General features: G+C 48.0%; 2 protein-coding genes across 2 annotated transcripts in view; both read right to left on the reverse strand.

The window, feature by feature from the left end:
* Positions 1–42,250: 42,250 nt before the first annotated feature.
* Positions 42,251–112,048, reverse strand: LOC142491317 (interferon-induced GTP-binding protein Mx1-like). Its single transcript, XM_075593706.1, is given in 15 exon segments — positions 42,251–44,116; positions 45,258–45,479; positions 46,208–46,284; positions 47,723–47,782; positions 47,785–47,874; positions 50,687–50,831; positions 56,202–56,324; positions 59,750–59,828; positions 60,957–61,155; positions 66,790–66,928; positions 71,077–71,231; positions 73,843–73,980; positions 77,299–77,489; positions 111,314–111,400; positions 111,974–112,048. Coding segments are annotated over 13 exon segments (1,848 nt in total). The 5' UTR covers position 77,489; positions 111,314–111,400; positions 111,974–112,048; the 3' UTR covers positions 42,251–43,885.
* Positions 112,049–137,395: 25,347 nt separating this feature from the next.
* The window catches only part of FAM3B (FAM3 metabolism regulating signaling molecule B), a 77,330-nt gene continuing 70,546 nt past the window's right edge, over positions 137,396–144,179 (reverse strand). Inside the window, exons 7-8 of the mRNA XM_075593707.1 lie at positions 142,288–142,420; positions 137,396–137,848 (exon numbers count right to left, since the gene is read on the reverse strand). Of these exons, the coding sequence (XP_075449822.1) occupies positions 137,765–137,848; positions 142,288–142,420 (217 nt within the window). The 3' untranslated portion in view covers positions 137,396–137,764. The remainder of the gene's footprint in view (positions 137,849–142,287; positions 142,421–144,179) is intronic.

Raw genomic sequence — 144,179 nt, forward strand, 5'->3', positions numbered from 1 at the left:
GGCGAGCTCTGAAGGGGGGGTGGATTGAAGATGTGAAGGGGGGGGGGGGACAGGCCGTGACCGGGGTCGGAAATCGGAGTTGTGAACGGGGGGAGGGGGGGGGGGAGAGAACGGAGTTGTGAAGGGGGGGAATCACAAACCTCCCGCCAGCCCCCTCAGTGAGCCGCCGCCGGCGAACTCTGAAGGGGGGGGAATTGGAGATGTGAAGGGGGGGGACCGGGCCATGACCGGGGGGGAGGAAATTTGAGCTGTGAACGTGGGGGGGAACGGAGCTGTGAAGGGGGGGGTGGGGGTGGTGCTGTGAAATGGGGGGGAATCGGAGATGTGAACGGGGGGAGCGCAGCTGTGAAGGGGGAGAACGGATCTGTGAACGGGGGGGAGCTGTGAAGGGGGGGAAATGTAACATACAAATACAAGAGGTCCCTACTTTAAGCACTCAGCCTCTACTGAATTTTATTTATTTATATATAGTGAGAACTTAATAAACAAACGGAGCATGTTAAAACCTACATCTACGTTCTGGAGAGATGTAAAAAAGGGATTTCTATGGGTATGATGTATTCTTATCCCTATATAACCGCTGTATATTACATACTGATATTTGCTGCTACATATAAGTAGAGAAAGAGATCTCCCTAATAGGGTTATTTAAGCAGCCTAGTATTCACCTTATAATATATCCTTTTGGTGATATTAGGTTGTTACTTATCTGTATATAATCCACATAAATGGTGGTTCTTATTTCAGGATACCTTGCTGCAGGTATATATCCAGTGAAATAATAATAATTGTGCTTGCAGTGAGCAATAATAGTGATGTATAGACACAGTAGCGGATGTTGCTACAGTCCACTGTGGTGTTATATGTGATGACCCTACTGGAGGTAATACAACCTTCCCCCTTTAGTGATAAATCATACCAATGTGTTATAATATGAGAGTGCTCTCCGTGATTAAATAAATATAAAATATACCTGGTGTGCAGAGTATGCTGTTGGATTATTCTCACTAGCTAGTGGCTGCCTCCTGGGGCCCACCAGATGGTTCTCCCACCTCTGGACATCCTCTCCTCTTTGACCTATGGACTCTATGCAAACTAGCTGGCATCTTAACCATATGCCCAGGGTGTCTGTATAGGGCCTTATAGTAAACGCAAAACACCATATAAAGTACCCTTTATTACAGAATATACTTTGGGGGACCTTATACTTATAAGGGAAATAACTTGGGGATATTTGGGCTCGAAATCCAGGAGTCTGGGGGACACCGGGAAGCCCCGGTGTAATTCGCCCTGCGTTCCGGCAAACCATGCCTGCTCGCCGGGGAGAATTAAACGACAACTTTGGGGCCCCAACTCCTGCAGCCAAAATAATTGTATTTCAACCCAAATACCCCCCCTAAAACTGACACACAAGAAATGTCACAGTTCTAGGGCTAAGGGAACATGAAATAGGAAAAAACAGGGTCATTTTATTTTCCAGCATGTATTATCCCGGGTCTCTGGCTTATGGAGGTACCAGGGACCCCACGGGTTCAGGGGTAACCAGCAGGCTTAACCTTTATTAGATAGCCTGGTTACCCCCTTCTGTCACAAAGGGTACTTAATCACATGAGACCGTTCAAACATATTCATTCATCACTTAGAGCAGGGGTGCTCAACTCCAGTTCTCATGCCCCCCTCCCCCCCCCCCCACCGTCCCCCACCCACCCAACAGGTCAGGTTTTCCGGATATCCCTGCTTCAGCACAGGTTGGTGAATCAGTCCCAGCTTCAGCACAGGTGGCGTAATCATTCCCTGCTTCAGCACAGGTGGCTTAGACTCTGATTGAGCCACATGTGCTGAAGCTGGGATATCCTGAAAACCTGACCTGTTCCGGGTCGGGGTGGGGGGCTTGAGGATTGAAGTTGAGCAGCCCTGAACTTTCCATCTGAGCACCATTTGTCATTTTTACAAGGTACTAATCACCTCTCATTACTTAGTTTCAATTTCCCCAGAATTCAAGCTCGAAACTATGGTAAGAACATCTCGTCTCTGCTTGCAGTGCACATTGAGGAAACAAAACAAAATGCTTTCAATTGTGTGATGAGAAGTTTCAGGGACTAAACACTGCTAATGCTTGTCACTCCTTAAATGAGCATCATCTCCTACTGTATAACCGAAGGCAACTAATGGTAGTGACAAGATTATACAGTAGCTTGACGTATAAATGTACTTTATTGTTATACAAATCAAACATTAATAAGTATATTTAAATACTTGTCCTAAATGTTTAGGGCTATATTCATGAGGTCTTCTACCATAAGAATACTTCCAGCCCCTTATCTTGTCTTCCGGCTCCCAAACTACTTCTGCCTGTGCTCTGCTGCTATGAAAGGTTGGGGCGTGAATTCCTAGTGCTCAGTACCAGTTAGTCACTGACGAGCAATGAGATTTCGCAAGAGCTGTGCAGCCAAAGACCAGGGGACAGGCATGGAGGTCTATTCTATTAGCTTTGCTGCTATCTCGAATGATGTGGCATGTTCCCACCGAACGGTTTGTCATTTGTGTTATCACGATATTCAGAAAGAATCTGAAACCATCTCAAACCTTGAGGCAGGAAAATGCCAATCCCGCTCAGCGTAGCAGCAATTTGCTCTCAGATTTTTTCTAAATTCTCCCCCTGCGATCTTCTCGCAATCTGAGCTGCACAGAGAGTCGCCTCTCCCAGCACACCTCTCACAGGCAATCGCAGTGTTTTTATTTAAATTTGAATACTAGTGTGCTGGAGCAGGAGTGTCTCCGGAGCTTAACCGCATTAATTTCAGGTTCGGGGATCCCCTGCTTCCCGAGTTACAGGAATGGGGTGCCGGTATCTCCTATGCATTTAAATGTCCCGGTCACGTGACGCCGGAGATTTAAATGTAGCCAGGACTGTTTTTTGGCTACCAGTGTGCCCTCTCTGGCCTGTTAGCTCTGGTAAGAACAGGCATGCCAGGATCCATCATGGGTTTTCACCACTCAGCAGTACCCTTGAGTGACAGGGAGGAGGTGGAATTAGGCCTGGGTTCTACCCAATCCTGGTTCAGAGCTAGTGCCCTCCTCCTATTGTACTTATGGGGGTTGCAACCCAAATGTAGTCAGTGCCTCTCCTCACTTGAGAGAGGTAGGTCACACACCGGCTGCCTGCCTATTGGCCCTCCCTGTTCCTCTTCCACTTGGGGGAGAGTGAGTATGTACCTTTCCCCAGGCTTTGTTAGAGGGTCTGAGAGGACTGCTGCAGGCACCTCAAGTGCCTGTAGTGGAGGTCCAGGGACCATCCTACAGCTGGATACCAAGCCAGAGACTGCATTGGGCAGAAGCCTGCCGTGACTTTGTTGCAGAGAAGAATAAACCATTCCAGTTATCTATACCTCCTGCCTGGTGTGTAATCTTTCTGGGGGTGGAGAGGGAATTGTGTTCTGCCATAGGAGATTGCCTCCATACATCTGGAGCCTGCAGCAGATGGAGGCGCTGTATCACTAGAGATTAATGTCGGGTATGTACCCCAGAAGGCTGTCCTGAGTCCCCACAATCATCGGCTGACAACTCAGCAATTCTGTGAGCCTACAGGTAGCATGCACCATACACCTGGTACCAGGGGAATCTCCCAGATGGTGAGGGAAACACAGTTACATAAATATTGCAGGGGATACCGGCATCCCATAACGGGGCCTATAACTCGGGAAGCAGGGGGTCCCTGGACCTGAAATCAATGCAGTTCAGCTCCGAAGACCCCCTGCTCCCGCACACTAGTATTCAAATGTCAATAAAAACAGCTACACTACCTTAGCGGCTACCCACTAAGGCAATGAAGGTGTTAAACCTGAGAACCCTGTTTATTGGGGGCAGAAGGGGTGGATAAAGGGGATAGTTGCCCCAGAGTGGGTGGTTAGGCCTGCCGGGAAGGTTGCGGGAGTTAACCCCTTCACTACCATAGAGGTGGGAACAGTCAATGGGCAACCTAACAAAAACACAACAGCACCTAAACAACAAACAATAAAAAATACAATCACCTAAACAACACAAAAATAAATAAATAAAAAAACAATCACCTAAACAACACACCAATTAAAAAAATCGAACACCTAAACAACACAACAATTAAATAAATCAAACACCTAAGCAACCCAATAACAGTTCAGTGACAATGCTCAACAGCCTAAAAACATATAAAGTTAATTGAAAAATATATTGAATCAATTTACTATGATAAATCTTATCTGTGGTGATAGAATTTTTTTTCAAATATCCCAGACGTGTTCTGCTCTCTGTGGGAGATTTTCCACTCCTTTTTCAGTCCATGAGAAAAGAGAGAAAAGAGAAAGCACACAAAACACCCATGGCATATGACAGTTATAATAAAAAGTAATTCAAAACAAGTGGTACTGCACTCACAAGGTTTCCATAGAAATGCAGTCTTCACCCTTTTAAGGGAAAGTGTGGTGCCCGCTGGGAGAGTTCTGCAATGTCTTATAGAGGGTTGCGCAAACTTTTCCCTGCCTGCTCTCCTCAGCGCCTCGTGCCCCCCTCCCCTACTTGACCCCGGCATCAAATGATCACCATGGTAACGTGGTCACGTGACCCCATGCTGCCACTGCAGGTACGTCCCGTGCTGCCACTGCAGGTGGGGGAGTGCAGGTGGGGGAGTGTAGCGGGAGTAGTGGACAGGGAGAGGGGAACAGCTTTCAGCATCCAACCACTGAGGCAGAGCATGCTGATGATAGAAGTGATGAGGGGCCACCATCAAGCCACGTGCGTTCCGAAGGTATAAGAAATCCCACGGTTTAGCCCTTGTGAAAATGAGATACTTGTGGAAAGTGTCATGGCTTCGTTTGACAAACTATATGGGTCAATGGCATGTAAGAATATTACTTTTATGATTTTATTCAACTCATGAATATTTTTATGTATCTAAACAGTAAAATATTTTTCGGAAAAAACTTACTAATGTACCATTGAGCTGTTAAATATGTATGCTATAACAGTGGTGTGTTGCTGATTGTACACATTTTATTAGCCACGAAATCGCGCATGACCTAGACTCATAGGTGTCTGTAACTATATGTACATGTTGGTGGTGATACAAATACTCATACTATCTGTTACATCCGTTTCATATGCTACACTTGTTAATATAATAGCATACATAATGAAATCACACTAGTTAAATGTACAGTAACCTATAGTCATGTATTAATACATTTTTACACAGCTAAAACGAAGACCAGTCACCAAAAACAATCTGTGGTCACAGATCTGCATCTGGCATATACAGACGAACCTGCCGAGACGTGCAAGAAACGTTTTGGGGACATCAAACTGCGCCTTACAAAGAAGATGGCAGAGTCTGGTCGCCATGCATGTGGGACAGGAGACGGGCCTCCAGCATCTTTACATTTGCGGTCATACGAGGAGAAGGTGTACCCCATTATGAATCCACAAGTCATTTTTTGGATTGAAGGGAACAGGGATATCGGGCCACCTACTTCAGATCCGACACCAGGTGAGTGGTATGATATTAAATCAATGTCAAATACAGAAATAGGGATTAAAATCCAATAATTTATACATACAGGAAAAAATTTACTTTAGTTTATATGATGCGATCAAGGAATCGCTAAATTAGGCCGTGCGTATAGTGCCCGCGACGGGTGATGCGACACGTGACATCACTGCTAGCGAAAGTTATATTTCGCTTTGCGGCGGCGGCGCAGGCTTCCTGGCATTTGTGGGTTCAGGGGCTGTCACATGAGGCGACAGCCTTTGAAAAATCAAACATTGCCGGCTACGATTTTTTGCTCCGTCGCTCCGTCGCCGTCGCGCTTACTATAAGCGCACGCGGTGGGAATGCATTCGTTTTTGGGAGACGTCGATGTCGTCCGTCACGGGCACTATAAGCGCAGCCTTACACAGGTCATTATGCTCACTGTCAAAAGCATGCTTGTTATTTAACTGATACACGTATAAAATGTATTGCATCTAAATATATGTGCAGTTACACTGGATTTACACTTGTAGGTATGTGTGTCTACATGAATTATTAGTAAGTAGCTATACGGTCATTTGTGGACCAGTGTAGGTTTAGCAAACCAACATTTTTGGGAGACACATCAGATGTCTCATCGATAAAATACAGCAGTAGTGTATGTATGTGTTAATAGTAAGGTGTGTGTGCGTGTGCATTATATACATTACTAGCTGAGAGACCCGGCATTGCCCGGGATGTAAATGCGTAATAGGTAGTATTATTTATAAATCGTGGAACAATAGGTGAGTATTTGTTGTAAAGGTTGGATAATAATGTTGAAAAGAAAGATGGAATAAAATGTAATACGATGTTGTTTAAAAATAGTTTATTGTAAACACACCACAATACAATGTATATTTTGGTGACATAACAGATGTAAAAATGTGAGGCGTGTCCTGCTAGGGTGTGAGGCGGCAGGTGGCGCGTGGGTTGTGAGCGCTGTCTGTGAGTGGGGGTCCTGCTAGGGTGTGAGGCGGTGGGTCAGTGATGTCGGTGCATAGGGGCGGGAGGCAGCAGGTGTGTGTGGCGGCAGGTATGTGTCGAGTGTGGTGGGTGTCTGTTGAGTGCGTGCAGCGGCTGTGAGGCGGTGGGTGAAAGGCAGAGGCGGGCGGAGTAAGGGTGGGTGAAAGGCAGAGGCGGGTGGGCGCGAAAGCAGAGGTGGGAAGGCAGGGGTGGGTAGGCGGGAAGGTGGGCAGGAAGGCGAAGGGTGGTGGGAAGGGGTGGAGGAGGGGGGGAAGGGTGGGAGGGGGGGAAGGGTGGGAGGGGGGATGGGGGTGGGAGGGGGAAGGGGGTGGGAAGGGTGGGAGGGGGCATGGGGGTGGGAGGGGGGTGGGAGGGGGGAACGGGGGTGGGAGGGGGAAAGGGGGCTGGGAGGGGGGAAGGGGGTGGGAGGGGAGGAGGGGGGAGGGAAAGTGGAGGAGGGGGGAGGGAAAGGGGAGGAGGGGGGAGGGAAAGGGGAGGAGGGGGGAGGGAAAGGGGAGGAGGGGGGAGGGAAAGGGGAGGAGGGGGAGGGAAAGGGGAGGAGGGGGGAGGGAGAGGGAAAGGGGTGGAGGCGGGAGGGAGGAGGAGGGAGGAGGGGGAGGGGCGGAGGGGAGGAGGGAGGAGGGGAGGAGGGGGGAGGGGAGGAGGGGGGAGGGGAGGAGGGGGGAGGGAAAGGGGAGGAGGGGGGAGGGAAAGGGGAGGAGGGGGGAGGGGAAGGGGAGGAGGGGGGAGGGGAAGGGAGGAGGAGGGGGGGAGGGGAAGGGAGGAGGAGGGGGGAGGGGAAGGGAGGAGGAGGGGGAGGGGGGAAGGGGAGCGGAGGGGGGAAGGGGAGCGGAGGGGGGGGAAGGGGAGTGGGGGGGAAGGGGAGTGGAGGGGGGGAGGAAAGGGGAGCGGAGGGGGGGAGGAAAGGGGAGCAGAGGGGGGGAGTAAAGGGGAGCGGAGGGGGGGAGGAAAAGGGAGCGGAGGGGGGGAGGAAAGGGGAGCGGAGGGGGGGAGGAAAGGGGAGCGGAGGGGGGAGGAAAAGGGAGCGGAGGGGGGAGGAAAGGGGAGGAAAGGGGAGGAAAGGGGAGGAAAGGGGAGGAAAGGGGAGGAAAGGGGAGGAAAGGGGAGCGGAGGGGGGGAGGAAAGGAGAGCGGAGGGGGGAGGAAAGGGGAGCGGAGAGGGGGAGGAAAGGGGAGCGGAGAGGGGGAGGAAAGGGGAGTGGAGGGGGGGAGGAAAGGGGAGTGGAGGGGAGGAGGAAAGGGAGCGGAGGGGGGGAGGAAAGGGAGCGGAGGGGGGGAGGAAAGGGGAGCGGAGGGTGGGAGGAAAGGGGAGCGGAGGGGGGGAGGAAAGGGGAGCGGAGGGGGCTAAGAAAGGGGAGCGGAGGGGGGGAAGAAAGGGGAGCGGAGGGGGGGAGGAAAGGGGAGCGGAGGGGGGGAGGAAAGGGGAGCGGAAGGGGAGGAAAGGGGAGCAGAGGGGGGGAGGAAAGGGGAGCGGAGGGGGGGGAGGAAAGGGGAGCGGAGGGGGTGAGGAAAGGGGAGCGGAGGGGGGAGGAAAGGGGAGCGGAGGGGGGGAGGAAAGGGGAGCGGAGGGGGCTAAGAAAGGGGAGCGGAGGGGGGGAAGAAAGGGGAGCAGAAGGGGGAGGAAAGGGGAGCGGAGGGGGGGAGGAAAGGGGAGCGGAGGGGGGGAGGAAAGGGGAGCGGAGGGGGTGAGGAAAGGGGAGCGGAGGGGGGAGGAAAGGGGAGCGGAGGGGGGGAGGAAAGGGGAGCGGAGGAGGGAGGAAAGGGGAGCGGAGGGGGGGGAGGAAAGGGGAGCGGAGGGGGGGGAGGAAAGGGGAGCGGAGGGGGGGGAGGAAAGGGGAGCAGAGGGGGGAGGAAAGGGGAGCGGAGGGGGGGAGGAAAGGGGAGCGGAGGGGGGGATGGAAAGGGGAGCGGAGGGGGGAGGGGGGGAGGAAAGGGGAGCGGAGGGGGGGAGGAAAGGGTAGTGGGGGAGGGGGGGGAAGGGGAGTGGGGGGGGAAAGGGGAGTGGGGGAGGGGGGGGGGAAGGGGAGTGGGGGAGGGGGGGGAAAGGGGAGTGGGGGAGGGGGTGGGAAAGGGGAGTAGGGGAGGGGGGGGGGAAAGGGGAGTGGGGGAGGGGGGGGAAAGGGGAGTGGGGGAGGGGGGGGAAAGGGGAATGGGGGAGGTGGGGGAAAGGGGAGTGGGGGAGGGGGGGGGGAGTGGGGGAGGGGGGGGGAAAGGGGAGTAGGGGAGGGGGGGAAGGGGAGTGGGGGAGGGGGGGGGAAGGGGAGTGGGGGAGGGGAGGAAAGGGGAGTGGGGGAGGGGGGGGAAAGGGGAATGGGGGAGGGGGATGGAGAGCAGTGGGCATATGTATTGTCATAATTTATGTATGTGCATGCCCCCCCCCTCCTGGTTCGGCGGGTGGTCGCTCCCTCACTCCCCGTGACTCGCCACCCCCCCCCCCTGTTCCCCGTGACTCGCCCCCCCCCCCCGTTCCCTGTGACTCACGGCTCACCCCCCCCCCCGTTCCCCGTGACTCGCGCTCCACCCCCCATTCCCCGTGACTCGCCCCCCCCATTCGCGGACAGAGGGGGGGGTGGTGTGTGTGTGTGTGTGTGTGTGTGTGTGTGTGTGTGTGTGTGTGTGTGTGTGTGTGTGTGTGTGTGTGTGTGTGTGTGTGTGTGAGGTGTGCGGGGGCGGGCCAAGGGAGCCAATCTGATTGCCGCTAGGGACACAGGGAGACACATACATACAGACAGACAACGACACATAGGACACTTTGAGAAATATATAGTAGACTAGCTGAGAAACCCGGCGTTGCCCGGGATGTGAAGTGTGAATAAGTATGTGTAAATGTTGTATGTGAAAGTTGTAATGTGATGCCAATGTTATGTAATATTAGTTAGAATTGTGTTTGTAAATCAACAGTAGTAGAAAGCACATGTATATGAGGGCAAATGTTTGAAGTGTATGTTAGTTGTTACGGTAGTTATTTTTGAAAATGTTATTGTTGGAAATGCTTGTTGAAAGATGTGAATGTCCATTGTTGAGAGGAGTGTATTTGATGTAATGTTAAAGTGTGTGTTGTAAAATAATGTAGTAATAAAAGATGTGTATTGAGTGTGTTTAATTTTTTTGTAATTTTTTTGTAATTTTTTGTAATTTTTTATGGCAATATGTAGAGTTCATGGAAATTGAGGAAAGTCAATGTTCATTGTAATGCTTGTTTGTAAACGACATTTTTGGTAGTTCCAGTTGGAGCAAAGATGTACAATTGTTGGGGGGATCCAACTCTAGAGCACGCAACATATAACTGGCCGTGGGAGAAACATGGTGATTCTAAGTTGATACCAGTGCACTTTATGGATTGTCCTTGTGCTTTGTTAATGGTGATAGCAAAAGCTAGTTTGATGGGGAACTGTAGGCGTTTGAAAGTAAAAGGCATGTCTGTTGGAATGAGTGGAATGCGGGGGATGAAGACATCTTGGCCTTTGGCGTTGCCAGTTAAGATAGTAGCTTCAATTAGGTTGGGCATCAATGTTTTTATGCACAGTCTGGTTCCATTACAAAGGTTAGGTGTGTGTAGGTTGCGAAGTAGCATGATGGGTGATCCAACTTTGAGGCGAAGATGATGTGGTGGCATCCCTGATGGTTCGAGGGAGTGTAGGAATTCAGGTGGATAGTTAACGGCTTCATCGCAATCCACAACTGTATCGATTGAGTTGTATTGAGTAATTGTGTTTGGAATAATGTCTTGAATTTGATGATTGATGTCATTGACAGAAGTATTTTTGGCAGCAAGGATGGCTCTTTCACAGAGCCACTGGTGGTTTGTGTAATTGTGTAAGAGATTTGGATAGACGTGATGTATGAGATCTTCAAGTGATGTCATCATGTGACAAAAATGTGTGGGAAAAGCAATTTCACCTGATGTTAAGTCAGTAGGTAAAGTACCTTCACCTATTTGAAGAAGTGTGTGTGCAAAAAGTTGTTCATTTGAGTGGCCGAGAAGTTGGACTCGCATATTGGTTGTTAATGGAAAATGTTTGACATGTCGCCATAAAATAGAGGATTTAAGGCATGCATGAAGTTCGTCTGCTGGTGTGGATCGTGGTATGACTGGAAGTGTTTGTCTGAAATCACCAGCTAAAAGAATGACAGCACCACCCATTATTTGTTTATTGTTACGCAAGTCTTGCAAGGTTCTATTAAGGGCTTAAAGTGCTTTTTTATGCGCCATGGTACACTCATCCCAAACAATAAGTTTGCAAATTTGAAGAACACGGGCTTGGCCAGATGTCTTGGTAATATTACATGTTGGGTTTTCTTCATGAGCAATGTTTAGTGGTAATTTAAGACCTGAGTGCACAGTTCTTCCTCCATCCATAAGAGTGGCTGCAATGCCAGATGATGCAAGTGCAAGTGCAACATGATTGTGCATTCTTATTTCTGCAAGGAGTAAATTTATGAGAAATGTTTTGCCTGTTCCACCTGGAGCATCAAGAAACAGGATTGCACCTTGTTCGTTGTTTATGTGCTGCATGATGTTGTCATAGGTGTTAAGTTGTTGTGGAATTAACATTGGTTTTCTTGTGGCAACATATTCTTGTAGTATGGAAATATTGTATTGTTTCTCTCGCATAAGGTCTGTATTGAGTACATCGTGATGATGACGTTGGGGAGCTTCTAGACCTAATTGAAGTAGTGTTTTGTTATTGATAGAGAGACATGTATCTTCTAACAATATGAGTACCTCGTTGAAAATGTCAGGTGAAAAGGTAACATTGAGTGATGGGTTGTGTCTCTGTGCTTTGTGAAGTATATCTTCACTCATGCTTTCTCGATATGTGTTCCATAGAGTGTTGGGGTTTGATGGGTTGCACATGGTAAGGATAATGGCAAAAATATTTCGAATTTTGGCTGGCAATGACTGTAATGCAGCTTCGGCTAATGTAGTATTCCAGTGTTGATCATCCTCTAGTAATCCAAGTTTTTGGCAAGCTTCTCGATAAGTCTCACACACTTGACCGTTGACAGTTTTTATAGCCTCAAAAGATGTTGGGCCTGGAACGGTATGAAGTAGAATTCTGAGAAAGAAGCATTCAGCGTTGTTTGGGTGAACTGTGTAGACACGCCCTAAGGCTTCACTTGCAAGGGCATCAGTTCCGGGAACAGGTGTGCCCTGCTTTCTTTTCTTGAACTGTTTTGTGGATGCATTCCAAGTGTAATATCGTGGAGTTTGTGGATAAAGCAATGTGCGTGCAAAAGAGTCGTGTTGACATAATTGAAAGAAGGCAGTTAAAGTAGTGTTTGGTGGTTGAGCAGCAAGTGCCTCTGCGTTGGCAGGTGTGAAATATACTCGCTGTCCATTTTGTAAATGAATAGTCAGGTGAACAACGGTTGGGTGTCGTTCGTGAATGGGAAAAGCGAAAATCCTCCAAACGGCTTCATTACTACTTATATATCTTCCTAGCTGGTAGAGTGTAACTTCGTCATGGATGTGTTCATTTGTGATTCCAAAAATGGCCATGTCGCTTCCTTTGTTGACATACTTGCAAATGTATTTAATTGATTTAACAGAATTACAGTATTCCACATTAATGTGTGCGTTATAAATTTTTGTTAGAAGTGGACAATATGGAACAACCCATTTGTTGTCGACTTGGATGTGTTTGTTGTTGCGAATAGTAATTGTTGCTGTGTATCCGCCGTCTGTGGGAGCGCGTCTTCGATATTGAGGATATCCATCATCTCCACTTTGTGTGTCTGCAATGAATGTTTTAGGGAATTGTTTGGTGCATTTACCGTCTTTCATACATGGTGCATGAATATTGATGTTTCCACATGGTCCATGAATCATATTTTTAGTGACTATTGCAAATAGTATAGGGTCTTCTTGAGGATTAGGCAACTCAGCAGAGATAACGTTATCGATGTCAATGGAATGTAGTTTTTCTTTGAGCCATATAAGAATATGAGCATGTGGAAGACCTCTTTTCTGCCATTCTATTGAGTACATCCAGCATCGTGTTTGTCCAAATATATAAGTCTTAGTGATGATGTGAATTAATGTGATGAGTTTTTGGCGAAATACTCTTGCGATTAAGTCGTGTCGATCACTGTGAGCCTGTCCATCCCGAAGTTCTTGTTTTATTTCTGGCCAAGCTGGATTACATGTAAATGTAATAAAAAAGTCTGGTCGTCCATATGCTCGAACATATGCCATAGCGTCCTGAGCATATTCGTGCATGTGTCGAGGACTTCCCGTGAATGTTGCTGGTAGAATGAACATTTTTCCAATGTTGTGAACGTTACCATCGTTGACAACAGCATCCCTGAGATGTATGTATTGATCAACGCGTAGTTTTTTTTGATGTAAGCGTATGTATAGAAGACGCTCACTTTCAATTTTAGCATACATGTCAACAATAAACTGATGAAATAGTTGTCGACAATGTAAAATGTGGTTTTGCGATGCATCTCGTATCATTAATCTGTAAGCGTAGAAGTCCATAGCGGATACAGTTTTGTTAGTGTTTGCCTTTGAAGTTGGGTGTACTTGCATGATGTTGAAGTGATAGCCATCGTCACCGTTCCAAAGTATGAGAGGGTATTGAAGTGCATCATATGAGCGATGTGTTTCAGAAATGCGTGTGAGTGAATTACCGCGCCGCTGAAGAATTATGTCCCGTGTATTAAATTGTTCCCCCGCTATAACAATAGCGACTTCGTTGATTTGAGGTGCATTAAAGCGACGTTCATGTTGACCCACTGGTGTTTTGTCGGCTCGGATAATTACTTGATAGTCATCAGTTGGCATGCGTTCAAGTGATGTTTTGAATGTGTTAATGAGATGGTTGTGTTGATGTAACATCCTTTGTAAGGAGATGACAATGTCACGTCTTGTATTGGGTATCCAATGGCATCGTTGATCAGCTTCTTGTTGTTCATCGCCCATGAAGTAAATTTGCAAGAATTGTGGATCTTGGTCTGGTAATGGGAGAAGAGAGCCAGCCCTGTGGTAAACTTGACCTTGTACTTTGAAAGTACTTTTAAATCCAATTTGTTCAACTATGGATGTAACACCAAAGGATGTCATTTGGAAACAGGAGTTGTATTTGCGTATGTTTTGTAGGAAATGTTTAGATTCTGAAGTTGTCCCTGACATGTATGAAATAAGTGGATTTGGGGGTGAGTGTAGAGGTGGTAGCTGAACTTTGCCATTGCTGCAGCACATTCCAGCTGATTCATGTTGGAATTTTTTTGCTTGACAGTAGCGACATATAGTGTCCATGTGTCCAATGTTGACCTTTGGATGTTGCTGGTATAGTATGTGTGGATTATATATGAAAGCGGCACGTAGCAAAGTGTAATTAGTTGAATGCGTACATGTAGTATGTGTGTCTTGTAGTGCTTGTTGTACTGTGTGTGTTGGTGTGTCTTGGTGTTGTTTTGATGTGCGCCGTATTGTTCTGTCTTTAGCAAGGCGTGTTTCATGTTGTTGTGAAGTCTCGGTGGCTCTTCTTGTTGTAGCTCGTAGTCGCATTTTCTGCAGACGTATTTCATGTTGTTCTGTAGTCTCTGCGTCTCGTGATGTTGTAGCACGTTGTTGGTCTTTTGCAAGGCATGCCTCATGCTGTTCTGTAGTCTCTGAGGGTCTGGATGTTGTAGTACGTTGTTGGTGTTCTGTAGTGTGAGCGTCTGTTGATGTAGTGGGTGTGTCTCTGTGTTTTTGTTGTTGTTGTTCTCGTTGTGTTGCTCTTCTGATTCTGGCTCTGTCTCTTTGTTGTGCATGGCGTGTTTGGCGCTGTAGTGTTTCATTAGCAGGTGATGTTGTGTGTGTGTGTGTGTGTTGTTGAGTAGTTGTGTTAGGATGCTGTGTGTGTATTTGTGCGTTTGATGTACCTGCTGTGTGTGTATTAAATGGAATTAGTGTGTGATGTTGTTGTGTGTAATGTGTTGGTGTTGATGTTGTGGTTGTGAGGATTTGTTGTTGACCTATTGTGTATTCCGTTGTGAGTTGTTTGTTAGCATTGTGTGCGTGGATTTCAATGTGTGTGAAATGGGTGTGTGCATTGTGTGGTGCAGTACATATAATTGGTGTGTGTGTGTGCGTGTCACGTTCATTGTCAGGGTGTGTATGTTTTGTTTTGCGAAGGTGTTTTTTGGGTGGCATGTTTTGTGTTGTGAAGATGTGTGTTTGGTGTTGTTGTTGTGATGTGCGTTATTGTAGGTGTTGTAGAGGTGTTGTGTGTGTAAGTTGTGATGTGTTGTTAAAAGTTGTTGATGTGTGTGTGTTGAGGTAGGTGGTGTGTGTGATGTTAGTGAAGTGTTTCAGTGCGATTGTGTTTACAATACTTCCTGATGTTGTTGTGTCAAGGCGCAGTTCGATCCAATGATTGTATTGTGTGTTTTGGCACAGCGTTGAAGCGTCGAGGTGTTGAAGGCATCCGGTTGTGGTCTGTGAAAAGTGTGTAAATTGATTAAGTGTGACAGTATTGAGGGGTATTTATTTGTGTTTGGTGTGCGTTTGTGTAGGTGTTGAAATGTTGTGTGTGTTTTTGTTTTGTGTTAATGTTGGTTGTGTGTGTGGCAGAATAGTGTGTGTATGTAATTATTGTGTGTGATTGTTGATTGTGTGGGGTGTGTGTGTGGATGAGTGAGTGTGTGATGTGATAGTGAGTGTGTGGTGTGTGAGTGTGTGTGTGTCAGTGTTGGTTAGTTGAGTGTTTGTGTGCAATAAATTAGACAGATGTGTAAATAGTAATGTTTTGTGTAAAATATGTTATTGAAAGGAAGAGGTGATTTATTGTGCTAGGTGTGTTGGTAGCGGAGGTGTTGTGTTGTTGTATATGTTTGTGTGTGGTGGGATGTTGATGTGCAATGGGAGTGGGTGGTGAGACATGTAAATGTGCATTGTATTCAGTGTAGTGTGTATGGTGAAGGGTAGGTAATTGGAACAGTGTGTTGGTTGTGTGTGTTTGTTTAGTGGTGGTTGTGTTGTGTGTGGTAGTTAAGGTTATGTTGAAGTGTTGTTTTGTGTGTTGTATCAGCAGAGGAGGTTGGTGTGTGTGTGTGAGTACGTGTGTTGCGTGGTTGAGGGCGTGTGGCGTTGCTGAGTGCGTGTGCATCTGTTTGTGTATTTGTGTTTGTGTTGTGTGTGATGGTGTGTGGTGTGTGTGAGAGCATGTGTGTATGTGGCGTGTGTGATGGCATGTGTGTGTGTATGACGCATGTTGTGTGTGTGACGTGTGTGAGTGCATGTTGTTGGTCATAGACATGTTGTAAATTGCATGTTTTTGAGTGTAGTGTGTGTATTATGAGGGTGAAGGTGAGGTGTGATTTGTTGTTATGTGTGGCATAGAATGACAGGATGTTTGCGTGCGTGTGTGTGTGTATGAGGGGGTTTTGTGTTGGTGAGTGTTGTGTGTGAGTGGTGGTGTGAGAAGTGTTTTAGAATAAATTATACAGACAGTGAAATTGTTAGGAAAACATATTTTATTGTAAGGAACAGCTGAGTTTCAGTGGTAGGTGTTGTCATACAGTGTGTGAGGTAGCGGGAGTGACATTGGTGGCATGCTGTTTGACTGTAGTCCGCGGCGTCGCGGTCCGGTTGCGGAGGGAGATGTGTGAGGTGCAGGAGATGTGAGGCGTGCTGGGCGTTCCACGGGAGGTAGAGTGTGTGAGGTAGCGGGATAGCGGGAGTGACATCGGTGGCATGGTGTGTGGTGTGTGTGAGAGCATGTGTGTGTGTTGCTGGTGTGTGATGGCGTGTGTGTGTGTGTGTGTATGAGGCATGTTGTGTGTGTGACGTGTGTGAGTGCGTGTTGTTGGTCATACACATGTGAAAAATGTCATGTTTTTGAGTGTAGTGTGTGGCATAGAATGACAGGATGTTTGCGTGTGTGTGTGTGTGTATGAGGGGTTTTTGTGTGGGTGAGTGTTGTGTACATTATACAGACAGTTAAATAGTTAGGAAAACATATTTTATTTCAACGAACATCTGATTTCCAGTGGTAGGTGTTGTCATACACTGTGTGAGGTAGCGGGATAGGGTTGTGTGTGTGACGTGTGTGAGTGCGTGTTGTTGGTCATACACATGTGAAAAATGTCATGTTTTTGAGTGTAGTGTGTGGCATAGAATGACAGGATGTTTGCGTGTGTGTGTGTATGAGGGGTTTTTGTGTGGGTGAGTGTTGTGTACATTATACAGACAGTTAAATAGTTAGGAAAACATATTTTATTTCAACGAACATCTGATTTCCAGTGGTAGGTGTTGTCATACACTGTGTGAGGTAGCGGGATAGGGGGAGGGACATCGTTGCCATGGTGTGTGAGTGTAGGCCGCGGCCTCGCGGTCCGGGTGCGGGAGGGAGCTGTGTGAGGTGCAGGAGATGAGGCATGCTGTGCGGTCCGCGGGAGCTACACTGTGTGAGGTAGCGGGATAGGGGGAGGGACATCGTTGCCATGGTGTGTGAGTGTAGGCCGCGGCCTCGCGGTCCGGTTGCGGGAGGGAGCTGTGTGAGGTGCAGGAGATGAGGCATGCTGTGCGGTCCGCGGGAGCTACACTGTGTGAGGTAGCGGGATAGGGGAAGGGACATCGTTGCCATGGTGTGTGAGTGTAGGCCGCGGCCTCGCGGTCCGGTTGCGGGAGGGAGCTGTGTGAGGTGCAGGAGATGAGGCGTGCTGGGAGCTACACTGTGTGAGGTAGCGGGATAGGGGGAGGGACATCGTTGCCATGGTGTGTGAGTGTAGGCCGCGGCCTCGCGGTCCGGTTGCGGGAGGGAGCTATGTGAGGTGCAGGAGATGAGGCGTGCTGTGCGGTCCGCGGGAGCTACACTGTGTGAGGTAGCGGGATAGGGGGAGGGACATCGTTGCCATGGTGTGTGAGTGTAGGCCGCGGCCTCGCGGTCCGGTTGCGGGAGGGAGCTGTGTGTGGTGCAGGAGATGAGGCGTGCTGTGCGGTCCGCGGGAGCTACACTGTGTGAGGTAGCGGGATAGGGGGAGGGACATCGGTGGCATGGTGTGTGAGTGTAGGCCGCGGCCTCGCGGTCCGGTTGCGGGAGGGAGCTGTGTGAGGTGCAGGAGATGAGGCGTGCTGTGCGGTCCGCGGGAGCTACACTGTGTGAGGTAGCGGGATAGGGGGAGGGACATCGGTGGCATGGTGTGTGAGTGTAGGCCGCGGTCTCGCGGTCCGGTTGCGGGAGGGAGATGTGTGGCGTGGAGGGGAGGGTGGGTTTGAAGAGGCAGTCTGCAGTGTTTGGTGTTGTGTGAATGTGTGTGTGTGCTGTGTTTGTGCGTTGTGTGTAGATTCTGTACCTGATTCGGCAGTCTGTGGTAGCAGACGTGAAGGTTTTGATAGCTGTGAAGCGTGGCCCCAGAGCAGGTTGAGGATTAGAGGATTAGGTGTTGCAAAAGCAAAGCGTTCCCAAAACTCAGTGAGGGGTGGGACAGTGTGGAAGTATTAGGTCAGTGAGGGGTGGGACAGTATGGCATTGGTGTTGGACGCAGGCCAATGAGAGGTGTGCGGGGGCGGGCATTGGGGGCGGGCATTGGACTCAGGCCAATGAGAGTCAGTGAGGGGTGGAACAGTGTGGCATTGGTGTTGGACGCAGGCCAATGAGAGGTGTGCGGGGGCGGGCATTGGACGCAGGCCAATGAGAGTCAGTGAGGGGTGGGACAGTGTGGCATTGGTGTTGGACGCAGGCCAATGAGAGGTGTGCGGGGGCGGGCATTGGACGCAGGCCAATGAGAGTCAGTGAGGGGTGGGACAGTGTGGCATTGGTGTTGGACGCAGGCCAATGAGAGGTGTGCGGGGGCGGGCATGGCCTGAGCCGGAGTGACAGGCCCAAGGTCCAATGCGATTGACCCTTGGGACGCAGACATACAGTGATTTCACAAATATATAGTAGATATACATTAGAAGATGTAATGTTTTCACTGACAACATTTCAATGATAGTGACCTTACTGTACTATGTCACATCATATGTTTACAATTCCACTATAATTGATAATGTCCCTCTATGAAAATGAACATTTTGGTTGTGTAAGTTTCAAACAAAATACAAATTGTATATTTTGATCATATAGTCACATAACTATCAATCTTTGTCTGTTATATTTATACAGACAAATCAGTTACAACTGCTGTAGGTGACATCATTAAAATATATATTCCCATGCACAGTATGTAATGACCACACTTTCACATAAGCATGTTAAATGTTGCATACAGTGCGTACTTTCACTGGCGTACAGTCATGTGTTTGGAATTTAACCATAGGAGGTCTTCATAACATTCACTGACCTCCTGTGTGGGCAAAAAAGTTTTGCAAAGGGCAAATAACATACATAAGGGTGTGTATGCGTAATATAAAGAAACTTATTTCACTCCACATTCCTTTTGTGTTAACCAAAAATTACACTAAATGTCACCTGCATTCCAAGTATATCAGTGTACGCTATTATGCAGTGTCACTAGGCCAGTTGACGTTGTACAATTTTGTTTTCACAAAATTGGATACCACCACAACTGTACATGTAAGTTTCATGTGTGCATTGAAAGTGTATTGATTGAAATTAAGTTCAATATCCACCATTTCTAAACAAATATTGTTGGTGGATTAGATAATGGTAATGGCATATGCACATAAAAAAGAACATGGATGTTCAAAAATCATATGGGTTTATTGATAAGCAGATAATAGAATGCATAACAATATAAATGTACAGACAACTGAAGAACAGGAGCACATAATTACTTTGTCATTATGTTGCTAACAAATTGAATTTTGTTATGATATAGTTATTGGTGAAGAAACAGACTCAGATTTGTCAGCAACACCAAATCTGGAAGATTTACTCAGTGAGGAGGAAATGTTTGAGGAGACCCAAGATATTCAATGTGTGGAAGAGACCGTACAACACGAATATTCTGAGGCACTGAGAGAGCTTGATGTCCCTGACCCGATGATTCTGCACCAGATTTACTGTTACTCCAGAATGACAATCTTGAACAGGATAGCGAACATCCTGTAACAGAGGAAGAGGACAATGAGGCTCTACAAGCAGGCCAAGGGGACAAGATATGCGCCGAAGCGTTGTCTAAGTTAACAAGTGTAGATGACATGTTTTTCAAACATCAACAGGCTGTGTCAGCCAGACAGAACAAAACATATCAAAACATTTCAAAAGAACTTAAGACCATGTGAGTCCTTTTTACACAGCAACAGGACACTCTAAAGGTCATGTCTGACTCTTATTGCCCAATGTATGGCACAGGTAGTGGCACACGTACAGGCACAGCCAGTGGCAGAGCCACAAAGAGACCCAGAACCAGAGGCAATGGCAGAGCAAGATCCAGAGCCAATGGCACAGGCACAACCAAATCCACTGGGACTGGCACAGCCACTGGTACAGGCATTTATTGCATCTAAATATATATGCAGTTACACTGGATTTACACTTGTAGGTATGTGTGTCTACATGAATTATTAGTAATTAGCTATACGGTCATTTGTGGACCAGTGTAGGTTTAGCAAACCAACATTTTTGGGAGACACATCAGATGTCTCATCGATAAAATACAGCAGAAGTGTATGTATGTGTTAATAGTAAGGTGTGTGTGCGTGTGCATTATATCTTATACTATATTAGTGAAAGCACTGTATGCCTGTCTGGATGTCCGGTGTCCCTAGGGGAAATCTCATTGGTCCCTTGGGCCGCCCGCCCCGCACACCTCTCATTGGCCTGAGGCGGAGTGACGGGCCAAACACACACACACACACAGACAGACACACACACACACACTAGGTAGGGGGGGCGCACGATTATGTAGGGGGGGCGCGAGCAGCTTGCAGGGAAACCTGGAGGCGGCCAGAGCTGTGCACGGGCGCTCCGTGCTGCTGCTTCTATGTCTGTGTCTTGCAGAGGGGGCGGGGCCAGAAGATCCGTGCTGCTGCTTCTATGTCTGTGTCTTGCAGAGGGGGCGGGGCCAGAAGCTCCGTGCTGCTGCTTCTATGTCTGTGTCTTGCAGAGGGGGCGGGGCCAGAAGATCCGTGCTGCTGCTTCTATGTCTGTGTCTTGCAGAGGGGGCGGGGCTTCTCTCTGCACACAGACAAGCCCTCCTTCTCTTCCTGTCTGCTTCCCGTTTTCAGCAGCATGGGGGGTTGGGGGATCGGAGCATGTCGCCCCCCCAGGTGAAATTGTGGACTGCTTAAGTGTGTGTGTGTGTTGGTGGTGGTGGTGGGGGGTGGGGGGAGAGTGATTGAGTGTGTGTGTGGGGGGGGGGGTGCGGGGGATTGAGTGTGTGTGTGGGGGGGGGGGGGTGGGAGGTATTGAGTGTGTGTGTGTGTGTGTGGGGGGGAAGTGTGTGTGTGTGGGGGGATTGTGTGTGGGGGGGGGATTGTGTGTGTGTGTGTGGGGGGGAATTGAATGTGGGGATTGTGTGATTGTGTGTGGGGGTGATTGTGTGGGGGGGATTGTGTGTGTGTGTGGGGGGATTGTGTGTGTGTGGGGGGGGGATTGAGTCCCCCCCTCCCTGCCCTTTGCCCCCCCTGCCCTTTGCCCCCCCCTCCCTGCCCTTTGCCCCCCCCCCCCTTCCACTCCATGCCCCCTACCCTTCCACGCCCGGGCAACGCCGGGTATATCAGCTAATACATTATATACATTAGAAGATGTAATGTTTTCACTGACAACATTTCAATGATAGTGACCTTACTATGTCACATCATATGTTTACAATTCCACTATAATTGATAATGTCCCTCTATGAAAATGAACATTTTGGTTGTGTAAGTTTCAAACAAAATACATATTGTATATTTTGATCATATAGTCACATAACTATCAATCTTTGTCTGTTATATTTTTACAGACAAATCATTCACAACAGCTGTAGGTGACATCATTAAAATATATATTACCATGCACAGTATGTAATGACCACACTTTCACATAAGCACGTTAAATGTTGCATACAGTGCGTACTTTCACTGGCGTACAGTCATGTGTTTGGAACTTAACAATCGGAGGTCTTCATAACATTCACTCACCTCCTGTGTGGGCAAAAAAGTTTTACGAAGGGCAAATAACATACATAGGGGTGTGTATGTGTAATATAAAGAAACTTATTTGCATTCATTGAACAGGATAGCGAACATCCTGTAACAGAAGAAGAGGACAATGAGGCTCTACAAGCAGGCCAGGGGGACAAGATATGTGTCGAAGCGTTGTCTAAGTTAACAAGTGTAGTGGACATGTTTTTCAAACATCAACAGGCTGTGGCAGCCAGATAGAACAAAAAAAATCAAAACAATTCTAAAGATCTGAAGACCATGCGAGTCCAATATACGCAGCAACAGGACACTCTAAAGGTCATGTCTAATAGTCTGACTCTTATTGCCCAATGTATGGCACAGGTAGTGGCACACGTAGAGCCACAGCCAGAGGCAGAGCCACACAGAGATCCAGAACCAGCGGCAATGGCGGAGCAAGATCCAGAGCCAATGGCCCAGGCACAACCAAATCCACTGGCAGAAGCACTGGCACAGACACGGGGACAGGCACAGCCACTGGTACAGGCAAATCCACTGGCACAAGCACTGGCACAGGCACAGGCACAGCCACAGGCACTGGACAGTGAACAGAGTGTCTAGGGCGCTCCCTGAAATACACTGTAAAAATAACAAAGAAATAATCTTAGAAATACAACCAAAAAGGCAAATGTAGATGGCCTCTAAGACGATGCTGCTCAATCATATAGGAACATCCCAGGATCCTTAGAGAGAAAAGATAAGAAATAGAGACGAGCGCATACAAGAAGAATATATCAGTAACAATGTACATTCAATAAGGCTAGATATGCTAGCACCTACAGCAGTTATGTCAGAACACAACACATATGGGACGGGAAATACAATAGAAAAACTAGTGCACATGTACTCACACGGACAAGTGTGAGACCAGTCCCCCAAAAAGTATCTTTGGAAGTGTCTTTAGAGCAACGTTCTTAATTCTAGCCGTGTTCCTTGTAAAATATCCCCTTACTCTTCACACGGGCTCATATAATGGATTTTCAGACCTGGCTGACCCACCCAATCTCACATTGGCCCCTGTGGTCTAACCAGTCCCCATTACATGGTCGTGTCTGGTGGTGCACCTGTTGGCAACAGGACTCCTGAGTCTCCCGCATGATGTTGTTATGGGGATATCAGCAAGACAGGCAGCTGAGGTAGTGTACTAGAGTCCTACCTACATACAGTGCAGCGCCTCCACCTCATCAGGATCTCTGCGTCCGCAAGGAGATGGTTCTGATGAGGAACTCCTTCTTGATGCCTTCCTCTGCTGAGTAACTCCACACTCACACATGAGGGTTTTGATGAATAAGGGCATCTTTATTGTACGTTCAGGCAGACTGCCCCTCATAGCGGTCGTACTCAGCCGCTCATTCCTTTGCTGCACTCCATTAGGAAGATTCCTTCTCCTCTAATAGAGTTGCTCCCCACCTCTCCCCTCAGGGAGATTCACCAGCTTGTCTCTCTGCTTTGCGCTGCACAGACTCACAGCTATTGCATCAGACTCTGCAACACTATTGCAGATCTCCACATGACTCTCCTGAACAGAGTCAAAACACCAACTGGACGGAACTACTAACTTTAGGCAGTGCTGTGTCTTATATCACCTCAAGAAAACAGACACCCTCTGTGTCACTAATCGTGGACACAAAGCAAGTTGTCGCTTCCTTTGGGACATATGACACCTCACCAGGGTTTGAGGGCAAACCTCCATGATTGTTGCTGGCAATCCTGCATACTTACCAGGATTACTGCCAGCATGAAAGACATATGTACACCAATTTTACACATGGCTACACTCACATAGGGAGAAAGGAAATCAGGATGATCAGCAGACTTTTGTGCACAGATAGAAATATAGTGCCACTTGGGATAAAAGGGTGTTATGAACTAGTGTGCAAAAGCCCAGCTACTCACACGGACAGATGTGAGTAAATTCTCACAATGGTTTCTTTTCCAAAGGTGTCCCTCACTCTCTTTCCCACACGTGGTGTTCCTCACACGGTATACACACATTCATAGGGGAGGAGAGGGTGGGGGGGAATCAGTAGACGGCCATGTACATAGTTTGTAAATAAAACAAGTACTTTATTTGGCAAATAGAGTAGCAAATACTCACACAAACAATAAAAAACTGTTATGTCAGGAATCGGTAGTGCAGTGCAGCTATCCCAGGCACTCAAATGCCTTGCCTCCGCGTCCGGATGGCTAAGCTATTTCCTGGAGGCCGTCTACTGATTCCCCCCCACCCTCTCCTCCCCTATGAATGAGTGTATACCGTGTGAGGAACACCACGTGTGGGAAAGAGAGTGAGGGACACCTTTGGAAAAGAAACCATTGAGAGAATAGATTGAAGTACCCCCAGAGTCTGCGTTCACAAGTGATTAAAGACCCAGATACCTTTACCTGGCTGTTATTTCTGTACCTTACTACTGTATCCTCATAGGAGCCTAGTGCATATAGCTATTGTATTTTCAATAATAATTGTGTTTTATTTATTTACACAAATGACAATACGCAATGTACCCACAGTATATTGAAGTATGCTGAATACCTATTATAGGTTACATAGTTGCTCTATTTATATCCTACATCACCACCGGGGATTTTATATTTCACTGTAAATATTTATACACGTTGTTTGTGAATTATGTGTTAATAACATTTTATAATTTTCGATCCCTAACGAGGATTTTGTTATAGTTACCAACTAGTCTCTGATAGTAGGTCATTGCTACTTTCTTATCAAGTGAATTGTATCCTGGGAGCATTGTTTATTTCTTGTCTCCGTACTGTGGATGAGTGCAGTAATTAGGGATCTTTTGTGACCCGCTCAGGGATTATTATTGTATATACAGCATCCCCTATGAGACAGAACAGGAGAAACCCATCAGGCAGGGTAAAATAGGAGGAATTAGAATATTGTACAAACATCAAAATGATAAAAGGTCAGTAAACCCTGCAGGGATATATAATCTTTCTTCAACCATATTGACCCTAGAACAGTAACAACTGTTGGCAAAAGGACTCTCTTTTGCTCCAACTTTTGGGCCTAATGGTTTTCAGCTGTTTCAGGATCTAAATACGTTTACCAGGAAACTAGTGTTAAATGACACTTAAGTAAAATGGACTGTAAACCATGGACCCCGGGCAATCGCAGATCGGCCCCCCTAAGCTGTACTGGGGTCTGGCTACATGTCTGTATGTGGTGCATACCTGCTGGCAACAGGAGGGCCTGAGTCTCCCGCGATGGTATGGGAGATACAGGAACAGGTTTCTGGGGTGGATGCCTTCGTTCTTTACTCAGTGGTGCAACGCCTCCATCTCTGGTAAGCCCCAGGAATGCGGGGTGGAATCCTTACAGAGAAGTTCCCACACAGAGATGAGAGATTCCAGTCTCACACGGTTGTCTTTCTTTAAATAGCAGCAGCAGCTCTTTATTCACAGCAGGAACAATAGCAACAACAGCAGCAGCAATATCAGCAGTCAGGTACAGGTTGTCTGATCCCCCCCAGACTGCTCTCTTCCCTGCCACCACCCTGAGCCAAGGGCACCCAGGGTGGGGCTAGCTCTTCCCTCACCCCCTATGCAGGGTGAGAGGCACTGGTCCACCTTCCTAACTATAATTCTAGCAGCTCTACTCAGAGGCTGCTGGCTCTTCTTCTCCAACTGTACTTTCCATACCCCTCACTAACTACACACTCTCCTACAACTCACAGACTAGCTCTAAATAGGAAGTGCACTGCTTTTTATAACCACACAGGGTCAAGTGACCTACCTCCACCACTCAGGGCAGTGCTTGAGGTGGGGGAAACCCATGATAACTCCTGGCAACCTGCCCTTAGCAGGAATTACACCAGGAGGAGGATAGATCTATAGCCCCATTTCTTACCATGGCTATAGACTATAGAAAGAAACGGAGACCTTTTAACCTATCAACCTGTGTAGAATTCAGGATCAATAGGTACCACATTATCCGCACACACTAGTCTTAAACCACAATCTGAAAGTGAATCCCTGCGCTTCTGCCTAATGGGTTAACAATATATGTGATATAAATATATATACACGTACATGATGTGCAAATCTATGAGATAGAGGCGACTTAATCCAGGGACCATACTGAGAAAATACCTAGAGAAGGGAGGGGTTAGTCTCCCACAAGCCCCACTATTAAGGTGTAAATATATTTGGCCTAATTGCCTGCAAGTGCATATAAAGTGAAAAGGACGGCGGTGCATCTGCTGCTGCTGAAGAAAAATTGTAAATTATTCTGTGGGTCATTGTCTCTGTAATTATAATGGTCTATATCAAGTAATTGTGAATATGCAGCATTGACCCAGTATGTTATTTGTTTGAGTAATATACCCATGCTCTCTCCCCTCCGATTATATAATATACCCTGTAAAGCTGTACAATTTTCTTCTTTACGATAACCCGTCTTAGATGGTATTCGATTGGCCGGACGGGCCGTCACGCCATAGCTGGGAGGTTACCTTACCTCCTATACATGTACACGGAGCAGCTCAGCTGGCGATGTTTTGGGCTTATGTGCTCCACGTCAGCGAGGGGGTGTGACGCTTCCTATTGTTTGCAGCAGTGCAGCGTCACAGGTGAGGAGAGGGAATCATGGGTATTTAAATGCGCGATCGGTTGTTATACTTTCTCTTTGATAAAGCGTGGGTTGCCACGTGAAATGCGTCAGAGTGATCTTTATGTTGTTTTTAATGTGCCCACAATAAATTTTTGCACCTAGTTCTTGGCCGTTTTTGGTCTACAATTTTTCTTCAGCAGCAGCAGATGCACCGCCGTCCTTTCCACTTTGTTTGCAGATACTCCTGGGTAGGAGCACGCCGACAGGACCAGGAAATCCCACAAGGTCAGCAGTGAGTAACTTACAATTTGTTACTTCATTCATGTGATCAGTCCAGCACTTATTACCCAGATCACCACATAAGATATACCTATTATAGGCTAGTGGTGTGTGTATGGGTTGTGTTTTATTACAATTGGACATATATAAGCAACTTGTGGGAGACTAAACCTCCCTTTTATAGGTATTTTCTCAGTATGGTCCCTGGATTACCACCATTCACTTCACATGTAAGTGTTCTCACTGGTATTAACAGTTTTTAACTGCACTAGGTTATATAAGCACATGCTTGGACATTTTAACCCCATTGGGGCATTTTCACATAACACTAGTTAGTGTAGGGACCTGCCTATGAGACTTACCTTGGCGTTTGGTGGCAGGCTTGGGCATTATTTGATCAAAGGATGTAACTAAAAGTCTCCTTTATCTCATAGATTTGCACACCATGTATATATATTAATTTCACATATATTGTTAACCCATTAGGCAGAAGCGCAGGGATTCACTTTACGTTTTTCACTATTATACGGCCAATTTATTCGCCTAGCTGCATGCTTCTTACATGGATGAAGCGCAGGTGATCATATATTTGTTAAACCACAATCTACCTTTTACCCAGTGGGCTCAAAAGGTCCTGCTATAGATACCTTTTATAATATAGTAAAAAGTGAATTTGATCAGATGTGTTCTAAAAAAATACTTATTAAAAACAAATCTTAATAGATCAGAAAAGAAAGCCTTAGAGCGATTTCTAAGCTTGAAAATAATAGTTACAAATGGAGCCGATAAAGGCGGAGGTATTTTAATACAAAATAAAGATTATATACCGTAAATGAGAATCACAGATTGTTAAATGATAACTGCTCCAACAGTACCACCTTCTGCCCTCTGATCATACTCAGGAATTTTGGATAAACTAAAAAAGATTTTAATCAAAGCTAAGAAAGAAAACATCTTAGATAAAAAATAAAAAAAAAGAATATGATTACACATACATACCATTTCCACGTGTGCCCATCTTTCTAAAGTACACAAGTCATTATACAACCCTCCGGGAAGCCCGATTATTTCGGGAATAGATTCTATTACATCAAATCTTTCTCATTACGCCGATCTGTTTTTGCAAAAGTATGTTTCCAGCCAAAACGCGTATATTAATGATTTAACACATGTTTTGAGTCTCTTAAATGGAGTCACATGGGACAATTCCATCAATTGGGTAACGTGATGTAAAATCCTTTTACACTATAATTGAACATACTTAGGGTTTGGAGTCTGTAAACACGTTTGCTTAATGATCCTAATATCACTGATAAACATCGATCATTCATAGTTGAATGTATTAGTTTTATATTCAGTTACCCTGAGGAAGTGTTCGCATGCGCACGAAACGCGTTGGGAAGTTTTCTTTTAGAGCCGTTATTGGTGAAGACGTGAGTGACGCAGCTTATCCAGGTCTGAGAAAAAAGGTGTGTTAACCCAGAAGGCCCGCCTCCTAGTGACGAAGCATCCGCTCCAGAGACAAGGGGAATCACAGGAAGGTTCATCGGCCATCTCCGCAGTGAATTGACAGAACTATTGTTCCAGCCTAAAACCGACCTCCAGTGCCTGCTTATGTTTGGAATCTTGTGACTAGGGTCCCAATTTTACCACACCTGGACCTGGCGATCTTGTAGTCTTCCGGAACCCTTCAATTTATGTTATTTTATTAAATTAGCTTTTATTTTATTACTAGCTTTGCTATTGTTTGTCTTGTTTGTCTGTTTTAGTGTCAGGTCTTGTTAGTCCATATCTGGTTTGGGCTTATATGCCAGCTTGCATATTTATTGGTATACCGCACCATAATATTGTTTGTTTTTTCTCCACATATTCCACGTATGCACAGTGGGAGCTGCATTCCATCACTTCAATTTCCCTTATATAAGAGGACAGTATTGGGATATTTCCACATACATCTTGGACTTCCCATTTATCTATTTGGACTTCTAAGGCGCCGGTTTTCCTTTTTTCTTGTGTTATCTGTTATCTGATTGTGCATATCAGTATTCACCAGGCGGCCTAGCCTCACCCAATTAGGGGTTCTTATACCACGTTTATTTTTATTTTTAGCGCTGATAATACACTGTCTTTTTTTCTTTCAGTTTACCCAGCATTACTACTTGCAAGTTTGCGGTACTGTGATGGGCACACGTTTTGCTCCCAGCTATGCCAATATTTTTATGGATAGCTGGGAGCAAAAGCATTTTGTAAGGATTGGACCTCTGTCACGCCCCCGTGACACGTCCCATGATGCATTGGGTGACGCCCCTCGTGCGTGCGCTGCAGTACTCCTGCCGGGACAAGACCTAGGCTCCTTCCCCACGCCGCGTCCCGTGATGCAACGGAGGATGTTCTTTTCTCCACTTCACACTGGCGTCGCAATACCAGGATTGCTCGAGGGGTTACTGCTATCAGCAACTACTCCTCACCTGCGGTGCATGTGATGATAGAGAGGATTTGGCCCGGGATTAAAGGGGTTACACCCCATTTGGCCACCCTCTACTTTCACCTGGGAAGCAAGGGGTTAACTGGACTGAGGTCCAGTAATGTGTTTTGCCTTGCTTCAATATTCAAATGTTTATTCCCCTGTGTAAATGTATTGTGTTATCCTGGTGTTTGCACTCACACATACACTAGGGTTGATGCGGGAGGGAAGGGGTTAATGTTAAAATGGTGATTATAGCCCGTTGTGTAATTTTCCCGACTTTTCAGGCTCCATTTTGCAGCCGTCCATAGGTCGCCATTGAGCCTCCATGCTTTCTAATGGCAGAAGTAGCGCTTTTGGACCTGTTTTCCAGCGACGACCAGCAGGTGGCGTCCGAGAGGAGGAGCGGCGGTATCCCATTGTAAGTCAATATGCTCATTGATTTCAATGGAGATTCCTCAACGCCGGCCTCGAGGAACAGGTTGGCAGCCATCCAAACCGCAGACCGCAAAAGCGGATACAATGTCTTTTAAAAGAGTTTAATCACTACGGTCAAGTTCAACGACAATTGGCGTGGGAATCTTGGGTTCTAGGGCCCCTGGGAATAAAGTTCTTTTTTCCCTAACCCCTAGGAACCCCCACACACGATCCACACCGGGTCCGGGAATGAGGGACCCCCGTAAAGGGTAGAGCGGAGAAGGAGGGTCGCACCATTGAATCTAATTGCGACGGGCACCATGCATTGTCAATGGCGGCGCCGGCCATTGATTCCAGTGGGGAAAAGCCGCATGGCGAAAAAACGACAAAGTGTGAAATGTTGAAATGTGTAAGTCCATATCTCAGGTTCTGGAATGACCAGAGGGATGGGATTTGGCTGGCATATAGCCAAGGTTCCGGCTTTAATTCATGCCCATTCCCAGCCCCCTCAGACCAACCAGACAGAGTGTGGACGGAGGTAAAGATTTGTGAATTTTCTCATAGACGTCAATGGCGGCGGTTCCTCCATTGAAAGTCTATGGCGGGAAACTCCATTGACTACAAGGGCGGAGTTGCTCCATTGAAACCCATGGCAGCGGAGCCCGTTGTTTTCAATGGGGATTTAGTGAAACGCTGAGATTTCTTTTTAGCGGAGATTTTTATCATAAAATATGAAACGGTTTATGTGATATTTGTATAACTCCGGTTCCATAGGTCGTAGCAGGCTGAAAATTGGACCCTATAGTGTACCACTTCCGGCATTAAGGTCTGGAAAGTTTGGACCCGCTGGACCTACCAGAACCGGGTATTTTAATATGTGTAGTTATTAAAATGTATATGGGGTTTTGGGTCTGCTCTGAAAACTGCAGACTCCATCTGCTATGTTATTAGGCAGGAAGAGCATCCTGCAAGAATTAACATAGCCCAGTGATCAAAGGTAATTGCCCTAATTGTTTATACTGGGGGCAGGAACCAAGGAACTGAGAGTTTTTTAAGTGTGATACTTCACACTTACAATGGAAGCCAAAATCTGCTTCAAAGAGATTTTTGCTAGACAGCTCAGCGCCTCGAGTGTAAGAGAAGGGTTAAAATGGTATATAAGTCAGAGTCACCCCTTACTCAATTGTCTTCATGTGTCCTTCATGTGTCTTCATGATCTGCATGTATTGCTGTGATGTCAACTAAATTATGGAAGAAATGGCCCATCCTGTATCCTGATGGCTTTCTTGTCCTAACCTTTAAGTAAGTGTCCATATTTTGTCTGTTATTTGTATATCTCGTGTGTTCACCCTTTTCAAGGAATAAATTATATTTTATCATATCTAAGTCTCGTCCGGTTCAACCCAGTTATATTTGGTGGTGTATTAATAATAGCCTGTCACAAAGCTCCCGTCACAGGCTTATTAATAAAACTGGTGGCAGCGGCGGGATTGAACTGGACCTGTATTACAGAGTACTCCGGGATTCTGTGATATAGTGGGAACTCGATGGCAATTGCGAGTTCTTGGGACTAAAGATATTGAACACACAGTGAACAACATATAACACAAGATATGGCACCTCCTCACTGTTCCCCTACTTGTGAGAAGCATTGCCTCCAGAACCAAAGTGTCGGCCATCCGTCTGACTGGAGCCGGGCACCGAGACCGGAGGAGTGCATCAAGTCGGTGCGGGGACCAGCAGCCGGCAAGGCGGAGAGAGAGGAAGCGATCGGTTAGCATGAAACCCGGCAGGCTGAGCAAAGATCCATTAACTTCCATTACCGTTACTACCATTAACTTCCTGGACCTTTGCATATACTGTATGTGGAAGATGGCAGGTGTGAAGATAAGAAGATAAGCAGGGGTGAACTGGCTGGCTGGGAATGAAACTCCAGTATGTCGCGCTGTTGCGGGACGCTGCGGAGTTACGTCACAGTAGCGATTTCAAAAGTACACAGCAAAAGCGGAATAAAGTCTCTGAAGTGCCCAAATTGCACACATAGGATAGAGTAGCAATAAAATACTTGGACCAATTACATCCTACATGTTTCGTAGTCACAACTACTTCATCAGAGAAACTTTTTAAATCGCTACTGTGACGTAACTCCGCAGCGTCCCGCAACAGCGCGACATACTGGAGTTTCATTCCCAGCCAGCAAGTTCACCCCTGCTTGTGGCTGCACTAAACGGAGAGCTCTGCGAACCACCCAGGTCCTCACTGATTATTCCGGGGGCCTTCCCAGTGCGTCTGCAGGCTGCAGATTGCTCGATCCGTCTGGAGCCTAGCTGACCAGAGGGGAGTTTCCCATAGAGACGGTGACCGAATGCAGAGGTGTTCCTAGGAAGGAAAAGCATCGCAGCTGCTGTCCCAGATGCCTGCCAAGGGAAACATACTCCTGACTCCTGTATGAGCGGCAGCCGAGTGGTAACTTGTGTGTTTAACACACTCAATGTTTATGTCCTAATATCTTGATGTACGCAGAATATTTATCCCCTATTTTAATATACACTTGTAACTTTCATACTTCACTATTTGCGTTGTGTGCTGTTTTTTTGTCTCCATATTCCCAGAGGAGGGGCTGTGGGTAGATAGGCAGCCAGGGAGGAGAGTCAGGGGTATAGCGGAGCAGCTACAGGGGGGCACACGGCCAGGGCAGGTAGGGTCTCTACAGGATAGTGACATAGCTCTTTCCCAGACTTGGTTGACAGAAAAGCGACGGTCTGTGCTTGATAGCTGGTCTCTTGCTGGTGCAGAGACATGCCAGTCTCTGGGCAGTTTGCAGCCTGGTCTGCAAAGGGGCCCCTCCACCATGGACTTGGTTCACTAGGCACTGGGTGGGGGGGCAGAGGCAGGCAAAGGAGAATGCCCGGAGGCCACGGTGGAGCCCTGCTCAGCAGGATCTGGACTTCACTATCCACTGTGGACAGGACAATGTACTGGACAATGCCAGAGGACAATTTTGCCAGGCCAATCCCTCAGGACTTATTGAGTGCTTCAAGGACGCCAGTGGTGTCCCAGAGCCAGGGAAGGCAGCTGGGGCACCAGGCACCCATTGAGCAGGGGAGGTGTCAAGAGAGGGGATTTGGCCCGGGATTAAAGGGGTTACACCCCATTGGGCCACCCTCTACTCTCACCTGGGAAGCAACAGGTTAACTGGACTGGGGTCCACTAATGTATTTTTGCCTTGCTTCAGCCATCCAACTATTTATTCCCCTGTATAAATGTATTGTTTCTGGGCCAGTGTCTGCACCACACACACTGGGGCTTAAGGGGTTAATGAGCTGCAGTTTAGGAAAATACATTAGATGCGTGGTGTCTTATCAGAAATATCTGGGCTTCAAAAGGCTTGATTGAAGTTGGGTATGAAAAGGTACAGAGGGGGTTGGTGTATGTTAACACATATTGCTGGTAGACAGCTAGGACCCAGGCTGGGGCATTGGGTGTGAAATATAGCACCGGTGACAAATGTTCACTATAGGAGTCCCTGCTTCAAAGGATTTCTTGATGGGGGCCAGGGGTGCGGTTACGCAAGGAGATATCAGAATGAGTGACCTTATTAAATATAAGAAAATTATGAGATGTCCTCGGCTGAACGTGCTAAAAGCTACATACGTGTATTCGTGGGACTGATTCGCACATAACGATTACAGACACATGATGTGTAGCAGGTCCTAAGAGACAGATATTAATATCTCTCTTAATTTTAGTATTATACGGTAATATTTAGTCTTATTGGGAGCGTTATGCGTGCCGGAATGTATTAATATGTCTTGCGTGCCAGTAAGTACTACCGAACTGAAGTTATTAAGTTATTTAGATAGGAAAAGCAGTTTTTAAACGTCCTTGGGTGGGAGGAGTTTTACTCTGAGGAAAAATGTCAACCTCACCACTGATTTATGAGAGGGGCTGGGTTTAGGTTGTGTACAATGGGAAATAATTGTATAAGAACCAGGCTCAGCCTATGGCTATTGTCTTCATGTGTCCTTCATGTGTCTTCATGATCTGCATGTATTGCTGTGATGTCCACTGAATTATGGAAGAAATGGCCCATCCTGTATCCTGATGGCTTTCTTGTCCTAACCTTTAAGTAAGTGTCCATATTTTGTCTGTTATTTGTATATCTCGTGTGTTCACCTTTTTCAAGGAATAAATTATATTTTATCATATCTAAGTCTCGTCCAGTTCAACCCTGTTATATCTTTGGTGGTGTATTATTAATAGCCTGTCACAAAACTCCCGTCACAGTGCACACTGTCCCTGTTAACTATTGGACAGAATTTGTGTGATGATTCATTGCCTGCAGCCTTCGCATTGGCTCCCTGTTCTTTATATGCTAAGCCAGCCCTTAGGCAAGTTGGTTGAGCATAAACTACTGTTTATGTTTCTAGTGCTTACCTCAAGCATCCTGCTGGCCTGCTGTTCTGTGCATTCTGCCTTGCTCTCTTGTACCTTTTGACCTCAGCTGGTACCCGGACACCTACCTTCTCTGACCCCTGGACCTCAGCTATGCACAACGACCATTCTGACCTCTCTACTCCTGGACCCCAGCTACGCACAATGACCATCTGACTTCTCCAATCCTAGATCACGGCGAGTATCACGACTATTCTGACCTCTCCTACCCTGACACAACTACGACTCTGCAATCAGTACGCGGTTGTGCGGTTGTTGGTGTATTCTAACATCCCCACCTCAGCTCTACGGTCCCATCCTGTTTGTGGTGAGCACTCTTTACACATGTATTGGATTTCTTCATTCAATATATAAATGATAATGATTATAATATTACATTTACACATTTAATTGATAAGAAAAAAATAGAGCAAAAACAGTACACTGCCAGGGAGCCAGGTGGTAAGAAAAATAAAGTTCTATTTATTCAGCACAACTCAATAACATCACCCTAGGGGGTGAGACAAGTACCTTCTACGCGTTTCGGACAATAGGAATCCTTGATCAAGGACTCCTATTGTCCGAAACGTGTAGGAGGTACTTGTCTCACCCCCTAGGGTGATGTTATTGAGTTGTGAGGAATAAATTGAACTTTATTTTTCTTACCACATGGCTCCCTGGCAGTGCACTGTTTTTGCTCTCTTTTTTTCTTCTGGATTACTCTCTACAGTTTGCACGCCCTTTGTATTTACTACCCAGGACACTTGAGGACAGATGGAGTGGACTAATCTGGGGGTGGGGGAAGGGAAGGGGACAGGGGAAGGGGAAGCCCCCGCGTCAGCAAAATGAGGATAGTATATGAAATCAAATAACACACAAACTGGTGCAATAGAGGATAAACAATAATAACAACATAAACAGACAGACAAGTTCCTCCTTGAATGCACTCAGAAAGGTAAGTCAGAGCGATATGGTTGATAACATTAAAAACCTTTTAATCACCAAATAGTAAGAACATATTGTATAGAGGGAAATGGTAGAAGTAGTCCACGGCCAGTCCCTTAAAACAAACCAAGAAAAGATCTTCCTAAATAGGTGTATGGAAGATAGTGGGGACAATACACCACCTAGGTGTGGGCTACAGAAAACTGCAAAGTCTCGCCACAAAATAACTTCAGACTTGAAAACCTGTCCTGTTGGCAGGAATTCTATTATCAAAAACCAGCACACCTATAGAAAAAAGTATGCTGATACTAGATCTGAAGAAGGTGTGGGCTACAGAAAACTGCAAAGTCTCGCCACAAAGTAACTTCAGACTTGAAAACCTGTCCTGTTGGCAGGAATTCTATTATCAAAAAACCGGCACACCTATAGAAAAAAGTATGCTGATACTAGATCTGAAGAGGCGGTTCATATACAGTTCGTGAGTAATAAAGCCCTTACATCCGTATACATAGACCACAAGGAATGGGGGTGTATGTCAACTCCAGAACACAAATGAAGTCAACGAATGATGTGGAGAGTAATACATATAACATAAATTAAACCACATACATAGCTATTAACTACGTGGCTAGTGAGTAGTAACCTCTGCGTAGGGCAAGCACAAAGCGTGCTCTGCTAGTGCCCAGAGGCACGGTTCAGTGACCGTATCCAGTTATGGCCTCAGAATAATATAACACAGTTAATGCAGAGGTCACTGCCCAAACAGGTGTATGGACGATAGTGGGGACAATACACCACCTAGGTGTGGGCTACAGAAAACTGCAAAGTCTCGCCACAAAGTAACTTCAGACTTGAGAACCTGTCCTGTTGGCAGGAATTCTATTATCAAAAACCAGCACACCTATAGAAAAAAGTATGCTGATACTAGATCTGAAGAAGGTGTGGGCTACAGAAAACTGCAAAGTCTCGCCACAAAGTAACTTCAGACTTGAAAACCTGTCCTGTTGGCAGGAATTCTAGTATCAAAAAAACCGGCACACCTATAGAAAAAAGTATGCTGATACTAGATCTGAAGAGGCGGTTCATATACAGTTCGTGAGTCATAAAGCCCTTACATCCGTATACATAGACCACAAAGAATGGGGGTGTATGTCAACTCCAAAACACAAATGAAGTCAACAGATGATGTGGAAAGTAATACATATAACATAAATTAAACCACATACAAAGCTACGTAGCTAGTAAGTAGTAACCTCTGCGTAGGGCAAGCACAAAGCGTGCTCTGCTAGTGCCCAGAGGCACGGTTCAGTGACCGTATCCAGTTATGGCCTCAGAATAATATAACACAGTTAATGCAGAGGTCACTGAATAGGGTCTCTGCTAGATGGAAATACAGAGGTTCACTGAGTGGAGTCTCCCAGATAGCAGGCAACAGAGGCACTGTACTTAATCAGAGTACTCCTGGCAGTATAAATCAGTGCATAAGATGTTGTCCATAATGAGTGTTGCACAGAGTGATGTTGCCCTAAGTGTGTGTGGGTTACCCCTAATAATGCTAACAATATGGACCCCCCAGATAACACTCGGTTTAAGGAGAATGTCTGTCAGAGGAGCGGCTATAGTATATGCTGCTATCAGGTACAGTGACCTCAAAAAATACCTTCTGACTGACCACCCATAGTATAACTTAGCTTTATGGGGACTGGGGTTGTCCGTTGCAGCAGCTCACGATCCTACAGTGTAGGCAGAGGGGGCGGGGTGCCGAGTTGAAGGGTTGTAGCCTGCTAAGTCAGCAGCTGCAGCCGCAGCAGTCTCATCCCACTGCTAGGAGGCGTCCGCTCGGTGTGATGACGTCATCACGTTCTGGTCACCTGACGTACGTTTCGCGCATGATCGCGCTTTCTCAAAGGTATACGCACTCAGTAAACGTGCACTTTAAATAGCTCTCGGTTGTTGTGGCAACCAGGGGGGAGTGGCTGCCCTTGATTGCTTGCTGGGTTAACTGTTGCGCTGCCTGAATTGCTGCATGCGAGTGATGCTTGAACACGCTTGACTTACAAATAAATAAATATACTGATGTTAAGCCTACGTGTGTATACATAGTTGTAGTTAGTAGAGTGACACTTAGTTGCTTACAATGAGTAGAAGTACAGATAAGTGCTGCAATAAGATGCATACAGATAGAGAATGCATACATTGTCCCTGTAACAGGTGAGTCGCCCATGTTGATTAGAACAGGGGGAGTGTACACAAATGTAAGTTGGATAGCGACGGCAAGTGTCAAGTGTCAACTGGGACAGGAGGGGGGGTTTTGGGGGGGGTTTTAATGGTGTTGGTTTTGTGGGTCCGCCAGGGTATAAAGTCATCATAGTCAAATGCAGAATTGTGTTTACATAAAGATAGCCATAGATACTCGTGAGTATCAAGGTCACGCATGTCATTCAATTAAAGTTTTGATGATTTATCCCAGATCGTTCAAATAAATGGGGAGAAAAGAAATTCCTCAATGAGTCCCTTTGGGGCCAATGTACCCAAGATATAGATCCATCGGGATTCACGTTTCAGGATCTCATTATCCCAATCTCCCCCTCTGCTGTGACTAGACACTGCCTCAATGCCCACGAATTTTAGAATTTGTGGGTACTCCCTGATGTCTATTGTGGACGTGGTTGGCAACGGGGGTATCGCGGTGATTGCGAATATCCCCTAGATGCTCAAGTATCCTGTGCCTTAATTGCCGTTTGGTCTTACCAATGTATTTTTTATTGCACGTACAGACAATTTGGTACACCACGCCCACAGTTCTGCAATTTATGAACTGACGGATATTGAAGCTGTGTGTGTCATCCCAGTTCTGGAAGATCTTGGTAGGCATGCAGGAGGAGCATGCTCGACACTTGTGGCATTTAAAGAAGCCGGCGGATCTGTTGGCTAGCCAAGTGCCTGTGGAGGGTCTTTGGTAATGGCTATGAACCAACAGATCCCGGAGATTAGAGGCTTGTTTGCTCACCAGTGTTGCCCTATCGTTCAGGACCTCTCTTAGGTCAACATCCTCACGTAATACGTGCCAGTGTGTATTAATGATGTTATAAATCTCAGGCCATTGGTTGTTAAACCTACCAATGAAACGTATAACGTTTTTGTCATTTTGTTGGCTGACCTTATCATCTAGCAGTGTTTTTCTGTCTGTAGATCTTGCTCTCTGATACGCTTTTTTAATAATCCTGTTGCTGTATCCCCTTTCCTGAAATCTAAGTTTCATGGCTGCCGCCTTTGTCTCAAAGTCTTCATTGGATGAACAGTTCCTCCTCAGGCGTAAAAACTGGCCCGTTGGTATACCCCTTATCAGGTATTTCGGGTGGTGGCTATCTGCTCTGAGGACGCTGTTCGTGGCGGTAGACTTACGATGAAGGGACGTAGATAAGGTCCCGTGTGTAGTCTTTGAGATCAGGAGGTCAAGAAACGTGATGTTCGTCTGGTCAACCTCAGAGGTTAGTCTGAGGTTGAGGGGATTATCATTAAGCTCACGAATGAACTCTTCAAAGTGTATCTGAGTATCCTGCCACAGGACAAAGATGTCGTCGATAAACCTTATCCATAGGAGGATTTTAGAGGTGTACCGACGATGACACTCTTGGAATACCACCTTTTTTCTATAGGTGTGCTGGTTTTTGATAATAGAATTCCTGCCAACAGGACAGGTTCTCAAGTCTGAAGTTACTTTGTGGCGAGACTTTGCAGTTTTCTGTAGCCCACACCTAGGTGGTGTATTGTCCCCACTATCGTCCATACACCTGTTTGGGCAGTGACCTCTGCATTAACTGTGTTATATTATTCTGAGGCCATAACTGGATACGGTCACTGAACCGTGCCTCTGGGCACTAGCAGAGCACGCTTTGTGCTTGCCCTACGCAGAGGTTACTACTCACTAGCCACGTAGTTAATAGCTATGTATGTGGTTTAATTTATGTTATATGTATTACTCTCCACATCATTCGTTGACTTCATTTGTGTTCTGGAGTTGACAGATGGAGTGGGTAAGATTTATTTTATTATTCATTAAGTGGTGATTATTAATGGATGAGTACTTTTATTAGTACATAGTCTCTCCAATGAGGTTTCATCAAGGTGTTTTTCTGCATCATTGATTGTTCCCTTCAGGAGATTGGTCACTCACACATCACTATTCACTGCAATACCCACTTCATAGCTTATTCAATCCTATGGTCCTGGTTCATTATTATGGACATTTGTGCATGAAGTTCCATCATCTCTGGAGCACCCATTTCTCCATATACCCCTATACATTTAATTGATAGCAAAAAAATAAATTTTTCTGGACCTCCAACTAGACATCACAGACAAAATGGAAATCAAAACCTGTACCCAAATGAAAAGTGTAGATTGCAACAACAATGTACATGCTAACAGTAGCCACTATGGTGGCTGGGTAAAAAAAAAATGGGGTGTGTGCTGAGCACGTACGTTGTAAGTGAAACTTCTTTGTGTTCGGTCATTGAAATTGGAATTCTACTTTCAAAAGTCTTTCATTCATTCAAAAACATGAAAATTAAAATACAATTTCAGTGACAAAACACAAAGAAGTTCCACTTACAACGCACGTGCTCGGCCCAGACCCCGTCTGTTTTTATTTGTCGGAAAAAGAAATGATAAACTGCTCTGCTCTTGTGACAAGGAAATGTTGCTCTCTCTGTGTGCTTTCAATCTTCTAAACTTATTGTTGCAGCTGGATGAGTTGGTGTGTGAGGTGGTGTGTGTGTGTGTTGGGGGGGTGGTTTTTGTGTGTGTGTTGTATGTGTGGGGGGTGTGTGTGTGGGGAGCAGGGGGTGTGATAGAGGGCTGTGTGTGGGGGGGTGTGGTATGGGGCTGTGTGTGTGTGTGTGTGTGGTGGGAGTTGGTGTGGGGTGTGGTTTTGCTTGTGGGTGGTGGTGGTGGATTGGGGTGAGTGTGGGGAGGGGGAGTGTGTGGGGTGGTGTGTGGGGGGGGAAGTTGTGTGGGGTGGGGTGTGAGGGGGAGAGTGTGGGGGGGGGGGGGCAGTGTGTGGGGGTAGGGTTGTGTGGTGGGGGGGCAGGGTGTGGGGGTAGGGTTGTGAGAGTAGGGTTGTGGGGGTAGGACTGTGTGTGTGTGGTGCGGGTTGGCGGGTTTGTGTGGGGGTAGTGTGTTTAGGGGGCTGTGTGGAGTGATGTGTGTGTGTGGGGGGAGGGCGTGTGTGTGGGAGGCGGGTTGTGTGTGAGTGGGGGTTTATGTGGGGGTGGAGGGGTGTGTGGAGATTGATGGGGGGTATGTGTGTGAGTCCTTTCCCCCAGTGTGGCTTAGCTGGTTAGAGGAGTTTTGTTGTGTGCATGAGCAGTGACGGCCTCGTCTGAATCGCGTGTGTGCATGCATGTCAAAATGGCCTGTTCTGCGCATGTGCGCGGCGATGGAGTAACTTCTGCGCATGCCCCAGTAAAAACTAGCAATGCTGTCACTTCCTGTACACAACAATTCAGAACATGCGCACACGGCTACTTCTGCAACAATTTCTGTCTCCATGAAGGAGATTCACACCAATGAAATTTTTTAACTTGCTACCGCCACATAAGAAGTTTCACTTCAAAATATCCCATATTGCCAGTTCCAGAGGGTCAGGAACAACCATCGGTTTCTCCCAGATTACCTGGAGCAGACTGAGATCCGTAAAGGATCATTTTCTAGAGAGACAATACGAGGAGACATTGTTTGAATCATCTATGGATAGGGCAAAAAAAACTAAACTGGATAGGATCACATGAATAAATAAAGAAGATAAAAGAATACAAAAAGAAAAAACAGTAATATAACAATGGATAGTTTCTCATTTATTACAAAGTATAACTGTAACAGAAACAGAGAGGTGACACCTGCTAAACCTGTATAGAGTTCGAGGGTAGGTGCAGGGAGATCTCCTAAGGGAGATCTCCAGAGGGGGTGGACTGGATAGGGAGACCCCAAAATATGCACTCAGGTACCCTAATGTAGCAGTAATCTCTAATAGTGAGAGAATGGAGAGCTCCGTAGCCCTGCATATGGGCTAATACCCAGTGTATACAGGTGCCAGGGGTGATACCAGCATCGATGTAACTTAGATGGAAGTGAAAAAAGTCCCCTATTAATAACTGTGAGGCAGTATGAATAGGGCATACACATCTCGTTATTGTAACAACAAATAATATAAAATAATGTGGGGACACAGGATACTGAGATGGATAGTATCTATGGTGATCTATAAAAGTGCATTCCAAGGGATGTGACGGGTGGTGGGTGTGGGGTGTGTGTGTGGTGGGGGCTGTTTTGTGTGTGGGGGAGGGGAGGGAGTGTGGGCTGTCAATTTACTGGTTGCAAAACCGGGACAAAATCTGTGCTACAAACAGCACCATATTTTTAAAAGGAATAAACACATTTAAATCAGTGGGAGTTTTTCCTTTGATAAATATGGCGAAATTCTTCTGCACCTATTTTTTCTGCAGTTTTGCAGCCAGAAGATTTTACTTGATACCACATGTACTACATGTTGGGTAGTGTTTTGGTTTGTTCTTGTAAGGATCCGCGCTGCGGGTATACCCGCTTCCAGCGCCTCCTTACCTTTGCTCCGTGCCGCCCAGGCTCCCCGGCGGCGTGCCACACACCGTGCGGTCCCCTCAACGGCTGCTCCCACACTTCCGGGTCACGCGCGTCACCCCTACGGGAGCGTGCGGACCCAGGCTTCAATTTGGTGGTGCCGGGCACCTGACTGCGCCTCCTCTGACGCGGTGAGCGTATCACGCGTTTCACTGCCCCTGCTCCGTCAGGTCTGCTCTCCAGGCTCTTCTCTCCTATCAGGCCCTTCCCTGGGCCGTTCCTCTGCTCCTCCCCTTGCTCTGACAGGTCCCAGCTGCCCAGGCACCTCTCCCCTATCAGGTCCTCCCTCGGGCCGCTCCTCCGTCCCTCCCCTTGCTCCGATTGGCCCAGCCTCCCAGACACTTCTCCCCTATCAGGTCCTCCTTCGGGCCACTCCTTCGTTCCTCCCCTTTCTCTGATAGGTCCCAGCCCCCTATTTAGTCTTCCATCTCCATTTCCTCTTTGCTCTGCATAGCTTCTGTACCTTGGTGCTGTCTGCTGTTGCCTGGCCCCTTTTGTCTTTCAGTTTCTATTCCTGTCCCTGGATATACTGCTGACCTCCCTGGATATCGACCTTTGGCTTTGGACTTCTACTACGCTGCTCTCTGGAACCCTAGGATTTGGCTTTGGACATTACTACTCTGCAGACTTCTATATCCCTTGGACACGGCTTACGGACACTCTACTACGCTGCTCTCTCCATCCCACGACCATTGGCTTACGGACTTTACCTTTCTACGCTGGAGCTGGCAAGTACGGTACTCATTCTATTCTTGTTACCAGGATCACCTACGCTACTTCCACACTCCGGCCATGCCCCCGTATACTGCTAGGTGTGTGATAATACTCCTTTCTACCTCAGTCCCGGGGTCTCGTCTGGCTTGTGGGCATGCCGAGCGTTACAGTTCTCCGCAACTCTACACTGTAAGGAAGTAGGCAGATATCGAATGGGGTAAGAGTTTCTATTAATTATAATAAAGGAATTAGAGGACCACTTTTCTAACATGTACACAACACTTTATTTTACCTACACGAAAACAAACATCTCTTATTCAACTTTTACTACAAGCAGCATCTGGTTTTCTGCATGCACAGTATATATGCGTGTAAGGATGTGTATACATATATATGATGGTTCCGCGCTGTCACTGACAAAGGAAGCGCCATACTGTTCTTTTGCCAGTAAGGTCACTGTGTGAATGGTCAGGCTGCGCATGCGCGGGGGAAGCGCGCGAAAGGCAACCAATCCGGAGGGACTTTGGGGGTTGCACTCTGAACTCTGAACTGTGGGAGAGTCAGCTGAGGCTGAGGACCAATAGGGTGCGAGACTCTGCATGGAGAGACAGGATGCGTGTGGGCGGTGGGAGACACGAGTAAGAGGTGAAGGAGGAAGGTGGCGGAACCTCGTGTGCGTGAGCGGAGGGTCAGTGACCCTTCCGCTTAGGTCAGAGACATTCCCCAGCCCCCAGGAGCATTACCCCTGTCATCGTAGGGTGCCGCTTTTGTAGGGACGGCCGTAGTAGTTAGGGACCTACCCCTTTAGTGCGGGTTCAGCTGCGGAGTTGCGGACGCCATCTTGGTCTGGAGAACAGACCGCACAGCATAGCGGAGTGTCGGCGCAAGGCTGGAACAACACTGGGGACCCTGTGTGAAGTGGTGTGGTCACCGTAGTGACCGGAAGGTATCGTTAGTCAACAAGTGCACCTACACCGGTCATCAGGCGCTGATCCCGCCTCCCACTAACTAATTGGGGGCACCAGTGTGCCAGCATACTATGCTATACAGATACTAGTTACAGGACATACTCCTTGGGAGAGTGGCAGAGCCACCTGTGTACAGAACATTATTCCTAACAAGGTGTGGCTGAGCCACTGTGGGTGTGTTACGTTATGTTTTATAGAGTATAAGGGTCTTATACGTGTCATGTATACTCTGCAAGATTTCGTTAGCTAATCTCAATAGTAAAAGGTTGCCTGTTGCACAATACCGTTGTTATGTTTCTTGCTCAGGGTAGATTCTCTAATATGGGGATCCTGGGTAAGTGGAGGCGCTGCACCATGATAAGTAAGGGTATGACCCCAGGCTCTCCCACAGCGGAGGCTCAGAGCTCCTGAAGCCACAGGTATACACAACACCAGTAGTTCCTTTAGACCTGGGATTCACAAAAAGGGCTACATGCGAATATCACAATATTAAGCTGGTAGGCAGCATGAAGGTGAGCGCAGTGTCTGACCGCAGCTGTCCGGAGGATAAGCTGCGAGGTGGGAGACTGACCCACTAACCCACAACCATGGGACTCTCCAACCCAAATCAGAAGTGTTACTATGTATAATATACACCAGTGGTAATAACCACCATGGGATCTTTCCATTTTGTGATTCAATGCATCATGCTATATGTAAGTATATCAATTATTGTATGCGAGCTTTAATTAAGTAACACTAGAGAAACAACCCAACTACTCTTCTTACTGGCAGAATCACAGTGAGTGTCTGCTCAGCTGTCTCGGTTCCTGGCTTCTTCAGCAGCACAGACCTGATTAACCTGGGAAAGCAATCAAGCTCTTATGTGCTTTAGACAGCCGAATAATCCTCTGCTTTAGGAAGCTCCTGGTGCTGGTGAGGTCTTTGCTTTCTTTCAGGAGAATTTCATGCTGCTCGCTGTCTTGCAGAAGTTGCAGCGTCTCCTTCTGTAGTTTTTTGCTGTATTCTTGAAAAATGTGAAACAGAATAATCATAGGGATTTGGTTGGAGAGCCGATCTGCCGCACCCTAGGAAGCCAAGTGAATGTGCATTAGAGACCACACTGGAAAAATCGAATGGAATAGTTATTGTTGGTGAGTTTTAGGAACACAACCAAGTTCTGTCAACAAAGGAATCTCAGTTCTTTGTTTTATGTTATCAGTCTTGCACTGCGAGACTGGCCAAGCTCTGTACATATAAGAAGAAGAATGAAAGAGTCCTTACCAGTATGGCTGACGGTCATTTGAGTAATTAGTGGCCGTTCATTACAACAGGCTAATATTGGTCGCCCGTGACACAAATAGAGGACGGTATCATGTTTAACCTCAGTTTTCCATTACATGTATCACTTTTAACGTACTGCACTTTTATTCTAGTTTTATTACAAAAGCCTTTTTTCTATTAAGCCCATTTCTGTCACCCTGGTGCTTTCCAGTGGTATCCAACTCACTGATTGGCTAAGCTGCCAGTGACATTTTTCCCTGTCACTTTGTTCCCAGTATTCTTACCCTACGTTAAATACTTTATGTCCATAACCAGCAAGGACCGTTACAGATCCAATATCCTACATTCGCTTCTACAGCATGTTATATTCAACATATAACATGTTTTGCTATTTATTACGTGTATTGATTATTTTTGTAACAGAACAAGATTAACTTGGCCTTTTCTACATATTGCCGAACCTCCCATTACCAACATGTCCCATTACCAACATGTCCCATTACCAACATGTTGGCCTTTATCATGCATGGAATCCAATCGGCAACTAGGCCTTCAGGATGTAGTAAGAATCAAAACCACAGACATTGTGCATCCCAAACATGCTGTATTAAGAAAAATACTTACACATTAAAGATTCTTTAATGCAAGACTGTCAGCTCATTACCTTACTGCTTTCATCATCATCATCTAGTTCACATTTATTTCTATAGTTCCATTGTGCAAACGTAAAAGTTGGGAGTCTAAACAAAAACGTTGACAGAGAACCCGATTTGAATCTGTCATTTGCACGATACATGTGACTGAATTTCCAGCCTTTGATGCATATCCCACAATGTGACTTACAATGACAGTCTAAGCAGCTGAATCTAGAGTTAAAGACCACACTTTTTTTTTTTTTCATATTCATGGAAATTGCTATTACATTGTGACTAAACAGAAACTGACTTTAAAATAAGCTTCTAGATGCTGGGTCATCTCCTTCACAGAGCACTGGAGAAGATCAATAGCAGTCAAAGTTTCGGGTTGTTCTCGCGCTTCATAAACGTTTTCTAAATCCTGTCTGTAGCATTTGTCTTGAGAGTACACCATCTGCTCCATCATAAACTGGACTCTTATCAGTTTGTCTGCTTCTTCTTCTTCTGCTTGTCTTATATTTTCAATGTTATTCTAAAAGGCAGAAGTGGCACAAGATACGAGTTACTGGGTAAGTCAACAAGACATTACTTACTGAATAATGTTTTCTATGTGTGGACTTTTCATAGCATATCACAACATGCTTTATTCTACGGTTGATGCACTTCAAACTGGATAACATGACACAACATTGGCTTTCTTCGTCTAATACAGTGCTGGACAATCTTGACCTTGACGGCTACCAATAGGAAAGGTTTTCAATATGTTTTTTAATTAACAAATCATAAACCAGTTAACTCTAATTATTCCTAAAGCAGCTTGATTTGTCATGCTTTGGACTGGAAGTCCCTCTCTGAGACTACTGTACATTGAACAAGTCCTGCTCCAATCTCTGCCCACTACCTGAGATTACAAAGGTTCAGTTTAGCATTATAGCATTTAGACCTCATCTTAGCTCCCATTTAAAAGCAAGAAATTGTGCTCATATGACACCATCACAACTGTTTATAAGAGTTTTTAAAACAGATGGTTATATTTGTTAGTGACTCTTCTGTATATGCTACAACCTCTCTCTTGACATTTCAACCCATCCCTTGTTTTCTAATTTTGCTTTACAATAATCCTACATTCTTTGGTTAAACAAAGACTTACAGTAGGACTAGACTAAAATAATGATAGTGAAGTCTGGTTGGAAAACATCTTAGAAATGGATTAGTTTGACTTTGTAGAATCGAAAAATGTTAATAAACGCGCCCACTCACCTTAGCAGCTCTGCAAAGATTATGGAAACTGTAAAAGTGGGTTACAGCAATCTCACCAAAATGTTTTCGGACCAGCTCTAAAAAAGGAATTAATTTAGAAAGCAATAAGAAAAAATCACAACCATAGGAATTAATCTGGCAATCAAAGGCTGCACTAAAAAGGATTAGTACACTTTTTTTTTGTTTATTTGAAACATTTTTATAAGAAAAACAAAGTTAGGAATGTTTAAAAAAATAAAAAAAATACACTCTGTATGTTTCTCAGTGCATGTATCAAACTTCCTTATTTAGCCAGGTCCCCCTTTCCCTCCCTTACCTCAGTGCAGAGAAGGGGCAGGCTATGGCAGCTCGGCAGGAGCGCGAGTACCGCCGGAGTGCGGGCGGACCCGTCGGGAAGTAGGAGCCGCCAAGGAGGCTATCCGGTCGCCGGAGCTCCGCAGTGGGACGGCGGCACAGGGCGCCACCATTTTGGATAGGACACTCGCGCATGCGCAGAAGGAAATGCGGTGGCCATCTTGCCCACGGCTCTGCAAGGGAACTACAAATCCCATGAGTCTTAGGAGGATTTGCAGGGAGCCGGCAGAAAGGATACATTTGACACGCTGCGGTACCATGCCAGTCGGGAGCAGGACACCAGGAAGAGAGGTAGTGTCTCAGGTGCCAGTGGCTCTGAGACTAGGCAAGATCTCCCCCTAGGTCCCAGCTAGGCCCCAACTCCCATCAGGTTGTGGCTGCTGCAACGAAGGCCCATAGCTAGGGACACTTCCCTCAGTAGCTGCTTATAGTGAGATCGCAGCATGCCGGTGACAAGACACGCGCGGTGTGCACGGACTGAGGCCTGTGGTCAGCGACCAGACCATGAGGTCACTTAAGAGACTCTTAAAAAGGGACACACTCCAGCTGGAGCCCCCTCAGAGGTGGGCGCCTGCGGACCGGAGTAGGACCGAACAGACATATGTCGGTGGATCAGACGGACCCTTTGTGTTAGTCGGCGGTACCCGGGTACTGGCGTGCCCGGGGAGGTAAAAGTGCTACAACGGTCCTCAGGGATAGCGCTACTCCATACACTTTTGGGTGGGAACTGACATTGGGGAAGGACAGGGGGTACTGTGAGGATACTCCCCAATGTTATTATTGTGTTGTGTTGCATAGTTGGTTATTATACTGTAAGTGCATGTTCAGTAAATACTTATTTTTCATACCCTGGTGTGTATTTACTACTATATTGTCTTGGGAGGGGTCATCCTACTGTGTTAGGATCCTTCTCAGGTGGAGGCGCTGTGTGCTAGCGAACGAGTTCACCCCAGGCTCCCTTCAGTGTAGGATCAGGTCCCCTGTTTAGCCACTCAGGTAATGGCAGCACAGGTAGTATCCCCAGTCACGGGGCAAAGGGTGCTACACTTAAAATGCATTTAATATCTGGAAAGCTGATATGTTATTCACTTTAAAAAGTATAGTTATTGAGGTCATCGATCTCTGCCTGTTAGGAGACGCAGTGACAAGATATAAACTCACCAGTTACTTTCTTGAGTATTTCCCTGGCGGGGTCTTCCAGATTCCTGATTTTGTCTTTAACTCAAATGTTTTGTAATTGATGAATCCTGGCAGTTCTCTTCCACGATGCATGGCCTCAAATTCACTGACTTCCTCTTCAAGAGTGCTATTAACTAGAACATAGAGGTACTGATTCAGATCATGTAAATAGATTCAGATCATGTAAATAGAGTACACTTACTGGTTGTTATAGTCAATTCTAAATGCATCGATGTACTTATAAGAAACATAATAACTTATCTGCATTTTGTAAATAACATATTGAACCAGAACAGATTTGTCCAGATTGGTATCATCCAGAGAAAGTACAAGGAGAAAAAGTGATACAGCTCAACCCCGTTATAACGCGATCCGTTACAGCGCGAATCCGCTTATAATGCGATGCGAGCGTGGCTCCCAATTTTCGTATTTAGGAATACTTTACAACACGATTATTGGTATCTTAAATACTTTACTGTACAATGCATACAATCGTACATTATTTCTAACGTGATCCGCTTATAGCGCGATGTGATTCTTTGGACCCCAAGCACAGCGTTATAAGGGGGTTGAGCTGTATTAAAAACATAAAAGCGTTTAACAGGCCTAGGCATGAATTGAACACACAAGATAGTCTACTCAACAGCAACATTTTAACCACTACTGTATCACATATCCTCCTATAAGCTTGCCACCTGTCTCTTTATAAACCATAGCTGCCCTTCAGGCTGTAAACCGTAAACAAAGAGGAAATGTTACCACTGTCTCGTCACATTTTACTTCCACTAGACCTGTTTACCCAGTCTAACCCTCATCATTTATAAATACACATTCGTGCTCCAATATCGCAGGACAGCAACATGCTTGGTGCCATAGTAACTCATGGCAGGCTTCCTTGGCAGCAGGTGGTAATGCATACCTAGAGGCCAATATGATATGGAATTGTATTGTATATTGTATTGTATGTCTTTATTTATATAGCGTCATAAATGTACATAGCGCTTAACAGTAGTAATACATGTGGTAATCAAATAAATAACAGATAATATAAATAACAGATCATGGGAATAAGTGCTTTAGACATAAAAGTAACATTAAGGAAGAGGAGTCCCTGCCCCGAGGAGCTTACAGTCTAATTGGTAGGTAGGGAGAATGTGCAGAGACAGTAGGAGGGAGTTCTGGTAAGTGCGTCTGCAGGGGGCCAAGCTTTATGTATCATATGTTCAGAATATCCACAGTGCTATTCATATGCTTCTTTAAGCAAGTGTGTCTTAAGTTGGGTCTTAAAGGTGGATAGAGCTGGTGCTGGTCGGGTACTGAGGGGAAGGGCATTCCAGAGGTGCGGGGCAGTCAGTGAAAAGGTTTAAGACGGGAGAGGGCTTTAGATACAAAGGGGGTAGAAAGAAGACATCCTTGAGAAGAACACAAGAGTCTGGATGGTGCATAACGAGAAATTAGGGCTGAGATGTAAGGATGGGCAGAAGAGTGTAAAGTTTTAAAAGTGAGGAGAAGAATGGAGTGTGAGATGCAGGATTTGATCGGAAGCCAGAAGAGGGATTTCATGAGGGGAGATCCTGAGACAGATCTAGGAAAGAGTAGCGTGACTCTGGCAGCAGCGTTTAGGATAGATTGTAGGGGAGACAGGTGAGAGACAGGAAGGCCGGACAGCAGGAGGTTACAGTAATCAAGACGGGAGAGAATGAGGGCCTAAGTCAGAGTTTTAGCAGTCGAGCAACAGAGAAAAGGGCGTATCTTTGTTATATTGCGGAGGAAAAAGCGACAGGTTTTAGAAATGTTTTGAATGTGAGAGAGGAGTAGAGTGTGACCCCTAGGCAGTGTGCTTGGGCTACTGGGTGAATGATCGTAGTTCCAATAGTAATGTGGAAGGAGGTAGTAGGGCCAGGTTTGGGAGGAAGTATGAGGAGCTCTGTTTTAGCCATGTTGAGTTTAAGGTGTTCGGAGGGCCATCCAGGATGATATAGACTGTTAGCCGTGGCATGTCTGGCCACGGCCGTTTCACCGCAAGCCATTCTGCCACAGGGTTTAGGCTTTTAAGGGTTTAGCACTAGGGGTTAATGTTAGGATTAGGGTTTAGAGGTTACGGTTACAAATATTAGGAAGTTTAGGAATTAGGGGTTAGGATTTGGAGTTTTAGAGTATAGGATTATGGGTAAAGGTTAAGAATATTGGAAGTTATGGGTTAGGAGTTAAAGTCATATGTTGCAATTATTGGCATTACCCAAAATGGTCCAAAATCCCCCTGACATCCTGGGTCATCTACGGTGGCGAATTGTCCTTTCGGCCAAACGGACAGGGCTAACTGTCCTAGACCCAATAAGACACTTACCCTTACACTAAGCTACATTAACAGACATTTTCTGCCATAGGGGCCAGTTAGCCATTGCATACATGTTTTACATGCCCGTATGGCTGATGAATATTAGAGTAAGTAAAAGAATTCCCAATAAATAGACAAAATAATAAAGTAAAACACAATCTCCATGATCACTTAATCCAATGGGCAACCAAGAAATAAGACACATTTGATATGTGATGCTTTGTCATTGATTATGCCATAGAAGAGCCTTAAGATTTGTTAAGGTTTTGAGGAGCCATTGGAATAATCTGTACAAGAGGCAGGACCCCATGTGGATTAGTCCCGGGCGGCCAAAATACCCTGGAGATTTATGAGACCGTCTTCTGGGTAAGGAAACCAATCTTTTTATTATGATATAGCTCTACAGTAGAGGACCAGCCCCACCCATGTTTTGCAGTATTTTTTTTTTTTTTTAATAAAAAATGTTTAGTTTTTTTGTGCATTTTTTTTTTTTTTTAACTGTGGGTTTTGGTTTCAGCGCATAAAAGAACTTATCTTTAACCCCAAACATACAGAAACATAACTTGAACCAGAATATACTGTAAATCATGTAAATTCACTTGTCTTACATTCCGTGATCGTCTCATCAAGTTCATCTTGCCAAGTGTTGAACAGATCTCTAACTTTAGCAAAAAGCTTAGGAGTTTTTGTTAAAGATACAGGCTCCTCTCCTTGTGTCACACGGACGATATCTTGGTTAAATTGTTGGATTTTCTGTAATGAGACCAAAATAAATTGAAAAACAATAGACATTAGTTCAAAAATACACTTCTACAAGATGTCCAGAATTTAGCAGAATAATTAGTTCAGAATTTAGCAGGATGTAGAAAAACTGCGACCCCTCTAAAGAAAGGTTATAAAGATTAAAACATTTTGTTTCCCTACAGCACGTTACACAAATTGTTAGCCTAATGTGCTTATCTCAGATACAGGTGCAGCGGATTTGGACTCTTTTTGAGTTTTTAATTGCATGCACCCATGTTACGGGTGGACGCTCAGAAGTCCGCTAAATATGATTCGATCTGTTAAATTGGGTTAACGGGACGCTAAGTAGTAATGGATATCCCCAAAGGTGCGCAAGGATACACTTGCGGTTACATAAAAAAATAGCAGATGGATAACTTTAAACGGAAGTCTGACTTGCTCATATGCAAATCGTATGTAATTCAAAAATGCAGATCCTTAGACCTCATGATCATTCCCAGATCGGTCATGTTAGTGCATAGTAATCACTCTTCAATATTTAGCACCTTCCAGAAGCTGCCCTTACATCTGGGAATAGTTACATAGTTACATAGTTACATAGTAGATGAGGTTGAAAAAAGACGTACAGTACTGTACGTCCATCAAGTTCAACCTATGCTAAATTTAGACAACAGATACTTTATCCTATATCTATACTTACTCATTGATCCAGAGGAAGGCAAACAAAAAACCTCAGTGACATCATTGGATGATATATCTCATAAGGGGAAAAATAAATTCCTTCCTGACTCCAAGAATTGGCAATCGGATTAATCCCTGGATCAACATCCTTCCCATGTATACTTATTTGGTATATCCCTGTATACCTTTCCCACCTAAAAAGATGTCCAACCTTTTTTGAATAAATCTATTGTATCTGCCATCACAGTTTCCATGGGTAATGAATTCCACATTTTAACTGCCTTTACTGTAAAGAACCCTTTCCTTTGTTGCTGGTGAAATCTCCTTTCCTCCAACCTTAAGGGATGGCCCCGAGTCCTTTGTACTGCACATGGGATGAACAGTTCTTTTGAAAGCTCCTTGTACTGTCCCCGAATATATTTGTATATAGTTATCATATCCCCTCTTAGACATCTCTTTTCTAATGTAAATAAATCTAATTTAGCTAGGCTCTCATCATAAGTTAGATTGTCCATACCCTTTATTAATTTGGTGGCTCTTCTCTGCACTCTCTCTAGTTCCATAATGTCTTTTCTTAGGATTGGTGCCCAAAATTGTACTCCATATTCAAGGTGTGGTTTTACTAATACTTTATAAAGGGGCATAATTATGTTTACTTCCCTTCCATCCATTGCCCATTTGCTGCAAGATAAGATCTTGTTTGCCTTTGCAGCTACTGCATGATTTTGGGCACTATTGCTAAGCCTGCTGTCTACAAGCACTCCTAAATCCTTCTCCATCAAGGATTCCCCCAATATATCTCCATTTAATTTGTAAGTCGCCTTTTATTCTTGCATCCCAAATGCATAACCTTACATTTATCTGTATTAAACCTCATCTGCTATTTACCTGCCCATGTTTCCAGTCTCTCCAAGTCCTTCTGAAGAGAAATTACATCCTGCTCTGATTCTATTACCTTACACAATTTAGTATCATCAGCAAAGATGGAGACTTGGCTCTCGATCCCAACCTCAAGGTCATTAATAAACAAGTTAAAAAGCAGGGGTCCCAGTACCGATCCCTGAGGTACTCCACTCACGACTTTAGCCCAACCTGAAAAAGTTCCATTTATGACAACCCTCTGTTGTCTGTCCTTTAACCAGTTTTCAATCCAGGTGCATATATTATTACTGAGTCCAATTTTCTTTATTTTGTACACCAACCTCTTGTGTGAAACCGTATCAAAAGCCTTTGCAAAATCTAAGTAGACCACATCAACTGCATTACCCTGGTCTAAATTCCTACTAACAAATTAGGTTAGTTTGGCATAATCTATCCTTCATAAATCCATGCTGACTATTACTAATAATTTTGTTTTCCATTAGGTATTCCTGAATATTATCCCGTATTAAACCTTCAAGTAGTTTCCCTACTATTGAAGTCAGGCTTACAGGTCTGTAATTTCCCGGTTGTGATCTAGCTCCCTTTTTAAATATAGGCACCACATCTGCTTTACGCCAATCTTGTGCTACTGAGCCTGTGGAAATGGAGTCCTTGAATATTAAATATAATGGTTTTGCTATTACTGAGCTTAACTCCTTGAGAACTCTTGGATGTATGCCATCGGGGCCAGGTGCCTTATTTACTTAAATTTTTTTCAAGTCGCTTATTAACTTCTTCCTCAGTTAACCAATTGTTCATTAATATGGAGGTTGTGGCTTCTTTCTGCGGCACTACTATTGAACTTGATTCTTCCCTGGTAAACACAGAGGCAAAGAATTTGTTTAATACCTCTGCTTTTTCCTTATCTCCAAAAATAATCTGCCTACCCATCTCACACTGAAAGGGTCCTATATTTTCTTTTCTCATTTCTATTCATCCCACGGGCAGTACAAAGGACTTGGGGCCATCCCTTAAGGTTGGAGGAAAGGAAATTTCACCAGCAACAAAGGAAAGGGTTCTTTACAGTAAGGGCAGTTAAAATGTGGAATTCATTACCCATGGAGACTGTGATGGCAGATACAATAGATTTGTTCAAAAAAAGGTTGGACATCTTTTTAGATGGGAAAGGTATACAGGGATATACCAAATAAGTATACATGGGAAGGATGTTGATCCAGGGATTAATCCGATTGCCAATTCTTGGAGTCAGGAAGGAATTAATTTTTCCCCTTAATGGGGTTTTTTGTTTGCCTTCCTCTGGATCAATAAGTAAGTATAGATATAGAATAAAGTATCTGTTGTCTGAATTTAGCATAGGTTGAACTTGATGGACGTACGTCTTTTTTCAACCTCATCTACTATGTAACTATGTAACTATGTAACTTTTGTTATTAAGGTGCTTAAATAACGTTTTAGGATTGACCTTACTTTCTATTGCAATCCTTTTTTCATTATCCATTTTTGCTAATTTGATTGCCCTTTTGCAATTTGTTACATTCCTTATAATTCTGATACGATATAATTCAAACACACACATTTAGTTAAGTTATGGTGGGTAAAAAAAGTGACAAAAACCCTCCACTGCAAAGCATATAGCAAATGGAAATATTACTGTATTCTCATTTGCATGTCTTAGACAGGTCTGCAACCCCGCCTTTCACCATTATCACACAGCACTTCCACTGCAGCAAGGGATTCTGGGAAATGACATGCAAATGAGCACACAGTGCCACCTTTTTTTGCTTCAAAACCATTTTTAACATGGTTCCCTATAGGCTCAAGCTTGCTGCATGGTCACAGATATATGTATATGTGTGTATATATATGTATACGTGTGTGTGTTTTAAAAGAAAACTTGATAATAGGCATTCCATTTATGTATGCAGTCACGATATGGCTAGTGCAAGCATAAAATACTGTAGCAAATCAAAAGATAGATACATACTCCACCAGACTCCGATGAGATAGACACAGCAATGGAAGGTGGAATATCAAAAAAAATTATCTTTATCGTCCAAAGTACAGAAACCAACATTTCGGCCCGCCCTCCATCACCCTGAGGAAGGTCCCAGAGAGGACATAAATGTTGTCTTCTGTACTTTGGATGATAAAGATCACATTTTGATATTCAACCTTTCAGTGCTCTGCCGATCTCATAGGAATCTATTGGAGTGTATGTGTATATATACATATATACATACATATCCCTGATTTCACACAACTAATTTGATATTTGCCAAATGACAAGACCGTCGACACGGGGTATAGTTGCTACTGGTATTCCAAGGTCCAGTGAGTTGTTTCAGACTCTCCCAGGCCTGATAGTCATCATACAGTATGATATTCTTCATAGAAGCCCCAGTGTGGGAGCACACTTGTCTTTTACAGTAGCTCTCCCTACTCCCTGCCTGACTAGAGGCAGGAGCTGTGTCAAAGGACAATGGAGGGGCGTATGCTCCAGCGCCCTACACAGCATTGTAAAGGAGGAATTGGAAAAACACTGATGGTATAAATCAGAGGGAAAAAAGGTCAGATCATTGAGACAAGAGAACAAAGGACATCGATAGGAGTATGGGGGGGGGGGGGAAATAGACTATAAGAATAAAAAAAGAGATAAGAGCAAAGAGTTTAAGAGAGCGAGAAATTGCAACAAAAGAGAAAGGAATAAAAGAGAGACTTGGAGCAAAAGAGAGAGAGTAAGAGATGGAACAAAAGAGAGAGATAGATGGGAGCAAAACGGAGGGAGTAAGGCTACGGCCCTAGTGACCACGGCGGCGCACGAAAGAGTGCCTGGCGGCCCGTACATGGTAAATGCCACGATCTGTGGTCTATGTGGAGGGATGGGAGGCGTGGCCATGATGGGGGAGAGGGGGGTTGGGATGGGCGCAGCCATGACGTCAAAGCACAGTACTTCACTACCATTGGTCTACACCAGGGGTGCACAAACTAGAGGGCACGCCCTCCCCATTTTTCTGGGGGGGCGCGGCAGTTTCAGAGGCCCCGCGCTCTTCCTAAAGGCATTTAAATGAAATGCCGGGGGAATGCGTGTGGCCTCTGCAACGTCACTTACCGGGATTCAGAAGCTCATGGTGACGCGTTGCCATGGCAACGCGGCGGCACATGATGCAGCGGGGTCCTCTGACGCTGGTTGCCGCGGCGACGTGACGTCACAAGAACCCGGCAAAAGAGGTAAGGGAGCGCAAGCATGGGGGTGAGCAGGCAAGGGGGGGGCGCAGCTCAAATAGTTTGCGCACCCCTGGTCTACACTACCTGCACTCCTATTGGTCCACACTATCTGCCCTGCCATTGGCTGCCCGCACACCACGTGATCACGGAAAGACAAAATTATTTTCTTTCCTGTCAGGAAGCAGGAAGAAATGTGGGAGCACAAGAGTACTAATACTAATAGAGTGAGGAAGAGGAGGAGGAAAGAGTGAATGGGACATTGAAGACACAGCGCAGCATAGTAAGTGATGTGTGGGACCTTTCCAAGAGCTCGCCTGGTTACAGCTAGGAGGCGGCTCGAGCCATGGCTGAGTAAATACACACACACACACACACACACACAATATATATTTAAAATATGCACAAAAATGCCTCAAACTCACGATAAAAACATAGGATGAATGTTGTGGATGTTAAATTAACCCCTTGCCTTACATTTAAACATTTCTGTTAGCTGAACTGTCAATTGGTTTTGCAGACAATAGACCTTGCAATAAATTCCACATCCCCCTTCCATTTAAATATCTGCGCGGTAATCACTGGCTCACTTACGTCCACAAGGAATGCCAGACGCCCGCTCTCGTCTTCCGGCACTCCAGTGCCACATCGGTCTAACTCCTCTTTGGTGATTTGGAGTTTGTTTTTTATCTGATCCTCCAGACTAGGCAGTGACTTCTGCAAAAGAAATACAATGTACTGTACAACACTTCATACAAAGTAGTCTTAATATTTGCCTTGTAGTTTAACAAGTTGTAATTATTCTCAACATCAATTGCCTGAAATGCTCAATGGCGCTAATTCAATGTCCTGTGATACTGTTTCAACACATTAGGGAAGTCAGTGAACTCCATTCTTTTGCATTCATTTGGTTGGAGTCCAGAGGTTTCTCTGCACTGAAGCAGCTTCCCAGCACATACTGTACAGTAGGCCGCAGGCCAGCACAACTCCAGTCCTCGAGGGCCGCAAATAGGCCAGGTTTTCAGGATATCCCTACTTCAGCACAGCTGGCTCAATTAGTGGCTCAGTATGACTGAGCCACTAATTGAGCCAGCTGTGCTGAAGTAGGGATATCCTGAAAACCTGGCCTGTTTGCGGCCCTCGAGGACTGGAGTTGTGCAGGCCTGCAGTAGGGGTTTTGGATTTTATTACCATTGCAGCTATTTACATTGAAGTAGCCAAAAAATAAGCATCTTTAACGTCTTGCAAAAAGATTAATCTTTACAGGATTTTCCCCCTCAAACAAAGCAATGTGCAGCAGATCAGATAGAAGCACGTAACTTAATCTATTACTTTGACCAATACAAATTGCTGCAAACGCTATAGAAAAGTGAAGGGAGTAACTTCCAGCATTGCTGGAGGCCTTTGAGTACCCTCGGTTTTTTTCCAATAATGGACTCTGCATGTGTTTTAGTGCTTTCAATGTGTTAAAGTTAAAACAGAGTGAGAATAACTGAGAGGTACCAGTTGCATAGTCAGTGTATCTTGTGTAGCTTATGCAACCAATCTAGAAGAGGTGCTCCAGGGTTTGGAAACCTTGACAATGCTTGGGAATATGGGACACTGCATCAGATTGGATTTTGAAAGACCAGTATTTTTAAATCAATTCCTGTCAGCCAGTAGTAGATTTCCCAACAGTAACCTTTGAGCTCCTTTTACTTCTCCGATTCCTGTTTTTGTAAAAGAACATGTGTTGGTTATTATCATAGATACGGCTATGGAGTTGTGTCAAACATTTACAAGCTCTTTATTGTATTCACCTACAGAAGTAGCGTCATTTACTGCCTCCACTGCCGCGGACCGACAGGCTGAAATCCTCGGCAGGCTGCGGCATCCGAAAGCAGTAAATAGTGCGGCCCAGGAGGGTTAAAGCAGTGCTAATCATCCCGGGCCAGACAGTCTGTAATATCTGTACAGAGGAGTCCCAGAGAGAAGCTGTCTCTCTCTGTGTCACCCTGAGCAGCGATCGAATGTTTTAATATTTTTATGTACTGTATTAAGCAGAGGGACTCTGTAAGTGAACACCATTAATTTCAACTCTGGGGACTCCCTGATCCTGGAGATATAGACCTCTGTGTGGTGTGTCCCTAAACCCTGTTCCTAACACTAACCACCCACCCTTAGTCTCTAAGTCAGGGGGAACAGGTAAAGGGAACAGTAATATATATATATATATATATATATATATATATATATATATATCTTGTGAGATACCGCTCACCACAATAATGAATACAGTCATAGAGTACAATATAATTCCAGCTGGTGCAAAGGGGATAATGATGAAAGACACAAACACGTAAGGAGACAGAGAGTTCTCCTAAAAGATCCCCATTCCCTGCACAACAAAGCTGAAGATGGTATACAGGGTTCAAATACCCACTCGATAAGTAACTAAATTAGCTGTAAGGGGTACAGATAAGTAACCGCTCCCAGCACTGTGGGAGGACAGTTACCACTAAAAGCCAGATGGCAAAAATAATAAATACTTTAAGGATCAAAAAACGGCGCAATGACGCATACTCAAAACTACCATAAAAACAATTAAAACACACATAAAGGGTGACATTTAGTTCAGGGATATCAAAGGATAAATCCAAATGGACTAAATATAAATCCCCTAACAAAGTGCTCAGATCACAGTTGATGAGACAGAGTATGTAAATCAATGTCAAAATACAGATACTAATTATCCCTCTTGTCTCAGGGTGGGGTGCAGGTACAAATGAAGAATCAATAGATAAATGCTGTGAAACAGGGAACCGAATCAGAATTCTATTCAGTATGTTCCATAGTTAGTAACATTCATTGTATAAACAACATTAGGTGCAATGCGCCAAGTATAATGACGTCATGACGTCATGCCTTCATCGCGTTGACGTCGTGAAGGAGGAGTAACGGGTGAGATCGTTCCTGATGTGGTGGGAGCAGTTGGTTACAAATCGCACAAGTTGTATGCTTATACATAGCGCATTGCACCTAATGTTGTTTATATAATGAAGAATAGCCGGAGGGGCTCACCAACAGGGGGGGGGGGAGAATTCCCCTGACCATCCCAGCCGCCCGAGCCGGCTCAGTGATCCGCCGCTCCTCAGATGAACCGCGCGGCTCCGGCGGCCATCTTGGAATCAGGGACGCAGGGGAATCAGTCACCGGCGGCAGCGGGTCTCCGGGTGTTCCCCAGAGCAGCAAACAATTTGCGGTGAGGGGCCAAGCTGTCTGGGCGGTTAGGTCACTATTTATCTTTATTTTTGGGGAGTTTTAAAGGGGTATTCCTCTTGTTTAACCTTGGCCTCAGGATGGAGCCGATCTAACTTGCGGCTTCCCTGCTCCACGTCCTGGCCACGCCTCTCCCTGATACTCACTTTTTGATAAAAATAACCCTTTGTGAGCACATTCACATGTCTCAGACAGGTCTGCGACCCTGCGTTTCCCCATTATCTCCTAGCATACAGTGCTTCCACTGCAGCAAGGGATTATGGGAAATGACATAGAAATGATCATACAGTGTCACCTTTTATTTAATGTCCAAAGAACCACTATAAACGTATGCTTGCCACATTACATAGCTTTTCAGCACCGCCTGGGACAAAAGTGCAAAGCCAATAAAACCTACTCCGCTGAAGCTGAATTTGGAACAGGTTATTTAATAGCAATTTATAGCTCAGAGCTATGGATATTTCCGCTTTGTTAATTTAAAAAACCTGCATTTTGTCACAAATTTTAGATTTTGAGAGGAGAGAAAATCAATTTTGCATACAATACAATTTGTGTAAATTCAAACACTCGTATCTCTAATTATCACCAAACTGAGCATCTTGTACAGTAGCAAATTGTACTTGATAATCTCCTCCTTTCTATCATATTGCTAAACAATAAAGTACACAAATAGTCGATTGCTAATATCTCAGTGTGTCATAACATATATATGTACTCTTCTGTCATTGTACAATGTTATTGTCCTCCCTCCCACATTGTACTGTGCTGTGGAATATGTTGGAGCCTTACAAATAAAAGATGATGATAATAATAATAATATATTTCTTTTCATTGTTACTCTAGCTTTCTGGGAGGTGCTGGTAAGATGGGTATGGCCAACTTACATTAATGTGCTCCACAAGTTCAGCTGTGAGTCGCTGTGCTAGATAAGGAATTGTAGCTTTCTCTTCATCCAGGAGAATACTGCAAAAAGTTAGTGAAAGACAACTCAACATGTCACTAAAAACTGGGAAGAAAGAAGCTGGACATCAAATAATGTGTAATCTTTGTAGCGAGGGGGGAAACTGGAAACACTGTCAAATGATCTCTATACAGTAGGTGCTTCTCTTTGTTTTTCTAAAAATACTCACAAATTGCATCTATAAGGCCTTCCCCCCGCTGCCTACTACAGCGTCCGCTGTGGTGGACGCTGCGCGCACGAGAGCCCTCCCCGCAATGGCGCCGGGCCCGCTGCGAGGGGGGGCCGCAGCGCTCGCGCGAGAGCTACTCCTGCTCTCAATAGAATTGAGAGCAGGACTCGCGTCAAGCGATTAGGCACGCCCCCCGGCGGTTCAGCCAATGAGGGCGAACCTGCCGGGTGACGTCATGGCCGCGCCCCCGTCACTCCTCCGCCACGCCCCCCCCCCCCCCGGTCTCTCCTCCTGCAGTGAGCTGCAGACCGGGGAATCGGCTGAACGCGCCGCCAAAAGCGCGGCCACGCGTTACAGCGGCGTGACCGGGGCCTTAGCCTTAGGGGCATTTGACTGGGGAGTGTGTGTCAATCAAGTGTTTTCTTTACAGAGAGCCCATCCTGCTGTTATCAGACAATACAGATAAGGGGGGGGGGGGAGGAGGAGATAGAGGGGGCTCTAGCTGTTCTACAGTAATCCTAGGTGAACAGTGACACCAGAAAGGGAGCAGCCCGATGAAACCAATTCCATTCCAAACCCCAGCTCACCATGTTTACATACCTTTAGGTGTTGGTAAAAAAAATAAAGAAGGTATTAATTATCCAGATGCAACCCTTAAACATGTCATTGACATTAGTATATATTGGTTCTAAAATGAACTGCCCATCTACCTGCCATCAAATTCTGTCTCATCCATCCACCTGAACATCTGTTTTTATCTCACTGTTTCAGAATCACTGTACTTCTCCTACCAGTGGTACAGTATGTCACAGATAAAGCTAAACAGCAGAAGGAATTTTGGACTACAGATGGGTTAACCAACCCCAATCCGTTTCCCACGGATTGTGCTGTAGTATCTCCAGTTGTACTGTTATATATCCCCTCAAACCTCCCTCCAAACTAAACCGTCACGTTTTCAAACCTGAATTGCTCATGATCTTCAAAAAATGCCTTCTCTTTCTGGATGGCTTCCTTGAGGGAAAGTCTGTCCTGGATTTCCTGCTGCCCTCGGCATTTCACAATCATGTAACCTTTCTTTAGGTGAATAACATTGTTACTGACAATGTTTACAACATTATCTTCAGTCCCCTTGTCAATCAAATCAGGCTTTGTCAGAATTCCTGGATGGGAAGGAAGAGGAAGAATACAGATACATTTTTTTTTAGAAGAGGACAATAACTTTATGTATTCATGTTTCAGAGTCTTGCTTGGCAATGGGTTACAGAAATCTTCAGCAGTCAAGCTCAAATAGTTTAATGATGGCTCACAGACCCAAAAACAGAAAGTTGTTGTGTACAGGCTTATCTGGCAAGAAAAAAAGTAGACCTTTTTGGAGCAACTCGCTATGCAATTCAGAGTAGATGAAATGTCTAGTCTGACCATATCTTTGGTGACTTCACATGACCCATATTTTAATATGTTCACATAGGGAAACATGATATTGATACAGGGGTGTATTCACGGCCGACAGCAGAAGGGAGGGAGAGCTGGGACAAGTATCATGGGCACGGCGGCTCTGGGGCCCAGGGGGCTCTCCAGCCAAGACTGGAAGTTGGGCCTAAGCAAAAGTCGGGTCTAACGTCTGCAAAAGTTCCCTTGTGTGTGTGTGAGTGGCCCCCCCACCCTCTGGCGCCAACATGGGCTCACTCCCCTCAGCCTGCAGGGACCTGTGCAGCATGCTGCCCCCCGCCTCATGCACCACATGTACGCCAGGTCCCCCTATCAGCAGCCCTTGGTGTATTTCCTTTTTTTGTGCCTAAAGAATATCCCTTTTGTGTACCACAAATGTTGCTTTGCTTTATGAAAAGTGTGTCTGCTACACAAAAATTTATTTATTTTGTGGCCATTACACTAGTCAAGTAAACTGAGGACTTTCGGTGGTGATTAGTAATACAATATCTCTCAAAATTCAGTTCAGGTGGCTCTTTCCCGCAGCACGGCTTCTCCATCACAACTCGTAAATTAGAGCTTCAGATTGGCCAGTGACAGTCTGCTTATCAGATCCACGTCAAGTATGTTTTATGCATTGATGAACATGCGTAGTTAAGTATGGTGATCTCCCTCAAACTATCAATACATTGAAGTAGTCAGTCTAAGGAATCATTTGCGAACTTCTTAACAGAACATCATTTTAAGTAATGTTGATACATTAATCGTGCCTCCAATTGGTCCTTACAATACAAATATAAGTTGAAGAGGTGGCCAATTAAGAAATCTTCAAATTTTACATCCTACTAAAAGACTAGTAAGGTAGAGGAGAAGAGGGGCACAGCTCATGGCATCCACAAACGCAGAAAAATGAGGGCAACTCCAGACATGGAAAAAATATATATTAGCCTTTAATGATCAGCTTGGGAAAGTCCTGAGGGATGAAACGTGATGGTGCGTGGTCCTGTACTGTTGCCAAGCTGATCATTAAAGGCTAATATATATTTTTTCCATGTCTGGAGTTGCCCTCATTTTTCTGCGTTTGTGGATGCCATGAGCTGTGCTCCTCTTCTCCTCTACCTATCTGGTTTCTTCTTCTGAGGACTGCATGCCGAGGAATCCAATTATCTGGAACTACAATTGACAGGTAAAGGGCATTAGCCCCTCATTTGTTACCTTCTATTGCTGGACTGTGTTATATTATACCCCAGTGGTGAATTTATACATATTGGAGACCAAGTTTGTGGTAGCCGTGTGGGCACCACCAGGTCCCTATTTTTCACCCTGGGATGTTCATTCTGGTCAATATATTACTGTTCCTGGATTGTGGATTCATTCAATGGAATTTATATTATCTGAGCTTACTGTGGTGATGCACCCACTGTGGTGATACCACACTATCTAAGAGACTAGTAATAATGCTAATTATGAGCTCCTTTCAATTGCAAATTACTCCATTAGGTCTACATGCATACAGCTCTACACGGTAGTAAGCATTATGTTTCACAGCATCTTTACCTCTCAAATGCAGGAAGTAGAATCCAATGGGGGAAGGAATAAACGGTGCACTGCTTGGAAGAAAAAAAAAAGCAATGGACGCTGGATCGCTGAAAGATTGTTAGAAATATTTATTGGTTATCAGCAACATGTTAGAAATAAAAGGAAGAACAAGCAGAGAGACCTCTGTTTGGAACATGTTGCTGATGGCCCAATAAATATTTTTAACAATCTATGAGCGATCTAGCCTCCATCACTTTTTTTTCAGCAGTGCACCGTTTTTTCCTTCTCCCATGGGATTCTACTTCCTGTATTTGACTACAAGCTGGGAGCACGCTACCTCCGAATATACAAACATAATGGTCGTGAGTAATACTTTAAGTGATTTTATCATTGATATTCACTCTTTTCTAAAGATATTGTTTAAGTCTAACTCAAGGAGATATTAACTTTATGTTGTGAGGGGGTCTGTATTTCCACTTTGTGGTGTTCTACAGACATCCCCTCTGGGAGCTATTACTAAGGTTTTCTCTTCAAACCGGTGAGTAACAATGACTTTTCATATATATGAAATTCCTCATGCATATCTGGATACATTGTTTTTATAAATACCATGACAATATACTTAACATATGTTCCATATACAAAGAATATTATGGTACATCATTTGTATACTCTAGAGCAGCAGTGCGCAAACTGGGGGGCGCGACCCCCAGGGGGGGCGCGAGACTGCCGGCGGAGGGCGCGGGGTTTACAGAGGCCCTGCGCGCTTCCCGAAGGCACTTAAATTAAGTGCCGGGGGAGCTGCAGGGCCTCTGTAAACCTTTACTTACCTAAGCTCCGGCGGCTTCCTTCCTGCATCGCCATGGCAACGCGAGGTCATGTGACGTCACGTTGCTATGGCAACGTGACGTCATGACGCCGGAGCGCAGGTACGTGGGGCTTAGGGGGGGCGTGGGAGTGAGGGGACGCTGGCAGGGGGGCGCAGGGAAAAAAGTTTGCGCCCCCCTGCTCTAGAGCAGGGGGGCGCAAACTTTTTTCCCTGCGCCCCCCTGCTGGCGGTCCTCTCACCTCTGCGCCCCCCAACACTCCCGCTCCAGCGTCATGATGGCACGTTGCCATAGCAACGTGGCGTCACATGACCTTGCGGCGTCATATGACGCCGCGTTGCCATGGCGACGCGTATGAGAAGACACCGAGCCAAGGTAAGTTAGGTTTAAAGAGGCCTTGCAGCTCCCCCGGCACTTAATGTAAGTGCCTTCGGGAAGCACACAGGGCCTCTTTAAACTCCACGCCCCCCTGCACTCAGTCTCGCGCCCCCCAGTTTGCGCACCGCTGAACTAGAGCAAGGGTGCGCAAACGGGGGGGTGCGGGCGGTTGCAGAGTCCCCACGCTCTTCCCCAAGGCATTTAAATGAAATGCCGGGGGATCGCGGCAGGCCTCTGCAACGTCCCTTAACTTGTCTTCGGCCATGCACCCTGTAATGTAAGTCCTGCTAGCTGCAGGCTGTAAGGGGTGAATCTGTGGCTTGTTGTCCCCCCTTCATACCCCTCTTATGAGTGAAAGAAGTAAGGTTGTGAGTCATGGCTTGTGAAAGCCTATCTGGTATAGGTATAGACCATGAGCTTGTCCAGTGTGCAGCTTGGTGACGAACTTCCAGTTTCACCGGAAGTGACGTCATCACTGGCACCGGGCTTGAGCTGGCCTGGTGGTCTCGAGACTGGCGATTAATGATGAAGTCACCAAGATGGCGTCCGCAGAGCCGGTTGCACCACCGCTTGTACCAGAAGCGGGGAGTGTGAGCCTGCGGCCGCCTGATGCCTTCTTCTGTGTGGTACACTGCCAAGGAAGGGACTATCGAGTCTCAGGGGTCGCTCAGTCTCCTACTTTCCGTTGAAAGGGTAAGCCCTATCTACTGGACAGGCCATGGACTTTGCTATGCCCCGACCCTAGCAACCCATAGTACTCTTACCGTCAGGTAACCCGTGCACTACCTCTATTGACTGTTGCTTAGAGAAAGAGTCCCTGGGAAGGTCCTGGCCCATGTTGTTCATTGTTGTAACCGAATCAATCAGGGAGACTGCGGGTATACCCAAGGGATTCTGCTAAGATACCCAGGTTTCTTGTGCATCACCTGTACTGATGGTGTATAGAAAGAGAATCTAATTGATTCTGCCAAGACATGTCGGTGGCTACAGCGGAGTTGAGAGGTACCCTGTCACTGGCCGTAGTATCACAGGTTCCCATTGTGCTACCCCTATGCTATGCTCTGCGTGGGTGACGGCTTTTAGGGACAGGGTACATTTGAAATACTACCAGTAGCTCTTCCCATGCTCTTTATGTTAAAAGAGCCAGTATGTATTATCGCTTTCACCAGTGGGTGATTTGGGTCTCTGGTTGCATTATGGTTATGTACAGGTACTATTTTAATGTATGACCTGTTTATATTGCAGGTTCTTGACTGACGGATGGTGCAACAAATTTGGTCACAAACGAGGATGTTGGGGATTTCACCCAGGGGAGACTGTAACAGAATATGTATTTTCTACCTCTCTTTCCCCACCCTGTTATGTAAGTCCTGCTAGCTGCAAGCTGTAAGGGGTTAATCTGTGGGCTTGTTGAACCCCTTCATACCCTTCTTATGAGTGAAAGAAGTAAGGGGTTGACACATGGCTTGTGTAAGCCTATCTGGTATAGGTATAGACCATGAGCCCACCCTTCTGGTTCCTCCTAAGAAGGACTGCCAATTTAGTCAGTCCTGTTCCTGCTCTGGAAGAGAGAGGAAGCAGTAGAGCTATCAGTCTCTCCTATGGCAGGAAGAGCATGCTAACCCCAATCTTTTGAGCTGGGGGAACATCAGATTCAGCCCCTCTACTACATGGGGCAATGCACCATCCAGAGGTATGGAGCCTCTGAGACCTTGCATCGCTATTAGGAGATCTGCAGTGGATGTCCCCAATAAAGATCCTGTTCATAATATACCTCTGTCTGAGTATCAGTTCTTGGGCAGAGGGAGAAAGAGTGCAATAGTGGGGTCTGACCTCCGAACACCCTGGAGTTCACTACTGCTGGAGGCACCATGAGAAGAGCTCAGAAAAGAACCTACACCTGTCCTGATCTCCATACTATCGCAGATCCAACTTAGCTCTCCTGATCCAACTGGTACTTGCACCACACACTAGGTAGCATAGGGGGGGAGAGAAACAGTGCTACACTTGCAATTGCTTCCAACTATCCTTTATGGACCCCCACAAAACACTGTTGTATCAACATTTTCAAAGGAAATGAAATTCTTTGATAGAGCTTTTATACCTTTTAGAAATGTCATTATATGAAATAATATGTGTGCAGTACAGACACTGCGATAGTTCATTAAGTGTTAAATGAACAAAGAGTCTATTAAAGGGGCAATCCCTCCTAGGACAAACATGAACTAATATCAGTGGCATTTGTAAGGGGTCTCACCTGGGTAACATAACTTGTTTACCAAAATCTGATACCTATAAGTATTTTTTTAGGTTAGATTTGGGGGGGAAGGGGGATTGCATGTGGCTGCTCCCTTTTTTGTGATGTCACTGTGTTCAGCAAGTGCTTGTTACAACCCCTCCTCCCCTTAGCTTTATTGGATCGCTGGTAAGGACAGGAGGTGGGAAATGGGTAAAAAAAAAAAGCTTGATTACAATCACTTCCCCTTTCAGATGCTATTAAGAAATTCATCTGTCCAACTCTGTAGGATTGCACCTTTAAAGGACACTTTAACCAGCGCTTAGCCGGTGGTCTGATTTCCTTCGCTACGGACCCAATCTGATATATTTTGTGTTTATTCATACCAAGAGTCCTTTCTCCATTAGGATCCACCTCCCGGGCCATATCAAGGGCTTCAGTTGTTGCAATATCAACATTGCATGGCACCACAACTAGGCAGATTGTTTCTTGTCTTTCAATATATTTTGTTATGAGTCTTTTAATCTGTTAAAAGAAACAGTTGTCTTAGGTTTTGTTAATGCAGGAATCGGTGCGCTCGCAATAACGTTCTTGTAACTGCCACAGGTGTTCTGTACAACACAACATGTGGAAGTCTATCAGAGCAAACACAGATAAAACAGGCACTCCAGTAGACCTGTGGAGAACCAAAGTGAAGATCTATTCAGAGGATCGACGATTCAGGGTACTGTATCTTGACAAAGGTCTGAGGGGGGACCGAAACGGCGATCCTCTGAATAAATCTTCACTTCGGATTTTGATAAGTCCACTAGAGGGCCTGATTCTTCTCTCTAAAATGTAGTGCCCGACTAAGTAATGGCAGTGATTCAAGCCGTACAATGATTGCAAACCATGCAGTATTTTCATTGAGTTACCACAGTACTAACAATGCTAACTATTAATACGAACTGATGCAAAAAGACAGAGCAGAATGAGGTATACATCTATTGGTGTCTTTAACAACATTGATTCTAAAAATCAATGAGATTGATGGGACACTGAGTCAACTATAGTTATTGGTATTTTACTGTATGGAGATGACACATCAGTTAGGGTTAGCACTTTGCAAATTATTACAAACAATATTTCTTCAGCACTTAGGGTTACAAATGTCACTGAGAGAGAGAGAGAGAGAGAGAGAGAGAGAGAGAGAGAGAGAGAGAGAGAGAGAGAGAGAGAGAGAGAGAGAGAGAGAGAGAGAGAACGAAAAAATGAGAGAGAGAGAGAGAGAGAGAACGAAAAAATGAGAGAGAGAGAGAGAGAGAGAGAACGAAAAATTGAGAGAGAGAGAGAGAGAGAACGAAAAAATGAGAGAGAGAGAGAGAGAACGAAAAAATGAGAGAGAGAGAGAGCGAGAGAGAGAAATTGTTCATCAGGCACTCACAGGAAACTTAGATCAGTATACCTATAGATTTATTAACTACAAGTATAGGTAAACTGATTTAAGTCTCCCGTGTGTGCCTGATGAACAATACAATACAGTATGTAGATTATCAATCAAAAATGTCAGTGTAGCCAGGCCAGTGATTACTGTTATATGAGTGCATCTTCTCCTGTGCTCTGATATATACAGTGACGAGAAAACGTTTGTGAACCCCAATGATATATACGGAAATTCCATCGTTTTTTCCATGATAACTTTCTTGAATCAAAACCAATGTCCAATAGGGTTTAAATTAACCAATTCATGTCTTTTGAAACAAAATTATGTATGAATTAAACAAATAATGAGTAATTAAGAGTCAGGGTATGTGCAAAAGTAAGTTAAACCCTGGTTTTATCAGCCAAATTAAAGGGGATAATTAGAATCAGGTGTTTAAATAATTGAGTAGACCTTTATTGGTTAGTTTGGGAGGCCGAACCCTACAGAATATACAAATCAGAACCTTTGCGAGTTTGGTCTTCATCATACAGGTGTGTGAAAACACGTCATGCCATGATTAGAAGAAAACCGATGGGAGAGACTGACCAGCAGTTACAGGAAACGCGCAGTTGAAGTCATTTCTGCTCCAATAGGCGCCACCAGGTACTGAATCTAAAGGTTCACATACTTTTTCACACATGGATATTGAATGTTGAATCATTTGTGGATAAATAAATGTTGAAAAATTACCATGTTTTTGTGTTATTTGTTTGATCAGGTTATCTTTATTTATTAAGAGTTAGATTAAGATCTATTATAGACTAAAGCTGTAAAAATCCAGACATTATTGAAATCCCTGCTCTCTGATTGGTTAAAATTCCGGGCATTATTCATTCAGTAATGCCAGGAGTTTTTGGCAGCTTGCAAAGGGTTTATTTCTAGCCAATCAGCTTTTCCTTTTGTCAGAACAGCTCTGAGACAGGGCAGGGGATTGGTCAGGAGGCAGGAACAGCTCTCAGACAGGGCAGGGGATTGGTCAGAAAGCAGCAGCTAGGCAGTTACTCCTCCCCCTCCCTCCGTGAACATAGATCCAGGGACACAGTGAGAGGAGGAGAGAGTGTGTTTGTAGCTGCAAAGTAAGTGTCTGTCTGCAGAGTTTGTTTGTAGATGCTGTTTCAGTCTTTTTAGTGTGTGGGTGTGTGCTTCAGAGTGTGTGTGTGTGTGTGTGTGTGTGTGTGTGTGTGTGTGTGTGTGTGTGTGTGTGTGTGTGTGTGTGTGTGTGTGTGTGTGTGTGTGTGTGTGTGTGAAAGTCTCATGCAGTGTGTGTGTCTGCTGCTGCAGCAGAGTTTTTGTCTGTGTCTTCTGCAGCATGTGTGTCTGCTGCAGTGTGTGTGTGTGTGTGTGTGTGTGTGTCTGTTGCAGTGTGTGTGTGTGTGTGTGTGTGTGCAGCTGCAGAGTTTGTGTGTGTGTCTGCTGCAGTGTGTGTGTGTCTCTGCTGCAGTGTGTGTGTGTGTGTGTGTGTAGCTGCAGAGTTTGTGTGTGTCTGCTGCAGAGTTTGTGTGTGTGTGTGTGTGTGTGTGTGTGTGTGTGTGTGTGTGTGTCTGCTGCAGAGTTTGTGTGTGTGTGTAGCCACCGAGTTTGTGTGTGTGTGTGTGTGTGTGTGTGTGTGCGTGGCTGCAGTGCGTATGTATCTGTTGCAGAGTGTGTGTGTGTGTATCTGCTGCAGAGTTTGTGTGTGTCTGCTGCAGAGTTTGTGTGTGTGTGTGTGTCTGCTGCAGAGTTTGTGTGTGTGTAGCTGCAGAGTTTGTGTGTGTGTGTGTGTGTGGCTGCAGTGCGTATGTATCTGCTGCAGAGTGATTGTGTGTGTGTATCTGCTGCAGAGTTTGTGTGTGTGTAGCTACTGAGTTTGTGTGTGTGTGTGTGTAGCTGCAGAGTGTGTGTGTGTGTGTGTGTGTGTGTGTGTGTGTGTGTGTGTGTGTGTGTGTGTGTGTGGCTTCAGTGTGTGTGTCTGCTGCAGAGTTAGTGTGTGTGTGTGTGTGTGCTGCAGAATTTGTGTGTATGTTTATGCTGCAGTTTGTTTGTGTGTGTGTAGCTGCAGAGAGTGTGTGTGTAGCTGCAGTTTGTGTGTGCGTGTGTAGCTCCAGAGTTTGCGTGTGTAGCTGCAGTGTGTGTGTGTGTGTAGCTGCAGTGTGTGTGTGTGTAGTACCAGCTTGTGTGTGTAGAGCTGCAGTGTGTGTGGTGCTGTTGTGTTGTATTGTATGTGTGTGTAGCAGCAGCAGCAGAGTTTTGATGTAGCTACAGAGTTTGTGTGTAACCATAGTTTGTGTTGTGTGTGTGTTGTGTGTACACACACAGAGGGGGCGACAGTGTGTGGATATAGATAGCTGCAGTGTATGTGTATATAGGAGGTGCTTTAATGTATTTACCATTTTATTTTAATTTAAAGATCTATATAACTATACAGAAATGTCTATTATTTATGAAATAAGCCTACATTTAGCCTATAATAGTAATAATCCTCTCAGAACAGGGCATTACTGGCCAACAATGCCCTGGCTGGGTTAAAGTCCTTCGGCTTCGCCTCGGGCCTTCAACTCTTCCAGCCAGGGCATTATTGGCCAGTAATGCCCTTTTCTTCTGTGATTATTACTTAAATAACATTAGGTTTGAAATATGTGAAAATCCTAAGGGGTTCACAAACTTTCTCTCGTGTGTGTATGTATGTGTATATGGGCATTGTGTGAAAAAGAAAGTACACCCTCTGAATGCTATGGTTTTACATATCAGGACATAATAACAATCATCTGTTCCTTAGCAGGTCTTAAAATGAGGTAAATACAACCTCAGATGAACAACAACACATGACATATTACACCGTGTCATGATTTATTTAACTGAGCCCCCTGTGCTGGAGCAGGGATATCCTTAAGACCTGACCTGTTGGGGTTCCCCGAGGACTGGAGTTGGGAAACACTGGTTTACTCTAATAACCTGGAGTTTTAATGTTTTTTCAGACTTATTACAATCTTATCCATGGATTTTACATTCATACTGTTAAAAACAACATAGCCAATCATATTTAAATGGCATCAATGGTTATTAATGAAGAATATCCCATTACTTTCAATGGGACTTGTTTTTCTTTCATGGAGAAGGAGTGGCTCAGTGACACATAACTAACATCGTTTAACATCTTGAGAATTTGAGCTGAGAATGTTGAAACTAAATATTCATCCTGATAAAATTGCACAACAAGTTGACAAATTCTCACCTTGTCTCCAATGTCTCTTGGCTGATTTCCTACAGCAACCCGGGCAATTCCAGGCAGATCAATCAGTGTTAAATCTGGAATATCGGGAGAAGTCACCTCTAAGCTTATTAGCTCAGAGCTGATCCCTAGTCCTGGACCAGCCATGGCATCCTGAGCTGCAAAGAAGAGAACAAGAGTGGGAAGATCATTGAGTGCAGGGCCTCAGTTGAAAGATGAAAGACTGTTACATGCATATGACATATTTTGTCCAATGAGATTAGTTTAAATACATATAGACAGTAATATACCAGTCCAAATAATGTGCTAAAAAGTTAAATGAATGGTAAATCTATTACGCCCAGTAAAATGGCTAAATATCACACTCTAAACTCTAAAGCTTTAGTAGTCAAGTTCTTGTGAACTACTTTTGTTTTATCTGCGTTGCGTATTATGAACTTTTGGCATCAGTCACTACCTACAGTGGAAATATTGTGTGCTTAACTGTTATCAGCCCATAATATCCACTCTTTCAGGCTAAAACCAGCTGTTTTATACTAATTAGGGTGCTTATTACCTGGCCCTAGGAGACAGAGGCAATCACTAAAATATCCTCTTATTACTGCTGTGGATAGCCTTAATTGTTTACTTTGGAGTGACTTATTTTTTCAGGGTGTACTGGGGTATGTGAGGACAATATACATTTATAACATCTTATCCTCATATACTACATTGTTATACCATTTCTTCCCTCTCCCCCTGAGGCACCATTTGTAATACCAACATTCATTACATGGTGCCAGAGCCTCATTGTTCATCTGTCCACCCTATAGATTTAGGTAGTGGACCATATTAATTTATGATTTAATACTTTTTTTAATCATTAAACTTTAGCGTTGCGTGTTTTTGTGAGTTTTTTTCATTTTTTTCAGTACATATCAGTTATAATTTATTGTATTCAATGATTTTCCTTGAGTGCTAGTTGTATAGGGGTCTCCTCCGCCTGTTTTGGTTAAGGAACCCTATAATTATTGGGAATTTCTGCAGAACCTCAAACCCTCTCATAGTGAGTCTGAGATCAGATGCATTGTAAGGAACCCCAACCCTCTCTAATAGCGCGTCTGAGATCAGATGCATTGTAAGGAACCACAACCATCTCTAATAGCATGTCTGAGATGAGATGCATTGTACATTCTTCTACAATACAATTTTCAAATGTCCTGAACATTGCAGGGAACCCTTTAGGGATGTCTAGGAAACCCAGTTCAAAAACACTGGGTTAAGCTGTTGGAGAACAAGGATAAGTTACTTGACAATATTTGTTTATACTTTTTGCAGTGTTTGCCATCATTCAACACCATTTAATATATGCAAAGCAAATCACCCTATTTTAACTGGTGCAAAGTTAATCTGACTAAGTACGCTAATAGTTTTTACACTTTACTCTACCAGACAAAATATGAAATCCCATGCACATAGGGCTATGAAGAAACTATAAGGGATCTGTCCAAATATCCAGGATGACTGCTGACAGGAAGTGACATCATCTTCTCCGAAGCTGCCACGGCAATCTTACTGCCTGGCAAATCCTGCCCTTATCCTCCTGACAGGAAGTAAGCCTTGCTTTGGACCTGATTGCCAGCAGCTGCCTCTGGCCTTTAAGTAGCAGGTAGTTGCTATCCAACTTTGCCTTGCCTTTGTTTTGCCTGCCGCCTGTCTCGATCTTGGAACTGAATCTGACTACCCCTTGCCTGCCGCCTACCTTGGAACCAGACCTTACTACCCCTTGCCTGCCACCTGCCTCGACCTTGGAAACGGACCCGAAACGGACCCGACTACCCTTTGCGTGCCACCTGCCTCAACCCCGGAACCGTACCTGACTACCCCTGCATCCCAGGCCTCTGATCCCAGGCCAAGGTTGGTGTATTACTCCCTACCTCTGCCCTGTGGGTCCATATCCTGTCCTGCAGTCAGCAACGTAACAGAAACATGCAACCTTATAACTGTAGTGCCATCATTTTTAGAACCATTTTTATGTTGCAGGTGTAATTTGAGTACAGTGTACCACATTATGATGAGAACTTTTTGGCTGAAGCAGTAACTCAGTGGTACTGTCACTGCCTTTAATGTAAGTGAACACCATTAATATTGCATTGTAAGCCCTCTTTGTGACCTTGGAAAAGTCACCTTATCTACCTATGCATCAGACAGGGCTGTTGCCCCAGGCCCGGAGGAGGAAGGAGCCCGGCCAAAGAACAGGGCACGACTTCCGACAGGCTCGCTCTCCCAACTGTCAGAATGGTTCTTGGACACCTCTCCACAATCAGATGCCAAAAATAGATTGTAAGCTCTATGGGCCATGAACTCATTGTACCTACAAAATTTGATGCAAAGCACTGTGTACATTGTCAGCGCTATGAAAAAAGAAATATTAATATTCTTATCTGTTTACCATGCAAAAGGATGGACACACCTTAGAATACAAATGAAATTACTGGAACCAATTGGGTTTTTATTAACTTTTCTTTATGTAGCATATTCAGATCTGCAGGCAAAAATACATACAATACATAAAACCAGCTACTTAGAAATATTCTCTAGAGAGCTTCAAGTGAATAGCCATTTACAAGCGATAACAGCTATCACTTAATAATTCAATAATTAGAACCCATTGTTAAAAGTATATTTAAATTGAAGTATCTATCATAAAAGTATGTATTTACATTGCTACAACATACTGTAGTACTACAAATAGAAGCCATGTGTGAGACAGGGTTCATTTTTGCTTACCTTTCATTATTTCCTTTTCAACTTCAAAGGGGGTTTCTAGTTCTTGGTTAATCGTCAGATAGCTGATTTTTCCTCTCCAGTCAGTGTCCTTTTTACCCTTAATGAGTTTAAGTTCTAAAGGGCACCTGGTAACAATTCCTGCAATATTGAAACACACATATACTTTGTAATATAAATGTATACAAACTTCCTTAGGCCGCGCTTATACATACATACATACATACATACATACATACATACATACATACATACATACATATAAAAATTAAATAAAATTATTCATAGTTATTTGTTGGTCTGGCCCCTCGGAAAATAATTTGAAGAGTACTTGTTTAAGAAGAAATAAACACACAATCCCAGCAAGCTCAAAACCCAATACATACATAAAAAGGAGTGCTACTGAGCGTGGCCAAATGTATACAAAGACAAAAATGCCCAATGCTACATCTAAAGTGACAAAATACATAGTTATAAACTTCAATGTTAGAATTCTCATGAGTGTCATTTTGTTGATATTAAAACTAATATTGAAGTATTTTACTATGTATTTTGTCACATTGGCTGTAGCATTGGGAATATCTGTCTTGTGTTGCATACATTTGGCCATACTCAGTAGCAATATATAGCAGTATATATACAGGCATACCCCACATTAACGTATGCAATGGGACTGGAGCATGTATGTAAAGCGAAAATGTACTTAAAGTGAAGCACTACCTTTTTCCCACTTATCGATGCATGTACTGTACTGCAATCGTCATATACGTGCATAACTGATGTAAATAACGCATGTGTAACATGCTCTATAGTCTCCCCGCTTGCGCACAGCTTCGGTACAGGTAGGGAGCCGGTATTGCTGTTCAGGACGTGCTGACTGGCGCATGCGTGAGCTGCCGTTTGCCTATTGAGCGAGATGTACTTACTCGCGAGTGTACTTAAAGTGAGTGTACTTAAACCGGGGTATGTCTGTAGTAATTACTGGCATAAAACATCAGTGCCAATTCATTTAATATACCGTTGGACGCCCAAGGCCAATGCTGACATTAGTCCAGACTATAATGTGGGGCGGAGTACTCTCAATCATTGAAAAAGCAGCAAGCAAGTCTAGTGCAGCAGTTGTGGTCCATGTGACTGGGGGGAATGGGGAACCCAGAAGGTGAAGGTTGATTTGGTGCAGAAGCTCTGGGGCTGCTCGAAATAGATAGAGCCTCCAGTCTTCAAGGATCCCTAAAAGGTCAGGTTATAAGGATGTCAATGCTTGAGCACAGGTGGTTCAGTTAAAATGACTGAGTCATCTATTGAGCCACCTGTGCCCATGTGAGGATATCCTTAAAACATGGACTGATATGGCTAATGGAAGGCTGGAGTTAGGAATCAATGCTTTATAATGTTTGAAACTGCCCACCAACAAATAAGTCTATACACTGCTGAGTGATAATGTCCATTAATAAGAGAGGCTTCTTTAAAGGCGCAATCCATGTGGTTTTTTGTTGTTGCTTTATTTGATAAAACACAGTATTGAAGCGAGTGGTTTCCAGAGCTGAACCCCGTTAATTTCAGCGATACTTACCTCCGGCAGCCGAACCGGATGACGTCAAGGCTTCCTACTGGCCCACAGGACGCAGGAGATTTGAAAAGCGGCCATCACATGTACCCAGCTAGTCGAGCGGGGGGCGGGTGGTCCCCAGCTGAAATTAAAGGGGTTCAGCTCCGGAGCCCCCCATGCTTCAAACTATGTTAAAAAAAATTCTCAAAGAAAACGACATTGACTGCCATTTTAAGTACCCCGTTCACATAACGCTAAAGGGTAACTTGGATGGAGAAGGAAAATCCCTCACGCATTCTTCTTAAACAAAAGACAGAAATGCCCAATGCTATATCCAATGTGACAAAATACATAGTAAAATATTTCAATATTAGTATTCTCGTGTGTAAGGGTCATTTAGTTAATCCCTTTGGCCAAAGCGTTACAAGCCTGCAGCCACTTCACGGCATGACTAGTATGCAGGTCCTAACACTACCTGTGAAAATTCACGGTTATCTCTGCTGGAGGTAGAATGACCGCAGTGCGTCTGTCCTGCACAGGAACATGAAAAAACCTGCTACTTTAAAAAGTGGGGTGAGGATCTTAACCACTGGGAGGAAGGGCACCTAACCTCCAAACAACTGATACCAGTTGAAAATTAAAATTAATAAACACACAAAACCCAGCAAGCTCAAAACCCACCACATATTATATACAGACATACCCCGGTTTAAGGACACTCACTTTAAGTACACTCGCGAGTAAGGACATATCGCCCAATAGGCAAACGGCAGCTCACGCATGTGTCAGCACGTCCTGAACAGCAATACCGGCTCCCTACCTGTACCGAAGCTGAGCGCAAGCGGGGAGACTATAGAGCCTGTTACACATGTGTTATTTACATCAGTTATGCACGTATATGATAATTGCAGTACAGTACATGCATCGATAAGTGGGAAAAAGGGAGTGCTTCACTTTAAGTACATTTTCGCTTTACATACATGCTCCGGTCCCATTGCGTACGTTAATGTGGGGTATGCCTGTACATTGTTTAGTTTCCTTATTATTGCAAATAAAAGTTTAATACATAGTAATGACCAACCTAACTACAATGGCCCATATACATGTGTCTTCTGGTGCCAGAAGGTGTTCCATAGTAGAACATTGCTTAGCAGACATGACCTATGACTGGAATCGAGACAAGGTTAGTGCAATTGTAATGATCTTGGTGCTTTGGTTTTGACCATCAGTGCCCCTCTGTTGCACCAGTGAAACCCTTAATGTGACACACAATGTGTAATGATATGATCGTATATGTAGGTTAGGCTTTGGTAGAGGAGCGGCAATTTCATAATACTGTAGTTTATAAAGAAGATTCTTCCCATGCACAGCGTTATTGTCAGGATGTTGATTGAATGATGTCGCTGAAACAAAAGCCCCTAGATGACATCATTAAGTAATACAAATGTAGCCATCTTATCTTTAGGTCTCAATGATTGATGCCCTAAAAGGACCCTTGTATTTGTCTAACTGAGGTTATTATTATAAGAGGGCTAACATACCAAAGATAATCTAAGCCAGGTGTGGCCAACAGTAGTCCTCAAGGGCCACCAACAGCTCGGGTTTTAAGGATATCCCTGCTTCAGCACAGGTGGCTCAGTCAGAATGACTGACCTGTTGGTGGCCCTTGAGGACTGGAGTTGGCCACCCCTGATCCAAGCCCTTCGCTAACGAGGGGCCTGCAACGCATTGCTTTGTAATGTGTTTCTGGTCCCTCTGACAGCGAAGGCTTAAAACAGAGAATACTGACTGGGTCCCGGTAGGTGCAGTGCTGCATAAAAGAAAATTAGCACCCTAATTGGACGCAGCACGTTATCACTGCAAATATTTCAGAATGAAATGGTTGTAAATTAGAAGAGAAAAATCCTCACCGCTGCCTCTGGGGAGAGTGATTCCCGACAGCGCTTCCAGAACCGAGCTTTTCCCAGAGCTCTGATCACCAATGACAGCGATTGCTGGTAAAGCCAGGTCTCTTTCTACCCCCAGAGCTCTCAGCGAGTCAATGAGGTCGATACAGGGGCGAATCTTCTCTTCATAGTTGTCATACAAGTAGTTAGACATTCTGTTGGAGCAAAAATACATTACATACACCTATGCACTTCTTTAACCCAGGCTGTGCTGAAAAAGCTGAGTAATACGGCAGGCATAAGCTTATAGCGTCCGAGTTAAAATGGACATGATGGAAAGAGTGACACACCGAGTGCTCATTTGCATGTCATACCCCAGAATGCCAGGCGGCAGTGGAAACAGTGTATATGCTAGGAGATAATAGTGAAAAGCAAAGTTGCAGACCCGTCTGAGACGTGAATGTGCTCACAAGTGATATTTATATTATATTTGCATTATACATACATCCACTGCATACTGCATACATTCACAGCACACTGCATACACTCACAGCACGCTGCCCACACTTACAGCACACTGCACACACGCACAGCACACTGCATACACTCACAGCACACTGCACACACACACAGCACACACTCACAGCACACTGCATACATTCACAGCACACTGCACACACTCACAGCACACTGCATACACTCACAGCACACTGCACACACACACAGCACACTCACAGCACACTGCATACATTCACAGCACACTGCACACACTCACAGCACACTGCACACACGCACAGCACACTGCACACACGCACAGCACACTGCATACACTCACAGCACACTGCACACACACACAGCACACTGCACACACTCACAGCACACTGCATACATTCACAGCACACTGCATACACTCACAGCACACTGCATACACTCACAGCACACTACACACACTCACAGCACACTGCACACACTCAGCACACACTCACAGTACACTGCATACACTCACAGCACACTGCATACACTCGCAGCACACTGCACACACTCACAGCACACTGCACACACTCACAGCACACTGCACACACTCACAGCACACTGCACACACACTGCACACACTCACAGCACACTGCACACACTCACAGCACACTGCACACACACACACTGACACACTGACACGCACAACAGTCTCACACAGTCAAATACACACACACACATACACACATACACACACACATAGAGACACTGTCTCTTTAGGGAGCTTGCTCTCGCAAGACGGAAGCAGAAGCAGGAAGCAGAGACAGGGAGAAGAGCTGCCAGATGCCGGGTAAGTACTGTGTGCTGTTGCCGCTGCCCCACCGGGTCTGGGAATGCTGGGAGAGTTCACAGCTTTCCCCCTCCGGCGGACACGGTACCACAAAAAAAAAAAATTCAAAAATAAATACATTTAAAAAAAAATTGGCGGCCATTTTTTTTCCGTGACCCCGTTTATAACGCGGTGGTCAAGGGTGGCCCCCGAGGACCGCGCTATAACGGGGTTAAGCTGTAAAATGTGTGTGTGTAAAGATCGCGCCTTGTTGTGCTGAACAAAAACCAGAATACAAATATTGTATGTAAAGTACAATTAATGTACTTAATAGTATATACTCTCAATAATGACTAATGTTATACATATACAAAATGACAAAGTGTGCAAATGATAGTCTGTAACATACAATGACAATATTGAATGGTAGATTGTGAGTAAAAAAATTATATCAATGAAAAAATGGTAATGTTAAAAAGAAAAAGAAAAGGACCATATAAAACAAAATGGAATCAAAAATCAATACTATGACCTGTAATAGGTCACAAATCTGTTAAAACGGATCCTGGCAGCCTTCTTCTTGGGCACAAGAACCTCCCTTGACACACCCTAACAAAAAAGAGAAGAAAAAGTGCCGATCTTCGTGGGATAACGTATATAAAATGTAATAAAACATGGACAAGACGATTTAAAACTCACAAAAATCCAAAGGTAACAGGCATTGTATGAGTACAACCAATGCTTCAAGGCTGCTATGAACCGCCGCTGCTCCGCTTGGAATTCTCCGGAATTACGTCACACCTCTTTCCTGTTGGCGGTGTTACACACTAAGGTGTCCTCCGGCAACTCTCCGCCTAATACACAGTTTGTGTGTGCGAATGTGTGTGTAGTAGGGTAGTCCTCCACACCTCGAGGGGGAGCTGATGCAGCTCTTCGGACCTCCATGCGGAGGTGTGGTGGCCATGTTGGTGCTCCTAAGGACGGGGAGACGATATCCCCTCCGGGGACCGGATATCCTCTGGTTACTAAAGACGGCTTAGCTGTACTGCCGGTGACCGTGGAGGAGAAGGTTGTGTCTTTGGAGCCAGGAACCCCCATAGGCCAGAGTTAGGCCCTTTTCCACCACTTGACGTGCTGTAGGGACGGCCATATAAGGCTGCGCTTATAGTGCCCGGCGATGGCGATGCGACACCGCGCCAAAACAAATACATTTAATCAGTCGCATGCGCTTATAGTAAGCACGACGGCAACGGAGCGACCAAAAATTTGGAAGTCAGTAGAATTTGATTTTGGGAGAGACAGTCGCCACATGTGACTGTCTGTACACCAATCACAGAGCGCCTACTGCACTCTGCCTGCCCCCTTCGTAACATCACTGGCCTTGTCGCCAGCGATGTCGCTCAAAACTGAAGTTCAACTTTCGCCAGGGGTAAAGGGTGAGGTCATCGGTCGTGTCGCCGTCGCCGGCACTATAAACGTGGCCTAACAGGGTTCAGCCCTGTAAGAGATGTGTGCAGACGTATGCAATGGAGACCGTTTTAAGGTGAAATCAAAATAATGCTTTATTGCGCCTGTTCCTTTAAACACTGCAAACACAAACATAAAAGAAAAACCTACTCCATTTTGGAGAAATCACTACACATTTTACTCCAGCCCTATCTACTTTGTGGGTAGATAAGCTGCTTACCACCCAAATATATACATACATACATGCATACATACATACATATACACGCACACACACACACCCAACTATCCAAATAGAAAGTCTTATCTGTGTAGCCATGGCTAGTTCTGGCTACTAGTCTGCCCTCCCTGACATGTAAGTCCTGGTAAATGCAGACAGTGTCAGGCCCAATCTTGGGGTTACCCTCCCATGCAGCTTCCTTGAGTGGCAGGAGTAGAGGTGGAACAGGGTCTGCACCTGCCAATCCTGAGAGACTTCCACCTCTCTATATTGGAATTGCGAACCTCTTGCTGAGAGAGACTAATCTCTTTCAGTGCCTCTCATACTTCTGCATCAGATTAGCAATCATTCTATCAGTTTGCTGTATCTAGATCTGTTCTTAGATCCTACAATTCGGTCTTGGCCGCCGAGTAAATTGCGAGTACAGTCCTTTGTACAAGTAGCTCAGCATTATTTTCTCTCTCCATTTTCAATTGTTCACGGAGCAGATCAGTTATGCCTGGCAGCTTGCAGTGCACCTTCAGGGCTGGTCTAGGGATCATCACTCATTGGTTCCGGCTCTGCTTCCCTGGTATGGTTGCTTGACAGTTCCTCACTGTTGCCATCGGACAGACCCTTCTTTGGGTTACACGACTTCTGCCTTGGGCCCTCTGGATATTCTGTCATCCGCGTAACAAATCCTCCATTTTCTCTAGGCTGCAGGGCATCTCGGACCCACTTTTTCTCTGCAAGAAGAAATATTCGGGATCATAGAGACCTGTTTGTTCGTTGCGTACCAAGTTTAGGCACCTCTACCATCCTAGGGGTGTTTTGTGGGTGTGACTCAGTTCGGGTTCCCCATAAGAGATATCTTTAACCTAATCCATATCCTCATAGGAAAGGCCACTCAGAAAGAAAAAAAAACATTTTCACGTGACCTTTTCCACCAGGCGACCCAGGGGTTAATTCACAGAGGATGCTCAATAAAGAAAAAAGGGTTGTCTGGGTTTTTTGTTTTTTTTTAATATATACGTCCCCCTTGCTTAATCCCACTTCAATTAAAGTTGACGTGAGCCGTCAGCGGCAACAATAGTGAGCGATTTTAACTGGACACGTCAGCGCAGCTACAGCCTGTACGGATAGATTGGAGGTTTGCATGTGTCTGGTTTATTACGTGGGATGTTAAATGGCTTGGGGTGGGGTGCGGGCCAAAATAGCTTTTTTGTCCAATAATAAATGATTTATTACTATATTTTTTTTCCAATAATAACAGTAATAAATGATTTATTATATATATTTTCAATAATAACAGTAATAAATGATTTATCTATACTATATTTCTAAGTTTCCGTTTGTTTGTATGTCAGAAGCATCGATATCTCACAAACGGCACCACGTAGCACAACAAAACTTTCACTGTACATTGTGCTGGGGATTTGTAGGTCAGCGCAACTGTTTTGAGCTTCCAATGTCACTCACTTCCCAAATTATGGACATTCTAAGTTTCCATCAGGTTCCTGCAAAAATGTTAGAGCAGGGGGGGGGGCGTGGCTACTAAGGGAGGGGGTGGTGTCCTTGCCTGGATCGGGCTGTGTGTATCTGTGTGTATGTGTGATGTGAGATGTGAGATGTCCGGGGGAGATGTGCCACTGGGGGGGGGGAGATGTTGCAGCTAGCGGGGGGAGATGTGCCAGCTAGCGGGGGGGGGCGGGGGGGCGGGGAGATGTGCCGGAAGAGAGGGGAGATGCAGCAGCAGCGCGGGGAGATGTACCGGCGGGGGGAGGGCGGAGATGACGTGCCGGCAGCGAGGGGAGATGCGGCAGCAACACGGGGAGGTGTGCCAGCAGCGGGGAGATGTGCCGGCAGCGAGTGGAGGGGGGGCGGGGAAATGTTCGGCAGCAGCGGGGAGGAGGGGGCGGGGAGATGTGCTGGCAGCGAGGGGAGATGCATTAACAGCGTGGGAGATTTGCCAGCAGCGGAGGGGAGAGGGGGGAGGAAATGTGCCAGCAGTGGGGGAGGAGGGGAGAGGGGTGGAGGAGGGGAGGGATAGGAGGAGGAGGGAGGGCGGGGGAGATGTATTCAATATTACTTTCCCCGAGCGAAGCCGGGTACAATAGCTATAGCTAGTATACTATAATTCTAAGTTTTCGTTTCTTTGTATGTCAGAAGCATCGATATCTCACAAACGGCACCACATAGCACACGAAACTTTCACTGGACATTCTGCTGCGGATTTGTAGGTCAACACAACTATTTTGAGCTTCCAATATCACTCACCTCACAAATTATGGACATTCTAATGTCCAGGAAATCTCTTAGTGCAGGAGCAGAGGGCAGCGGGGCGTGGCTACTAAGGGAGGGGGCGTGTCCTTGCCAGCTTTAGTGCTGTGTCTGATGTGAGATGTGCAGGGGAGATATGCTGGGGGGGAGAGAAAACGGAGTGAGGGGGTGGGAAAGAAAACAGTGAGTGAGGGAGGGAAGGAAACGGAGTGAGTGAGGGGGGGAACAGAGTGAGGGGGGAGACAGATTGAGTGAGGGGGGAAGAAAACTGAGTTATCTATTGGGGAAGAAAACGGAGTGAGTGAGGGGGGGAGAAAACGGAGTGAGTGGGGGAAACGGAGTGAGTGGGGGAGAAAACAGTGAGTGGGGGGGAGAAACAGAGTGAGTGGGGGGGCAGAAAATGGAGTGAGTGGAGGAGAAAACAGAGTGAGTGAGGGGAGAAAATGGAGTGGGTGAGGGGGGGAGAAAACGGACTGAGTGAGGGGGGAAACGGAGTGAGTGAGGGGGAAACGGAGTGAGTGAGGGGGAAGAAAAGGAGCAAGGAAGGGGGAGAAAACAGAGTGGGGGGAGAAAACGGAGTGAGTGTGGGGGGGCAGAAATGGAGTGAGTGGAGGAGAAAACAGAGTGAGTGAGGGGGGAGAAAACAGAGTGAGTGAGGGGGGAGAAAACGGAGTGGGTGAGGGGGGAGAAAACAGAGTGAGTGAGGGGGAAACGGAGTGAGTGAGGGGGAAATGGAGTGAGTGAGTGAGGGGAGAAAATGGAGTGAGGGAGGGGGGAGAAAACAGAGTGAGGGAGGGGAGAAAAAGGAGTGAGGGGGATAAACGGAGTGGGGGGGAAACAGCGTGGGGGAGAAAACGGAGTGAGTGGGGGGCAGAAAACGGAGTGAGTGGAGGGAGGCAGAAAATGGAGTGAGTGGGGGAGGCAGAAAACGGAGTGAATGGGGGGGCAGAAAACAGGGAGGGGGGAGAAAACGGAGTGAGTAAGGGGGGAGAAAATGGAGTGAGTGAGGGGGAGAAAACAGAATGAGTGAGGGAGGGGATAAAATGGAGTGAGTGAGGGGGGGAAATGGAGTGAGTGAGGGGGGAAACGGAGTGAGTTAGGTGGAAACGGAGTGAGTGAGGGGGGAAATGGAGTGAGTGGGGGGAAACGGAGTGAGTGAGGAGAAGAAAAGGAGCGAGGGAGGGGGAGAAAGTGGAGTGAGTGTGGGGGGGGGCAGAAAACAGAGTGAGTGGAAAAAACTGAGGGAGGGGGAGAAAATGGAGTGAGTGAGGGGGGAGAAAACGGAGTGAGGGGGGGAGAAAATGGAGTGGGTGAGGGGGGAGAAAACGGAGTGAGAGGGGGGAGAAACGGAGTGAGTGAGGGGGAGAAAACGGAGTGAGGAGGGGGAGAAAACGGAGTGGGTGAGGGGGGAGAAAATGGAGTGAGGGAGGGGGAGAAAACGGAGTGGGTGAGGGGTAAGAAAACAGAGTGAGTGAGGGGGGAGAAAATAAAGTGGGTGAGGGGGAGAAAACGGAGTGAGTGGGGGGGAGAAAACGGAGTAGGTGAGGGGGGAGAAAACTGAGTGAGTGAGGGGGGGAACGGAGTGAGTGAGGGGGGAGAAAACGGAGTGAGGGAGGGGGAGAAAACAGAGTGAGGATGGGGGAGAAACGGAGTGAGAGGGATAAAACGGAGTGGGGGGAGAAAACAGCATGGGGGAGAAAAAGGAGAGGGTGGGGGCAGAAAATGGAGTGAGTGGGGGAGGCAAAAAACGGAGTGAGTGGGGGAGGCAGAAAACAGAGTGAGTGGGGGGGCAGAAAACAGAGTGAGTGGGGGGCAGAAAACAGTGAGGGGGAGAAAACAGAGTGAGTAAGGGGGGAGAAAACGGAGTGAGGGGGAGAAAACAGAATGAGTGACGGAGGAGGGGAGAAAACAGAGTGAGTGAGGGGGGAAACGGAGTGAGTGAGGTGGAAACAGAGTGAGGGGGAAATGGAGTGAGTGGGGGGAAACAGAGTGACTGAGGGGGAAGAAAAGGAGTGAGGGAGGGGGGAGAAATGGAGTGGGGAGAAAACGGAGTGAGTGTGGGGGGGCAGAAAACGGAGTGAGTGGAGAAAACAGAGGGAGTGGGGAGAAAATTGAGTGAGGGGGAGAAAACGGAGTGAGGGGGGGAGAAAATGGAGTGGGTGAGGGGGGAGAAAACTGAGTGAGGGGGGGGGGAGAAAACGGAGTGAGTGAGGGGGAGAAAACAGAGGGAGTTAGGGGAGAAAACGGAATGATTGAGGGAGGGGAGAAAACGGAGTGAGTGAGGGGGGGGAGAAAACGGAGTGAGTGAGGGGGGAAACAGAGTGAGTGAGGTGGAAACAGAGTGAGTGCGGGGGGAAATGGAGTGAGCGAGGGGGGAAACGGAGTGAGTGAGGGGGAAGAAAATGTGCGAGGGAGGGGGGAGAAAACAGAGTGGGGGAGAAAACGTAGTGAGTGGGTGGGGCAGAAAACAGAGTGAATGGAGAAAACGGAGGGATGGGTGAGAAAATTGAGTGAGAAAGGGGGGAGAAAACGGAGTGTGTGAGGGGGGAGAAAACGGAGTGAGAGGGGAGAAAACGGAGTGGGTGAGGGGGGAGAAAACGGAGTGAGGGGGGAGAAAACGGAGTGAGGGAGGGGGAGAAAATGGAGTGGGGGGAACGGAGTGAGTGAGGGGGAGAAAACGGAGTGAGTGAGGGGGGAGAAATGGAGTGAGGGAGGGGGAGAAAACGGCGTGAGGGAGGGGGAGAAAATGGAGTGAGTGAGTGGGGGGAGAAAACAGAGTGAGTGAGTGGGGGGAGAAAACGGAGTGAGTGAGGGGGGAAACAGAGTGAGTGAGGGGGGAAACGGAGTGAGTGAGGGGGAAACGGAGTGAGTGAGGGGGGAGAAAACGGAGTGGGGGGGAGAAACAGAGTGAGTGGGGGGGGGCGGAAAATGGAGTGAGTGGAGGAGAAAACAGAGTGAGTGAGGGGGAGAAACAGAGTGGGTGATGGTGGAGAAAACGGACTGAGTGAGGGGGGAAATGGAGTGAGTGAGGGGGGAAACGGAGTGAGTGAGGGGGAAGAAAAGGAGCGAGGGAGGAGGAGAAAACAGAGTGGGGGGAGAAAACGGAGTGAGCGTGGGGGGGGCAGAAAACGCAGTGAGTGGAGGAGAAAACAGAGTGAGTGAGGGGGGAGAAAACGCAGTAAGTGAGGGGGGGAGAAAACGGAGGGGGTGAGGGGGGAGAAAACGGAGTGAGTGAGGGGGGAAACGGAGTGAGTGAGGGGGGATAAAACGGAGTGAGTGGGGGGGAGAAAACTGAGTGAGTCAGGGGGAGAAAACAGAGTGAGGGAGGGGGAGAAAACAGAGTGAGTAAGGGGGGAGAAAACGGAGGGAGTGAGGGGGGAGAAAACGGAATGATTGAGGGAGGAGGGGAGAAAACGGAGTGAGTGAGGGGGCAGAAAACGGAGTGAGTGAGGGGGGAAACAGAGTGAGTGAGGTGGAAACGGAGTGAGTGAGGGGGGAAATGGAGTGAGTGAGGGGGGAAACGGAGTGAGTGAGGGGGAAGAAAAGGTGCGAGGGAGGGGGGAGAAAAAGGAGTGAGTGGGGGGGCAGAAAACGGAGTGAATGGAGAAAACGGAGGGAGGGGGGAGAAAATTGAGTGAGTGAGGGGGAGAAGACGGAGTGAGTGAGGGGGGAGAAAATGGAGTGAGGGGGAGAAAACATAGTGGGTGAGGAGGGAGAAAACAGAGTGAGGGGGGAGAAAACGGAGTGAGGGAGGGGGAGAAAACAGAGTGGGGGGGAAACGGAGTGAGTGAGGGGGAGAAAACAGAGTGGGTGAGGGGGGAGAAACAGAGTGAGTGAGGGTGGGGGGAGAAAACGGAGTGAGGGAGGGGGGAGAAAACGTAGTGAGGGAGGGGGAGAAAATGGAGTGAGTGAGTGGGGGGAGAAAACAGAGTGAGTGGGGGAGAAAATGGAGTGAGTGAGGGGGGAAACGGATTGAGTGAGGGGGGAGAAAACAGAGTGGGAGAGGGGGGGAGAAAACGGACTGAGTGAGGGGGGAGAAAATGGAGTGAGGGGGGGAGAAAATGGAGTGGGTGAGGGGGGAGAAAACAGAGTGAGAGGGGGAGAAAACGGAATGAGTGAGGGGGAGAAAACGGAGTGAGGGGGGAGAAAACAGAGTGGGTGAGGGGGGAGAAAACGGAGTGAGGGGGGAGAAAACGGAGTGAGGGAGGGGGAGAAAACGGAGTGTGGGGAAACGGAGAGTGTGAGGGGGGAGAAAACGGAGTGGGTGAGGGGGGAGAAATGGAGCGAGTGAGGGGGAGAAAACAGAGTGAGGGAGAGAGAGAAAACAGAGTGAGGGAGGGGAGAAAATGGAGTGAGTGAGTGGGGGGAGAAAACAGAGTGAGTGGGGGGAGAAAACAGAGTGGGTGAGGACGGGGAGAAAACGGACTGAGTGAGGGGAGAAACGGAGTGAGTGAGGGGGGAAACGGAGTGAGTGAGGGGGAAGAAAAGGAGCGAGGGAGGGGAGAAAACAGTGGGGGGAGAAAACGGAGTGAGCGTGGGGGGGCAGAAAACGGAGTGAGTGGAGGAGAAAACAGAGTGAGTGAGGTGGGAGAAAACGGAGTGAGTGAGGGGGGGAGAAAACGGAGTGGGTGAGGGGGGAGTAAATGGAGTGAGTGAGGGGGAAACGGAGTGAGTGAGGGGGGAGAAAACAGAGTGAGGGAGGGGGGAGAAAACAGAGTGAGGGAGGGGGAGAAAACAGAGTGAGGGATGGGGGAGAAAACGGAGTGGGGGGAGAAAACAGCATGGGGGGAGAAAACGGAGTGAGTGGGGGGGGCAGAAAACGGAGTGAGTGGGGGAGGCAGAAAACAGTGAGGGGGAGAAAACGGAGTGAGTAAGGGGGGAGAAAACGGAGTGAGTGAGGGGGAGAAAACAGAATGAGTGAGGGAGGAGGGGAGAAAACGGAGTGAGTGAGGGGGGAACGGAGTGAGTGAGGTGGAAACGGAGTGAGGGGGGAAATGGAGTGAGTGGGGGGAAACAGAGTGAGTGAGGGGAAAGAAAAGGAGCGAGGGAGGGGGGAGAAAATGAAGTGGGGGGGAGAAAACGGAGTGAGTGTGGGGGGGCAGAAAACGGAGTGAGTGGAGAAAACGGAGGGAGGGGGAGAAAATGGAGTGAGTGAAGGGGAGAAAACGGAGTGAGGGGGGAAACAGAGTGAGTGAGGGGGAGAAAACAGAGTGAGGGAGGGGGAGAAAACGGAGTGAGTGAGGGGGGGAGAAAACGGAGTGAGTGAGGGGGAAACAGAGTGAGTGAGGTGGAAACGGAGTGAGTGAGGGGGGAAATGGAGTGAGTGAGGGGGGAAACGGAGTGAGTGAGGGGGAAGAAAATGTGCGAGGGAGGGGGGAGAAAACAGAGTGGGGGGAGAAAACGGAGTGAGGGGAGAAAACGGAGTGGGTGAGGGGGGAGAAAACGGAGTGAGGGGGAGAAAACGGAGTGGGTGAGGGGGGAGAAAACGGAGTGAGGGGGAGAAAACGGAGTGAGGGAGGGGGGAGAAAACGGAGTGGGTGAGGGGGAAGAAACAGAGTGAGTGGGGGGAGGAGAAAACGGAGTGAGGGAGGGGGAGAAAACGGAGTGAGTGAGGGGGAGAAAATGGAGTGAGTGAGTGGGGGGAGAAAACAGAGTGGGTGGGTGGGGGGAGAAAACGGAGTGAGTGAGGGGGGAAACGGAGTGAGTGAGGGGGAAACGGAGTGAGTGGGGGAGAAAATGGAGTGGGGGGGAGAAAACAGAGTGAGGGGGGGGGGCGGAAAATGGAGTGAGTGGAGGAGAAAACAGAGTGAGTGAGGGTGAGAAAACAGAGTGGGTGAGGGGGGGAGAAAACGGACTGAGTGAGCGGGAAACAGAGTGAGTGAGGGGGGAAACGGAGTGAGTGAGGGGGGAAATGGAGTGAGTGAGGGGGGAAACGGAGTGAGTGAGGGGGAAACGGAGTGAGTGAGGGGGAAGAAAATGTGCGAGGGAGGGGGGAGAAAACAGAGTGGGGGGAGATAACGGAGTGAGGGGAGAAAACGGAGTGGGTGAGGGGGGAGAAAACGGAGTGAGGGGGAGAAAACGGAGTGGGTGAGGGGGGAGAAAACGGAGTGAGGGGGAGAAAACGGAGTGAGGGAGGGGGGAGAAAACGGAGTGGGTGAGGGGGAAGAAACAGAGTGAGTGGGGGGAGGAGAAAACGGAGTGAGGGAGGGGGAGAAAACGGAGTGAGTGAGGGGGAGAAAATGGAGTGAGTGAGTGGGGGGAGAAAACAGAGTGGGTGGGTGGGGGGAGAAAATGGAGTGAGTGAGGGGGGAAACGGAGTGAGTGAGGGGGAAACGGAGTGAGTGGGGGAGAAAATGGAGTGGGGGGGAGAAAACAGAGTGAGGGGAGGGGCGGAAAATGGAGTGAGTGGAGGAGAAAACAGAGTGAGTGAGGGTGAGAAAACAGAGTGGGTGAGGGGGGGAGAAAACGGACTGAGTGAGCGGGAAACGGAGTGAGTGAGGGGGGAAACGGAGTGAGTGAGGGGGGAAATGGAGTGAGTGAGGGGGGAAACGGAGTGAGTGAGGGGGAAACGGAGTGAGTGAGGGGGAAGAAAAGGAGCGAGGGAGGGGAGAAAACGGAGTGGGGGGAGAAAACGGAGTGAGCGTGGGGGGGCAGAAAACGGAGTGAGTGGAGGAGAAAACAGAGTGAGTGAGGTGGGAGAAAACGGAGTGAGTGAGGGGGGGAGAAAACGGAGTGGGTGAGGGGGGAGTAAATGGAGTGAGTGAGGGGGAAACGGAGTGAGTGAGGGGGGAGAAAACAGAGTGAGGGAGGGGGGAGAAAACAGAGTGAGGGAGGGGGAGAAAACAGAGTGAGGGATGGGGGAGAAAACGGAGTGGGGGGAGAAAACAGCATGGGGGGAGAAAACGTAGTGAGTGGGGGGGGCAGAAAACGGAGTGAGTGGGGGAGGCAGAAAACAGTGAGGGGGGAGAAAACGGAGTGAGTAAGGGGGGAGAAAACGGAGTGAGTGAGGGGGAGAAAACAGAATGAGTGAGGGAGGAGGGGAGAAAACGGAGTGAGTGAGGGGGGAACGGAGTGAGTGAGGTGGAAACGGAGTGAGGGGGGAAATGGAGTGAGTGGGGGGAAACAGAGTGAGTGAGGGGAAAGAAAAGGAGCGAGGGAGGGGGGAGAAAATGAAGTGGGGGGGAGAAAACGGAGTGAGTGTGGGGGGGCAGAAAACGGAGTGAGTGGAGAAAACGGAGGGAGGGGGAGAAAATGGAGTGAGTGAAGGGGAGAAAACGGAGTGAGGGGGGAAACAGAGTGAGTGAGGGGGAGAAAACAGAGTGAGGGAGGGGGAGAAAACGGAGTGAGTGAGGGGGGGAGAAAACGGAGTGAGTGAGGGGGAAACAGAGTGAGTGAGGTGGAAACGGAGTGAGTGAGGGGGGAAATGGAGTGAGTGAGGGGGGAAACGGAGTGAGTGAGGGGGAAGAAAATGTGCGAGGGAGGGGGGAGAAAACAGAGTGGGGGGAGAAAACGGAGTGAGGGGAGAAAACGGAGTGGGTGAGGGGGGAGAAAACGGAGTGGGTGAGGGGGAAGAAACAGAGTGAGTGGGGGGGAGAAAATGGAGTGAGTGAGTGGGGGGAGAAAACAGAGTGGGTGGGTGGGGGGAGAAAACGGAGTGAGTGAGGGGGGAAACGGAGTGAGTGAGGGGGAAACGGAGTGAGTGGGGGAGAAAATGGAGTGGGGGGGAGAAAACAGAGTGAGGGGGGGGGCGGAAAATGGAGTGAGTGGAGGAGAAAACAGAGTGAGTGAGGGTGAGAAAACAGAGTGGGTGAGGGGGGGAGAAAACGGACTGAGTGAGCGGGAAACGGAGTGAGTGAGGGGGGAAACGGAGTGAGTGAGGGGGGAAATGGACTGAGTGAGGGGGGAAACGGAGTGAGTGAGGGGGAAACGGAGTGAGTGAGGGGGAAGAAAAGGAGCGAGGGAGGGGAGAAAACGGAGTGGGGGGAGAAAACAGAGTGAGTGGGGGGGGTCGGAAAATGGAGTGAGTGGAGGAGAAAACAGAGTGAGTGAGGGGGAGAAACAGAGTGGGTGGTGGGGGAGAAAACAGACTGAGTGAGGGGGGAAATGGAGTGAGTGAGGGGGGAAACGGAGTGAGTGAGGGGGAAGAAAAGGAGCGAGGGAGGAGGAGAAAACAGAGTGGGGGGGAAAATGGAGTGAGTGAGGGGGGAAACGGAGTGAGTGAGGGGGGAAACTGAGTGAGTGAGGGGGGAAACTGAGTGAGTGAGGGGGGAGAAAACGGAGTGGGGGAGAAAACAGTGAGTGGGGGGGGCTTAAAATGGAGTGAGTGGAGGAGAAAACAGAGTGAGTGAGGGGGAGAAACAGAGTGGGTGATGGGGGAGAAAACGGACTGAGTGAGGGGGGAAATGGAGTGAGTGAGGGGGGAAACGGAGTGAGTGAGGGGGAAGAAAAGGAGCGAGGGAGGAGGAGAAAACAGAGTGGGGGGGAGAAAACGGAGTGAGCGTGTTGGGGCAGAAAACGCAGTGAGTGGAGGAGAAACAGAGTGAGTGAGGGGGGAGAAAACGGAGTAAGTGAGGGGGGGAAATGGAGTGAGTGAGGGGGAGAAAACGGAGTAAGGGGGGAGAAAACAGAGGGAGTGAGGGGGGCGGAAAATGGAGTGAGTGGAGGAGAATACAGAGTGAGTGAGGGTGAGAAAACAGAGTGGGTGAGGGGGGGAGAAAACGGACTGAGTGAGCGGGAAACGGAGTGAGTGAGGGGGGAAACGGAGTGAGTGAGGGGGGAAATGGAGTGAGTGAGGGGGGAAACGGAGTGAGTGAGGGGGAAACGGAGTGAGTGAGGGGGAAGAAAAGGAGCTAGGGAGGGGAGAAAACGGAGTGGGGGGAGAAAACGGAGTGAGCGTGGGGGGGCAGAAAACGGAGTGAGTGGAGGAGAAAACAGAGTGAGTGAGGTGGGAGAAAACGGAGTGAGTGAGGGGGGGAGAAAACGGAGTGGGTGAGGGGGGAGTAAATGGAGTGAGTGAGGGGGAAACGGAGTGAGTGAGGGGGGAGAAAACAGAGTGAGGGAGGGGGGAGAAAACAGAGTGAGGGAGGGGGAGAAAACAGAGTGAGGGATGGGGGAGAAAACGGAGTGGGGGGAGAAAACAGCATGGGGGGAGAAAACGGAGTGAGTGGGGGGGGCAGAAAACGGAGTGAGTGGGGGAGGCAGAAAACAGTGAGGGGGGAGAAAACGGAGTGAGTAAGGGGGGAGAAAACGGAGTGAGTGAGGGGGAGAAAACAGAATGAGTGAGGGAGGAGGGGAGAAAACGGAGTGAGTGAGGGGGGAACGGAGTGAGTGAGGTGGAAACGGAGTGAGGGGGGAAATGGAGTGAGTGGGGGGAAACAGAGTGAGTGAGGGGAAAGAAAAGGAGCGAGGGAGGGGGGAGAAAATGAAGTGGGGGGGAGAAAACGGAGTGAGTGTGGGGGGGCAGAAAACGGAGGGAGTGGAGAAAACGGAGGGAGGGGGAGAAAATGGAGTGAGTGAAGGGGAGAAAACGGAGTGAGGGGGGAAACAGAGTGAGTGAGGGGGAGAAAACAGAGTGAGGGAGGGGGAGAAAACGGAGTGAGTGAGGGGGGGAGAAAACGGAGTGAGTGAGGGGGAAACAGAGTGAGTGAGGTGGAAACGGAGTGAGTGAGGGGGGAAATGGAGTGAGTGAGGGGGGAAACGGAGTGAGTGAGGGGGAAGAAAATGTGCGAGGGAGGGGGGAGAAAACAGAGTGGGGGGAGAAAACGGAGTGAGGGGAGAAAACGGAGTGGGTGAGGGGGGAGAAAACGGAGTGAGGGGGAGAAAACGGAGTGGGTGAGGGGGGAGAAAACGGAGTGAGGGGGAGAAAACGGAGTGAGGGAGGGGGGAGAAAACGGAGTGGGTGAGGGGGAAGAAACAGAGTGAGTGGGGGGAGGAGAAAACGGAGTGAGGGAGGGGGAGAAAACGGAGTGAGTGAGGGGGAGAAAATGGAGTGAGTGAGTGGGGGGAGAAAACAGAGTGGGTGGGTGGGGGGAGAAAACGGAGTGAGTGAGGGGGGAAACGGAGTGAGTGAGGGGGAAACGGAGTGAGTGGGGGAGAAAATGGAGTGGGGGGGAGAAAACAGAGTGAGGGGGGGGCGGAAAATGGAGTGAGTGGAGGAGAAAACAGAGTGAGTGAGGGTGAGAAAACAGAGTGGGTGAGGGGGGGAGAAAACGGACTGAGTGAGCGGGAAACGGAGTGAGTGAGGGGGGAAACGGAGTGAGTGAGGGGGGAAATGGAGTGAGTGAGGGGGGAAACGGAGTGAGTGAGGGGGAAACGGAGTGAGTGAGGGGGAAGAAAAGGAGCGAGGGAGGGGAGAAAACGGAGTGGGGGGAGAAAACAGAGTGAGTGGGGGGGTCGGAAAATGGAGTGAGTGGAGGAGAAAACGGAGTGAGGGAGGGGGGAGAAAACGGAGTGGGTGAGGGGGAAGAAACAGAGTGAGTGGGGGGAGGAGAAAACGGAGTGAGGGAGGGGGAGAAAACGGAGTGAGTGAGGGGGAGAAAATGGAGTGAGTGAGTGGGGGGAGAAAACAGAGTGGGTGGGTGGGGGGAGAAAACGGAGTGAGTGAGGGGGGAAACGGAGTGAGTGAGGGGGAAACGGAGTGAGTGGGGGAGAAAATGGAGTGGGGGGGAGAAAACAGAGTGAGGGGGGGGGCGGAAAATGGAGTGAGTGGAGGAGAAAACAGAGTGAGTGAGGGTGAGAAAACAGAGTGGGTGAGGGGGGGAGAAAACGGACTGAGTGAGCGGGAAACGGAGTGAGTGAGGGGGGAAACGGAGTGAGTGAGGGGGGAAATGGAGTGAGTGAGGGGGGAAACGGAGTGAGTGAGGGGGAAACGGAGTGAGTGAGGGGGAAGAAAAGGAGCGAGGGAGGGGAGAAAACGGAGTGGGGGGAGAAAACAGAGTGAGTGGGGGGGTCGGAAAATGGAGTGAGTGGAGGAGAAAACAGAGTGGGGGGGAAAATGGAGTGGGTGAGGGGGGAGAAAACGGAGTGGGTGAGGGGGAAGAAACAGAGTGAGTGGGGGGAGGAGAAAACGGAGTGAGGGAGGGGGAGAAAACGGAGTGAGTGAGGGGGAGAAAATGGAGTGAGTGAGTGGGGGGAGAAAACAGAGTGGGTGGGTGGGGGGAGAAAACGGAGTGAGTGAGGGGGGAAACGGAGTGAGTGAGGGGGAAACGGAGTGAGTGGGGGAGAAAATGGAGTGGGGGGGAGAAAACAGAGTGAGGGGGGGGGCGGAAAATGGAGTGAGTGGAGGAGAAAACAGAGTGAGTGAGGGTGAGAAAACAGAGTGGGTGAGGGGGGGAGAAAACGGACTGAGTGAGCGGGAAACGGAGTGAGTGAGGGGGGAAACGGAGTGAGTGAGGGGGGAAATGGACTGAGTGAGGGGGGAAACGGAGTGAGTGAGGGGGAAACGGAGTGAGTGAGGGGGAAGAAAAGGAGCGAGGGAGGGGAGAAAACGGAGTGGGGGGAGAAAACAGAGTGAGTGGGGGGGGGTCGGAAAATGGAGTGAGTGGAGGAGAAAACAGAGTGAGTGAGGGGGAGAAACAGAGTGGGTGGTGGGGGAGAAAACGGACTGAGTGAGGGGGGAAATGGAGTGAGTGAGGGGGGAAACGGAGTGAGTGAGGGGGAAGAAAAGGAGCGAGGGAGGAGGAGAAAACAGAGTGGGGGGGGAAATGGAGTGAGTGAGGGGGGAAACGGAGTGAGTGAGGGGGGAAACTGAGTGAGTGAGGGGGGAAACTGAGTGAGTGAGGGGGGAGAAAACGGAGTGGGGGAGAAAACAGTGAGTGGGGGGGGCTTAAAATGGAGTGAGTGGAGGAGAAAACAGAGTGAGTGAGGGGGAGAAACAGAGTGGGTGATGGGGGAGAAAACGGACTGAGTGAGGGGGGAAATGGAGTGAGTGAGGGGGGAAACGGAGTGAGTGAGGGGGAAGAAAAGGAGCGAGGGAGGAGGAGAAAACAGAGTGGGGGGGAGAAAACGGAGTGAGCGTGTTGGGGCAGAAAACGCAGTGAGTGGAGGAGAAACAGAGTGAGTGAGGGGGGAGAAAACGGAGTAAGTGAGGGGGGGAAATGGAGTGAGTGAGGGGGAGAAAACGGAGTAAGGGGGGAGAAAACAGAGGGAGTGAGGGGGGCGGAAAATGGAGTGAGTGGAGGAGAATACAGAGTGAGTGAGGGTGAGAAAACAGAGTGGGTGAGGGGGGGAGAAAACGGACTGAGTGAGCGGGAAACGGAGTGAGTGAGGGGGGAAACGGAGTGAGTGAGGGGGGAAATGGAGTGAGTGAGGGGGGAAACGGAGTGAGTGAGGGGGAAACGGAGTGAGTGAGGGGGAAGAAAAGGAGCGAGGGAGGGGAGAAAACGGAGTGGGGGGAGAAAACGGAGTGAGCGTGGGGGGGCAGAAAACGGAGTGAGTGGAGGAGAAAACAGAGTGAGTGAGGTGGGAGAAAACGGAGTGAGTGAGGGGGGGAGAAAACGGAGTGGGTGAGGGGGGAGTAAATGGAGTGAGTGAGGGGGAAACGGAGTGAGTGAGGGGGGAGAAAACAGAGTGAGGGAGGGGGGAGAAAACAGAGTGAGGGAGGGGGAGAAAACAGAGTGAGGGATGGGGGAGAAAACGGAGTGGGGGGAGAAAACAGCATGGGGGGAGAAAACGGAGTGAGTGGGGGGGGCAGAAAACGGAGTGAGTGGGGGAGGCAGAAAACAGTGAGGGGGGAGAAAACGGAGTGAGTAAGGGGGGAGAAAACGGAGTGAGTGAGGGGGAGAAAACAGAATGAGTGAGGGAGGAGGGGAGAAAACGGAGTGAGTGAGGGGGGAACGGAGTGAGTGAGGTGGAAACGGAGTGAGGGGGGAAATGGAGTGAGTGGGGGGAAACAGAGTGAGTGAGGGGAAAGAAAAGGAGCGAGGGAGGGGGGAGAAAATGAAGTGGGGGGGAGAAAACGGAGTGAGTGTGGGGGGGCAGAAAACGGAGGGAGTGGAGAAAACGGAGGGAGGGGGAGAAAATGGAGTGAGTGAAGGGGAGAAAACGGAGTGAGGGGGGAAACAGAGTGAGTGAGGGGGAGAAAACAGAGTGAGGGAGGGGGAGAAAACGGAGTGAGTGAGGGGGGGAGAAAACGGAGTGAGTGAGGGGGAAACAGAGTGAGTGAGGTGGAAACGGAGTGAGTGAGGGGGGAAATGGAGTGAGTGAGGGGGGAAACGGAGTGAGTGAGGGGGAAGAAAATGTGCGAGGGAGGGGGGAGAAAACAGAGTGGGGGGAGAAAACGGAGTGAGGGGAGAAAACGGAGTGGGTGAGGGGGGAGAAAACGGAGTGAGGGGGAGAAAACGGAGTGGGTGAGGGGGGAGAAAACGGAGTGAGGGGGAGAAAACGGAGTGAGGGAGGGGGGAGAAAACGGAGTGGGTGAGGGGGAAGAAACAGAGTGAGTGGGGGGAGGAGAAAACGGAGTGAGGGAGGGGGAGAAAACGGAGTGAGTGAGGGGGAGAAAATGGAGTGAGTGAGTGGGGGGAGAAAACAGAGTGGGTGGGTGGGGGGAGAAAACGGAGTGAGTGAGGGGGAAAACGGAGTGAGTGAGGGGGAAACGGAGTGAGTGGGGGAGAAAATGGAGTGGGTGGAGGAGAAAACAGAGTGAGTGAGGGTGAGAAAACAGAGTGGGTGAGGGGGGGAGAAAACGGACTGAGTGAGCGGGAAACGGAGTGAGTGAGGGGGGAAACGGAGTGAGTGAGGGGGGAAATGGAGTGAGTGAGGGGGGAAACGGAGTGAGTGAGGGGGAAACGGAGTGAGTGAGGGGGAAGAAAAGGAGCGAGGGAGGGGAGAAAACGGAGTGGGGGGAGAAAACAGAGTGAGTGGGGGGGGGTCGGAAAATGGAGTGAGTGGAGGAGAAAACAGAGTGAGTGAGGGGGAGAAACAGAGTGGGTGGTGGGGGAGAAAACGGACTGAGTGAGGGGGGAAATGGAGTGAGTGAGGGGGGAAACGGAGTGAGTGAGGGGGGAGAAAAGGAGCGAGGGAGGAGGAGAAAACAGAGTGGGGGGGGAAACGGAGTGAGTGAGGGGGGAAACGGAGTGAGTGAGGGGGGAAATGGAGTGAGTGAGGGGGGAAACGGAGTGAGTGAGGGGGAAACGGAGTGAGTGAGGGGGAAGAAAAGGAGCGAGGGAGGAGGAGAAAACAGAGTGGGGGGGAGAAAACGGAGTGAGCGTGTTGGGGCAGAAAACGCAGTGAGTGGAGGAGAAACAGAGTGAGTGAGGGGGGAGAAAACGGAGTAAGTGAGGGGGGGAAATGGAGTGAGTGAGGGGGGGAAAACGGAGTAAGGGGGGAGAAAACAGAGGGAGTGAGGGGGAGAAAACGGAATGATTGAGGGAGGAGGGGAGAAAACGGAGTGAGTGAGGGGCGGAGAAAACGGAGTGAGTGATGGGGGAAACAGAGTGAGTGAGGTGGAAACGGAGTGAGTGAGGGGGGAAATGGAGTGAGTGAGGGGGGAGAAAACGGAGTGAGGGGGAGAAAACGGAGGGAGGGGGGAGAAAATTGAGTGAGTGAGGGGGGACAAAACGGAGTGAGTGAGGGGGGACAAAACGGAGTGAGGGGGAGAAAACGGAGTGGGTGAGGGGGGAGAAAACGGAGTGAGGGGGGAGAAAACAGAGTGAGTGAGTGGGGGGAGAAAACAGAGTGAGTGAGGGGGAAACGGAGTGAGTGAGGGGGACACAGAGTGAGTGAGGGGGACACAGAGTGAGTGAGGGGGACACAGAGTGAGTGAGGGGGGAGAAAACGGAGTGGGGGGAGAAAACAGAGTGAGTGGGGGGGGCGGGAAATGGAGTGAGTGGAGGAGAAAACAGAGTGAGTGAAGGGGAGAAAACAGAGTGGGTGAGGGGGGGAGAAAACGGACTGAGTGAGGGGGAAACGGAGTGAGTGAGAGGGGAGAAAACGGAGTGAGTGAGGGGGGAGAAAACAGAGTGAGGGGGAGAAAACGGAGTGGGTGAGGGGGGAGAAAACGGAGTGAGGGGGGAGAAAACGGAGTGAGGGAGGGGGAGAAAATGGAGTGTGGGGAAACGGAGTGAGTGAGGGGGGAGAAAATGGAGTGGGTGAGGGGGGAGAAACGGAGTGAGTGAGGGGGGAGAAAACGGAGGGAGGGAGGGAGAGAAAACGGAGTGAGTGAGGGGGAGAAATGGAGTGAGTGAGTGGGGGGAGAAAACAGAGTGAGTGGGGGGAGAAAACGGAGTGAGTGAGGGGGAAACAGAGTGAGTGAGGTGGAAACGGAGTGAGGGGGGAAATGGAGTGAGTGGGGGGAAACAGAGTGAGTGAGGGGAAAGAAAAGGAGCGAGGGAGGGGGGAGAAAATGAAGTGGGGGGAGAAAACGGAGTGAGTGTGGGGGGGCAGAAAATGGAGTGAGTGGAGAAAACGGAGGGAGGGGGAGAAAATGGAGTGAGTGAAGGGGAGAAAACGGAGTGAGGGGGGAGAAAACAGAGTGAGTGAGTGGGGGGAGAAAACAGAGTGAGTGAGGGGGAAACGGAGTGAGTGAGGGGGACACAGAGTGAGTGAGGGGGACACAGAGTGAGTGAGGGGGACACAGAGTGAGTGAGGGGGGAGAAAACGGAGTGGGGGGAGAAAACAGAGTGAGTGGGGGGGGCGGGAAATGGAGTGAGTGGAGGAGAAAACAGAGTGAGTGAAGGGGAGAAAACAGAGTGGGTGAGGGGGGGAGAAAACGGACTGAGTGAGGGGGAAACGGAGTGAGTGAGAGGGGAGAAAACGGAGTGAGTGAGGGGGGAGAAAACAGAGTGAGGGGGAGAAAACGGAGTGGGTGAGGGGGGAGAAAACGGAGTGAGGGGGGAGAAAACGGAGTGAGGGAGGGGGAGAAAATGGAGTGTGGGGAAACGGAGTGAGTGAGGGGGGAGAAAATGGAGTGGGTGAGGGGGGAGAAACGGAGTGAGTGAGGGGGGAGAAAACGGAGGGAGGGAGGGAGAGAAAACGGAGTGAGTGAGGGGGAGAAATGGAGTGAGTGAGTGGGGGGAGAAAACAGAGTGAGTGGGGGGAGAAAACGGAGTGAGTGAGGGGGAAACAGAGTGAGTGAGGTGGAAACGGAGTGAGGGGGGAAATGGAGTGAGTGGGGGGAAACAGAGTGAGTGAGGGGAAAGAAAAGGAGCGAGGGAGGGGGGAGAAAATGAAGTGGGGGGAGAAAACGGAGTGAGTGTGGGGGGGCAGAAAATGGAGTGAGTGGAGAAAACGGAGGGAGGGGGAGAAAATGGAGTGAGTGAAGGGGAGAAAACGGAGTGAGGGGGGAAACAGAGTGAGTGAGGGGGAGAAAACAGAGTGAGGGAGGGGGAGAAAACGGAGTGAGTGAGGGGGGGACAAAACGGAGTGAGTGAGGGGGAAACAGAGTGAGTGAGGTGGAAACGGAGTGAGTGAGGGGGGAAATGGAGTGAGTGGGGGGGGAAACGGAGTGAGTGAGGGGGAAGAAAATGTGCGAGGGAGGGGGGAGAAAACAGAGTGGGGGGAGAAAACGGAGTGAGGGGAGAAAACGGAGTGGGTGAGGGGGGAGAAAACGGAGTGAGGGGGAGAAAACGGAGTGGGTGAGGGGGGAGAAAACGGAGTGAGGGGGAGAAAACGGAGTGAGGGAGGGGGGAGAAAACAGAGTGAGTGGGGGGAGGAGAAAACGGAGTGAGGGAGGGGGAGAAAACGGAGTGAGTGAGGGGGAGAAAATGGAGTGAGTGAGTGGGGGGAGAAAACAGAGTGGGTGGGTGGGGGGAGAAAACGGAGTGAGTGAGGGGGGAAACGGAGTGAGTGAGGGGGAAACGGAGTGAGTGGGGGAGAAAATGGAGTGAGTGTGGGGGGGCAGAAAACGGAGTGAGTGGAGAAAACGGAGGGAGGGGGAGAAAATGGAGTGAGTGAAGGGGAGAAAACGGAGTGAGGGGGGAAACAGAGTGAGTGAGGGGGAGAAAACAGAGTGAGGGAGGGGGAGAAAACAGAGTGAGTGAGGGGGGAGAAAACGGAGTGAGTGAGGGGGAAACAGAGTGAGTGAGGTGGAAACGGAGTGAGTGAGGGGGGAAATGGAGTGAGTGAGGGGGGAAACGGAGTGAGTGAGGGGGAAGAAAATGTGCGAGGGAGGGGGGAGAAAACAGAGTGGGGGGAGAAAACAGAGTGGGGGGAGAAAACGGAGTGGGTGAGGGGGGAGAAAACGGAGTGAGGGGGAGAAAACGGAGTGGGTGAGGGGGGAGAAAACGGAGTGAGGGGGAGAAAACGGAGTGAGGGAGGGGGGAGAAAACGGAGTGGGTGAGGGGGAAGAAACAGAGTGAGTGGGGGGAGGAGAAAACGGAGTGAGGGAGGGGGAGAAAACGGAGTGAGTGAGGGGGAGAAAATGGAGTGAGTGAGTGGGGGGAGAAAACAGAGTGGGTGGGTGGGGGGAGAAAACGGAGTGAGTGAGGGGGGAAACGGAGTGAGTGAGGGGGAAACGGAGTGAGTGGGGGAGAAAATGGAGTGGGGGGGAGAAAACAGAGTGAGGGGGGGGGGCGGAAAATGGAGTGAGTGGAGGAGAAAACAGAGTGAGTGAGGGTGAGAAAACAGAGTGGGTGAGGGGGGGAGAAAACGGACTGAGTGAGCGGGAAACGGAGTGAGTGAGGGGGGAAACGGAGTGAGTGAGGGGGGAAATGGAGTGAGTGAGGGGGGAAACGGAGTGAGTGAGGGGGAAACGGAGTGAGTGAGGGGGAAGAAAATGTGCGAGGGAGGGGGGAGAAAACAGAGTGGGGGGAGAAAACGGAGTGAGGGGAGAAAACGGAGTGGGTGAGGGGGGAGAAAACGGAGTGAGGGGGAGAAAACGGAGTGGGTGAGGGGGGAGAAAACGGAGTGAGGGGGAGAAAACGGAGTGAGGGAGGGGGGAGAAAACGGAGTGGGTGAGGGGGAAGAAACAGAGTGAGTGGGGGGAGGAGAAAACGGAGTGAGGGAGGGGGAGAAAACGGAGTGAGTGAGGGGGAGAAAATGGAGTGAGTGAGTGGGGGGAGAAAACAGAGTGGGTGGGTGGGGGGAGAAAACGGAGTGAGTGAGGGGGGAAACGGAGTGAGTGAGGGGGAAACGGAGTGAGTGGGGGAGAAAATGGAGTGGGGGGGAGAAAACAGAGTGAGGGGGGGGGCGGAAAATGGAGTGAGTGGAGGAGAAAACAGAGTGAGTGAGGGTGAGAAAACAGAGTGGGTGAGGGGGGGAGAAAACGGACTGAGTGAGCGGGAAACGGAGTGAGTGAGGGGGGAAACGGAGTGAGTGAGGGGGGAAATGGACTGAGTGAGGGGGGAAACGGAGTGAGTGAGGGGGAAACGGAGTGAGTGAGGGGGAAGAAAAGGAGCGAGGGAGGGGAGAAAACGGAGTGGGGGGAGAAAACAGAGTGAGTGGGGGGGGTCGGAAAATGGAGTGAGTGGAGGAGAAAACAGAGTGAGTGAGGGGGAGAAACAGAGTGGGTGGTGGGGGAGAAAACGGACTGAGTGAGGGGGGAAATGGAGTGAGTGAGGGGGGAAACGGAGTGAGTGAGGGGGAAGAAAAGGAGCGAGGGAGGAGGAGAAAACAGAGTGGGGGGGAAAATGGAGTGAGTGAGGGGGGAAACGGAGTGAGTGAGGGGGGAAACTGAGTGAGTGAGGGGGGAAACTGAGTGAGTGAGGGGGGAGAAAACGGAGTGGGGGAGAAAACAGTGAGTGGGGGGGGCTTAAAATGGAGTGAGTGGAGGAGAAAACAGAGTGAGTGAGGGGGAGAAACAGAGTGGGTGATGGGGGAGAAAACGGACTGAGTGAGGGGGGAAATGGAGTGAGTGAGGGGGGAAACGGAGTGAGTGAGGGGGGAAACGGAGTGAGTGAGGGGGAAACGGAGTGAGTGAGGGGGAAGAAAAGGAGCGAGGGAGGGGAGAAAACGGAGTGGGGGGAGAAAACGGAGTGAGCGTGGGGGGGCAGAAAACGGAGTGAGTGGAGGAGAAAATGGAGTGGGGGGGAGAAAACAGAGTGAGGGGAGGGGCGGAAAATGGAGTGAGTGGAGGAGAAAACAGAGTGAGTGAGGGTGAGAAAACAGAGTGGGTGAGGGGGGGAGAAAACGGACTGAGTGAGCGGGAAACGGAGTGAGTGAGGGGGGAAACGGAGTGAGTGAGGGGGGAAATGGAGTGAGTGAGGGGGGAAACGGAGTGAGTGAGGGGGAAACGGAGTGAGTGAGGGGGAAGAAAAGGAGCGAGGGAGGGGAGAAAACGGAGTGGGGGGAGAAAACGGAGTGAGCGTGGGGGGGCAGAAAACGGAGTGAGTGGAGGAGAAAACAGAGTGAGTGAGGTGGGAGAAAACGGAGTGAGTGAGGGGGGGAGAAAACGGAGTGGGTGAGGGGGGAGAAAACGGAGTAAGTGAGGGGGGGAAATGGAGTGAGTGAGGGGGAGAAAACGGAGTGAGTAAGGGGGGAGAAAACAGAGGGAGTGAGGGGGAGAAAACGGAATGATTGAGGGAGGAGGGGAGAAAACGGAGTGAGTGAGGGGCAGAGAAAACGGAGTGAGTGAGGGGGGAAACAGAGTGAGTGAGGTGGAAACGGAGTGAGTGAGGGGGGAAATGGAGTGAGTGAGGGGGGAGAAAACGGAGTGAGGGGGAGAAAACGGAGTGGGTGAGGGGGAAAAAAGGTGCGAGGGAGGGGGGAGAAAACAGAGTGGGGGGAGAAAACGGAGTGAGTGGGGGGGACAGAAACCGGAGTGAATGGAGAAAACGGAGGGAGGGGGGAGAAAATTGAGTGAGTGAGGGGGGACAAAACGGAGTGAGTGAGGGGGGAGAAAACGGAGTGAGGGGGGAAAACGGAGTGGGTGAGGGGGGAGAAAACGGAGTGAGGGGGGAGAAAACAGAGTGAGTGAGTGGGGGGAGAAAACAGAGTGAGTGAGGGGGGAAACGGAGTGAGTGAGGGGGAAACGGAGTGAGTGAGGGGGGAGAAAACGGAGTGGGGGGAGAAAACAGAGTGAGTGGGGGGGCGGGAAATGGAGTGAGTGGAGGAGAAAACAGAGTGAGTGAAGGGGAGAAAACAGAGTGGGTGAGGGGGGGAGAAAACGGACTGAGTGAGGGGGAAACGGAGTGAGTGAGAGGGGAGAAAACGGAGTGAGTGAGGGGGGAGAAAACAGAGTGAGGGGGGAGAAAACGGAGTGGGTGAGGGGGGAGAAAACGGAGTGAGGGGGGAGAAAACGGAGTGAGGGAGGGGGAGAAAACGGAGTGTGGGGAAATGGAGTGAGTGAGGGGGAGAAAACGGAGTGAGTAAGGGGGGAGAAAACAGAGGGAGTGAGGGGGAGAAAACGGAATGATTGAGGGAGGAGGGGAGAAAACGGAGTGAGTGAGGGGCAGAGAAAACGGAGTGAGTGAGGGGGGAAACAGAGTGAGTGAGGTGGAAACGGAGTGAGTGAGGGGGGAAATGGAGTGAGTGAGGGGGGAGAAAACGGAGTGAGGGGGAGAAAACGGAGTGGGTGAGGGGGAAAAAAGGTGCGAGGGAGGGGGGAGAAAACAGAGTGGGGGGAGAAAACGGAGTGAGTGGGGGGGACAGAAACCGGAGTGAATGGAGAAAACGGAGGGAGGGGGGAGAAAATTGAGTGAGTGAGGGGGGACAAAACGGAGTGAGTGAGGGGGGAGAAAACGGAGTGAGGGGGAGAAAACGGAGTGGGTGAGGGGGGAGAAAACGGAGTGAGGGGGGAGAAAACAGAGTGAGTGAGTGGGGGGAGAAAACAGAGTGAGTGAGGGGGGAAACGGAGTGAGTGAGGGGGAAACGGAGTGAGTGAGGGGGGAGAAAACGGAGTGGGGGGAGAAAACAGAGTGAGTGGGGGGGGCGGGAAATGGAGTGAGTGGAGGAGAAAACAGAGTGAGTGAAGGGGAGAAAACAGAGTGGGTGAGGGGGGGAGAAAACGGACTGAGTGAGGGGGAAACGGAGTGAGTGAGAGGGGAGAAAACGGAGTGAGTGAGGGGGGAGAAAACAGAGTGAGGGGGGAGAAAACAGAGTGGGTGAGGGGGGAGAAAACGGAGTGAGGGGGGAGAAAACGGAGTGAGGGAGGGGAGAAAACGGAGTGTGGGGAAACGGAGTGAGTGAGGGGGGAGAAAATGGAGTGGGTGAGGGGGGAGAAACGGAGTGAGTGAGGGGGGAGAAAATGGAGGGAGGGAGGGAGAGAAAACGGAGTGAGGGAGGGGGAGAAATGGAGTGAGTGAGTGGGGGGAGAAAACAGAGTGAGTGGGGGGAGAAAACGGAGTGAGTGAGGGGGAAACAGAGTGAGTGAGGGGGAAACGGAGTGAGTGAGAGGGGAGAAAACGGAGTGGGGGGGAGAAAACAGAGTGGGGGGGCGGAAAATGGAGTGAGTGGAGGAGAAAACAGAGTGAGTGAGGGGGAGAAAACAGAGTTGGTGAGGGGGGGAGAAAACAGACTGAGTGAGGGGGAAACGGAGTGAGTGAGGGGGAAATGGAGTGAGTGAGGGGGAAGAAAAGGAGCGAGGGAGGGGAGAAAATGGAGTGGGGGGAGAAAACGGAGTGAGTGTGGAGGGGGAAGAAAACAGAGTGAGTGGAGGAGAAAACAGAGTGAGTGAAGTGGGAGAAAACGGAGTGAGTGAGGGGGGGAGAAAACGGAGTGGGTGAGGGGGAGAAAACGGTGTGAGTGAGGGGGGAACGGAGTGAGTGAGGGGGGAGAAAACGGAGTGAGGGTGGGGGGAGAAAACAGAGTGGGTGAGGGGGAGAAAACAGAGTGAGTGAGGGGGGAAACGGAGTGAGGGAGGGGGGAGAAAACAGAGTGAGGGATGGGGGAGAAAACGGAGTGAGGGGGGATAAAACAGAGTGGGGGGAGAAAACAGCATGGGGGGAGAAAACGGAGTGAGTGGGGGGGGCAGAAAACGGAGTGAGTGGGGGAAGGCAAAAAACGGAGTGAGTGGGGGGGCAGAAAACAGTGAGGGGGAGAAAACGGAGTGAGTAAGGGGGGAGAAAACGGAGTGAGTGAGGGGGAGAAAACAGAATGAGTGAGGGAGGAGGGGAGAAAACGGAGTGAGTGAGGGGGGAAACGGAGTGAGTGAGGTGGAAACGGAGTGAGGGGGAAATGGAGTGAGTGGGAGGAAACGGAGTGAGTGAGGGGAAAGAAAAGAAGCGAGGGAGGCGGGAGAAAATGAAGTGGGGGGGGAGAAAACGGAGTGAGTGTGGGGGGGGCAGAAAACGGAGTGAGTGGAGAAAACGGAGGGAGGGGGGAGAAAATGGAGTGAGTGAAGGGGAGAAAACGGAGTGAGGGGGGAAACGGAGTGAGTGAGGGGGAGAAAACGGAGTGAGGGAGGGGGAGAAAACGGAGTGAGTAAGGGGGGAGAAAACAGAGGGAGTGAGGGGGAGAAAACGGAATGATTGAGGGAGGAGGGGAGAAAACGGAGTGAGTGAGGGGGGGAGAAAACGGAGTGAGTGAGGGGGGAAACAGAGTGAGTGAGGTGGAAACAGAGTGAGTGAGGGGGGAAATGGAGTGAGTGAGGGGGGTAACGGAGTGAGTGAGGGGGAAGAAAAGGTGCGAGGGAGGGGGGAGAAAACGGAGTGAATGGAGAAAACGGAGGGAGGGGGGAGAAAATTGAGTGAGCGAGGGGGAGAAAACGGAGTGAGTGAGGGGGGAGAAAACGGAGTGAGGGGGAGAAAACAGAGTGGGTGAGGGGGAGAAAACGGAGTGAGGGGGAGAAAACGGAGTGAGGGAGGGGGAGAAAATGGAGTGTGGGGAAACGGAGTGAGTGAGGGGGAGAAAACGGAGTGGGTGAGGGGGAAGAAACGGAGTGAGTGAGGGGGGAGAAAACAGAGTGAGGGAGGGGGGAGAAAACGGAGTGAGGGAGGGTGAGAAAATGGAGTGAGTGAGTGGGAAGAGAAAACAGAGTGAGTGAGTGGGGGAGAAAACGGAGTGAGGGAGGGGGGAACGGAGTGAGGGAGGGGGGAACGGAGTGAGTGAGGGGGAAACGGAGTGAGTGGGGGGAGAAAACGGAGTGAGGGGGCGGAAAATGGAGTGAGTGGAGGAGAAAACAGAGTGAGTGAGGGGGAGAAAACAGAGTGGGTGAGGGGGGGAGAAAACGGACTGAGTGAGAGGGGAAACGGAGTGAGTGAGGGGGGAAACGGAGTGAGTGAGGGGGAAGAAAAGGAGCGAGGGAGGGGAGAAAACAGAGTGGGGGAGAAAACGGAGTGAGCGTGGGGGGGCAGAAAACGGAGTGAGTGGAGGAGAAAACAGAGTGAGTGAGGGGGGAAAAAACGGAGTGGGTGAGGGGGGAGAAAACGGAGTGAGTGAGGGGGGAAACGGAGTGAGTGAGGGGGGAGAAAACGGAGTGAGGGAGGGGGGAGAAAACGGAGTGAGGGGGATAAAACGGAGTGGGGGGAGAAAACAGCATGGGGGGAGAAAACGGAGTGAGTGGGGGGGGGGCAGAAAACGGAGTGAGTGGGGGGAGGCAGAAAACGGAGTGAGTGGGGGAGGCAGAAAACAGAGTGAGGGGGGGCAGAAAACAGTAAGGGGGGAGAAAACGGAGTGAGTAAGTGGGGAGAAAACAGAATGAGTGAGTGAGGGAGGAGGGGAGAAAATGGAGTGAGTGAGGGGGAAACAGAGTGAGTGAGTGGAAATGGAGTGAGTGGGGGGAAACGGAGTGAGTGAGGGGGAAGAAAAGGAGTGAGGGAGGGGGGAGAAAATGGAGTGGGGGGAGGAAAACAGAGTGAGTGTGGGGGGGCAGAAAACGGAGTGAGTGGAGAAAACGGAGGGAGGGGGAGAAAATGGAGTGAGTGAGGGGTAGAAAACGGAGTGATGGGGAGAAAATTGAGTGGGTGAGGGGGGGAGAAAACTGAGTGAGGGGGGAGAAAACGGAGTGAGTGAGGGGGAGAAAACGGAGTGAGGGAGGGGGAAAAACGGAGTGGGTGAGGGGGGAGAAAACAGAGTGAGTGAGGGGGGGAGAAAATGAAGTGGGTGAGGGGGGAGAAAACGGAGTGAGTGAGGGGAGAAAACGGAGTGAGTGAGGGGGGGAGAAAACGGAGTGAGGGGGGAGAAAACAGAGTGGGGGGGAGAAAACGGTGTGGGGGGAGAAAATGGAGTGAGTGGGGGGGCAGAAAACGGGAGTGAGTGAGGGGGTGATAACAGAGTGAGTGAGGGGGGGAGAAAACAGAGTGAGTGGGGGGGGGGCAGAAAACGGAGTGAGTGAGGGGGAGAACACAGAGTGACTGAGGGGGGAGAAAAACAGAGTGAGTGAGGGGGGGGAGAAAACGGAGTGAGTAAGGGGGGAGAAAATGGAGTGAGTAAGGGGGGAGAAATGGAGTGAGTAAGGGGGGAGAAAACAGAGTGAGTGAGGGGGGAGAAAACAGAATGAGTGAGGGAGGGGGAGAATATGTTCACCCGAAAGTGTTGCCAGGCCAACGTTGAGTGTCCAAATCAATGACATCATCAATGACATCATTGGACATGGCGCCAAAAACACGGTACATCAACAAATTCATGGTTGTATTAAATGCCAATGTGGCTAGGCTCTCTTTGCGATTTATATGTTTACTTATTTGTATAGATTATGTATGTATGTATGTATACTGTAAATAGTAATGGTTTATGTGTTTATATTTGCTGAAAGCCCTATTAGCCATCTAGTGCAGGGTGAGCAAACTTTTTATGCCGACCCCCCCTTTTCATCCATGAAATTTCTCGCCCCCACCCCCCCTGCCTGATGTAATCAAAATCACATGGGGAAAAAAAAAACCTTTATTAAACAGTATACAATGTAAATACAAATATGTCAATGGGTCAGGTTTGTTTGGGATGTGGGTGTTGGAGTAGATGACCCAGGGAGGGTGATTAGGCCCCCCACATGGAATGGTGGTAGGGGTTAACCCCTTGCTTGTCATAGCATTTAGTAAAGCAATGCCATGCAATGCCTTCCTAACCTCTTAGGTAGACAATTGTCGTAGTAGTGTTTGGAAGATATTAACCCCTTTTGTGCCTGTTTCTTTAGCCCTCTTTATTTCTGTCCCACCTTTAACTTTCTGATAAGGCTTTTCTCTCTTACTGCCCTCTGCTTCTACTGATGCATACAGTACTCTTCTATCCAGGGCAAGGGTATTTGGTTCCCTAGGCGAATCTCCAGGGGGGGCAAACGGACTGAGAGGGGGGGGGGCAAACGGACTGAGAGGGGGGGGGCAAACGGACTGAGGGGGGGGCAAATTGACTGGGGGGGGGGCAAATTGACTGAGGTGGGGCAAACAGACTGAGAGGGGGACAAACAGACTGAGAGGGTGGGGCAAACGGACTGAGAGGGGCGGCAAACGGACTGAGAGGGGGGGGCAAACGGTCTGAGAGGGGGGGGGCAAACGGACTTAGGGGGGGGCAAACGGACTGAGAGGGGGGGCAAACGGACTGAGGGGGGGCAAATTGACTGAGGGGGGGGCAAACGGACTGAGAGGGGGCAAACGGACTGAGAGGGGGGGCAAACTGACTGAGAGGGGGGGAAAACTGACTGAGGGGGCAAACGGACTGAGGGGGGGAACAAACGGACTGAGGGGGGGAACAAACGGACAGAGGGGGGCAAACGGACTGAGAGGGGGGCAAACGGACTGAGAGGGGGGCAAACGGACTGAGAGGGGGGCAAACGGACTGAGAGGGGGGAAAACGGACTGAGAGGGGGGCAAACGGACAGAGGGGAGCATACGGGCAGAGGGGGGCAAACGGACTGAGAGGGGGGGCAAACGGACTGAGGGGGGCAAACGGACTGAGGGGGGCAAACGGACTGAGGGGGGGCAAACGGACTGAGGAGGGGCAAACGGTCTGAGAGGGGGGCAAATGGACTGAGGGGGGGCAAATGGACTGAGAGGGGGGCAAACAGACAGGGGGGGGGGCAAACAGACTTAGAGGGGTCAAACGGACTGAGAGGGGGGGCAAACGGACTGAGAGGGGGGGAAAACAGACTGAGAGGGGGGGCAAATGGACTGAGGTTGGGGGCAAACGGACTGAGGGGGCAAACGGACAGAGGGAGGCAAACGGACTGAGGGGTGGGGCAAACGGACAGAGGGGGGCAAACGGACTGAGAAGGGGCAAACGGTCTGAGAGGGGGGCAAATGGACTGAGAGGGGGCAAACGGACTGAGAGGGGCAAACGGACTGAGAGGGGGGCAAACAGACTGAGAGGGGGGGGCAAATGGACTGAGGGGGGGGGCAAACAGAGTGCTGCTGTATGGTGATGGGGAGGAAACAGAGTGGTGTGGGGAGAAGAGAGAGAAAGAGAGGGGGGGAGAAGAGAGAGAGGGGGGAGGGAGAAGGGGGAGGGAGAGGGGGAGGGAGAGGGGGAGAAGGGAGGAGAGAGAGGGGGGGAGAAGGGAGAGAGAGGGGGGGGAGAAGGGAGAGAGAGGGGGGGAGAAGGGAGAGGGGGTGAAGGGGTGAGAGAAAGGGGAGATAAAGCAAGGAGGGAGAAGGGGAGAGAGAAAGGGGAGATAAAGCAAGGGGGGAGAGAGGGGGACGGGAGAGAGAGCGCGGGGGGCAGGGTAGAGAGAGCGCAGGGGGGACAGGGGAGAGTGCAGGGGGGGTGGGAGAGAGAGAGCGCAGGGGGGAGAGAGAGAGCAATGGGGGGGGAGAGAGAGGGGGAGAGAGAGAGAGCAATGGGGGGAGAGAGATGAGGGGAGGGGAGAGAGAGAGAGAGATACACAGAAACACAGACAGCCTCTATACAGCCAATGACACACACCCTCCCGTAATAGCCACGCCCCCGTTCCTGCTCTAAAAATGTTGCCGGACATTGATCCCTCATGCTTGGAGGGCTGGTGACATCACCGCTCTCCAAGCATGAGCGAGCTCAGCGGCAGCGGGGCCGCAGCCTGAGGCCTGGGACATAGTCATTTTATCAGTGCCGAGACGCGCTGAGGCTCAGGGAAAGCGGTGCTTTCCCTGGCCTTACACAGCGCGCCGTCCGTGGGCGTGTCGGGGGCAGGTCTGGGGGCGGACCAGTGACGTCACGGAGCTGGTTCGCCCTCATTGGGCGAACCACTCACGTGACCGGCCCTGCGCTCCGGCGAGCGCCAAATTTGAAAACTTCTTGAGACACACGCTTCCCCAAGCGTGCGGAAGCGTGCGTGAGCCCCTGCTAAAGCCGCTCTCATTGCTCAGCCTTGCTCACACTACTTTGTCCCAGGCCTAAGAAACACAGCAGCCAATCTGGTCCTCAGATTCTAAGCGCCAAAACAGCAGCGGTAAAACCAAAGATGCTCTGTGAGAGATGTCAGTGAGCCGGCTTTCAAAATTTCAAGGCGAGAATTTTTCTAAGTCCAACTTTGCGGGACCAAGTTCTCAGAATACGTCGTAGCGGTCGCAGCTGGAACTGCATGCCGAAAAGAGTACCAGGACGTTTACTCGCTCCAGGTCAAGGGATTTCAGCACCTCCAGAGTGGAAAGAGCGGTGGGTCAGGAACTGCATGCCGATTTCAGTTCCAGGACTTTTTGGCTTAGTCCCGGTCATCAGAAAGACTTTGTAAAGACTTGTTTTCTGTGCTATTTCAACTAGGAAAGGTTAGTTTTGTAGCCCAGACCCCCAGTAAGTGTGTTTTCTCCTGTAGATTGTAATTCATTGTGTGAATGTCTGTTTCTAAGGAATAAATCGCAATTTGTTTTACTTCTTGGTTTTGCTCAGTGATATGATCCCGGTATAAAGGTGTAAATGCCTGGTCTCCTGTGACATGCACACACAAGGACAGAACACACACATACACAAGGACAGAGCAGAACACACAGTGAGACACACACACACGCACCAGGACAGAACACATACACACACACAAGGACAGAGCAGAACACACAGTGAGACACACACCAGGACAGAACACACAGTGAGACACACACACACTAGGACAGAACACACACACACAAGGACAGAAAAACACTAGGACAGAACACACACATAAGGACAGAGCAGAACACACAATGAGACACACACACCTTTCCCCATTCTCTCTATCCCCCTCCTCTCACCATCCCATATTCTCTCACCCTTCCCCTCATTCTCTCTCCCCTCCCCCAGTCTTTCTCCCTTCTCCCCCCATTATCTGTCTCTCATCCCCATTCTCCCTCTCCCTTCCCACCCCCATTCTCTCCTTTTCCTCCCCCTTCCCATCCATTATCTTTCTTCCCTCCCCCATTATCTTCCCACCCCCATTCTCTCCCTTCCCTCCCCCATTCTCTCCCCATCCACTCCCTTCCCTCCCCCATTCTCTCCCTTCCTTCCCCCCATTCTCTCCCTCATTGTCTCCCTTCCTCCGCTCCCCCATTCTCTCTCACTCCCCTCCTCCATTCTCTCAACCCCCATTCCCTCCTTCATTCTCCACCCGCCATTCTCTCTCCCCCACAATCCTCCACTGACCTGCAGACACACAGCCACTGACCTGCACAGACAGACTTACACAGACACTCACACAGACAGACCAGCACAGACACACAGCTACTGATGTGTAGACACAGCCACTGACCTGTGCAGAGACTCACACAGCCACTGACCTGCACACACAGACCTGCAGACACTCACACAGCCACTGACCTGCACAGACACACAGCCACTGGCCTGCACAGACACGCACAGCCACTGACCTGCACAGACACACACAGCCACTGGCCTGCAGAAACGCACCGCCACTGACCTGCACAGACACACACAGCCACTGGCCTGCAGAAACGCACCGCCACTGACCTGCACAGATACGCACACAGCCACTGACCTGCACAGGCACGCACACAGCCACTGACCTGCACAGACACGCACACAGCCACTGACCTGCACCGACACGCACACAGCCACTGACCTGCACAGACACGCACACAGCCACTGACCTGCACAGACACGCACAGAGGGAGATCTGCCTATTACACGGTATGTTGTGCTGGTTACCTGCTGGCTCACAGGATGCGGGGTCTCTGCTGGTGGTGATAGGGAAGACAGGACAGACTTTCAGGGTGATGGTTAGTTCTTTTCTCTGTGGTTCAGCACCTCCATCCCCTGCAGGCTCCAGAAGATACTGGATGCAATCCCTGCAGGAGAACCCACTACTAATACCCCCCGATTGATTGCAGTCTCAGGCCAGCATATATAAAACTGGAACACTTTATTCTTCACACAATTGGTTAACAGCATACATGGTACACTGCCCTTCCATCCTCAGGATGGAACCTGGAATCAACCCAGGAGGCTTGAGGCCTCAAGGGTCTATCCTCTGCTCATCCCCCGATTATCCTCTGCTCATCCCCCGATAGGATGAGGGGAACCTGCCCCACTCCCCAAAGGGACGGGAAGGAAGGTGGTCAGAGCCCTGACTCCACACTCCCTGGATATATATCATAATATTATATGTAAACAGAACAAAAGCATAATTCCTCTGTACATTATGCAAATAAATAAACTAAGAATAGCTTTTAAACCACCCCACAGTTAATAAGCATACCGATAATCCCTCCGGTCCCTTCTCCCATCCCCCACATCACATACCTTCTTACCTGGTACCTAGGAGACGTCTGCCTCTGATGCTTTCTCTAAAAGGATAGCAGGTGGCTACTGATGCACCATCAGGCTCTCTAAATACTAAACTGAGAAGAAAGGGGTGGGATTTCCTAGATCTGTGCTTGGAAATGAAACTGAAAGTACCACAGACTTACTGCTGTGGTCATTGAAGTGATGCTGTAATGTCTATGTGGAGTGAGAGGATACATAGGGGGGTTATGCACTAAGCAGTGATAAGTGCTTTTAAGTGAGAATAAAAAGCAAGTATAGCGTGATACTGTCTGCTATGAGATTCACAAAGCAGTGATAAGTGCTTTTAAGAGGGATAAAAAGCCATTATAACACGATACTGCAGTGTTATCACTGCTTTGTGAATCTCACACCAGGCAGTATCACGCTATAAAGGCATGTATCTCACTTAAAAGCACTTATCACTGCTTTGTGCATAGCACCGGAAAACCCACTTATCACTGCTTAGTGCATAACCACAAAAGATGCAGTCTGGGAGTGAAGCCAATCTACAGGTGCTGTCCCGGTTTTCTATCCCGCTGGTGAGCGACGACTGCACATGCGCGAAGAGCGCTTGCCGACCTGGCATGTGTGATCGGCACTTGCTGGCTGCTCGTACGCATGCAAGATCGGCACTTGCTGGCTGCTCATGCGCATGTGCGACCAGCAAGCTCCGATTGTGCGTTGGCAATGACGCGACCGGCAAATGTGCCGTTCGTCCATGCACAGTCGGCAAATGCGATCGCGCATGTGCATGAGCAGCTGACAAGTGCCGATCGTGTATGCACGTTTGGTAAGCGCTCTTCGTGCATGCGCGGTCGGCAAGCTCTCTTCGCGCATGCTCAGTCGGTGGCTGCCGACTGCACATACGTGACATTTGGCCCGGTTTTTGCTGGGACAAATATGGTCACCCTAGCGTGGTGACGTGTTTTCTGACCAAAACAAGTCACGTGGGACCTTAGCCTTGTTCTATAGTAGGTGCGAACGGGCGTGCACGGGATGCACACTTTTTGTGTGTATGCTGTGAGCGACAGTCTTGGAAGGTACTGTGTGTGTGTGTATATATATATATATATATATATATATATGTGTGTGTGTATATACATCGTGTGAGTTAATAATTTATTAAATATTTTTAAAATTAAAAAAATAGACGTATGAATAAAAATTATTTTTATTGTGCAATGTTGATAAATATATATATACACACACACACACATACTGTAAGGAATCGGGGAACACGTCCTGTGCGACGTGTGCCCTCCTTACCTGTCATCACTCAGACCTCCACTCTGGCACCAGCGTGTGTGCGCACCCCCGCTCTGCTTACAGAGTGCACGCGCAGCTCTTCTAGTGTGCCACGGAGCTTAGCTCCGCTCCCTCGGATGCGCCACGCTTCTCTTGTGCGCGCATGGCAAGTACTTGTCTAGCCCACTTGTCTCCTGCAGCCAATCTTTGCCTCCGCGCATCCGCTCCGCCTCACTGGTTCCTGTGTGCTATAAATACCCTGCAGTTCCCTTCCTGCTTTGTTAAGCATAACTCCTTGAGCTCCTGCGTCTGTTGTGCCTTGCTCCTTGTCTTATTTATTTATTCCTTCCTGCAGTTTGATTCTACGTATACCAACCCTGCTTGACTCTGAACCCCTCTGGATATTGACCCCGGCTTACCTCGACTCTGCGGACCTCTCCAACCCAGACAACGGCTATTCGGAATTCCACGAATTCCACGGTTCTGACCTCTCCAACCACAGACCATGGCTAAACTGACTTTGACCATTCTGACATCTCCATTCCAAGTCCTTGGCAAGTATCAGAACTAACCCACTCTCTCCAACCCAGAACCGGCTACGTTTGACAATCCACCTGCCAGGCACACTTAAGCTGCTGTGGGTGCGTGGTTCTCACCTTCCCACCTCAGAACCAGTGTCCTATCTTGCTCGTGGGCAGTGCAAGTGTTACAGTATGCTCAGCCCAACGAACATGGACCCCCCTGAGGTGGGCCAAGCCCTGTCTTCTATCTCTGAGCATTTCCAATACCTGGACAATCAGATTGCTTCCTTGACTCAAAGCCTGGCCACGGGTTCTCTCAACGAATCTCAATCCAGAATTGTTAGGCCTGCTACTCTGTCTGTTTCTTCCCCTGAAGCCTCTCTCTCCCTTGAGACACGTCTCCCCACTCCCAATCGATATGCAGGAGATCCCCATGGATGCCGAGGTTTCGTCAACCCATGTGACATAAAGTTCGAGTTACCCCTTCCCGCTTCTCTTCTGATAGATCTAAGGTGGCGTATATTATCGCTTAATTAACCGGAGACGCATTGGCATGGGCATCCCCCATCTGGGAGCAGAGACTGGAGCTTATCCTAGACTTCCCACGCTTCAAGAAGGAATTTAAGCAAGTCTTTGACACCCCTGGCCGTAAGATTACTGCTGCTTCTTCTTTGTTTCACATTTCACAGGGTCACAGATCGGTTGCAAGATACGCTCTGGAATTTCGGACCATCGCAGCAGAGATGGGCTAGAATGATGAGACGTTATCTGCAGCTTTCTGGCAAGGTCTCTCAGCGACATTAAAGAATGAATTAGCTGCTCAAGAAAGACCCACGATGCTCGAGGATCTTATTGCCATGTGTATTAGGGTGGATCAATGCCTTCAGGAAAGGAAGCTTGAGCGCAATCACTCACGTTCTCTCACACCAACTGCTCTTGTTCCCAGTCTGTCTTCTCCTACTTTCCCAGCTTGTGGATCAAGATTTCACTACCAAACATAAGATTCCTCTGATCAAGAAATCAATACCGGAGGGTCTAGAGCAGGCCTGCACAACTCGTAAAGTGCGAAGGGCCGAACTGCTCCAAGGAAAAATAAATTGGGCCGCACGGGTAAAATCATCATCATCATCATCATCATCTCTCCTCCAGCACCCATCATCATCCTCATATCTCCCCCAGAACCCAACACTATCAACCATTGCGATACTCCCCATCTATCTCTCATACCCCCATCTCTCCCCCTCACCCACACACAATACACCCCTCCACATCAAACACACAATACCCCCCTCCACATCAAACACACAATACCCCCCTACACCCCACACACATCCCACCACCCCCTGCAGCTCACATCCCTCCCCCCTGCAGCTCACATCCCTCTGCCTCCTTGCACCTCACATCCCTCTCCCCCTTGCACCTCACATCCCTCTCCCCCCTTGAACCTCACATCCCTCTCCCCCCCTGAACCTCACATCCCTCTCCCCCCTTGCACCTCACATCCCTCTCCCCCCCCTTGCACCTCACATCCCTCTCCCCCCCTTGCACCTCACATCCCTCTCCCCCCCTTGCACCTCACATCCCTCTCCCCCCCTTGCACCTCACATCACTCTCCCCCCCTTGCACCTCACATCACTCTCCCCCTTGGGTGGGTGACAGTGACTGGGTGACAGTGACTGGGTGGGTGACAGTGACTGGGTGGGTGACAGTGACTGGGTGGGTGACAGTGACTGGGTGGATAGGTGGGTGACAGTGACTGGGTGGGTGACAGTGACTGGGTGGGTGACAGTGACTGGGTGGGTGACAGTGACTATGACAGTGACTGGGTGGGTGGGTGACAGTGACTGGGTGGGTGACAGTGACTGGGTGGGTGACAGTGACGGGGTGGGACACAGTGACTGGGTGGGACACAGTGACTGGGTGGGACACAGTGACTGGGTGGGACACAGTGACTGGGTGGGTGACTGGGTGGGTGACAGTGACACTGACAGTGACTGGGTGGGTGGGTGACAGTGACTGGGTGGGTGGGTGACAGTGACTGGGTGACAGGGTGACAGTGACTGGGTGGATAGGTGGGTGACAGTGACTGGGTGGGTGACAGTGACTGGGTGGGTGACAGTGACGGGGTGGGACACAGTGACTGGGTGGGAAGAGTGACAGGGTGGGACACAGTGACAGGGTGGGACAGTGACTGGGTGGGTGGGTGACTGGGTGGGTGACTGGGTGGGTGGGTGACTGGGTGGGTGGGTGACTGGGTGGGTGGGTGACTGGGTGGGTGGGTGACAGTGACACTGACAGTGGGTGACAGTGACTGGGTGACAGGGTGACAGTGACTGGGTGGGTGACAGTGACTGGGTGGGTGGGTGACAGTGACTGGGTGGGTGACAGTGACTGGGTGGGTGGGTGACAGTGACTTGACAGTGACTGGGTGACAGTGACTTGACAGTGACTGGGTGACAGTGACTGGGTGGGTGGGTGACAGTGGGTGGGTAGGTGACAGTGACTGGGTGGGTGACAGTGACTTGACAGTGACTGGGTGGGTGACAGTGACTGGGTGGGTGACAGTGACTATGACAGTGACTGGGTGGGTGACAGTGACTGGGTGGGTGACAGTGACTATGACAGTGACTGGGTGGGTGACAGTGACTGGGTGGGTGACAGTGACTGGGTGGGTGACAGTGACGGGGTGGGACACAGTGACTGGGTGGGAACAGTGACTGGGTGGGAAGAGTGACAGGGTGGGACACAGTGACAGGGTGGGACAGTGACTGGGTGGGTGACTGGGTGGGTGGGTGACAGTGACTGGGTGACAGGGTGACAGTGACTGGGTGGGTGACAGTGACTGGGTGGGTGACAGTGACTGGGTGACAGGGTGACAGGGTGGGTGGGTGACAGTGACTTGACAGTGACTGGGTGACAGTGACTGGGTGGGTGACAGTGACTTGACAGTGACTGGGTGACAGTGACTGGGTGGGTGGGTGACAGTGGGTGGGTGGGTGACAGTGACAGTGACTAACAGTGACTTACCTTGACCCGGGTGGGTGCAGGTTGCCGCCGGACGCTTGCTCCTCCTGCCCCCGATATCCCTGCGGCAGCTGCCCGGGACGGGAGGTGGGCTTGGGGGCGCGGGTTGGGGGAAGGGGGGGGAGGAGGGCACGGGAGGTGAGCTCGTGGGGGACGCGAGAAGCTGGCCGCGGAGGGAAGCGGTGAGAAGCAGGCCGCTGGAGGAGCTGAATTATTTAATTATTACTTCCCCCTCCAGCCCACGTTGGGAGCAGGGGGGGGAGCGGGCCCGCAGAGGAGCTGCATGTTGCTTCCCCTTCCGCCCCGCGTTGGGAGCAGGGAAGGGGGAGGGGAGCGGGCACGCAGAGGAGCTGCATGTTGCTTCCCCTTCCGCCCCGCGTTGGGAGCAGGGAAGGGGGAGGGGAGCGGGCCCGCAGAGGAGCTGTGTGTTGCTTCCCCCTCCAGCCCACGTTGGGAGCAGGGGGGGGGAGCGGGCCCGCAGAGGAGCTGCATGTTGCTTCCCCTTCCGCCCCGCGTTGGGAGCAGGGAAGGGGGGGGGGACGGAGCGGGCCTAGCGCATGCGCGCCGGGACCGCAGGGAATTGGCGCCATTTTTTTTTCAAAGTTTTTTTTTTTTCAAAGTTTTTTTTTTTTCAAAAAAAAATTTTTTTCAAAGTTTTTTTTTTTTTTTTAAATCTCATCGAGGGCCACACAGAGAGGCCAGGCGGGCCGCGTGTTGTGCAGCCCTGGTCTAGAGGCTATTGACGGACGTCCTCTCCAGCCAGCCTTAATCTCATTAGAGACTCCTACTCTTTTTCTCTCCACTTGTGACGGTCACTAAGAAAATATCTCACTGAATGTTATTCATTCACCCTATGTACAGGTTATTCTAGGCCTTCCTTGGCTCCAACAACACAATCCACTTATAGACTGGACAGACAAGAGACCTATACAATAGGGTGTTGTCAATGAAGTTGCTCCTGTATCCTCGGTACAACTTATCGCTGGCGTAGAGACCAGTAATCCTGTGTTATGGATTACAGGTAGCATACGGTATATATAGCATAATTGTTATAGGTTACAGGTACATATATAGTATAATCATATGTCTTAGTACAGCTTAGAGCCTACTGTCAGAATATTAGCTATTTTTCTTGCCTTGGAAATAATATCAGTTACTAGAATTTCTGCAGCTACGACTCTTTGTTTTGCTAAGAAGTGATATAGTGTTGAGACATTATGTCGTTAGGACACAGGGACTTACGCATAAAAGCAGAAGTTGTTTGAGTTGTAAACACGCTGTGGTCAAACTGTAAATGCCAGTGTAACGGATTTTCTGACCTGGCCTGACCCACCCAATCTCATATTGGCCCCTGTGGTCTAACCAGTCCCCATTACAGTGTGATGTCTGGTGGTGCACCTGTTGGCAACAGGACTCCTGAGTCTCCCGCATTATGGTGTGTGGGGATTGCCAACCCAGACAGGCAGCTGAGGTAGTGTGCTGAGTCCTACCTAGATCCAGTGCAGCGCCTCCACCTCATCAGGATCCCAGCGTCCGCTTGTGGATGGTCCTGGTGAGGAACTCCTCTGTGGTGCACCTCTCGGTGTAATCACTCCACACTTACACACGAGAGTATATGTGAACAGGATCATCTTTATTGACGGATGTGGGCTAGCTGCCCCTCACAGTGGGTATTCTTAGCCTCCCATGTTCACCGCACTTCCCTTTGAAAGGTATCTCTTCCCTTAATTGGTGGATTCCCTATCTCCCCTTCAGGGAGATATCCCTGTGCCAGGTCCCTGGTCACAGTCTTATAAGCTGTCTCCTCCCAAGCCTGCACTCAGACTTGCTCCTTGTCTCATAGCTCTTACATAACCTTCCAACAGCTTCTGAACTCCTCCTCTAACAACTCAGCAACTAACTTTTGAACAGTGCTGTGCCTTATGTATCCTCTGGGAGCTGGCACAACTCTGACATCACTAATCATGGACTCAGAACATGTGACCACTCCCATCCATACATAGGGCACCTCACCAGGGTGTGAGGGCAAACCTCCATAATTACTGCTGGCATGCCCATAACTTACCAGGCCTTACTGTCAGCAGGAGAGATGACTGCAGCCATTTTACAGCATGGTTACACCAGTAACACACGTCAGTAGCCACAGAAGATGGTCACATGTCACACGTGCATCACGTACGCCATAAACAATAGACACACAATATAAGGTCTGCGTGACACCTTATTGTTTAGAACCAAAGTGGAAAACCACACTGAGACGAGACCTAGATGAGACTGGCGTGACCTATCATAATATCTTTGGGTTCGTGAGTATGACAGGCATACTAACTAAATAATCTCTGCATAGGTAGAAATGGATTGTTAGCTTGCTGTTAGCTTACTGTTAGCTTACTGTTAGCTTACTGTTAGCTCATTCTTTGCAATTTTGCTTATGATGTTTCTGGTTATTTTGTTGTAATACAATAAACAACAAACCTTATCTTATACAAACTCCATAATTACTGCTGGCATGCCCATAACTTACCAGGCCTTACTGTCAGCAGGAGAGATGACTGCAGCCATTTTACAGCATGGTTACATTCTCCCCCTGGTGAATCCCACCGTCCCCGGCTGGGACCTAAATTTGAAGTACCTTTCTTCAGGAAGCACTGTAAAATGAATGACACACATAATTAGTCACAACATTACAGTACATATCTTCATCATACATAGTAACAGATACATCCTAACGTGGATGTATAACAACCAGGATTACTCCCTGATGGAGTATCCATTAGTGGTACTACCATACCCTCTTACGGTGGCCTACGCACAGCATGGTCCACTAGGTTTAGAGCAGCAATGGACACCCACAAACAGCCCATAACTCTGGCATGGATGTTAGTGGACTTAGAGTATCATACCCATACACTTCCTTAAGGCACTCCCTGGAACTGTAAGCTATCCTTTCTGCTGTCCCAGTATACCAATTTTCATCTGATACTTCACGATCCCAATTTTCTATGGAACTATCAGAATCCCAATTTTCCTCATCAGTGGAATCCATCCATCCCACATAACCCTCGAATAATGGGGCCCACCACCGGTTCTCCCTAACCTTCTCGGGCTCTGACTCTAGGGAGTCTCCCTCCTCCGTGTCCCCCCAGGAAGACACTCCTGATGTCCCAGTAGATCGGGACTTAGACCACCCCACTCGCTTGGGCCTTTCCTCTAATTTTACTATAGCCATGCTAGAGCTCCAACTGGACTCAGATGCCTCCCCCGAATATCCTCCACCCACTGACCCATCGTCGGATGTGTAACTTGCCAGTCTCTCCCCAGTCCGTTCCTCACCGGTTCCCTGGTTCCAAACTGTGGAAATAAATAAATAAACGACTATCTGCTAGGGTCTGCAAAGTTATTTGTCCCTGAAGAAGCTCCTTTGCTGGAGGGAAACACGCGTTGGACGCGCAATGTTGTCAGTCTCCTACTTGGAGCTGTTTTAATGTAGTGTCTGTAGTCTCCTGGTTCTAACTTTGCAGACCCTAGCAGATGGTCGTTTATTTATTTATTTCCACAGTTTGTGTGCCTGCTTTCCTTGCACTCTATGTGAGGTGCTTTCACAGTTATCTCTGTGCTATTCACCCCAGTACTGCTGTGTCTGGTGGATGTATGTTGCAGTGTTTGTATCATCATTACACTGTATGTGCTAGCTTTACTACCCAGGCACCTGCACTTTAACACACCAAAGCCCTTATTGCAGTGCGCAGTGCTGGTCCATCTAGCAAGGAAGCTCTACCTGTGAACAACTATATATTCTCTCTACTGGGTCTCATCGTTGCTCCAGAGGGTGTAACACCCCGACTCCTAGCATCCCCTGTCTTTTGTATCCCACTAATATTAAGTGGACATCTGGGACAGCACGACTCAATAATCAAAGACATGGATGCCAGATATTTCTGATTTAATATATTTTTAATCCACATTACACATTACTTTGGTAATATATGTTTTAAGGTATTTATTAAAAGTTAATTTTTACATTAGTTTGGTGTGCATATAAGTGAATTCTTTTAGGGTGCACATCCATTTGTGTTTCCCTTCGCCTTTTCTGATTCACTTTTCAGTTCACAGTTTGCACCCATCTTTTTGATTACCTCACTTACATATTTGACTACATTATTCAATTGGTATGGTCCTGTGATCACTCCCTATCCCTCTGTTGTTTCTATAAGTAACTTTTGCAAATGCAGTTTTCTCCTCAGCAAGCCCACGCGGTCTCCCAGGGAAGCAGGAGCCGCCATCTTGGTTAGCATTCTGTATAGCGCTCACCGGCTGGCAAGCAGATCCTTCTTTTTCACCACACATTACAACAATGTCTTCAACACTGTCCTCCAGGGTAGTACCCTGCGGTCCTAGGCAGGACCAAAACAGTGCGACTACAGCCTTAGCACCACTCCACAGCAGGCTCGTGAAAGTCATTTCCGTAGCATGATCTTCACCCGCACACACGCCATGTGCGCTCTCGCCATTAGCCTCCGTCCGCCATCTTGGACCTTCGCACCGCGCGGATCCTCCATTCCAACGGTCGCCATGTCGTTCACTGTACTTAGAATTATTGTACATGGAGCTCCTCTCTGCGGGGCAGCCTCCACACCGGTACAATAAAGATTGCCCTGATGCACCACCTTGTGTACCTAATGTAGGCTGGACTCGTGTTTGCACTACCTCAGGCTAGGCTCACTCTCTCAGTGTCTGCTGTATCTCCTTCCTCCCAGTCTGTGCTCCCTTCGGTAAGTGGTCTGGAATGGGCTAGAGTACTCTGGGGCTTCCATGCAGTACTTGGGCGTCTACCTATCTTGGTCAGCCTAGCGCAGACCCTCTCCAGGATTCCTGACCACGTTAACAGGCTATCCCTTTAGGCATCCTACCAACTAGCACTGCCTCAAGGTGACTAGGACAGCTATAGCCCGGCTCCAAACCCCCAACTCCTTTCAGGCCCCTAGGTCGTCCTGCGAACTGACAAACTCCATCAGCCCCCTGACTTCCCCTAGGTTCCGTCCCAACGCAGCACAAAGTTGCAGCAGACACTTCTCCCTGTTTCCAAGTGTGCCTAGCAAAAGCCTGTCCTGTTGACAGGTCTACATCTCTCAGCAGCGCCTCCAAATGTAACGGATTTTCTGACCTGGCCTGACCCACCCAATCTCATATTGGCCCCTGTGGTCTAACCAGTCCCCATTACAGTGTGATGTCTGGTGGTGCACCTGTTGGCAACAGGACTCCTGAGTCTCCCGCATCATGGTGTGTGGGGATTGCCAACCCAGACAGGCAGCTGAGGTAGTGTGCTGAGTCCTACCTAGATCCAGTGCAGCGCCTCCACCTCATCAGGATCCCAGCGTCCACTTGTGGATGGTCCTGGTGAGGAACTCCTCTGTGGTGCACCTCTTGGTGTTATCACTCCACACTTACACACGAGAGTATATGTGAACAGGATCATCTTTATTGACGGATGTGGGCTAGCTGCCCCTCACAGTGGGTATTCTTAGCCTCCCATGTTCACCGCACTTCCCTTTGAAAGGTATCTCTTCCCTTAATTGGTGGATTCCCTATCTCCCCTTCAGGGAGATATCCCTGTGCCAGGTCCCTGGTCACAGTCTTATAAGCTGTCTCCTCCCAAGCCTGCACTCAGACTTGCTCCTTGTCTCATAGCTCTTACATAACCTTCCAACAGCTTCTGAACTCCTCCTCTAACAACTCAGCAACTAACTTTTGAACAGTGCTGTGCCTTATGTATCCTCTGGGGGCTGGCACAACTCTGACATCACTAATCATGGACTCAGAACATGTGACCACTCCCATCCATACATAGGGCACCTCACCAGGGTGTGAGGGCAAACCTCCATAATTACTGCTGGCATGCCCATAACTTACCAGGCCTTACTGTCAGCAGGAGAGATGACTGCAGCCATTTTACAGCATGGTTACACCAGTAACACACGTCAGTAGCCACAGAAGGTGGTCACATGTCACACGTGCATCACGTACGCCATAAACAATAGACACACAATATAAGGTCTGCGTGACACCTTATTGTTTAGAACCAAAGTGGAAAACCACACTGAGACGAGACCTAGATGAGACTGGCGTGACCTATCATAATATCTTTGGGTTCGTGAGTATGACAGGCATACTAACTAAATAATCTCTGCATAGGTAGAAATGGATTGTTAGCTTCCTGTTAGCTTACTGTTAGCTTACTGTTAGCTCATTCTTTGCAATTTTGCTTATGATGTTTCTGGTTATTTTGTTGTAATACAATAAACAACAAACCTTATCTTATACAAACTCTGAGTGACCTTTCTTTATAATAATCTCACAATACCCTGCCACATAAAGGGTGTGAGGCTGAGAATTCTACAAGTGAAACATCGCGATGAGTGCTTCTGCTTAGTGCAGAATATAACTTATCACGAGGCATTACTTGGGAGAAGAAAGTTTGGCATCGAGCCCAGATTACCTGCCAAACCTACTCTTCTGAAGTATATGCAGATTTTATTGATGTTTTTGATGAAGTTCGTTCTGAAATTCTATCTCCTCACCATCCTATGATTGCCCCATAGATCTTCTGCCCAGTGCCATCCTTCCTGAAGGTAGATGTTATCCTTTGTCCCTTCCTGAGACTAAGGCTATGTCTGAGTATATTCAGGAGAACTTAAAGAGAGGGTTCATTAGAGCTTCATCTTCCCCAGCTGGGGCTGGGTTCTTTTTTTGTTAAGAAGAAGGATGGTTCACTCCGTCCATGCATAGACTATAGGGGTCTTAACAAAATAACCCTGAAGAATCGTTACCTCTTTCCACTCATTTCAGAATTGTTTGATCGCCTACAAGGTTCTTCCATTTTTTCTAAACTCTATCTTCGTGAAGCCTACAATCTCATACGCATTAGACAAGGGGATAAATGGAAAACGGCCTTCAATACGAGAGACGGCCATTATGAATATTTGGTGATGCCTTTCGGGCTCTGTAATGCCCCAGCCGTCTTTCAAGAATTCGTGAATGATATTTTTCGGGATGTCCTCAACATTTTTGTAATTGTCTACCTCGATGATATTCTTATTTTATCTAAATCTATATCCGAACATATCCAGCACACCAAGCTAGTTCTCTCCCGTCTACGTGAAAGCCATTTCTATGCCAAGATGGATATTGTGTAGAAAAGGTGAAAGATAGGCGCTACTTGGTGGATAAATAAATAACAAAAAAGTGATACTGATGAAAATAATGACCAAACCCTTTGCTCAGACCTCACTAGTGGGACCTGTTTCATGGGTTCCAAGGATTAAGGGTTATCTCAAAACATCCAGGGGGAGCATGTGGGGGGATAAGAGAATAAAATATATATAAGTGCAGATGTATTATATTGTATGGGTATACAGGCAATGTCTTGGCTCGTATAGCTGATCTACTAACAGGAGCAAACATGTAATAACAGCAGTTGGCAAATTGGGTTGCCACCCTTGAGGATGTCTGTGAGCTGAACCCCCTAAACGTTTCTCCGTCCGCAGTGTGTGTATATGGAGAGAGGGAGAGAACTACATAGTGCGATCAGTATGAAAACTTTATGTATAAAAAACACAGTATAAAATGCGCACTTACAATTTGCAAATAGAATAAAAGCATGTATCACATATAATGAATGGAAGATGTCCCGAAACAGCTCACCGCCTCCCTCAGATCAGTCTGCTGGCTTCCGCGGCTCTGTGTCCTGGACCGGAGCTTCCTTCTGAGCGCCCGTCTGCAAGATGTGATGTCACGGCTTCAGAGCTGATTCTACGGATCGCCTCCACGACCAAATTTGGTCCACTGGTAAACTCTACGCGTTTCGCCCAGCTACCAGGAACTGTTCTCGGCTTCGTCAGGAGTAACTCCTGATACGATTGGTTGATCGTACATATTCATAGAGTAAGAATCACTTGGTATCATTTAATCATTGTTTTAAACCCCAATATTTTAACGATATTGTCATTTAATAAAGTTATTTTAATATTATCACCATTTCATACTGGATCAGAGTGCTACTAATAGGGGTTCTGTCTGTCCACCGTGTACTAAGTTATATGCCCCTTACAGCACCACTTCCCATGCTCTATAGTTAAGCTGTAGCGGGGGTAAACCATACGTGTATACAAGATCTTGGAGACTCAGACGCTCAACCCCCAAGGGTATGGAGGTGCCGGAGGGTTGTTTGTACTGCACCGACACACTTTATTCAAGCAAATACCCAATATGTACCTGGCAGATACCTGGAATGCGCCGCTCCTCACCTCTGACAAGCCCCGTTGCATTTGCCTTCCCAGCCTGGGTTCATGCCTGGCTGACGGGCGGCTGATCTGTTAAATGATAATGATTAGGGGAGGCGCATACGCGACGGGAACGGAGATGGAGGTCTGAACTGAGAGCTCCGTAACCCGCCGGCAAGAATTAAATAAATCTTGATAGCAAAACTCAATTTAGCCGCAGCAAATTAACAGCAAGCAATATCGGAACACCCACAGCATAAAATTCCATGGCGGCCACAAGAAAAAAATCAAAACAGAGGGTAGATGTCCGCACTTACTTCGTGGGGGCTAAAAAACCTAGGGAAACGGACAGTATGGCGGCATCAGACTCTGACTCCGCACCGGAGATAGAGGTAGTGACGGATGACCCGACAAGCGCTATGAAGCGGGAGATAGCGCAGCTTCTCTCCGATCTGAAAACCTTTTTCAGAGGAGAGGTGGAACACCTGCGGAAAGACATTTTAAATATCGGAAACCGCACGAACGACCTCGAGGAAAAAATTGAGGAATCCACAAGAAGCCAAAAAGAGACAGACTCCAGGGTCACCATACTGGAACGGAAAGTGGCAGAATTGGAAGAACGCCACGAGGATAGCGAGAACCGTGACAGAAGGAACAACCTCAGGGTGAGGGGGATCCCTGAAGAGATACAAGACCCTGAAGCAATGCTAAATAGGTGGATGACTTCCATCATGCCGGGAAAGACAGAGGCAGAATTGGTCATGGACCGGTGCCACCGAGCACTGAGGGCACGTCCCTGGCCTAACAATCCCCCCCGGGATGTAATCCTACGTTTACACCACTTCACCACAAAAGCAGAAATCTGCAAAATCACCAGGGCACCTACAGTGAAATTCGAGGGAGTAGAGATGGCCATTTATCAGGACATTTCCCCGATCACGTTATCCAGACGCCAGGCCCTCCAACCGGTCACCAGAATTTTACGAGACAAAAACGTAAAATACAGATGGGCCTTTCCCTTCGCCCTGATTGTGGTGCAGCATGGACGGTCTCATGTCCTCAAACACCTATCGGATGGCCAGGAGTTCCTGAAAAGACTGGACATACCGAACATGCTGCAGATCGAACCCCCGGTAGAACGCCCCCCAAGGCAGGCAGAATGGGAGAAGGTGGGCCCCCCAGCCGGCCATCGGCAGGATAAAGCGAGACCTTCAAGACCTGGCTGAAAAAGGAGTCCCCTGACTGTTTTCTAGTTTCTGCAGAACTAGGAGTTACTGTTATCACCCCGGTTGTTCCACAAATAAAGAGACTATCACCCTTACCATAAGCTGCCTGACGACTACGGGCTCCGGTGTTACCCCCTAGCCCCCCCCCCCCCGATGGTCCGGGCCCAAGCGGTAAAGTCCCTGCTGAAACACACAGAAAATCTGGGGAAAAAAGGACTAAGGGAAGAGAGACTCCATATACTTACCAAAATGGCGTCCCGGCAAGATCCGCGGGAAGAGCTGAGGAAGAAGCGCCAATTCAGAATGGCGGACGCAGTTTGGGCGCGAAAGCTGGGAGCTCCGGGCAGCTCCACCCCCGAGACACACCTCCTTCTTCAGCTGCGCGCAGGCGGTTATGCGCACTAGATCCGGCGGATGTCAGGAGGCGGCCCTTCGCTGAGCCCCGTCGCAGGGGAACTGACGTCAGAGACAGCGCCTACCAGGAAGAAGGGACAGCCGTCTGATGCGGAAGATCGAAGGAGGCGGATGAAAGACACGCCGAGCAGGGAGGGGGGTCTCCGCAGAGGGGTGCGCGCATTCCCCGGCTGAGGAGCAGTGGGGACACCTTAAGGAGAATCATAGCATAGATAATACATAGTAGTCGTGAAAAGTCAGACAGCTACATAGGCTAAGATCAGGAGATAATCTCTAGTTAGTTAACCAATTATACAGTTGAGTTTAAACTTTAGATGATTAAGGAATATTGTTATCATAAGACAATGTTAACACTGCCGGCGGGGGGGGGGGCTGGTGATTGCCTTTATCCCCACCCGTTGGCATGTGCCCCTGGGGCTGGACTGCGGCCTTAAGCTGCAACCCGGTCAAAGACCTGGGAACCCGTGATCTGGTACACATCCCAAAATCCAGGACAGAAAAAGAAGAGTATCCAGAGTACTGGCGGATTTCCCAGGCAGCAAACCACAGGTCAGCTAGGACCAAGGTGGTTTCCCCTGTACTTGTTATGGGATTATATGTTCCCTGTCATCTCCTTCTGTGTTTTCCCACCCCTTCCACAGGTACCCCAACAGGAGGTCGTACGACGACAAGAGGTCAGCAACACAGCAACTGGCAGTCACAGAAAATCCAAGGCACGGGTAGGAGGCAAAAGCACCGCACCCACAGAGACTCACTACACACACAAACATGGCTCTAAGGTTCCTATCACAAAATGTTAAGGGTTTCAATTCCCCCCAAAAACGCAGAATCACCTTTGCAGAATTCAAGCGTAGGAAAATTGATGTTCTGTTTCTTTAAGAGACGCATTATTGCTCTAACAAAAACCCAGGGTTTATAGACAAAAACTTTAGAAGGTTTTATCTCGCCTCAGCCAAAGAAAAGAAAAAAGGAGTTGCCATTTTACTCCATAACAAAGTCCCGTTTGAACTGGAAAAAATAAAACGTGATCCAGGAGGCCGATATATAATACTGGTGGGCCAGATACAACAATGTAGAATCACGCTGGCATGTATATATGCCCCATGTGAACACGACCCTCAGTTCTTTGAGGGAATTTTTCTCAAGCTCAAACAATGGGCTGTGGGCAATATAATATTGGCGGGAGACTTCAATAAGGTCCTGGACCCGCGAATAGATAGATCCCCGAGAAAGGAAAAAACAAGACAAATAGGGGCAACAGCTCTTATAGAAGGGTTACGAAGAGGATGCCTGGTAGACATCTGGCGGGAACAACACCCGGGCGAGCGCACTTATACTTTTTACTCACACCCACACGACAGTTATAGTAGACTGGATCACTTTTTTGTATCGAGCAGAATGGTCCCACAAATCACCGAAACTCTAATCCATGACATCTCATGGTCGGACCACGCATCGATCGAGCTACGATGCACGCAAATTAGGCCAGTCAGCCCAGGGGCAAATTGGAAACTAAACGAATCCCTGATCAAGATCCCTGAATTAGCCCAGACAGTTAAAGATGAGATCAGGCAATTCTTTGTTACGAATACAGGCACAGTGGATTCCCATATAACACTGTGGGAGGCCCATAAGGCCACGATGAGAGGAACGCTGATTAGCCTAGCAGCAAGACGGAAAAAACAGAGGGAAATAAAATTGACACAGCTATATAAGAGGTTACATGAGCTCTCTATACTACATAGCCGATCAGGTAGAGGGGACATTCTTAAGGAGTTGAAGGATGTAAGGATAGAACTTAACCTCCTCCTCACATCCCAGGCTGAGAGAGACATGAGTTGGACTAAGAGGAAATTCTTTGAGAAAGCCAACAAACCGGATACCATGCTAGCTAACAGGATCAGGAATAGGCAACCGAGTTATAACATACAGGCCATTAAAACTAAATCGGGGGAGATGTCCTCCAACCCTAAACGTATAGTGGAAGAGTTTAGACTTTTTTATGAACAGCTCTATAATGGGGAGAAGGTAACACACAACCCTAAAACGAACAAATTATTACAGTCCTTCTTAAAGGAGGCATCCCTTCCTAGGCTGAACAGATTGGAGCGCGAGGCAATCCAGACTGATTTCACTCTGGAGGAACTGACCGCGGTCATTAAGAATCTGAAACCCTCTAAGGCCCCAGGACCCGACGGGTTCTCAAATTTATACTACAAAAAAATTGTCGGGGTTCTGGCAGCGCCCATGCTCAAGTTATTTAACGGAGTTTTGGCGGGGGAACCCTTTTCGGAACAGATGCTCCAGGCGTCGATATCTATAATTCATAAGAAGGACAAGGATCCCACAAACTGTCAAAGCTATAGGCCGATCTCCTTAATCAATTCGGATGTTAAGATATACTCCAAATTACTGGCCAATACAGTAGATTGAGCGGGATCCTGCCAAGGCTTATCCACCCGGACCAGGTTGGCTTTATTAGAGATAGACAAGCGGCCGACAACACTAGAAGGATAATAGATATAATTAATTACATCAATGCCAACGGGGTCCGCGGAATAGTGTTAAGTTTAGACGCAGAGAAAGCCTTCGACAGGATTGACTGGCCATACATGGAGTCCACGCTTGGAGCATTTGGGTTCGGAGGTAAAATCTTAGGGGCAATAAAAGCATTATATACAACTCCGACTGCCAGGGTGGTACATCAGGGTTTCCCATCAGAGTTGTTTAAAATCAAAAGCGGGACCAGACAGGGATGCCCACTCTCGCCCCTGTTGTTCGCCTTATGCGTGGAACCGCTAGCGGCTCACATACGTCGCAGTCCCGATATTTCGGGAATACAAATCCACTCCCAAGAGCATAAAATAGCTCTATATGCAGATGACATCATTTTGTCTCTGACGAAACCGCTTACCTCGCTGCCCAATCTGTTTGCTCTACTGGAAAAATTCAGTAGAATCTCTGGTTTTAAAATAAATCAAGCTAAATCGGAGGCACTAAATCTAAACATCCCAAAGGAAACAGAGAAATTATTGGAAATTAACTTCCAGTTTAAATGGCAGTCCAAGGCCATAAAATATTTAGGGATCTATCTCACCAATCGTAGCTCCAATCTATATCAAGAGAACTATCCGAGATTATTAAGAGCCCTCACGAAGGAATTAAAGGACTGGTCCGAGTACGGTATATCCTGGATTGGCAGAATCTATTGTGTGAAAATGAACCTCCTCCCTAGGATACTGTACCTGTTCCAAACTCTTCCGATACCCGTAGTGCGATCGGAAATTAAAGACCTGCAGAATGCAGTTACTAGATTCATTTGGAAAAACAAAACACCGCGGGTAAAAATGTCAATTATGCAAAGACCTAGGGAAACTGGAGGCTTAGCGGTACCGAGTTTGATGGCATACTATAAAGCGGCACAACTATGCCAAATTACACAATGGCATGGTGATCCAGAGCAAAGGCGCTGGGTGGCACTGGAGCGGGAGGTATGCGCCCCGCTAGAGTTTAAGGACCTAATTTGGTACCCTAAATCTAGATTAAAAGATCTCAGAGATCCGCTGACCTCTGTGCTCAACTCGCTCTCGGTCTGGGATACGGCTAAAAATAATCACTCATTAACCTCAAAACATACCCTGATGACTCCCCTATACGGAAATCCAGACTTTGCTCCAGGGCTGATTGATAAGAACTTCATACGTTGGCAGAGATTGGGGTTGCGAAGATTAAAAGACCTGGAGGGGCGCGACACGATTAAACCATTTGACCAAATTCAGTCAGAAACAGACCTACCTAACACTGAATTTCTTAGATACCTCCAGGTCCGGGCATTCTATACCAAACACCCGACTAGGCCGCCGCTAACCAATTTTGAGAAGCTCTGTGATCGGGGAACCGATACGCGGGGACTAATTTCTGCTCTTTACAGAGAGGTGGTCAGGGTAGACATTGACAGCTCACATAAAACCAGGTTCATGACACAATGGGAGACGGACTTGACAGGACCATTAGAAGACGATGACTGGACGGCAATCTTCAAGGCTGCGGCCAGTAGCTCGATATGTACGACATTGAAGGAGAACTCATATAAGGTACTAATGAGGTGGTATCTCACCCCAGTTAGATTGGCAAAATTTGTCGCGGGTGCTTCCCCGCTCTGTCCCAGACAGTGCGGGGAACGGGGAGATCTGGTACATATGCTGTGGTCTTGTCCACGACTCATTCCGGTCTGGACACAAATTAGAGATTGGCTACAGAGGATATTTTTAGGCCTCAAAATTCAGCTGGACCCATGGGTGTTCCTGCTGGGTAAGCCCACAGACGAGGTCTCTAGATCGGGCAACAAATTAATAGCATATTTTGCCACGGCAATGAGGTGCGAGACCGCAGCACTGTGGAACCAGAATGCAATTCCATCAATAGATAAAATTCGGAACAGAATTTGGTTCGCCTGCCAGATGGAGAAGTTGACAAGTCTGGTCAACGACACTGGCACAAATTTCCAAAAAGTCTGGTCGCTATGGTTGGCACAGACAGATATCCCAGGGATGAGCAATGCCACCGTCTGGCTTTAATAGTGACAGATGGGTTCTCCTTCGAGGTCGGAACAAAAAAGCAGGAAATATGACGCCAAAACTAAGCTTAAAAAATAGAACAAGGCGACTTAAACGACCCTCCTCCTAAAATCAAGTCATGAGCAATACAAACACTGATCAATCCGAGTATACAGTGCCATGGAAAGACCAGCGAAGGAAGAGAACAAAGATACCTCCTCAGCGCTACCCTCCCTTCCCCCCCCTCCACCCCTAGTACCCCTCCCCTCCCCATTTCCCCAACAATGTCGCGTCTACCCCTCCCACGTTTGTCTAGCTGTTGTTTGTCAAGCAAATTATTGAATGGTACAAATATGATACTTGTATGTAATATCTTGGAAAAACCAATAAAAGAAAGTTATAAAAAAAAAAATGATAATGATTAGGATTTAATAGGCTGCAATGCTTCGCGTGTCTACCAGATGGCATAAATTCATGAATTGTAATGCAGTATATATATATACTGTGCAGTATTGCAGCCAGTGGGAATAAAATGCTTCAATCCCTGCCTGGAAAATAACCCAATGCACTCGGGCAGAAAACAGTCACAAACCTCAATACACCCGGGTATACCCGAATTCGTGGGACTAGCCGAGCTCGAATAAAGTGTGTCGCCAGTGTATGCTGCCCCTCAATTTATGCACAAGATCCTTGAGTGGGGTCACTCCTCTAAGTCTGCCGGTCACCCAGGTGCAAAGAGAACTTTCGATCTGATCAGACGCACCTTATGGTGGCCTGATATGTTTAAGGATATCAAGGAATTCATCAACTCATGTTCCACCTGTTACTCAAAATAAGTCCGCCAGCAATAAGCCGTCTGGTCTGCTTCATCCCTTACCCATTCCGGACCGACCGTGGACCCACCTCTCAATGGACTTTATTGTTGAACTTCCTGTTTCTTGTGGGATGAATACTATTCTCGTTATTGTTGATAGGTTTTCCAAACAGGTCCATTTCATTCCTCTCAAGGGTCTTCCTAATTCTGCCACCATGGCAGATATTTATATCAAAGAAATATTTTGTATTCATGGAGTCCCACTCTCTATAGTGTCCGATCGGGGTCACAGTTAGTCTCGAAATTTTGGCGTGCCTTCGCTCAAAGGTTGGGGATCTCTCTTCTTTTTTCTTCTGGGTATCATCCCCAAACCAACGGACAAACCGAAAGAACAAACCAGTCACTAGAGCAATACCTGCGATGCTTTATTTCTGATGCACAGGACAACTGGGTGGAACTACAGACGAGGCAACGAGTATTCTAAAGCTTGCCTTAAACTAGCCCAGTTACATGCTGGGTACATGCTGGGTGTAACCTGGCTAGTTTAAGGCAAGTTTAAGGCATTTCTGCATTGACTAATGACCCATCGGATTAACACAGCAGGGGTCCCTGGCAGTCCCATTCAATTTGAATGGGACTGCCAGGGCCCCCTGCTGTTAATCTGATGGGCCATTAGTAAATGCAGAAATGCCTTAAACAAGACCCAGCATGTACCAAGCTTGTACCTGGGTCTTTTTGGTGATTGCCACTGGTTTGTGTTAGAATAACCGCCGGCACTACAGTACTCCCATGGCCCATAACTCACTCAGAAATGAGTCCACTCAAGAATCACCATTTTTCATAAATTGCGGGTTCCATCCAGCGCCCCTTCTCATCTCTTCCAATCCTTCCGGAGTTCCAGCAGCAGATTCCAGAGTGAACTCGCTCCAAAAATCTTGGTAGAGAATTCAAAAGACTCTACAGGAAGAGATACTCAGACAAAAGTCACAGGTTGATCGCCATCGCAATGAGGCGCCCAAATTTAGGCCAGGAGACAACGTGTGTCTTTCTTCTAAGAACATAAGATTGAAGACACCTATATTGAAACTGGCTCCAAGATTCCTGGGCCCATTCACCATTCTCAAACAGGTCAATCCTGTGGCGTACCTGAGGGGGGGAGGGGGCAAACGGACAGAGGGAGGCAAACGGACTGAGAGGGGGGCAAACGGACTGAGAGAGGGGGCAAACGGACTGGGGGGCAAACGGACTGAGGTGGGGAAAATGGTCTGAGAGGGGGCAAATGGACTGAGAGGGGGAGGCAAATGGACTGAGAGGGGGCAAACAGACTGAGAGGGGGTGGAGCAAACAGACTGAGGGGGGGGCAAACGGACTGAGGGGGGGGCAAACGGGGGGAGGGGGAGGCAAACGGAGTGCTGTGTGTGTGGTGGGGGGGAAACGGAGTGGTGTGGTGGGGGGAGAAGAGAGAGAAAGAGGGGGGAGAAGGGAGAGAGAGAGGGGGGGAGATAGGGGGAGGGGAGGGGGGAGAAGGGAGAGAGAGGAGGGGGAGAAGGGAGAGAGAGGGGGGAAAAGGGAGAGAGAGGGGGGAAAAGGGAGAGAGAGGGGGGAAAAGGGAGAGAGAGGGGGGGAGAAGGGAGAGAGAGGGGGGAGAAGGGAGAGGGGGGAGAAGGGAGAGGGGGGAGAAGGGAGATAGAGGGGGAGAGAGAAAGGGGAGATAAAGTAAGGGGGGAGAGAAAGCAAAGGGGGAGAGAGGGGGGATGGGAGAGAGAGTGCGGGGGGCAGGGGAGAGAGCGCAGGGAGGGAGAGTGCAGGGGGGGCAGGGAGAGAGCATGCAGGGGGGACAAGGGAGAGTGTAGAGGGGGGGGAGAGAGAGAGAGCGCAGGGTGGGAGAGAGCAATGTGGGGGAGAGAGGGGGAGAGAGAGCAATGGGGGGAGAGAGATGAGGGGAGGGGAGAGAGAGAGAGATACACAGAAACACAGACAGCCCCTATACAGCCAATGACACACACCCTCCCGTAACAGCCACGCACCCCGCTCCTGCTCTAAAAATGTTGCCGGGGCGAAGCAGGTGGTGAAACGTGCACGTCGGGGCTTGTTTGTCTCCCCTGGATTCGGTGGTGCCCCCTGTTGTCATCATTTCCTCCTGCCGCATCACGTGGTTCCGCCTGATGCTCCCATCATAAAGGAGCATGCGCACTGTGGCGATTGCGGCTGTGACCTAACATCACTGAACTTTTGATGACTCCTCTCAGTTGTGGATACTCATTTTTGCTGGACTCAAGCTAAGTATTTCCTGCATCTTCTTTTGACTTTGTTGCTATCACCTGTCAACTAGTTAACATCTGTGTGTGCCAAATTACATTTATCTCTATTGCATATTTTTGCTGTTATGCACACACGGCTTCAATACAGGGGCTGTTATTTCAGTAATCGCTGACCGGCCGGTCAGAGTTGTAAGAGGCAAACATAGTTTGCTTCTACACTCGTATTACCCCTTGGTGCAGTTATTATCATGTACTGAGCACTCAGTATCACTACTTTGTGTCTACATTATGTTTCAGTAGTATGCTCTCCTCTTAGACTGCATTCTAACTCTGTAACAGCTTATTTCAGCTTGTTATGTTTGTCTTTAAGGAGTTTCAGTACTATTCTACAGCAGGGAGGACACCACTGTTCCTTTTTAACCATGCATGTTTATTTGTATTTGTGATTAATACATTTTGTTACCTTTGTATGCTAAAGTGCTATCGGGATTCTTTTTTTTTCTGTGCAGGTTTACATGTTATTATCATCCACCAGCACCGCCAGTAGTGTTATCCCTTACACCTTATTGAACTGGTTTTAGCACAGTATATTGATATAGGTCTGTTGCAGGCTTCTCTGTGTATCATATATATATATATATATACAGTGTTCGACAATCCTATACATTTACACGCCCGGGGCGAGTGGATTTAACCTCCGGGCGAGTAAATATTGGCCCAAGCAGCACACGTCTTTGTTTTTTTTAAATTTCCCTGCTCGCGCTAAAATTTTCCCTGCTCGCGCTGCCTGAAAAAAAAAAACTCCCCCTACCTGACAGCTGATTGGCGCGCGCTCCTAGGCTTTGTGGGCGCGCGGCCAGGCTCTATATGAGCCCGCCCCCAACGAGCGGCCATTCTTTCTGGCCGGACATCTGTTGCAGAATAAGTACTCTAATCCTCTGGCCCCTCTGCTCCTTCCCTGCAAGCCAAGGTGTTTCCCCGCTTCCCCCACCCCCGATACTCGCGCCGTGGGGCGGGTGATGGTAGTGGGGGTGTCCCCCCCTTCTCTCCCCAGTCCCCGCGCCACTTCCCACTTCCCCCGATACTCGCGGGGCGGGTGATGGTAGTGGGGGTGTCCCCCCCTTCTCTCCCCGGTTCCGCGCCACTTCCCGCTTCCCCCAATACTCGCGCCGGGCTGGAGATGGTAGTGGGGGTGTTCCCCCCTTACCTCCTTGGTCTCCGCTTCCCCACGGTCCCGTGGCTGCTCGAGCAGGCCGGGAGATGGTCGCGGGGGCGAGGGGGGGGGGCGAGCGGGGCAGTGGTGGTGGTGCTCGGTCGCGCGGCCTTTCCTCTTCTTCCCCCTGTCGTGTGTGTGCATGGGAGTGTGTGTGTGTGTGTGTATATGGGAGTGTGTGTGTGTATATGGGAGAGTGTGTGTGTGTGTGTATATGGGAGAGTGTGTGTGTGTGTGCATGGGAGAGTGTGTGTGCATGGGAGAGTGTGTGCATGGGAGAGTGTGTGTATGGGAGTGTGTGTGTAGGATACCAGAAGTGTCACATCACCCCACCCCCCCAATCACCCCACCCAATCACCCGTCACCCCACCCAATCACCCCGTCACCCCACCCAATCACCCCCTATCTCTTGCCCTCTCTCTCTCTCACCCCCTCTCTCTCTCTCACCCCCTCTCTCTCTCTCACCCCCTCTCTCTCTCACCCCCTCTCTCTCTCACCCCCCCTCTCTTTCACCCTCTCCGTGTCTGTCTCACACTCTTTCTAGATCTCTTATTTACCCTATATATCTTAACTGCCCCATATTACACCGAAATAACCTATACTGCTTTCTTCCAGATCTGACTCAAGCTTCACACGGAAGACATCGGAACCCCCCCCTAACCCAGCAGACAGGTAGGGAACACATCCCCTCCAATGCATAACAATGCGGGAATGAGGGTACCTGGACATTGAGGGACTGCGGATCAGGTAAGATCCCAGGTGGGATTGCTGCTTTAGATATTGTGAAGCGGGGACGTCCAGACACTGGTTAAGGGGTTCAGGAAACTAGTCATTCACACCTGGCTTTTATTTCTAGATCGACATTTACACACACACAGACACACACACACACACACGTAACAAGGACTAATTGTAGTATAATGTAATACAATAAATATATTTATGTCAAAAACGAATGTTGTTCTGACTAGGAATTTATTAAATGTATTTTATTTATATATTTTATTTTAAAGCGGGGTTGGGGTCGGGACTAGGGTTGGGGGTGGGATCAGGGGCGGGGTTGGGGGCGGGACTAGGTGGCGAGTAGATTTTTTGGGTGGCCGAGTAGATTTTTGAGTGATTTGTCAAACACTGTATATATATATACAGGTTTTTTTTTTTTTAAGAATGCCTTTCATATAGCTGTGTTTCATTGGTGGATCTTGTTATTCTTATCTTGTGGTTTGACGTTATGCATAGCATGACATTGCACCCCATATATTTTTGGATTATACTTTTAAGTGGTTAGAGCTGTGAGGTATTAAAAATTTTTTGGGTTTCAGTATATTTTTTTCTAGCATAATATTGCCCATTTTTGTTGATGCATTTCCATCCATTGAGTGACCAGCTAAGTTAATGTTATTGACGACCAATACATCATTCCCACATCAATTTCCTTCAGCATAATTCTCTCTGCAGAAAAGGAGAGTGGACTCATTTAAAAAAAATCCAGGTAAAAGGTTAATTTCTATTGCATACTTGTATTCTGCAAAACAGGACTCCTCTCTCGTCCCCATTCCTTCTCCCATCCACTCTCTTCTCTCAAGAAAAAGCCCCATTTCGGGGACTGGATCTCAGTGTTGGTAAATGTTGCTGATTTATCAATGTTTTTTAGCCCCGTAAAGCCTTGTGAAATAGCCTGTGAAATTGTTTCGTACTTCACTTCTACTGAGACACTTTTACCATATTCCAGAAACGTGAACACCATGGGTAGAAGCCTCTGCCCAAGAGCAAATGGTCATGGATAAGACTATGCAAACGAGGGCAAGAAATAATCACTCGCAGTCTTTGAAATAAAAATCTACAAATGAATGTGGAATGGATAAAATAAACATATATTAGTTGCATACACACTCACTTAAAAATCTTGATGGAAAATATTTTACACGGATTCTGTACACACCTGTAATGATACAACGGCTGCAGTATTGCACATTTGACAAGCATAGATTATTACAGAACGTTGATTAGTTATATTTATATATGAAAATGCAGGTCCCATCCTCATGTATCTCCATAGAAACAGGTCTTTGCATATAAAAAACTGGTACCCCAAAAACCCTCCTATTTATAATTTATTTTTCCGCATTTTTTTTCTTCTGTTGACCAATACAGGGTTAACTTCCCTTCTTTTGCACATTTAAATAGTGACCAAACAATACAGGCACAAGCCATGGGTCTCTTTAGTTTTTGGAGAGGCAGCCGTCAATCTGGATTTCCGCTGGCCACCCAGCATATCGGTTCTTTGCCTGTTGCGAATGGTTAATCTGTAAACAAAAAATAGATATACAAATTATTATATATGAAGGGCATGTGTGTGCATTATTATGTTTATTTAATGATGTATCCCTGAGTAGGAAGGTGACAAGATTAGAGCTGCCAAAAACAATGTACTAGACATTGTACTTGTTCCTAAATAGGTAAAATTATTGTACAGATATAGGTAACATTATTGTACAGATATAGGTAACATTATTGTACAGATATAGGTAACATTATTGTACAGATATAGGTAACATTATTGTACAGATATACTGTAGGTAACATAAGACATAGCAGGTACAAAGCTAGTATAACTGGCATTTTACTGGTGAAGTTACTGGTTTCTACAGGGGGTTTAAATGGCTATTCAAATGAGTAACGTCACCAGTACGTATCTTGGGAGGAACTGAAAATAACGCAGCTCAGCTCTGGAAAAGGCAGGAGCTAGAGAAAATGAGCACTGCTGCCACGATTACGGTTACCATGTGTACACACAGAGTAATACGTAATATGTTTAGCTAATATGTCTAATTTAAAAAAAAGTAGGCATCAATCACCAGGATTTAACCTCTAATTCAGATCATTGTTATTCCTTAATTTTGGCCCTACGAGGCACTGTACATGGGGCAGAGTGCTGGATTTTTTGCATGGTGACCAAGAGGTCACTTGGGCAGTGATCATGTAGTCGTAACCCATCCACTAACGAAGCAAAGAGGAGGTTTCTCCTCAAAACCAGTATAATATATCCTGGATGGGATGTTATGCCATTTCAAACTCCCGTTGACTATTAATATACTGTATGGATTCCTGCTGATTGGTGTTCTGCCTTACACCCTCCTTTTGATACTATTGGACTTGTACAGTGTTTATTAATATTGCGTTGACAATACTATTCACGGGACCTCTGTGGTTTGGGTTCTTGCAGTGCACGGCTTTCCCGACATCACTGGCTCTGATAATTCACCCGTTTGTTCATTTTACATTATATGCGAGAACATTTTTTAAATTCTGCGAGTGGGCATTTGTCTGCAGTTCAATATTTAAGCATACTATGTGGGAATATATATATATAGATCTATTGACAAGATTTAGCAAAGTAAAAATGCATTGCTTCTAATGGGATTCCTTTTCTTTAATAAATCTGGTGCCGTTTTGCCCTAGGCAAATAACTCCCAAAGTCACCTAAAGGGACGGCCTTATGTAGCAGGCTAAAAATGGAAAGAAACTATCATTGTTACTGTCTTCTTTACTGAGCTGCAATCAGCCTTAAATTAAAAAGAAAAGAAAACAAGCGCAGACGCAAATGGTGAAGTAAGTTCAAATCAATTAATATATATTAAAAGGTATGATATCTGCGTACATCAGTGAAGACAAAAGTAGGCATATCGTGCACTTAGGTTAACATGTTACCCGGAAGAGACTCACATCTGGTGCAATAATCCGTTTAAAGCACAAATAGTAGTGTGGCGTCGCTATATAGATGACATTCTCTGTGTGTGGGAGGGCGATGAGGAATCTTTGAACCAGTTTATGATATATCTAAATAATAACGAATTCAATCTGGTCTTCACCCACGTCATACACACAGAGAATGTCACCTATTTGGATCTGAATTTGTCTGCTTCAGAGGAATTTGATGTACGCACAACCACATTCTTCAAAAAAGTGGATACAAATAATCTTCTTTTGGCCTCCAGCAACCATAAAAAATCATGGATAAGCAACATACCTGGAGGTCAATTTATGAGAGTCAAGAGGAATTGCACTAGCAAAACAGATTTCGAGGAACAGGCACAGTTCTTGTTTCTGAGATTTTTAGAACGGGGATACAATTACGGAAAGCTTATGATAGAACTGGAAAAAGTCAGGAAAATAGACCGTACAAATATGCTAATACCGAAAAAGAAAAAGACAAACGAGACAAAAAGGATGGAAGTTGCATTTATTACCAATTATAACTCTATGCATAAACAGATAGAGGAAGTTATTAAAAAACACTGGGGTATTCTTTCGATTGATCCGATCCTGAATGGTCATCTTACCCGCTATCCAAAATTTATATATAGAAAAGCACGGAGTCTAAAGGATGCCTTAGCCCCAAGTGACATAGGGAAGGTTTCGGATAGTACTTAAGAAAAACCTGGCTTGGGTCAAAACCAATAGGTAATTATCAATGTGGAAAATGTTCAATATGCAAATTTCTACACCGTGAAAGAAAAACATTCAAATCACGTAGCAAAACGAAAATTTATGAGATTATTGATTTTATTAACTGTAACACGACTCACGTGGTGTATTTATTGGAATGTGCGTGCGGGCTACAATATGTAGGCCGCACAAAACGAAGCTTAAAACTCCGCATTCAAGAACATGTGAGGAATATAAAAAATGCTCTACAAACCCATAGTGTTAGTCGCCATTTCTCTGTTCACCCCAATAAGGACCCCTCATCGCTAACTTTCAAAGGAATTAAATATATTCCATGTAATAGACGGGGAGGGGATAGACTTAAGATAGACTTAAGGATGTCTCCATTCAGGAGACATTCTGGATACAGAAATTAGACACCCTTGGTATAAATGGCCTGAACGAAAATATTGATATATGTGTCTCTATTAAATTCCTTAGGCTCTTTCTATATGTTTCTATGTGTTTAAATTCCCTGGGCTTTGTCTTCATTAATATATAATAATAATATTAATAATAATGATAGCATGTTTTATGGGGCGCGCCTACGCCGGGAGTTGAACTGGGCCCACCTGCGGCGGTCTCAGTGTCGGTCGGTTTCTTTCCTCGCTGAGCCACTCCTTCTCCCTTATGACTCATAAGCGGTGAATATGTTGTCTCGAAGTATTTTGATTACTATTTTTAATTACTACAGTATATACTAATGTTTTGTTTGTTCTATTGCAGAGACTCATGTGAACACACAAATCTTATTAACATGTGCTGATAATTTTATAATTAAAGGTTTAATATGTAGGTTGTTTTTCCAAGTTATTGCTGCCCACGATGGGTTAATCTTTTCTATGCCTGGGTCCTAATTAGGACCTGCATTATTCAAACATATGTGAGTTCTAACATACCTAGATCCTATTGGTTTATACTGAGGCTCAATTGACCTATCCTGTGCAGTGATACGGTACATCTCCTGTGATTTTATATTTGTATTCTATCCCTGATGAAGTAACTTATGCTATGAAACGTGCGTTGGATGTATTTAGTATCTAGCCCCTACGGTTATATCTCTGCCATATACCCTTGCTGAGGTGTAGAGAGACTTGCTCCGAACTTTCTTGTGACGTCAATCCACTTTGCGGCAAGGATTGCCTTATGGCAAGTCGCGAATCGGCCGCAAAACTACGTGGACTTTCCGGAGAGACGAGCCTGACGGCGGCTCCAGCGGGCACGGTGCAAAGACGTTCGTGCAGACTTCGTAAAGCCAGACTAATCCAGCCAGTGACGGCCTAAAAACGACGGACGATCAGCGTTACCTCACCCATCTTGGTGACACGGCGGTTGCTGCGGTTCTACTGTTCCTGTGCGTCTGGTGGTGCCGGGTAACATGTTAACCTAAGTGCACGATATGCCTACTTTTGTCTTCACTGATGTATGCAGATATCATACCTTTTAATATATATTAATTGATTTGAACTCACTTCACCATTTGCGTCTGCGCTTGTTCTCTTTTGTTTCAGTTCTAGGAGTGATTCCTCACTCCTATATCCACAGCTGCAGACCTTATACCTTCCAAGGCTGTGTTATATTTATATCACTTAGGTGTATTCCCTTATTTCAATAGAGGGTTTCTTTGCGCACTTAAAATCTGTTATTATTTTTAATTAAAAAAAAAAAAAAAGAGTATTCGGTGAAAAATAAATGGCATTTTCTTTGGGTCATTCTTATCTATTTATGCTTATTTGTTGGCTAATCCTGGCATAATCCTGGCATCATGCGTTACAAACAAGGAACAAAAGAAAAATAATCAATTTATCAGAAACATATTGTTTACCATAGAAATGTTCAGAGTTATAAATAATAATAATTGTAAACGTATTTTAAAGTGTCAAAAGAACTGCAATTAACCTTTCAAACATGCCACTGTCTTAGGCGCCACTGTCACGCTAATTCGCTCATACTGTATGTTTTCATCTACAGATGTAGCAAATGTTACTGGACATGCCGACGTGTTGGCCACGCCACTTTCCCACACGCAGCTAATGCAAACACAATGGTGTCTGGTCCCACTGGCGTGTTTTGTGTGCCACGCTACAACGCACCAGTGGGAGTAATAATGTCTGCTACATCTGTTTATGTTCCGATGTGCATTTTACCTACTGACTGGGACTGACCTGAACACGATTTAAAGGTCATTTCAAAGGCTACCACCCCACACATTAGTCCTCTTATCTTTACCATTTAAGATGATGGAAACAAATCATACCTTTTCTTTTTCTATGTTGTCAGGTAATTTGCTTCCTTTAATAGTCATGAAAACCCAAGCTGATCTGAAGCGTATATTACGAATTTCTTTACTTCCCAGTTCTTCAAATGTCTTTTTCGCAGCATCGTTTAATCTGTAAAAAGATTACCTTTAGAAAACCCATACCTGACAGGAAAGTGACAAAATAAATACTTATATCTATATATAACTGCAAGCTTCTTTCAAAACAATTATTAATCCCAAAGCAGTACAAACAACACAGGGTCACCCCCTAAGGTCGGAGGAAAGGAGATTTCACCAGCAACAAAGGAAAAGGTTCTTTACAGTAAGGGCAGTTACAGTGTTGAATTCATTACCCATGGACACTGTGATGGCAGATATAATAGACTAGCTGAGAGCCCCGGCGTTGCCCGGGATGTTTGTGGTGTGGGTGTGGCATTTGGGTGGGGAGTGGTCCACGCGGCCCATGTGCGGTGGTAGTGCTGCTGTGGCTGTACTGATGGTGATTGTATTGGTGTGCTGATTTGGGAGGGTTTGGTGCTGATGTGGGGGTGCGGATGTGGGTGTGCGATGGGGAGGTGCAAAGGTGGCGATGTGTGGGTGCTGATGGTGTTGATGGGGGCTGGGAATGGTGGGGAGCCGAGAATGCCAGTGTGCTGGGGGGGCATGGGATACCGGTGTGCTGATGTGGTGGTGCTGGGGTGTGTGTGTGTATACATGTTTGTGTGTATACATTGTATGTGTGTGTGTGTATACGTGTGTGTGTGTGTATGTGTACGTGTGTGTGTATACACGTGTGTGTGTATGTGTATACACGTGTGTGTGTATACACGTGTGTGTGTATACACGTATGTGTGTGTATACACGTGTGTGTATACACGTGTGTGTGTGTATACACGTGTGTGTGTATACACGTGTGTGTATACACGTGTGTGTGTATACACGTGTGTGTATACACATGTGTGTGTGTATATATTGTGTGTGTGTATACGTGTGTGTGTATACACATGTGTGTATACACGTGTATACATGTTTGTGTGTGTGTATACATGTTTGTGTGTATACATTGTATGTGTGTGTGTGTGTGTGTGTGTGCGTACATTTGTGTGTGTGTACACATGTTTGTGTGTATACACATGTGTGTGTATACACATGTGTGGTGTGTGTATACGTGTGTGTGTGTATACATGTGTGTGTGTGTATACATGTGTGTGTGTGTGTGTATACATGTGTGTGTGTGTGTGTATACATGTGTGTGTGTGTGTATACATGTGTGTGTATATACATGTGTGTGTACACAGTGTGTGTGTGTACACATGTGTGTATACACATGTGTGTGTGTATACACATGTGTGTGTGTATACACATGTGTGTGTGTATACACATGTGTGTGTATACACATGTGTGTGTGTGTATACACATGTGTGTGTGTATACACATGTGTGTGTGTGTATACATGTGTGTGTGTATACATGTGTGTGTGTGTATACATGTGTGTGTGTGTATACATGTGTGTGTGTGTGTGTGTATACATGTGTGTGTATACATGTGTGTGTGTGTATACATTATGTGTATGTATACCTGTGTGTATACGTGTGTGAGTGTATACGTGTGTGTGTGTGTGTGTGTACATGTGTGTGTGTGTATGTCTCCATGTGTGTGTGTGTATGTCTCCATGTGTGTGTGTGTATGTCTCCATGTGTGTGTGTTTATGTCTCCATGTGTGTGTGTACGTGTACATGTGTGTGTGTGTGTGTACGTGTACATGTGTGTGTGTGTGTGTGTGTGTACGTGTCTACGTGTACATGTGTGTGTGTGTACGTGTGTGTGTCTACGTGAGTGTGTACGTGTGTGTGTGTGTCTACGTGTGTGTGTATGTGTGTGTGTGTGTC

This window comes from Ascaphus truei, chromosome 3 (genome assembly GCF_040206685.1).
Source record: "Ascaphus truei isolate aAscTru1 chromosome 3, aAscTru1.hap1, whole genome shotgun sequence".
Taxonomy (NCBI): Eukaryota; Metazoa; Chordata; class Amphibia; order Anura; family Ascaphidae; genus Ascaphus; species Ascaphus truei.